The 144179-nt window shown below is 37.9% G+C and overlaps 2 protein-coding genes across 2 annotated transcripts; one reads left to right on the top strand and one right to left on the bottom strand.

The window, feature by feature from the left end:
• Positions 1-61799: 61799 nt before the first annotated feature.
• RPAP3 (RNA polymerase II associated protein 3) lies at positions 61800-80017 on the bottom strand. Its single transcript, XM_054631623.2, has 17 exons — positions 79832-80017; positions 77817-77975; positions 77096-77236; positions 76556-76678; positions 75916-76043; positions 75251-75372; positions 74848-74918; positions 73735-73866; positions 72322-72449; positions 70566-70687; positions 69066-69136; positions 68786-68902; positions 66888-67099; positions 65565-65760; positions 64865-64962; positions 63366-63466; positions 61800-62286 (listed from the first exon to the last, which is right to left on the bottom strand). The coding sequence occupies exons 1-17, from the start codon at positions 80015-80017 to the stop codon at positions 62195-62197; spliced, it is 2199 nt and encodes a 732-aa protein (XP_054487598.2). The 3' UTR covers positions 61800-62194.
• On the top strand, positions 80016-86042 carry ATP23 (ATP23 metallopeptidase and ATP synthase assembly factor homolog). The gene is made up of 6 exons (XM_054631624.2): positions 80016-80199; positions 81443-81488; positions 81596-81677; positions 81957-82094; positions 84492-84575; positions 85513-86042. Exons 1-6 carry the CDS (start codon positions 80016-80018, stop codon positions 85714-85716), a joined length of 738 nt encoding a protein of 245 aa, XP_054487599.2. The 3' UTR covers positions 85717-86042.
• The last annotated feature ends 58137 nt before the right edge of the window (positions 86043-144179 follow it).

Here is a 144179-nt window from a genome sequence, read left to right as displayed (position 1 = left end):
CTGCCTGCCTAACTGCAAGGAGAATAAATATTCCCTCATACTGAGCTTAATAGAAATTTAAACTACAGTTGCATGAAGTTACAGGAATTCAATTAAATAATTATTCCCAAATTCTACAGCCTTTCCAGAGTTTTTCATATCTTCTCTTGGAGTTCTTCCTTCCTTTAAAATGTAAAGCATTACAATCTAATCAATGCTGTCTCTGCTAGGGATGCGTAACAGGAATGAAAATTCATGTATTTCTAAAAGGCAGAATCTTTAAAATGAACTTTATCTTCTGTTTGGTTTGTTGAAATACTTTTTTGGTGTGTGCCAATGTGAGTTGAATCAGATTACCAAAGATTTTTGATTTCAGTGGGAAAAGTTTCAGTTTTGATCTTGAGTATTTAGGAAATAAATATATATATATAAATAAATAGCATTTATAGCAAGCAATAAATAAATTGCTTGCTATAAATCCTTAGGAATTCTGTTCCTGCTCCCTTCCTTTCTGTCTTTCTTCTTGAACTAGGCAGATTTCCAGTCCATATCTTAGCTTCAAACACCCAGTGCCTCATAACTAATGAGTGAAGAGAATATTTTTATGGAAATCTGTATTTGTAGGGTTCTAGTTATAAATTCTGTGGATTCCTTCTAAATTATAGAATTTAATCCTTTTTCTTATTAACTTTATAAACATTCTTTTAACTGCAACACACGTTACACTAACTGCAAGATGCCTGAAAAAGATTGTGACTTCTGAGAAGTGTTTAATGATAGCCAGACACAGAGAATAAGACAGCATGTAGCTATAGAAGGAATTTCTTAAATTAAAAAATAGCTTTTTCATTTTACAGCAGGTTTTACTTTTTTAGGAAAAATAGATTTTTCAGTTAGTCCTTGATAAGCAAATTCTTTTATGAGAACCTGAAAGAAAAAATACCTTCTACTGAAATTTGATCTGATTTTTAAAAGATTTTCCCAATTACAGAAATTATTTTCAGCTGGCTTTTATAATACACTCACTGCATATGACCTATAAAAACTTATTTTTACTGATAGCTTTTTTTTTAAATGACGTAAATATTTTCTAAATTATTTCCCTAAACAGCCATAGTTCTTTTTATGCAATTTCTTGTCATCCTAATTTAGGAAGATTTTCCTGTAATTGAACGTCCATGATATTTCTGGATCTAGATTTCTAATATCTTATTTCTTATTTTAAATCTTCTTTCCCCCTTTAGTCAGCTTGACCCTTTAAAGCCTTTGTATTGTCTCAGTCTTCAATACCATTTAGATTTTCTTTCTTTCCTCCTATGTATGTACTCATGTTTTTTGTTTTAAAAGCTCTCTCTTAGTCCAAAACACAGCTGCATGAATTTACCACTAGGTCAATCTCCGTATATAGGTTAAAATGACTCACAACAAATCTTGACCAGCAAAGAATGATACTGACTTCTTCCTTTGGACAAAATAATATTTATTATTCAGTCTGTTCTATTACTTCAGTGTTTAGTAAGCACACCCAAACTAGATGTAAATTGCCCAATCTGAGCATGAATAAGAGGTTATCAGTAGATCCCAACAGTTTCTGTATTTAGAATCTCTTCTGAGGTGCTGGCCCCTTTGTAGCTCATTTAGCCCACTGACAACAGGCTTCCTTTTTCAGATGCCTTTTACTGAACAGCTACTGCTTTTCCACTGTTCATGGGTTACAATTTGCATGTCACTGACTGTTACAGTACTTTTCACATATTTAAATAGTAAACTCTGCATGTATTCACAGTTTCATTTTTTCTACAAATACAACAGCACTGGTTTAGAGATAGATTTTGATGAGCTGCCATTGTTGTAGATCTCACACAGACTTCCATATTGCACAGATTTACAAAAACAACAGAACAGCATGATGAGTGACCTGAGGAACAATCCATGCAGAAATGGTTAGGGTATTGTTATTCTACCTTGCAATATTCTTTTAAGGAATTTTTGTTACATTCCTTTGTGCCAAACAAAAATAAATTGCAAAATTATTTACAAATTGTCTTAATTACTTAACAGAACGATGTTTTTTTCTGCTGGCCTGGAAAAAAAAAGTTAATGAAACTATTACCTATATGCATATACATATAAATTTAATGTGCTTACATATATCTACCTATATGCACATATATGTTCATGTGTATGGTCATGTGCATGTGCATGCACTTATATGCACATATATGTTATGTATATGGTCATATATACATGAACATCTGTGTGTATATGTGCATGGCTATTTTCGATATGGAAATTGTTTCACTTAGGGAAGGAGCATATGAAGTGTCATTGCCCAGAGGGCATACTGGTAATAGCAAAGATATGAGATTTCATGTCTTGGAGCAGATAAAACCATGGGCAAGTAAGACAAGTAATGCAGATCAGAAAGAATGTCCTTGAGCCACTCTTTATTCTTGATTCTGAGCTAAATGTAGCCAAACAGGTAAAAAAACCTTTAAATCATTCTGAAAATCTCTACTGACAAAAGCAAAATTCTTCAGTGTTCCCTTGTAGCAGATACAAATGACCTTTTTTTTTATTCTTCTTTTTGAGAAGTGCTAACATGTCCACTGTTTGAAGCAAAGCTTTGAAATTTTGCTGAAAGGAAAAAAAAAATCTTTCTTCCAGGAAATTCTCTTTCAGTTCCATGGAGCTCACACCTGTTAAACCAAATCACTGGCCCCTGCAGAACAGGCTGTACTAAGAACCTCTCAGCAGTGTGAGATCAGCAAAGGAAAAGAGTCGGCCCTCTTAGTGATGGTACATCTTTAGCCCATGCAATGAGCCACAGTTTTCCTCCTTATTCCTGCCCCCACTGTGCCTACATATTATGGTACAGACTTCAGAGGCAGTTTTGCCTTTTTTGTTGTTTTTTTTTTCCAAGTAACTTTCCATTCACAAAGCAAGATACACCCAAGCTGGAGTTAAATTAGTGTTGATCCTACATGTCACATAAAACTTTGGTTTACTGTAATTTTAAATGTCTGACTTTACAATATACATAACTTGTAATTGTTTCCTTGTGGACATAGGTAAACAGGAGGATGCAAGAAAATATGAAATAAAATCTGGTACCTTTATAGACTTTGCTGTGGTGATTGCATAAGGTACCAAGGATGTTCAATTCTCATTATTCTGTTTCAAAAACAACAAAAAGACTGCAGGAGCAGAAGTTCTAAAAGGCAGCTTGTTAAAGTCTGCTATTTTTCTTTCCGCTATCAAGTCTCTGGACTAGCAGCAGGTTATTTTATATTTATATGCCCTAGAAATTCTTTTGACTTTTTTCAAATTATGAGCAGTTGTCAAGGCTGGTCTCAGGACTGGAGGGACAATTGCATTTTGGAGGTTTAAGATGTCATTTATTATTCTACTGGATTTAAAACATGCTGACATGGCTGATTATAAAGATACAGTTTAATAGGATAATTTTCAGTAATATAGCTAAAACTTTTACGATAGTTAATCGCATAAATCTGATGTCAATTTTAATCAGTTTAGACTTCTGCTGTAAGCTGATTCAGAGGTCCTTGGCCATCTGCACAGTTCTCTGTGATACAGTAGGTTACACATTTGCATACACAGGCTGCACTATCAATGGATTTATGCTCATTACTTTTCCCCTAGATATTTGAGTACTTGGGTAATACTTCCCATGAAAAGGGGTTCAGAGGTTTTCTTTCAGAGGAGAGATGCAGAAACTTAGAGCTATAGGGAGCTCCAAAGAAGCAGGATGATACTCCAGAGGATGATAAAATCCTGCAAAGAAATCTCTACTAATTGTGGCAAAGGTGATGTTATCCAGGGTATGTGAAAACTGGTATGTCTCCTTCATTGCCTATGCATTCTATAGCCTAAAAGACTTGAGACAGGCATTTGAAGAACTTGTCCAGAATAATGATCCTTATAATCCATCCTCTTAATGATGACTTTTTAATGAGACAAATTGTTTCAGGATTTATGAGAGGACTTTGGTGTGTAAAGCAAGATGCAGGTAAACTATAGGCACGTGAATCCTAAACTGGCAGTCAGACACACTCCAGTGTTCCTTCCAATTGCACTCTTATGAGGGACACACCTGGCACTCTATGTGCTGAGCTTCCAACTTCTTACACGCTGTCCCAACCTGAATGCCCTGGGCATTCCTCTGAAGTGTCATTTGATATTCTCAAGGAGTAAAAAAGATTTCCCTACTGAGAGCTCAAATTCCCTAAGAATTAGATCCCACAGAAAGGAATTTATAACATCAGTTGGATGATGGGGGGGGGGACATCATGTGCCCATCACTAGAAAAAGCTTGTCTGTTTCCTAGGTTTAAACATTAATCCATGAATATATTCTATTCCAATAAAAGTAGAGCTGGTGCAGAAAACCTAAATTACCCATCCTTGGCTTTCATGCGTGAGCAAGTAGTCATGGCTGTACTGTTAAAGATTTTCAATTCCTCTTTCTCACTCAAATTCAGCTTGAGGAGACCCAGATCTGACAGATTATTTGCAAAAAATCAGGAACACATTTTGTGTTTGGCAGTGCTGGCTTTGAGGAAATAATGTCTAACAATGTCTCTAGGGCTTAGACCAGTCTACATCATAGCTCTCCATAGTTTCATAGCATAAACAAAAGGAAAACCTGAGGTTTAGGGGGCAGGATTTCCAATCTGACTTTAACATTCTCGGTGTTCTTTCTTATGAGTTTACGGTGAGTGTATGTAGGTTTCACCATATGCTTGATCTCACTGGTTTTGATAGGAATAAACAGTGGCAAATTTCATTTATCACCTTATAAAATTGGGGTTGCAGTCAGGAGCATTTCTATTGATTTCCACTCTCTTCCTTCTATCCAGTGTTAAAGAAGTACATAGGTTTTCTTCACAAAGTCTTGCACTGCCTTGCCTACCTTCTGCTGGAGCAAATGACCTCAATTCCTTTTTTGTCCTAATCCTAACATAAGGGAGGGGAGAAATGATCTTTGCAAGAGAGCTGAGATCAGTTGGCTTGCCAGCCTTCAGATCCCTGGGAAACAGATTGTTACTGCAGATTCCCTCCAAGAGGATTATTCTTTAGAAATGCTTTTCATCCAGCTGCGAAAGCATTCACTTTTGGTTTCCTTAGATAAGAAAGAGGTTGTCTGAGGTTAAAAATAAGAGTGTAATAAAATAAACCATATATGGCACGGAAATTCCTTTCCTGTTGGAGAAAGAGGGAGATTGCAGAATGTGTGCACCCAAATTTCAGCATTTATTAACTCTCTAGATCCAACTGGAACTTTCCACTTTGTTTGCAATAAGTTTACAAACCTTAGACAGTTATAATGGAAAGTTTTAAGACTGATTTTTTCAAAATTATGATCATTTGGAAGTACAGGCAATGTCAGTGGAAAGTGATTAGTTCACAATAAACTTGTTCAGTCCTGCAATGAACAAATTCTTTATTGCTATTTTTTTTCCTGTTAGCAATGTGTCCTTACGAGACTCTGTGAATGTGTATGGGATCCTGGGCCCACTTTCTCATTTATGTCACTGTCACTGTAGTGTAAATCTCTTGACTTTCACTGGGCTGCTCTTGACTTATATCAGTGCAATGGAACGTTAAATTTAACAATATGTCTGTTATGTCTGCACAAGGCCTTCAAAAGTGATGATTTTCTCTTCTGCAATCTTAGTTGATAAGCAGGAAGCAAAGAAAAAAAATATTTGTAATACCAATTATTATATGGTAATTGTCCTTGATCTCGATCAGAATTATATTCATGTTAAGTGGGGAAAACCAGCTTTGACAATATTCTGTAAAATTACATGTCTGTGTTAAATTGACAAAGAGCAAAGTCAATAGCAGTCATAAATGAATATAGGTCTGATTGTTTGGATGCTTTCTGCAATGATTCAAATTAAGTACAGAGTGCACAGAAGCATCTCCTCAATAGGCAAATAATACATACACTTTCCACCTAGCTACATTAATTATTGATATGACACTAACATGGAGTGTCATGCTTTATCTTTTCTTTCACTTGATAGTCAAAGTACACCTACACCATGCTCATTTTATTTATTTCCAAGAGGTTGACCAAAGTTAACACTGGCATTGTAATTTAAGTGCTTTTTACATTTAGGCATAATGTATACAGTACTGCAATCCCATGGAAGAAAAGTAACATATCCCAAAAGCTCTTGACCATGGAACTAATTGAAACTTAGACTCTTGCAGTGAGAAAGAATAAAAGAGGCAAAACTTGTGGAAATCAAAAGATCAGGCAGCCTTCTAGGAAAACTCCCAGTCATGTAAAGAAGAATATGCTTATTAACACTGAATGCTGAGGCAGGATAAACTCGCTCATAGTGCTCTCACTCAGCAGTGTACAAGCTCTTCCCCTGGTTGACCTTAAGAAAGTTCCTGGAACATAAAACATTTCATTATCTTTAAGCTCCAGTTATTTGCAATGAAACTCAGGGAAGGTTGATATCACAATCATCTGTCACAAAGATTTATATTCCAAATTAGAGTTAACTACAATATATGTATGATTTAACAGATTGTCTTTACTATATTATAATGTCAATGCTGGACATTCCCTGCTTCATTTGTCTCTAGCTGGCAGATTTAAGGAGTAGTAATGGCTGTAGAGGTCTATAAATCATGCACTTTTTTAATTGGCACTTTTTCCATCCTGAGGTAAAACAGAGCAGGAAAATGTACTGTGGCTCACCTGGCCTGACTTCATTCCCCTGTTAAAGGGCATATACTCCTCTTCCCTTATTCTGGTCTGTATCAAGTGAAAAATGTAGCTGTACAATATGAATCATATTTAAATATATTTAAATAATCATGAAACTGAAATCTTCCATTGGTGATTTCCCTCATTTTTAATGTTATTTTTAAGGAGAATACATCAATTACTGTTATTGATGGTTATTAAAAAATTCATCAATAACCCAAGTAATCATTCTTTTCTGGTAAATATGATTTTACTTGAAAGGTGTTCAGAAACTGTATAATGTCTGGCACAAAATAAGCTGTTCTACTAAGGAAGTTAAAACTATATCTCACTTCTGTGTGACACACCAATCCCATCAGTCTTGCTCTGTGCTCAGCTGGTTTTCATTGCTTCCATCTGAGCCACTCCATAAAAAAACCAGATATCCTAACTCAGCAGTTGTCTATCTAGAAAATAGACTAATTCTCCTGAGGCTGAGAGAGTAAGGGGTTACTGAATTTTTTTATCTGGCAAAGAAGTACATAGTGTCTATAAAGAATGCAAAATCTGTATGATGTCTGCAGAAGAAAAATCTTCACTGAAAAGTTAATTAGAACAGGTTTTGGCGGAAACATTGACTTCCAGCAGTCTTTCTCGGAATACAAGTGGCAGGTGAAGATCACCCCTTTCAGGTGTGGAAGGACATAAGAGATGGGGTTATGCCAGGATTCATTTAAATTTTTTAAAGTGAGATGGTAGACTCAATTAATTCAGTAATTGTATGAACATTACATGGACCCTCGTATCCATAAACTGTCTAAAGGTAAATGCACAAGTCACTGCTACAAGCCATTGGTGAATTTCCAAGTTTTCAGGAAGAATGGAGCCTGGGAAATGTCCAAAATTTTTGGGACACTGACCAGCTATTTTAGAAAGAACTTTTTCCAAGGGAAATTTTCTTTATTGTTCAGGATGTAATTTTTCATACTTATGCCAGAGGCTTTCATCACTGTGCTGGAGAGAGAAAAATATCCAAGACAAACCACCAGTCTTACATGTGCAAATTAATTTGGGCTATGGGCAGGAAATAAAAACCAAAATCTATTTTTCTTGGGGGAAAGTTTTCTCAAAGTATTTATTCTACAGCAGAAAATAATTTGGAAAGGCACTAGGGTAGGCATATTATAGTGGTCCAGAACCATTGTTTTCTACAATAAAGTCATGTCATCCAGAATAGACATACTGTATTGCAATGCCTTTCAGATATTCAAGTTCTTGATTATCCACTCCTTTTCAAGGTCCAGTGTGACATTTAGAAAGATAAGTTGTGCAGTTACTCCAAAACATTAACACTCAGAACAAATCAAAATTATTCAATACTCAGGGAGGTTTAATAGCACATATTTCACGGAAAATGAAGTGAAAACATTGAGTTTAGTCTAACCACAAAATGCTTAGTGAAATCCAGTTAGCCAGTGGAAATAAACAGCCTTCCTTAAAATTAAAATTTCCCATTTCTAATATAGAAAAATATGACTCACTGGATATTTCCTAAGCTTTCACAGTAAAGAACATGGTATTTAACCCCCCAGTAAATTCAAGTCAATAATCACAAGCCAATAGCATTTTTAAGTGTTATTTCACTCTTCAAATAACTCTTAAAATCTCTAACCTGCAGCACATAGATAAGGTGTAGAGTAGATTAATAAAAGCCTTCACATGGCAGTAATAGATGATAGCTATCTAGGTGTAAGTGCTCATAAATGAAAATTCACTCCAAATTAATTCCTGTACCTGTGACTAGGATAGGATAATGGCAGTCATGTTCGGCAAGCTGCTCCTTGGCTGAGGCTTGGCACTATTATCAGATCTTTGTATTATTTCCACTGGGGGAGGTTTCTAGTTATGATCTCTAATGATCAGAAAATTATCATTGACAGTGTCTCCAGTAAAGTGCTTTGATTTTATGGTCAAGGAGGTATAATGGCAGTCCCCATTTATAAAGAAATAAGACATACAGAAGTCTAAGAAAAGATGCTGTTTTCTCCAGCCTTGCCTGTATTGCTTCAGCAAACAGCATCTGCGACATTCAGATGGCAAATAAATCATCTTTTGGTCTAGTAGATGTGTGATAGATATATTCAAATTTGCAGCTTAATAGCTAGGAAGCAGAAAAATGTAATCAATTCTCAAAGTTCTCTAGAATGAAGGATTCCTTATTATTTTTTGTTTAGTTGAAGTATTGAGCTATGTTGTTTCCAATACTCACTGGCATGTCCATTTGTTTTTGTACATTTGAAGTCTGAACAGTAACAGCAACTCTGTTAACACTAAAGTCTCAAAATGGAGTGATTTACTCAAGTGAAACAAAACTCTACTGGTTTTGTTCCAAACTAAATGATGACTCTAGACAGATATCCTAAACCAGGTGAATTTTCTTTGTGTCTTTGTTTTTTCTCTCAAGATCTTGTTTTTCATTTTGAAGATACTTATGAAATAGAAATTGCACTAGAACATGCTAACAGCTGCTCCCACAAAATTGCAGCTGGGGCCTGGAGACAGGGAGAGCCTATGTGGTGATGAGGAGCAGGCACCTGTTTGCCTGAGATCTGATAGATGCATCCCTGTGGAATCTACTGTGGTTGAGTTTTTTTAAAAATCCCTCAACACACCTACTCCCCAAATGGATGCTTTCCTGAGCTCACAAGAGAATGTGCCTTTTCTCTGCAGTCCCCTGTCCATTCAGGATGTGCCAAAATAAATTCACTTCTCTCAAAAAGTCTAGGAGACTTTTCTGTGGTCAATGAGGGCTGGGTGGCAGCTGGAAAGTGATGCCACAGCCTGGGTTTTGGTGCTTAAAATAAGACTAGATGCATATCAGCACACGTAATTGAATCTGGGACATAAGTCTGATCTTATTAAAAGGATTCAGCCTGAACCTTATCAATGAGGTAGTAGTACCTATTTTCCAGACAGCCACTTCAGGGGTCCTTTCTCCATCAGTTCTAAGAGATTTCTCTGTGAGATCCAATTGCCCATGTTCCCTTGCTGGAAACTGGTGCAGTGCCCAAAGCACACAACTGCAGAAAGGAATGGCATTACAATAGAGTATCATCTGGAGGCCAAGTTTGCCTGAGTATTTGTAACAGGATGAGAAATTAACACAGTAGTTTTCACTTCTTCAGAACTCTCAATAAACACAATTCTGAGGGCAGGTACCATTAGTTTTAATAGTAAATAAGACAAGTAAACACTAAAAGTCTTCAGCATTATTGGTGTAGAACTCCTTGCAGCATCTAAAATCCTTATTTTTCTCTCCATAGAAAAATGCTGATATTTTATTTCTAAAATATGCAGTACTGACTTCAGCTCTTCAACAATTTGCCATGTAAGTTTTTATTTTGCATACCAGATGCTTAAGAAGGTCAGTGGAAGCATGCTGGTTGTGGTTTTGGTCCACAATGATTTCACTCAACTTTCTTTCAAATTAGGTTGTGTAATAAAGCAATGTTTTAACACATAGATCAGAATTCGAGTCTGGATAATTGGCTATTGCTGGTTAGTCAAGAATTAGTGGAGACAGAAGCAAAGAGTCACCAGTCTTTTTCACAAAATTATTTACTGGCTGCTCCCACACTGGTAGTGTCTTTTCTGCTGTTGGAGAATGTTTTGGATCTTTGGGCACCTTGGGCTGCTCAGACACCAAGTATGGCCTCAAATTCATCTTTAAATCTATACTGTGCAAACACTGTGAAAACATTTTTTATTTAAAGTAGTCAGAGACAGAAAGTCTCTCAAAAAATAATTCTATCTGCTGTGCCTGAAACTATATTTTAAGACCATACAGAATACTTAGCAATGGCATATTTAGTTTATTTCCAGAAACAATTCAACAATTCATGGTTTCAACCAATAAATTTTTAGAGCCAGCTGCTAACTTTTGAGATGTCACTGTTTGCTTTTGTTTCATGCCAAGTAAACTCAAGAGTGCCAGAACCTGAGTTGGTAGTCAGGTCTTTAACATGGGAAATATTTGCTCTAAATATTTCCCTCAGCTTTTTGTTCTACACTTTACTCTCACTTTGGTTACACACACATGTTCATTCATGTGAAAGTAAATCACAAGGCTTATTTTTTTCAAGGTGATATTTTTTCAGAGGAATATCAATATAGCAACATTTTGAAATGGACTGAGAGATATCTAGAAATTAAACGCCCATTGGCTTTTAAATGCACTCTTGAAAATAAGAGTGAAGATTCTAGTTAAATTTAGTGGTTTGGTAAATCTTACCATGGGTTCTGGGTTTATGCATATCTCTTATCACCTCTGACAGACCTAACAGACTGTTCACAGCACTGGCACTGGTTTGCATGAGGCAGTTTTCTGAGGCTCCTCTTCCCTACGAATAAAGAAGAAATACCTGCAGAGAGTGATTCAGAGCAGCAGCCTAACTGTACATGCTGTGATTCATCTGCTGGAAGAGTGCATCTCTCTTGGGTAACTCCAGATGGAATCCATGAACTTGCCTCCCTGGTCTAAAGTTAGCCTGCATGGATCTTACCTGCTTACTTTTCTTGTGAGTTCAGTTCTTCTGGGTTCATGAAGTATTTGAAACTTTTTTCTGAGTATTTCTGGTAAATTAACCAATGTGGTTCTCTCCTTTTATTGCAGAAAACACAGTAGTCACCTCCTAGACTTGACCATGCAAACGAAAAAATGAAGATTATTGTGTGAAGGCAATGAAACTGTCATATCCAGCTCTACAAGAAACTAAAAATATTATACAGACTTGACAAGAAAACATACCTTATTTTCAAATAAGTTAAAATTTTGAAGGAAGATGATAAAATAGTATTAGAGAAAGAAGGGGAAAACAACCTTGCAAATTACCAAAATAGGATCTAGCTCTTCAGCTTCCTTAATTAGCATGCCTTGCTGGTTTTGTTTCAAGTTTTCTTGTTTCTTGTTCTATGATATATCTTCACTACTGGTAGCAAGGAAATTAATTGCTCCTGAAGCTTATATGTAGAAGTTAGAGACAATTCATTAAAATTTAATGAATCTGTCACTCAGTTGCTTCCTGTTTTTCACTTATAGTTTTTAAGGAATATTTACTCTCCCCATGGTTTATCTGAGCTTTTTTGGTATGCAGTCTTCCTTGAAATAATGAACTTTTCAAAATAAAATTTTAGTCTAAAATATTCGTCTTCCTAATTGGTATATTTTACTGTGTTTTGTCTAAACAACTTTATTGTTCTCAGCAATGCACTCTTAACTGTTTTGAAGGCTGCACTGTGAAGAACAAGCTTCATTGAGGAAAAAAAAATCCAAACAGTATGTGAGAAATGATTGTGGCTTATCTAAAAGGATCTCTCTAAATGCATGTTCTCAAAATAAATGGAAGTTCTAGGAAATTATGGTACGAATTAAAATAAAGGTCAGAACAACAGGTGAAGCTGTCACATTCCATCTCCTGCAGTACTAATATATTAACTATGCCTGCCAGGGTACTTCTCGTGTGTTAATGAATCATTATGTTTGACTCTGGTAAAGTATTCCTGTATAACAAAACAGACCATGTCCTCAGAGGATGACATCATTCTCATTCAGATCAATGTATAGTCACAATTCCTTGGGTTGTCTTAAACATATTTCATACAGAACACTTTGTTATTGTCAGGTATTGGATGGAAATTAAGTACTCTGACAGTTCAGTGACAGAAGCCTCTGATAATGTTATACTGAATTCAATTGACTTTCCACAGGATAAGTTGTTTTCTGCATTGTTCTTCTTAGCACCACATGTCCCAAAGATCAAATTGCCATCTAAAATTGCCAGTTTACTAATTTGATTTCTTTTCCTTTTGTTGCAAGATAATTGATCTCTTCATTGTTAGATCATTTCCTTCCTGAGCTCAAATTGATGATAATTAGATGCAAGAACTATAGAGAAAAGACCGGCTTTAGGGGAAAATCAATTGCAAGTGTATGGGTGGATGATAATTTTAGTTACATTATCTCTATAATATGTATCTATTCAAAAGCTCTTACTAGATGCAGAAAAAAATTGAAAAAAGGACATTCTAGAGAAAACTGAGGTACTGGGGTTTTGTGGGGTATCTGCTGGAAGAAAACAATCCAAACACAGAGCAACATTTTTCAGAACTCCATTTCAAAGGAGGGTAGAAATGTTTTTGTTTAGCATCCATAAGACCATTTCCATATGGTCACTTCTATATGACCATTAAAATTTTGACATCTGCCCCTGATTCCTCAGAGTTGCTGGGGTTATGGCCCATTCTAGAAAGCACTTCTGTCAGCAGATTCCCAGATTCCATTGTCATGTCTTGCACACCTAATGTGAGACTCAATATGATTTACCCCTTTTCACACTCCTCAGTAGCAGTGCATAGATCAAGCATGTTTCCCATGCAGGTTCCTGGCCCCTGAGGCCCCTCCTCAGGACCTCACAGATCAGACAGGAATATTCAGCATGTCCCTGTCTGCCAGACCCTGATGCCCAAACGGGAGTGATTGAACAGGGCTGTGCTATAACCAGGACAAAGTACTGGTAGAAAACACCTACCCACAAGAAGTCAGGTGCTGCAAAACCACTCCCTGCCCTGTGCCTCAGGCCCTTCCCATGTTTAGCAGCCATGCAACAAGTGATGAGATATCCTTCCCATGGTCTTGTGGCAAGTGATTTTCCTGCTTCAGGATCTTTTTCAGCTGAGAAGTCTGAATTCACAGTGTTTGTCTGCTTGAAACCTCTTTTACTTGTATGAGCTGACTAGAAGGAGCCAGGTCTAAACTGAGTTTGAGAAGAAAATCAACATTTTGTCATATTTCATATTATGTAGCAGGTGAAATATCCTCTTCAGATCATCGTAATGTGATATTTTTGAGAGCAAGAAATAGTTTTAATCCTATTTCTGAAAGATAGAGCTATTTTAGGACATTTAAAAATAAGCCAAGTTAGCTTCAGATGAAGTGCCTATATCTAAGAACATTAAGGACAGACTGGGAAAAACCCTCTTTTCTTATTGCCTTTTCTGAACTATCTTTGCTAGCTAATCTCAGAAGGATGTGGGCCTGGGTGGTTCCTTTACAGTTCTGACACAGTGTGGCAGTTCTTGTGCACCTAAGATTGAATGGGATTCACTGTACTAAGTGAAAATTTTCTCTACTCCTTCTCACATTCCGGGTTAGACTTCTAGAAATGACATTGTGCCCCAAAACCTTGAACTAGATGAACACTAGCTGTAAGGAAGGTGCAACAGAGAACCAGCTACTTTCATACACACAATGAAACACTTCCTTTCTTCTAAGAACTTGGAATTGGAATGACTCAAGGAGTTACAGAAATGTCACATTCTGTCTTTCTGCAGGTAATGTTAAATTCAGACAATGGCCTTATTTATTTCACAGGCCTTTCCCATTAATTTTAATTATAAGTCTTCAAAGGAGGAACAGCTGCTTAATAATGTCCAGAGCTGCACCAGTTTAAATGATAACATTGAAAAATAGCAGCACAGTATATTTAGAAGGTGATTCCAAAATGTTGGATTTTGGTACCTCACATTGTTAGTGATAAGAAATTCAGAAGTCAAAGTTACCTCTTTGCTGCATGAATCCTTTCTCCCTCTGGTAAATGACAAAGTTTCTCCTCCTCTTTGGGAAGAAAAAATCTAATATGGATCTAATTTGGAGGCATCTCCTTTAGCTCAAATTATTACCAGTGTCCTCACTATTGTCAGCACAACACTGCACATCTGATAAAATACATTCCCTCTTCTGGCTGGCGTACTGCACCTGAAAATGGAGCCAAATAGATCACAAATAACTAGGGACTATCTTTTTACAATAAAATTTATTGTAATGCATATGTATACAACTAAGGATATGTGATTTAGGCTAGTTCTGAGTATTCTTCTTATGCTTTTTGCCTTTGAAAGATACCTGAATATGATATTTTGATATGAAGTACTTCTCCTTCTTTCAGGCAGGGAATATTGTATTAAATAGCTGACAGATCCTTGTCACAGCAGCACTACCATGATTCCCTGTAATTTCAGCTTTGATGTATTTTGTTAATTAAGAAAGCACCTTTGTTTTGAAGAAGATCCTAAAGTCTTCAAAAAACTGTTATATATTAAAACACAAATTATGTATAAAGATATCAATTCTCAGGTGGAAACATCTTTCTGTGGATGAGGAGATGGGGGGAATTAGAAACTACTTGTTTGGTTTTAAAAGAAGATTGCAAAAGGAAAAAAGGATAGGAAAGGATATGAGGATTTAAGGGAGCTTTAAGTAGCAAGCTGGAATCTCAACATAATTGTGTTTGGCACTTCACCAATGAGGATTGGGAGTTTAAATTTTAGGAAGAATCAGAGTGAACAGCTGCCAGCAGGTCCTAACATGAAAAGATAAGTCAAAGCTATACATCTTCTAGGTAGTTCTCAAATTCTCCCTTGAAATTACTTGTTCACCATAGTAATCTTATCGTGGCTAAATGGTGCCTAAGTGCTTCACATTATCACAGCATCTTCTTGATCCCAAAATCTTGGCTTTCTCAGTTATTGAATTTTCTGGCTTAAGGGGAATTTGATTATTCTCTGAAATGAACATGTATGAGGAAACATTAGAAAACAGAAAGAAACAATCAAGCTAAAGAAAAAGGTTGTACATAACTGATTAAAACAAACTGTCCAGAAAAGGTACGGATATGGAGAGGTCTATAAAATTCAGCCACAATTTCCCAGAATAATTTCTAGTAATTACTGTGAATCCAAAGAGTCTTATGGTGAAGTACATGATATGGTTAGCAGCCAAAATAGTTATTTCCCTCCTCCTTGTCCAAGGTAACCAAGCACAGTCTACATGCTGCAAACTGAAGGCTGCCAGAAGAAATATCAAATTAAATTAATTCTGCATGTTATTTCTCAGAAGCCCCTTAGGACATTCAGAGTACAAGCCCTATAAACCCAGCAGGCATATTTCTCCTGCCAATTTTTCCTATGGACTTCACAACTGCTGCTGCCTTGCTGGAAATGGCTGGACAGTGCTCCACCAAAATGCAAGCCCTGTGTAATGGGGTGCATGAGCCTGCTCTGGCACACACACACATGCACATGTGCCAGCACATGCACACAAGGGGGTCACACGAGGAGACATCACAGTCAAAGCCCCAGCACGTGCACTTGGAGGCAGCTTCAGGTGGGACTCCCAGCCTGACACACAGGCACAGCCCCCTGAGGCACTGGATGCATTTTTCTGGTCACGTGCCAGCATGTTGTCACTGTATTACAGGGGTTCCATACTGTTGACTCTGATCACAAAAGTTTCAAACCTTCTCAGTGTTTTCTCATGGGCTTCTCCTCTGGGCACTAATATGTTCTTCTTCACAAAGCAGCCAACTGACTCCAGTTCCCTTCTCAACCAGTCAACCCACTCTTTTATAGCACTCTTCTTCTCATTGGTTACAGCTGTGGCCTGTTAAAGTCAAGCCTGTTCCTAATCTTTGATAATTGGCCCAGCTGCAACTCCTTAGGGCTAAGATTGCTTTCTACACTATCTTTATTTTCTTATATTCTATCCCCGTACACCAGTGCTCATTTCATAATGCTCATGTAGCAGGTTCAAGTTCAGTGAAGGGACAAGGAGGTAGCTAAAACACTGAATGTCTCTTTCATATGCCATGTCTGCAACATACCTTGCTTTAGTATTTCTGTCTTACTGAACTTCAGCAAATAAACACTCAAAAGGAAAGTGAATCTTTCCTCCTTTCCCTTCAATCAGAATAGAGAAATATTTCACTATGGTTTTGAGAGTTTCATCAAGCCTTTGAACAAAATTGAGCCTAGACTTGATGATAATTCAAAATTTAAAATGCAGAAGAAGGCCCTTTGAAATTTTGCTGATCAAAAACATTTAAAGGCCACAAAACCTCTTAAAATTTTTATTTACAGTTCACATTTAATTCAGGTTGTTAGGGAAAGTTATAGATTAGTATACCCTGCTGTTATAAAATACATATTTATAAGGTTTAGATGAATAATTTACAGAACTAATGTACTGCTCTGCTCCTGAAAAAATATTTGCAATCGGATCATGTTTTGGAGGATTTCTTTGTTCCTTGAGGTTACTCAAACCATGCATTGGTGATTATAATTTTTATTCTGTGGCTTGACTGCGACTGGCTCTCAGAATATTTGATATTTTGGTTGTAGTGATAGGTAAAATAAGCCCTGTGCTGCTATTTCCTTGCTCTGATTGGACCAATAAAATAACTTTTCTGAAATAAATTGTCATGTAGGAGGACAGAATATTCAGTTTCTGTGAATGCTTGTGCATGTGATTTTGAAACATATTTCTACTGGTGTAATTTCATAGTATAAATATTTGAACAAAAGAAATATAAGCCAATACTAAACATGCCAAAGCAATATATGAACAAATCTTTTTTAAAAAGTTTTTTCCTCTGTATTGTCTCAACTTGAAACCATTAGGACGAAACAAGAGAATTTTTTGTACCTTTTGCCATGTAATGAGACTAGAAGCCAGCTTCTATTCTGCTGTGACAGATCTATCTGCTAGTCTTTATTTCTTTGGAAAACTAAATGAAGTGTTTGCATCTGTATGTACCTCACTTCAGAAAAATGAGCACATTTTTCTTTGCTGCACTTAGGATGGGTCCAAGAGTATGACTTACCCCAGTTATTTCACAAGGTGAAAAAGGGCCATTAATAGCATCTCTTCCAAATGAATAGTTAAGCTAGGACTGCAAGAAACTTTTTTACCTCTCATTGCTGAAACTTAGGGAACAAACTTCTGCCGATGATAATTGACAAGATTAACAATATTTCTTCAATTTTATTGCCCAAAGGATGATATAGCATGGCACAGCAAAAAGAAGAATTATTTTCTGAGTTTGAAGGTGTTGTTCTGCAGGTCCTGCTCTGTCTTTTTTGTTTGTGCCTTTTTTCCCCCCTGGTTGTGAGCTCTGACAATTGGTTACAGACCACTGGAAGATGGTATGTTCAGCTTTTCAGGGAGTGGAACATCATTCTAAGGTGGAGAATGGATGTCCAGCAGATGAGAGACTGAGCCAGGGTTCAGCTTCTCTGATTTCTGTCTGTAGCCCTACCTCAAATCTCTATGTTAATTTAGGAATATCACTTTCTCTACTTTTGTTTGTTTGTTTGTAAAGCAATTAAAATAATGCTTCCCTATTTTTTGCAAGAACAACATCATGTTAATGTCTTGGTTTTCTAAGTCATACAAAAGGGACTGTAGGATGGATCCAGATGATAAAGACAAATAAAACCTTCTGTGCAGATGTCATTGTCTGACTTGAAGAATCAGTCATACCATCAATCTCTAAATGTCAAACTGTCAGTATTGCATGAAAAAAGAATTTCAGAGTGTTGCAGAGTGCAATACATTTTTCTAACACATAAAAATATTTTTATGAAATCTTCCTTTATACTAGCTGACATTCTAATGAAAGCCACTTACACATGAGGGGTTGTGCTCTAGTCATTTAACTAAGGCAGGTGTACAAAGAGCCATTTCTCTCTTTTGTGACTCTTTACAAATTGTTCTTCTGTCTTTGAATGATAAACATCCATTGTGAACTTTCAGGAGGAAAATCAGCCTTCCTCAGATGACCTAGGCTTGGAGTACTGCAGAGAACTCTGCATATGGGAAGGCATTGAAAACATTTGCAAAGGGCAGCAGAGTGGCTGTCCTCCCCAAGACTCTGCAAATCACTGTGGGAAGGATGAGAAAGAGACTCTTTCTGACACCCCCTCTGTGCGATACCCTTCTCTGACAGTCACCTACCTAAGAAAATTAGATGAAACATGATGAGCTGGATCTGTCATGAAGTTGCATAAAGTACCAGGCTATTTTAATGAAAATTGGCTTCAGCTGCTTACCTGAAAGAAATTGACAGAATGAGAGCATTAAAAATGGGTATTTTTTAGAAAATATAATGATAGTAAGAGCCTTATATTTCATATTAGACTATGAAGGTGGCAATAGCATTAACTGATAGCAGGTATCATTTTCCATAACAGGAAGAGAGATAGTTTACTACTGGAAATCACCACTATATTCAAAATCAAGTGTGTGCATGTCTTTACCCTTATGACTTTGACACACACACATGCACACACAAACACACACATATATGTAATGCATGTACAAGTCCATATGTGTGAAGATGGCATGCATATTTGCTGAATAAAACAGAAATGTAGAAACCCTGTGTGCTGATTTTCATCCATTTCCTCCTTGGAAAAGAACCAGTATATACCAGGGAGATAAATAGAGTGTAGTGGTCTATTTTTGCATATGTGTGTGCACGTGTCTTTGGAATACATCAAAATAATCATCCTCAGACTCATTCCTATATATGTGTGGGAGCATACCCCAGATGTTCACCTCTTAAGCCTTTAGGCTGACTGTTCCCACTCCGTGGGAGAAAGGATGATGGAATATGTATGAGCTTTTTCCTCCATTATGTTTGTTACAATGTCAAAGTACTGGCAGCTGTCCTAGTGGAGATAGGAGTAAATCTGGCAGACCATAGTCTAAAATTAGTTCTCCCTACACATACTTGTCCTATTTTTAATTTTTTTTTTAAATATTTTTTTGCATTCATCCCAGCCACATCGAGCTTGTACATGAGTCATGTAACCACCACTGCTTTGAAGGCTGCTGAACTTATTTTCTTTGGTGAGGTGGACAATTAGAAGTTCACAGTTTGGGGTTTTTTAATTTCATAGATGCTCCGAGGCAAGTGCTTCTATTTTTGAATAAGTTTAGGGTTACTTATTATATTAGCCAAAAAATGTGTTGCCCTCAATGAACTCTGAAATTTTCCTTCTGTATTTAGTGACTTAGAATGAAGGCTGTGAGTCCATCAGTGGTACTGAAGTACTCTGTACTTCTTGGCTTCTTGTTATTCCTCTACTGAAAAAGATATCTTCAAATTGAAATTATTTGTTCTTCCAGTAAACTTTGCTGTTTTCAGACTGTTTGGAACCTAAAAAATGTCTGCTTCTTTTTCTGTATATTCTCTACTACTCTGCAGAGACTACCTGTTCAAAAATCATGGATCAGACTTAAAAATGATTGTATTTCATTTCAGAGGGGAAAAGGAAAGATCACATTGGTTTTCTTTTGCCATGACTTTATATGATTTCTCAGGATAAACTTCCTATTTGCAAGAACATCCAGCCCATCATTAGCTGCATGTGCATGCACTCACACCTACACATATCACAAGCCTACCTCTCTCGTAGCTGGTGGAGGTTCCAGCAGTAAGGCTGCCTACAGTCTTGCACATTTAAGACCTGAAACCACTGAATTAAATTTGGTCTGTAAGTGAATCTTACAGAAAAAGAAAAATAGGAGGAACTGAATAAGTAGCTTTCCTAGTGCCTAAAGTGAGAAATTAGTACCTCCCATCTAGTACCTATGCTTGCAGTCCCTAAAAGAGCACCTGAGATTCTCCATTTCTCTAGAATGCTGCTTGCCAGAGAAATGGCCATAGATTTTGGGCTTCTATGCACAATATTTAGGAAACCTCCAGACAGTCCACATATCTAGTGGATAGCTGTCTACTGAACTTCAAGGGAAGCTTGGTATGTCTTTGCTCATCTATTATAGTTTGTGTGGAACTTCAAGTGGTGTGTTTCACTTTCACAGCTTTCAGTCAATGAAGTATCCTGAAGTCCTGTAAAGTTGTTGGAATAATCAAAGGTAAAACAAGGCACATAATTCTCTTCCCCAGCCAGATTTGCAGGACAAAAAGCATTAAAACCTAGTAAATGTTGTTTAGATAGTATTAAAAGAATAATATAGGAACACAAACTATTTTCATTCATGATAAATTTTAGAGTTAATTAAAAATTCAGATCACCTCGATTTATAACCATCTGGTTTTAACAAGTAACATGAAACCAAATTAACAAGGAAGTGTGTAGATAAGAAAATGGGTGGGTCATATTTACACATGCATTTTTTCCATGTGTTTTCCAACTGAAGTTTATTTACAGAGAACCTGTGAACTCTATGCCATTTACTCATTTATCCTTTTGCTCAGTGTAAACTTAAGTATTATAAGTAGCTACACCAATACATGCTTATTCTCCAATCAGCTTAAGTGTGTGCTAGTTCAGTGAGGTTCAGAATGTACTTAATTTCTTTAGTTTATAGCAAGGGTCATACCTCATGCTAGTGTTTAAAACCATGCAAATTTTTCATTGCATTAAGGAATTGGGTACCAAAAAGCCATTTGTGATTGTGGTGCTTCCTTTCCTTAATACCAAATTTCTGTTGTTACTTAGTTGTTCACTGTGAAAAATAAGTCATGAATGTGAGAAAGTAAGCAGCTTCATTTTCCTACAATTAGAAAAGAGTAACTGTGTAGGCTGTCTTAATTTGCAGGCAGGTGAATTAATAAAAGCATGATACTCAGATTTTTGTCTTTATGCTTTCCATACTCAGAAACCGAATGTCTCCAGTCTGTTTATTTCTACTTCTGAGCAACTCTCACTCTAGTATTTCACACAAGATCTTCCCACACTCTAACACATTCTGTGTTAGGATTTAAGGTTCAAAATATTGCAGAATGGCAGAAAACAAGATCATTATCTGTCTGTTTGATATATATGCAACAAATTCCACAAGGAAGAGTGGCCACTGTCTAGCCAGGTAAAAGTTTTGAGCTCTGTTTCATTTTATCTGGATTCATTTTATCTGAACTTATTAATTCAGAAGATAAGCTTTGCACAAGAAGTTTTTATCTGTATGATAATGTAACAACACAGGCTGAGATTTCCTTATGTTTATGCAGAGATGCCTTAAGGTTCTGCCTCCCCTAAACCTAGGGGTACTAAAGGTTCACAAAATTATTTTAACTGTCAAACATTTGAAGGTGATCTTATTATTATTATCTCTGTCAGATCTTTGTCCAAGTTGCTTTTGAGTTCAAAAGGCACAAACAGCTGTATATTTTTTTTTTCCTCTCACAGGTGGTGACTATCCTGTTGTTTTTGACTCTTGTTTTTTTTCTTGTTTTGTTTTGGGTTTTTTCCTTTTCTTTTTCTCCTTTTTTTTTTCCTTTTAATTTATGCTGTGAACTATTAAATATATACTGCTCTGCACAGCCTGCTTGGCTCAGCACTCAGTCCAGTGGCTGATGGATGCTTGGGTGGTTTGCCTAAAGCAAAAACAGAAATAAGGATTTATTACTAACTAAACAAAACTAACCTGCCTGCCTCACACTGTGCAGCCCATTCCAGCCGCTCGCTGTGTGAATTGCTTCGCGCTGCAGAGGGGTGCGAGCGGGGACTGTGATTTTGGGGTGCTGTAGCCGGGGGTGGAGCGGCAGCCCCGGATGCCGCAGGGAGCTCCGAGGATGTTCAGCACCAGGGACAGCGCGTCGTGCCCGGCTCCGCCCGCCGGGCCGCAGCTGGCCAGCTGTGAAGGCGGATCTGAACCTGGAGAGGGGTCCTTTTCCCTCGCCACCAGCTCTGACCATCACTGCCCGCTCTGATTCATGGCTTCGACCAAGAAAACACATTTAGAGGGCCGAGAAAAAGAGACTCCCGTCTCTCTGAGTCTCTCTGATAAAGCCTTTATGTTTGTTTTCAAAATTAGAAGGTTAGAAATTTGAGGTTGAGGCACACTGGACTTCCTGACCATAAAGTTTCCCTGAAAATTCCATTTTTCAAATAAATATTAGGCTTTTATAAGTCTGGTGGCACTGTGAGCAAGGACTGTCCCTTCTTGTGATAGTAGTGTTAGAGTTCAGGAACACACAATCACAGAATGATTACAGGCAGGTGCTTTTATTGAGGAGCTCTGGGTGTCAGGGGTACAGACCCAAATCTGACTCTGACATGGGTTGGGGATGAACATGTTTTTATACCCTTATTGTTGTATAACTACATATTAATTATTAAATTTATATTGTTCTATCATATACATTGATTTCGTCCAAGCACAGATTTTTGTAATTTCCATCAAATCCCCCAACATTATTTCTCATGATTTTTGTTATGATTAAACAATAATTATATCCAATTACCAAACAATCATTGCGTTTAACAATCATATCATTTATCATAATCATTAAATGATTGTACATGTGCAGCCTAACATTTTCCCAGGGCTTGCCAGGCCTATCCTTCCTTTCTAACTCCCCTGAATATTACATGATTTTAGAAAAATTTTATCCCTATACTATCAATACGACAATAATTAGGCATTGCAATGGATTGTACACTTGCATCTCAAAATAACATGGAGAAATTTGGCCTTACAGTGTTTTTCCTGAAGTACTGCCAGTGTTGAGTGCATAGCTTAATGGAATTAGCCTATGGTCTCAGAGTGTTTTAGAAATGAGATCTGAGTGCATTTTATGTATAATGCAAACCTATAAGACTATACAGTACATACAGTACAGGCTATCTAACCTTTTTGTCTGTTGGGGGTTTGAGAGGGTTTGGGGTTTTGTTTTGGGGGTTTTTTTAGGTTTTTTTTTTTTTTTAGTCGTGGTTTATTTTGTGTTTGTTTTTATTCTTTTCTCTGTCCTTTTTTTTTAACCCCCCTGTTCCATTAAACCCATCTAGTAACTATAGATGTGCATCAAACTGGATGCAATACCATTTAAAGAGAATAAACATATTTCTTAAGTAAGAAAGCTCTCCTTTGATAGCTCTAGAATCCAAGTTTCACTTTTGCATCCTGTGCTTCCACCCCTTCAGGCTTTGATGCTGCCAACAGCAGACTCTCTTCCTGGCCACTTCTAACAGGAGAAGGTGGAGGAGAAGGAATGCTTCCAGCACACTCTTTCCCCTCATGGCAGCAGAAGCTTCTCATTGATTTAACTGTTAAATAATTCAGAGGCAACAACCATCTGTTTAAGTGAATGTCCTGTTTCATGTCTACCCAGGGAAAAGGCAGCAATCTGGAAAAAAACATCAAATGTGACTTGCTGACTTTCTTACATAAAGACTAACAATTAAGATATTTCACTCCAACATTTTCTTTCCCTTGAGCTGGAACTTGCTAAATCAGACTTTGGTACACCAGAGACTAATTATAATTGGGAGACAGTGGTCTTTCCAGGAACCATATTCTAGGAAAAACAACTGTAAAGATCAAAAAGATTCAGTTCCATAAACATTCTTGAGAATTTAAAGGAAAAAAGCAGATGTGGGAGATTTAGCTGCAGGGACTTTCATATGCACTTTGTATTTTCCACATCTACTGGTTTCGTGCTTCTGTATCTGTGTCAAATTTAAACCACTCAGACATTTGATTCACTCTCACCATTCGAAAGCAGCTTTTTAAAGCTAATTAATTATTAATGATCCAAAATTTCATAGAATAATAGCAATCTAAGTACACACTAAGGTTAATGACTCAGTTTAGTAATTCTGGATCCTTTAAAACAGAGGAGTGTGTGAAGGAATGACTTAGTGTGTTCTTTAGGGCTGATAATAGACATCTGTGTAATCTGATAAGCAAACCTGTAAAATGTGTCTTCACCTCTGATATTCAAATTGCTTTCTATTTGGTTTTGGTAGGACTGTTGCTTAATTAAGAGATGGATCCATGTCAGGGCTGTCCTCTCATTCTGCCAGTCCAAAATTGGAATAGATACTTCAGATAATTTTTTCCATGCTGGTGTAGGTAGTTTCTCTATGTCAAAACAATTTTGAAAGAGTGGGAGGCAGAAGAAATTTTGCCCGTGCTCAAATACATTTTTCAATAATGAGAAAAGAGAGACAAGGAAAAGCATATAATTGGAAGACAAATAAGAAAACATTACCACCATTATTGTAACATTTTATAGTTTATAGTGTATGTAATGTACTCTTTCCTCACTGGACTCTTAGTCAGAGGACTATGGGTCACACATGGGGAACTTCTATTTTTCAAGTTCTCCAAGTGTCAGCAATCCAAAAATACTGCATTTCAGTCTAAGATTCACCTCAGCTAAATAAATTTCTCTAATTGGAAGGTATTAAACCTTATCTAGTTGCTTTCCATCAGTAGTTAATGAGGAGAGACAGGCACTCTCAGTAGGCGACCCATCACATCCTATACCCAAGGGCCCAATGTAGAAGAGCGAAGTTTTATTCAAGAGTTGTCTGTTTCTCTAAACAGGACACTTTCCAGAACATGTGTGACTGTCTTAACCTAGACCACTCAATTTTAGAACTATGGCACTATACAGGGTCCATGTTTGGCATGCAAGTCAGCAGACTGAAAGGGTCGCACTGGAATTACTGAGGCATTAAACTTCAAATAGATTCCTTCAATTTTCTCATAGCTTAAACTCAGATTTTCTCAGAGCTTCAGTGTTATGGGTTATACATGGTTAAACAGACACAAGCAAATTCACATGTCAGCAGCTACTGCTTTTTTTCATAGAACTGCTCCTCTGTGCATGTGCTAGTCTCCATTCAGGTTTCTAAACCATTTATTTTGCGTTCTTCCCTCACGGCAGCTACTTTGAAAGCTGAACTGTTATCACCCTACCTTTCAACCAGCTTGTTTTAACTTTGTATCGTGATCCAACAGAAGATCTCTATTTTGAAAAGTTTTCAGATTTGTTTTCCACTTCTGTGTGGGGTTGTCTCCATGGGCTGCATTTTCCTTTAGGGTGTATGTGCCTGCTGCCGTGTAGGGTCCTCCACAGCCTGCAATGGGGATATCAGCTACACTGTTGCCTTCTATGGGCTGCAGGAAGACAGCCTGCATCATCCACAGTCTTCTCCATGGGCTGCAGGGGAATCTCTGCTCTGGAACCTGGAGCACCTCCTTCTTCACTGACCTTGGTGCCTGCAGGGTTGTTTCTCTTGCCTTTTCTCACTCCTCTCTCTCACAACTGCTGCATAGCAATTTAAGTCTTTCCTAAATATCCCAGAGGTGCCACCAACATTATTGATGGACAGCTTTGGCCAGCAGTGGGCCCATCTTGGAGATGCCTGGAATTGGCTCTGACATGAGGAAAGCCAGTAGTCTCCACCAAACCCACTTCTGCTGTTCTCCTCCAGCCTCCTCCCCTGCTAACACCAGGACAAGTAAACCAAATATAACTTCTAGCAGAAGTCTCTTGTTCTGAAAGATAACAGCAGCTGAGTATCTCTAAGATGTTAGATGGAAGTTCTTTTCTGTATTAGAATGATATAAAGGTTGATTGTACCAGTCCTCACACCGTATGCTGAAGACTATAGGTGAGCATTTGGTGTTTGCTTTGAGCAACTTCAATATTAACATTGCCCACTGATTACTTTGCATATAGAAAGTTGTTTTCAACAGGTCTGAATAAGTATTGCAAAATGATTTATTGCCTTCTCTCTGCACAAAAAAAAAAAAAAAAAAAAATTCTTTCTTCTTCATTGGCAGAAAGCTTCACAAATAAACTTTGAGAAGGTGATAAGCATTATCCCTTAGCAGGTAATGCTATGGACTGCCATACAGTGGTACTGGTAGATATGAGCTGATGCCCATGTCTAACCTTATATTTACCATCTCTCAATGATAAGAATTTTCAGTTCAGTTATAACAAATCTTAAAAGAGTTCAAAGCAGGTGTCATCAGCTTATTCTTGTAGTATATCTAAGCATGAGCTTGAACAAATGTATAATTTGGGTCAAAATTATATTAAGTTTTTTTATTTTAAAAAGCCTTTTTACAAAAGGCAAATTTGTCTTTTACATTTTTTAATTGATCTTCTAAAAAAATACGAATTTTAAATGCATGCTGGATTATAACATACATAATGAGCATCATAGCTAATGAGCATACAGGGCTCTGTAAACTCATTGAAAAGAAGTGCATTTGGGGTTAGCACAGAATTTTGTTTATCTTCTTTCTGCACATGTTGCATGATACTCATACTTGCAAGTAATTTCATTGGTAATAAAATCATCAGATTTTTTACACAATCCATTCATGTTAATTCCACTCTTTTTTTTCATCTCAAACTTTCATTACAATTTACAGCTAAATCTAAGTATATAAAATTATCTTTATTCCCTCTCTTCCCTGCTGTGTGAGTTTTGATGTATTACATACTACAATGTATTACATTGTAATATTAATACGATATTACATGTATTACAATTTCCTTCTGGATAGGTTTTGCTTACTGTGGGCATGTCAGAGGTAGAAAGATCCATGAGTCAATGCAAGACACCTCTATAGAGAGGAGTGTTCAGTATAAGAAAGGGTAGCAAACTTGATTTACTATTAGCAAAAGCTACGAAAAACCACAAATAACTTGAAGTTTCATTCTGCAAGAATAAATGAGGCTTCTCAGCTTTCATGCAATTGAAATAAGGCTCTATTAGAAATTACTCTAAAACAAAAGGATTCATGGAGAAAACATTTTCTTTGTGTGAGATTTATAAGCATTTCAGAGAATGTTGCAATGGGAACTTACTGGGATTTGTTATAGTTCACTAAGTCCAAACTAGATCTGGCATGAACATGATTTTAATAGAAAATGGATATAGTGGATGAATAGAAGTTTGCATTTTCTGGCCAGAATAATAAAATCAAAATACTGGGAGAAAGGAGATGCCAAACACCTCTTGTAGAGAATATGCACCTTACAGCTTAATGAGAATCAAGGTTAATCTGAAATTTATGTTTAGTTTAGTTTCTACTGCCTCTAGAGTTTGATGAATATTATTGGAAAATAGAGGCTAAGAGTTACATTTAAGGCTACTGTGTATGAAGACAAGAAAGAGGTTAACTAATTGAAAAGGTCTCTCAGAAGACTTTGCATGAGTACAAATGATGTATTGAAAGTCAAAAAGAGGACTCAAGAAGAGAAAAAAACTTTAGGAAGAAGGAAAGAGTTTGATAAAAGCTAAAGAAATGCACCATCAATTTAATTCTTTCTGTCTCTTAAATCTAAAATTGAAGGTAGTCTATTACCCTATGAATCCTGCAGAGCATCTGCCTTCATATGCTTCACAGAAATTTTTCTAATCAGAATTGAATTATTTCAGCTGCACCTGAATTTTCAGTTCCCAAGCAAATTTTTGTAGGGAGAGCTGAAGTTTCATTTCTAGATTTGTCCCTTTCCCACAAGATTTGTCAGTCTGTGTTAAAGAAACAGAGCCATTCCCCATGTACTGAAAGGTAATACACTTCTCTCTTTTTAATTAATATAGGAAGCTCTGAAATACCTTTCAGAAAATCTCCGATTGACCATGGCACAACATTTTCTGTGCCACAGCAACTTTCTCTGACTGAAAGCAACCAGTATTGGTGCTAGATAAGGCTGTGGAACTAGATGGACAAATTAATCTAGTTTAAACTAATGCAATTTGTAAAACTATATTTGATGCACATTAAAATTGTTTTAAAATGATGTGTTAATTACAAAGGTATGGAATATTTTACTTCTTTATGGAATTTCAAGAAAGACATGACTTTTAGTGAATTCAAAGGTATAGCTCAAAAATTATTTCCTAATGTAAAGCTGTATAGGATGTTTTCATAATCTTCTGTGACAAATATATCTTGACAAATGCATCTTCCAGGTCAATCAGACATAATACTGTATAAAAGCCAGAATATATTATCCTTTATTATTGCTTGTCTGGCTGAGTTGTGTATTTAAAGATGCTGAATATATACTTAGACTGAGCTCCTCTATCACTTAAATATGAGTGAAAGTCATGCATACAGTTTTGTTTTCTCATGTGCTGTCTTTGTAATTACTAACAAAGCATTGTTTATTTTTTTTATTTGAATGAATAAACACTTGTATTCAGGTTTCTGTATTTTGCTGATATGCCACTAAAATGCATAAAGCATATACAGCATGAATTATCATCTGTATTTGAGTGGGAGATGTTTTATGATACTAATCTACTTTCTTTGAGTAAGAAGCCTTGCAATGTATACTATGCATGATCAGGCAAGTGTTTATCCTGCTGTGCATATCATCAGCAGTTTTAGAAGTTGCCAATCAAGAGGGTTTTCATTTGCCTCAAATATTTAATCTGTCTATGTAGCCAGGAGACAAAAGGAAAGAAATATTATGAGCATCTCCCTGTGTTTCCCTGTTCTTCTCACTCCACTTTTCCACAGACAGATGGAACAGAAATATTCTTTGTCTAGTTATATTGTAGAAAAAGGCAGGACAGACTTGGGACTGGGCTGAGGGAGCTATGACCTTGCTACCATTGTGCTTGTGAACGGACTATGGTGGCAGGGAGTAGAAAAATGTTAGCATTCCCACAATTCACATTTTACTGACAGAGGAGTGGTTCACAGCTCTCACAAGTGTTCACAATGTGCTGAGGCTTGCAGCTCCAGATTGAAAGTATTAGGGGTTTTTATACATCTAGATGGTTCCATGAATCTTGTTGGGATTTCATTTGCATGAAAATTCTAAAGAATAATTGAAGGGATTTGTTATCAAATATTTGTTTCACTCTGCCAATGTGAATTTTGTGTTGTCACTCCAGGGTGAAGCCACCAGCCCCAGCATCCCTGCAGCCAAGCATTCCTGCAAAGATCATCAGCTACTGTTTCCTGCCAGGAGTCCCAGAGTGCACATGGACACAGCACACCCTGGGGCACTGTCTCCAGTGGTGAACCCTTCAGTAAGGGTTCCTGAGTCAGACTGTGACAGAGTAGCTGGACCAGAAGACAATAGCAGCTTGTGCTTAGAATTCAGAGGATCAGAATGGCTGGATGACATTTCTGTCCTGGATATCTGAATACTTATTTTGTACGAAAAAATTTTAGTATTTTTGTTTTGTTTCCACTTAGTGTTTCCACTTACTTATCTTCCTTAAAAATACTGTGAATAAGTGATTTGCCTTTAATAGAAATGAATGTTGTAGTTGAGGCATTTAGGAGTTCTGCCAGGAGTGTAGCTGCACAAATAACACAGTTCTAGCCTGTATATTTATGATAATTATGGTTATGCTCCTACAATCTTATATCATGTAATTCTCCGTGGAAAGTTCTTGATTAAATATTGTCCGTTTAAATTTTACTCATTTTTTTAAAAAGAAAAAAAATCTTTCCCATGAGAAAATTTTGAATTTCTACAGATGTGAAATAAATCCCAGACTCTTTGTAACAGTAAGCCTTTGTTTTATATTCCTCAAAAGTATCAGCACATTCTGGCACCTTTTAAAGTTAATGTTTAAAATGGTACTAAATTTTCTTTCCTTTGGATCTTTTTTTCAGCCTGGATGTAGACAAACAGGTTTTATATCTTCTTTATCAGTACCTACATATCCTGATAGATTTGACCCTTCTGCCAAGTGTATTCCCTGGTGTAGAAAATTCTGTTTATTTGTACCATTACAATAGCCAGGAAATTAATGGAATTCAGATCTCCTATGTTCATCTTCTAAGCCTATAATACTAACTGTACCATACTCAATACAAAAAAGACAACCTATTTATCATCCTCTGAGATTTCTTTGTAGCAACCAAGTTTCCTATATTAATAAATACAGCAAAATTCATTTGTTTCATGCCAGTGCTTCCATACTACAATTGTTTTTCTGAGCACATAGTGCAGCTTGCATGCTGACTGGGCCTTGTCTGTCTTCATTGTTATCCAGTGCTGAGCTCTATAGACAAACACGCTGTTTCCTCCAAAGGAAAAAGCTTTAAGGACTGAAAGGACTAAGGACTGCTCTTTGATGAGCCAAAGTTTGCTGTTGAGTTACTTCTTTATATTCCATCTCTATTGTAGATGTACATGGTGAAGATTCAGTCTTAGCTCTGATTGCCCCTGGAGTCCTAGTGTAGGTCCAAGGGCCTGTTCAGGGAGCAGGTCACACTCATCAGGTCACTTACCAGCGGAGAAAAGCATGCACAGATTTATCCTGGAGCACCTGTCCTGTCCTGGGGTTTTCCTAAGCCAAATATACTGAAAATCAATTCCAGCAAACAGGTAATAACAGAGATGGAAAATGACTGGGAGATAGTGTTACACTCTCGTGACTGTTTTTAATTTTGTGCAGAGAAGGCCAACTTGTGAGTGCAGTCAGTGCTTCAAAGTATGACTGAATATAAAGGTCTTGATATTCAACACTCCTCCCTCTATCATGATAAGACAAAACAAGGGAATTTTGCACATCAAGGTCTTAGATTCAGAGAATGATTTTCATTCTTTGTCAGGAACTCCAGGTTTGAATCATCTGCTTGGAAAGCTCTCATGATAATTTTAGTGATGCTACTGAAGGTAAATCATTCATGAGGACTGTTAAACTGACCTTTCTTATTAAGAAGAGATATGATGGGGAGTCCCCACTGATTGCTGAGTAGTGTTATTCTGCCTGAGAAAGTGAGTACATTTTGGACTGGCTAAAGTTTTTGGAAGGTTAGAATACCCACTCTCAAATTCAAAAAACTTCAGTAATTCAGGTGTCTATCATAGTATTCCAATTTGACAAAAATCATGCCTGGTCCATTATGGAAACAAAACCAATTTTTTTGAAAGGTGAAAAACTATTCATGATTAATATCCTACAAAATGAACACTTGAAAAGCTCTCATGACAAAAAGCAGCCTGCCCTTTTCTACCAGCTACTCCAGCAAGAGGTAAAGGCTATGTTTAATGATGTGGAAAGTAGTTCTTAGTATCTCAGCATCACTGCCTTGGCTGTCAAAATAACCATTCATTTCTGTGGCTTGAAATGGACTATATACAGCTTTTTATGAAAGTGCTCTGAAAGCCAAGAATTGTTGCCTTGTGAATTTATGGAATTCACGTGGTAGCTTCAAAGAATTATATGAATTTGAACTGCATGAAGCCCTAATGGGAATGAACATGATGATTCAGATAATTCCTGATGATGCTCTCCTATAGAAAATTGGCCATTGCATACATTCTTGTACAACAGTTACTTTATTCTTCGAGCATTAATCTGCAGCTGAGCAGTTCTTGCTTTAAGCACTGCTGTACTCTAGGGCTGACAATTTGGATGTGATTACAGTGTATGGGTCTTTAACACTATAATTGTCATATGGTACTTTATGCTCCTGCATGATATTGGCAGTGAATAGAGACAATGGATATCCCATGGAAACTGAGTAACCAACATGTGTTATGCTGCTCCCACCGAATTCAGTGGCAGTGTTTTCAATTATATCACTGTGAGCAGTATTGTGCCTGTCTGTGTGGGAATAAAAATGAGAGGCAAAGAATAAAAGATCTGCATGAATCACAGACAAATTAGCTTCTCAGTGTTTGATTTTAATAAAAGGTTGTTGGAAAAAGGGAAGAAAGGTAAGACTAGGGATGTAATTTAACTGTGGTTAAACTATTCTTATCAATATAACTTCATCACATGAACTTCCTTCTGTATAAAAACATTAAGGATTGTCCTGCCTGAGGTCTGCCTTCCTCTCCCTCTGGAGCATCTGGCTCATCAGCTGAGGGATTGTGGCCTTTAGTGTCTAGCTTCATGAAAAGCTACGTGGTGCTTCTACTCTTCAAACTTTCCCCTCCTCAGATTTACAAATCCATGTACTCTCTCACACCAACAATTTCTTTTATTTTTTCATATTTTGGTTCCTATTCTTTTACTGCAGTGATCTGCTGTCTGCTTTTGGCATCTGCCTCCCAGGTGGGTGAACTGCTATTTTTAGTGTAGTACCTCTCAGGAATACAGAAGAGCTTATCTGTAGGATAGAACCATTTGTAAACCTATAGATTTCCATACTTATCATAAGCTGCTCTATATAAAATGTGTCAAATTCTTATCTCATGCTAAATTAATGAAAACTGTAACCAAAAAGTTGATATCAAGTCAGTGTTAGCATTCAAGCCACACATATGTTTTTGCATCTTTACTTTCAGAATTCCTTAAAAGCAAAATGTCATGAAGGGAAGTTCAAAAGTCAGAGATGGCAGAAGTACAAGATGTGGGAACTCAGAACAGATGAGATTTTGAAGAAGAAAAGATGCAATTCAAATGTGATTCTAATTCATCAAAATGGAAATTGCAACTCAAAAAGAATAGGCCAAAAGATCAGAAATTAATGGAGTTTGCTTTCTTACATTCCTGACTGTTGAGGTCTAGAAATGAGAAATTTCTAGACCTTTTGGATATGAAGCAAAAAACAAGAATTTAATCTAATTTAATTAACTTTGAAGTGTTGATAAGGTACTGTAGACTCAAGAACTTCCTAAATATGAAATATGGGATAATATTTTAAAAGACAATGTAATATGTGTAATTATTTTCTTTTATTTCATAATAGATTCCTAAATTTTATTATAAGTTTTATATAGTCTACTTAATAATTCAAATATATTACCATTAAACTGGAAAAAGAGAGAAAAAAGAAGGGGAGAAAATGGAATGATTTATTTTATCTGAACTGTGTGAAACTTCCATTTTAAAATATTAATTATAATAAAAATGTGATGTTAGAGATTTCTTGTGCTTATTAAAAATACAGATTAAGTCAACTTTAGTAAATTCACTGTGTTTAACATCATTTATGCAACACTGTGTTATATTAAAATCAGTTATGTTTCTTTATGAAATTAAATTAAAAGAAACATTAATCAAAACCACAAAGGTGCATGCTCCTGTTGAAACCAGTCATGCACAGACAAAGAATTTTCCTGCAGACTTGTTTGTGGAGGATTTTGCCTTATTTTAGTAGTGTCTATTATTGCAGTTATGTAATTTAACTCTGGGATGAAATTATTTCTCATGTTTTTTTCTGAATTCTCTGGAATAGCCTTTTCTGTTGAAGAGAAGTAGAAATGCCATCAAAGGTGTGTTTGCAATAGTAGAAGTAAAATGGGAGTTTGGAGCTGGGTGAAAGCAGTGAACAAAGAGCTGTGTAAGTCCTGTAGGTGATGCTGTGAGGGAGAGAATAATGCAAAATGAAACACCAGAAGGGCAGACAGCTGCTAACAGGGACAATGGATGAAAAAACAGGAGTGTGAGGGCTGGGGCCTCAGCCATGGGTGTCAGAGGAGCTGGTGAGTGATTCTCAGCAAAACTCATCTGAAAACACTCACTTGTCCTGGAAGGCATCCATGGAGCTGGGGACATTGTACTGCTTGAAGGCGTGACTACCAAGGGAGAAGAATTTTTTTAGATAACTTCCTTCTGCATTGTGTTTCCTTCTCCAGGTGATAGGAATGGACAGCATGGACAGATCCAGGATGAGAAGATGGATTGTGTTTGTTGGGCTTCTGGCAGAGGAAGAAAGAGGTGAGAAGACACATGCAGCCAAAGTCTCAGCAAGAGGACAGCAAGAGGACCTGTAGCACTTGGAGTACAAGTCTGTCATGGTCTGCCTTCTGCCACAGAAGGCTCATGAGTCCATGGAGAGGGGGATGTGCCCATGGCCACCCACCTATGAAGGAAATCACTGTATGTGCCACCCATGGCCTGAGATGCAAGTAGAGGACAGCTCTGATGGGTTCATCACACCTGCCCCACAAGTCTCCTCTCCTCCTCAGATGACAAGATGTCCCATCTCTTGGTGACTGGAAAAAGGTAAGGGTGAGAAAATGGAGGGACTGAGGGCAGACATGAACAGATGATTATGGAGCTCAGTTTTGGGATGGTTGGGTTCTAAGTGAGACTGTCAAATTGAGGGATATGCAGGGACAGTGGACTGAGGAGAAGCTCTGGAGAACAGGGGCTGGATGGGCAGGGACTGCCCTAAGGCTGAGCACCCAGGACAGGAGGAAGCACAGGAGGCTCCTACAGCAGCAAACAAGGTGGCTGGGCTACTGTGTGCACCAGTGGGAGAGAGAAAGCAAATGCACTCTTTATCAAGATGAAAGAAGAGATGAGGTCATTAGGAAGACAAGGCTGCCAAAGCTATCAAAAAATGTAGGATAGAGAGAAACAGAAACTCAGGATGGGTCTAGTGGGGATCTTTCAAGTTTCACGACTTTCATCCTGACCAAGGGTTGTGACTGAGCAGGACTTGGCTGATCTTTGTTGTGAGGGAAAATCAAGTGAGCTCAGTGGTGTAACCCAAACAGTCAGATAAACCTTGAGCTCTTACAGACAGGTTGCCTTTGTTCCAATGTTTTGCCTGAACATGAAACACAATCAAAATTCAAATTAAGCAGAGTCTCAAAAGCCTGCAAGGCTAATCCCAGGCTTTCAAAATGTCCAGAGCAAATTCTCCCCAGACAATTCACAATACCTCTCTGATTTAGTGACAAGACATGTTCAGCAGGATTCCCTCTGCTCCAAAATTAAATCCAAACAGTGAAAAGATCATTCTTCCATCCCCTGCAAGGATCAGAGAATTGGCTGATGTCAAAATCCCTTTGAGGCAGGAGCTGGATGCAGCTAGACTGTGGACAGAGGAAGGGAAATTGCAGTGATACAGCATGTTCATTAGCTTGTGAAGGAAAATGTAAGCCATGTTCTGAAACACTGTGGTAAAGTCCCAGTATTCTCCATATCAGGGTTACAAATTTTCAGACCTCCTCATGATTCACTGTTGTAGCACTGCCAGATAGATGCTTCTAGAAAGAGGCTGCATCTGCATCTATTCTCTCTCCTATTCATACATCTAGAAGCCACCACATGCTTCCTGCATCAACTTTTCCTCTTTCTTTATTATACTGAGAACATAAAATAGTACAGAGCATACTCTGTCACTGACAAGTGCTTTTCAGCCTTTACTTGACAAAAGCTGACATTTATTTCCCACAAAAAACACTCCTGCATAATAACAAGCAGACCTGGAAACCGTGACATTTTGTTCTGATAATTAGTGGAACTGCAGTATTTTGGAAAGACAGACCTTGTAACATCATGTGCCTGGCACTTACTCCTTTGCCCTGAACTGGACCTTCCATGGGAATCAGTTTTAGGTGACACGTAAAGCTGGATGGAAACTGGGTGCCTCATTTTCTCTGTGGGAGCTGTCATACCCTCTAAAGGCCCAGTGAGCTTCTGGATGCAAGGAGAAGTTCCCAGTGCCTTTAGGCAGGACACTGAGGACTGTTGTTTTCAATTTAGTGTCTGACATAGGATTGTAATTTTGGAGTTGATATCCAAGTTGTGATAAATTCTACCTTAACTTTAGCCATCTAAAAGTTAACTGTCTAGTCTAATGTTTCTTAAGACTCACTTTTACTAGGTCCAGCTCTTCATGCATGACACACACTGTGTAATGCAGTTTAACTGCTTGACTACAGCTCTGCTACCTCTAGATCTAAATTATTCTATGTTTCTCTGGCTGTTATTCCTCTGTGGTCAAGTCCTGCACAATCTGGAATAAAAATGCTCTGCAGGGACAGATCAAGCTAACATCAAAAAATCAAATGAAAAGTCTCACATACAAACCAGCTAGGAGTCTTGCAATGCTTTGTAAGGAATATATTGGCAACCATTCTTGGCACCCTGATTTTATCTGTGTGATAGCTGAAGGAGTATAGAAGCCTCACTTCAGGCTCCAGATGATGAAAGATATTTCTGTTCATGTGGATTCATTTCATTGATTTAAAGCATTATTTTTTAATCTCTAAGTTAATGTTCAAACAATTCATCCTGCTCCCTTAATATCTAGAGTCTGAGAACAGCAATAATGAAAGTTTGATGGGGTCTTAATGAACCAAATTGACCAAGGTTGCTTCTTGATGAGACAGCTCTGCAATCCATTTTATCTTCAGTTTGTGGAAGCTTATTAACCTAACTCGAAGGCAGAGAAGATAGCTCCAAAATGCAAAGACAGACATGATTGTTCCCAGAGGGGAAGAAAGAAAATTCAAAATATCTTCAGCCAAAATTTGGTGATATTTACAGTTAGGCTTTGATTCAGACCCACCTAGTTATTCCAGAAAGTCTTTGCTGGAATACTGATGAAGGTATTCCTTTGTAAAAAGCACAGTATTTTTCACTTAGTTCCTTAGCAATTGATTAGCATTGTAGAAACTGTATACATAGTAACAATTGTTTCACAGAAGGGTAATTTCTTTTATTGTGTATTACTTCCTTGAATCAAATGTTCCAGTTGTGTGGGCCACATCAGGCTAACAATACCTCCATTTTCTGAATGCAGGATTTTTTATTTACCATAATTGCCTTACAAGTAATTGATTTCTGCCAAGAACAGACGTCAGCTTCAGAAATTCTCCAGTTGTCGTCGGTAGCCATTTCCTCAAAGTAGTCATTAGCTTAGCAATAATAATGCTTAGCTCTTGGAAGAAAATGGAAATCTTTCTATGCATGTCAGTAAATTCATCAGACCCTTTTGTGAGTGATGAATAGTGTGGCTATTAAATCAACATTTTTGCATAATATTGAAAATTTCACATGTCGACATAACAATTAGCACCTCCTCCTAAAAATTACTTTTGAGGAAATTACCTCAGCTCATTCAGTTGCATAAAAAGGAAAGAACATTTTGATGACTGGCAGAGTGTTTCTGTTTGGCACATAACGTGATGCCACATGCAAAGACAGTGATGGATTCCTTCGCCTTCTGTCTGTTAGAGATCCCAGAGTCATTAAAAAGCTAACCTAATACACGTTTATTCTCTACTCCTATGCACAGCACACAGTAAACTTAAATGCTGAGTAGGTGGGAAGGGAAGGTGTTATTTTGGATCCACCTCAAGCAGTCTTCCATGACTGACACAAAGCCCTGTGATTAACCTGAATAAGAAAAGGCACTAGCACTTTTGTCCTTATAAAACAAGTAAGCACAGCTTTCTCCAGTGAGAAAATGCACTCAATTTTTGAATTTGAATATTTGCACGTCTTGCTTGATGGGTGTCTTTGCATAGAACTCTTTAACTGGCATCCTCAGGATCTTGTGACCCTGAGCAAAGCTGCCCAAGAGAGAGTTGCAGAGGTGCAAAGTGAAGCCTTGAGCTAAGTCCATCAAATCTAGCTCTTCACTTGAAAGGATGTATACAAAGAGAAGACAAACATTTTTGGGATAATAGGTTGCATTAGGTTTCTGCCATTACTCCTTGCCTTTTCTTTATTATGACGGACTGCTGTGGTGTCGTGTGCTCAGATTGCTCCTCAATAATGTTTGGTTCAAACATTTTTCTCCCCCCAGATGTGCATAAGAAGGAATTAAGCTATGAGACCTGGTAATGGCCCAGTAATTTAGGTTGGAGAAGTAGGAACTCTTATGAATGTAGGTGTAAAAATGATGCAGGACAAAATGTCAAGTCAGTTTGCTACTGTTTTGACTGGGGTTTAGAGACTTCAGTCTCCTCCTGATCATCCATCTAGCTCTTACACAGGAGACACCTGCCAGTATGAGATTAACAGAGCACAAAAATCCTCATATACAAAGAGGTGACAAAATGGATTTCAGAAGCACAGAGGCAGTAAAGCAGCTATCTTCCCCTCTCTTTCTCTTCAGGAGTACTCCTAGGTATTTGCACAGCACCAACAAAGAAGACAAGGCAAAATCTGCAAGCAAAAGCATGCTGTTTTCCAATTATTGAAAATATTCATGGCTTTTCAATTTTTTTTAGTACCATTAAAAATATGACAGCTGCATCCAGAAAGTCTCTTGCTAATTATTCATATTTTTTGCTGTTCCAATTACATAAATTAAACGCATGACATAACAAAGTCACATATTTGGAAGGTCTTTCAAATTAAGTATTGTTAGCAATGGGATGTTGTTGATTATATTCCCACAGCTCAGCTAGGTCTAATTAGAGGGTTTTTCTATTATGAGTATTCAGTCATATGTCATTTGGTGAACCTCTGCTATATCTTGAATATTTCTCAACTTCCACTAGCTGAAGAGCTTCTGATTTTTCACTTATTATTTGTAAATTTCTATGAGATTGCAAATGACATTCAGTGGCAATTAGAAGAAGCTCATGGATCAAAAAATGATGACAAATGTAGACAAATTAGACATTATGTAGAGTTTTAAAAATAAAACCCACCAATATTAGTCTGGTCAATATTGTTTGTAGAAAAAATACCTGCATTCTACAAAAATCCCAATTTACAATAAGAGATGTTTTCCTGGGGAAAATGTGTTCTATATAAATAGACAAAATAATTACATATAAAATACCCCACCAAACAGCATTTTCTATATGTGAGAATAATTCAAGAGCAAACAATTCTCACAGAAATCTAACAGCAGTAGTTCATTGTAATCAGCAAGTCAATCACTCAATTAGCATCACTGAAGCTGACAATTAGTCTTTTGTCTTTTTTGCATCTGGTGCTTTTAGCAAGATTCATTTAATCAAGAAGTTTATCTAAATACTAATTTATTTACTCTCTTGCTTTATTTTGCAACTTGCATTTATGGTCAAAAGATCCTAATTCTTTCATTTTTAAGGACCTCTAATTAAGACTGTATGATTTAAATAAGTACATGGATATATTAAAATTATACATAAATAAAAATTTTATCTTTCTTTACACTTACTTTAAAGTAGGTGATATTACAAATATACCCCAGGATGTGATTTTTAATTTTTTTGACACAGAACTGAGTAAATGCAGATTTGCAGGAACAAAACAAGGTAGATCTTGGTTAAGTACCACGTGTTGCTCTCCTTCTTTATTCTGGGAAATAGCATGACTATGGGTGACAGACTTAGGCTCATCATCAATCCCAGTATTGTAAAATTTTATTTTCATTTTAATCAATGTCAAAAGAATAATCCTTTAACATAAAGGGGTTTCTTCTCTTTTGCTTATATACACATATATACATATATATGTATGTATATATATTAATATTTATCTTTCCTCCCTTCTCCTTGAAAAATGATGATCACTTTGAAAATTAGCTGTCCACATTAGATTAATCAAAATACCTTTGAATTTTTCATGGTTTTATCTAATTATATTCAATTAAACATGATTTTTAAATGCAGTATCAAAAGCATTGAACAAAATGCTTTGACTCTAATTTTTTGCTGTGGATTAAGAGAACTCAAATTTTGATGTTTGTTGTATTGTACCAAGCAAACAGTGTTTGTCCAGTGCATTTTGCCTGTTCATAATCTGCAACACTTTTAAAAACAGCTAATTCTCACATCTGTTATTCTTCTAGAAGGGCTCCCTCAGTGTCACATGGCAACACCTCTTCAGTAAGGCTATAAAAACATTTTCTGCACTTGGTCAAATTGCTTACAGCAGATGTCCAACAATGGCTGTAACCTGGGCCTCTCAAAATGTAACTTTTGTGTTTATATTGATCTTCACACAAATAACTACCTTTCATGATCAAAACTGTTTGTGGTTTCCTTTGTAAGAAAGCAGTTTATGCAATTCAAGAAGCTCAAGTAAAAATAAGCTTCTTTTAAAGGAAACATTTTTTTGTAGACCACAAAAGAAATAGAAATTGAAAGTCAATCTTCTTTTTTTCTGTGAAATATCCTTGATGACTCTTTTGCTAGCAACTGGAATTATGGACTGAGATAGGAAATTTAAAAAGTGGAAGGAAATAGTTTCTGAATAAGTCATGTGTCTCCAAATCCTACTGTTTCTCTGGCAGAAATAGCTTTTCCAGACACACCCCATCCTTCTTCTGTTGTGTGATTCTTACGCGTATTGGACAGGATAGGTGATATTTTGTCAGGAGATAAGACTCATTTGAAAAAAGAAATTAAAATAGAAAACAAAGAGGTCTGAAAACAAGTCTTGTTACTTGACATTTTCCCACCCTATCACCTAATAGAATTCCCAGTGAGATGCTGTGCTGGTTTCAGACAGTAGGGTTTCAATTACCACGGCAAGAGCTTGGGGCCAGTCCTGCAGCTGGGGTCTGTAGGACTGCACCTAAAAATCTGCTTTAGTAAAATACCAGCAAGGAGGAAGTGCTGTGGGCAGTGCTCCTGGCATGGTTTTGGTATAGACATGGGGACATATATTGTCCCAGGACAGCATCAGATGGAGGTGGCAATGGCAGCCTGCCAGTAGCCAGGCTGCTGGGGAGGAAGTGAATTGAGCAGTCACATTCCAGCATCATTTGGCTGCAGAGCAAACAACAGTTTGCTGCAGGCTATACTGTAGCAACATAACCATAACTTCCCCCCTGGTATACACCTGGAGTTTTAAAGTGATAGACTCTGCCCAGCTCCCATTCAAGCTTCTGAATCCTACTCAATATAAATGGACATTTCTTATCCTTCACCATCACTCAAACACAGCAAAGTGAATCTTGTTTTATTTTCACCTCAAGAGGTATACAGTTCTCAAAGGACAGAACAAAACCCATAAAGGGAAAAAACAGACAAACAAACAACAACAGCAAAAACAACAAAAATACCACCAGCACCACAAGAAAAGCCACCACACCCCCCCCTCAAAAAAACCCAACTCCCCCCCCAAAAAACCCAAACAAACAAATGAACAAGAACCCCAAACTAAAAAAAAAAAACAAAAACCAACCCCCTTTAGAAATGGTGTACTTGATTTCCCTCCCCAGCCATGAAGAAAAGTAGATGGAAAGTACATTTCCTTCCCTTTCAGTGCTAGAAGTCCCTGTTGGGAGTTATAACAACAGAAGTATTATTGTGAAACCAAATCATATAGCAACTGCTATTTTTAAGGGTCCAGAAGACAGAGCCTCCTTTCTTAAAAATATAAAAAAGGGAAAAGAATATTTGTTTTGTACTGACTAGCAGCTGTCAGCTTAAGGGTAACTTCTCATTACTAGCTAATGTGACTTACTCTTTCAAAAAAATAGTGTAGCCATCTAATTTTTGGGTCTGTGAAGTCTGCATTTGGTATTTCATGCCAGTAATTTCTCAGACATAATTTTTTATGGCAAAGAGGAAATACCTTATGTATCTTGTGGCTATGGAAATATGTGCTACTTCTTAGTCATGTTTAGACTAGACACATATCCCACGTTAAAAATTTGATTCTGACAACATTGGCATAAACAAATGTGAGAAATGAATTCTGGGTGATTTAAGGAGATTTTTTCAGGATTATTCCCTTAAGAAGCTAATATGTCTTGCATGAGACAGAAGAGGGTGTATGAAATGACTCATTTTCAGAGTTTGAAGGTTTAAAAATAAAATTACCTGGGTATTCACAGGCTTCATGAATAAAGACAAATACCTTGTAAAGTAGGAAAGTTTCAGAAGAGTGACTCCATTGCTTTAAAGAGTTCAGCGAACTGCACTGAACTGACTTCACAATAAATAGAGTTTGTAAATTGCAAATTGCAACCTGACAAATGCACTTACAGATGGTAGAGGAAGATTTAAATACTACCTAATGAAATAATGTCTATGTTACAGTGTCTTATATTGTATGAAAGCAATAGCCCAACATTTATAATTTTTTAGGTAATGACAGCTTATTAGGGGAAAAGCTGGCATTCTCTTTATCTTCACTTGCTCCAACAGTTTTAAACAAGAAGCATGTTTAATACTGAGACAAAGCAGCTAAAATAAATCACAGGAGATGAGCATATCTTTGGCTGCATAGGACCGGGATTTTGAATGAGCCTATCTTGCATATCTGAAACACATTGTGGGAGTACAAGAATTAATAACCACAATTTTAGACAAAGAATATTCCATTAGATCAATCCCTCTATTATGTAATGGCTCTTGATTGCTTTTTTCAGTAGTTTAAGTCATGATACACCAGAGTAAATTCAGTCCAACCTGTGTGCTGATTTAACTTGTTATAAGAGCTAACAGCAAGTTGCACTGGAGTGTGATGGAGGGTTTCCTCCCCCTCTGCTGCCACCAGGTCTACCATGGTGCCAGGCATTTCCTACCAGATGGGAAAAAACTCAGGCTCTCACTGCTATTTTTCTTCTTTTTCCCTTCACTTGCTGTGTGGGTGGTGATTTGCATGTACTCAAGCAGGTTAAAATGATGTGGCTGTGCACTGTGCCTGGCCCCTCTGGTGGCCATGCCACCTCTATGGCAGCAAGTGAGCCACGTGTGTCAGCCCACACAGCCAAAGCAGAGCTTCTCATGGGCTGTGTGAACATGCCATTCCATAGGCTGAGGAGCTTCAGGACCTGCTCTGCATATGATGAGATGCTTCTGATAAAAGATAACTTCCTCTAATAGCTCCTGGACAGCTTGAAGCCGCCCAGCATTATCTGAAGTTCTTTAGAAATAAGCTCTCCATCTTATTGATACAGGGATATCACAAATGTTGGTGATATTTGTTTAACAGTTTGTCAGGTCTGGTGATCTGACTGGAAGAAGTTTGGTAGCACATATAAGTTTTCTGGCTTCATTTCTCACATTTTACAAGACTGACATCCAAATATATTTTGTGTTGGCACAGCAATACATTACTTGAGAGCAAACCTGCTCCCACTGAGACCATTAAAAATTGTGAGTTGTGGGGAATAACTCAGGAATGACATTTACTCCTTCAATAGTATGCTAAAGAAGTTGCAATATGAGGACTGAAAATAAGTTTCAAAAAGTCAAAGAAATGGCTATGGAGTTGCTTAGGGTTTTTTGGTCAATGTGGTAGATTCTCCATCTAGAAAAAATACTGATCTCACAGACAGTTTAAGGAAATAAGATTTCAGTTTTAATATTTCAGAATATTTCAGCATACTATTTCAGAATCATTTCTGTAAGGCTCCCTTCACAATTTATTTTTGCAAGAATTTTGACATTAAAATAATATACAGAGAAGGTGTCTCTGATATGTTTTGTGAGCTGTTTATTTTACTCTGTTATGTGAAAATTGCTCATGAAGTGATCTGATAGCATCACATATAACAGAAATGCAAAAACACTTCAAATGGGTAAATTATGTGTTGATGAAGGGTAAGAGGTAAAATCAGATCTGGTGATAAATATGAGCCTACTCTCTTGTTTTGTGCTCTGGTTTATTTTTATATCATTTTATCTGTGTCTGTGCTTCCAAATTATGTTACTTTAATTAAGCAGAACTGTTCTGTCAGAAAGCAGAGGGTTCTTAGCCTGTCTCAAAGTCCTCAGACCCAAAATAATTGAGGATATAATGAGGATAGCAGAATGCTCTTCTAAAAATACTCTTATGAATGACTTTTCTTTAGCAAGATTTTTCAATAATTACTGTATTACAGCACTAAGCATATGGAGATTTCTTAGTGAGAAATTTGCTCTTGTGAAGAAGAGTTGAACAAATATACTCAGTTTAAGGTCTGGTCAGGGGGTAATGAATCATCTGACTGGAGAAAAGCTCCAGCCAGGGTGGGAAGTATGCAAAGATGACCTTATCTTTTTTTTTTTTTTTTTTTTTTTAAACTCAGTTTTTCTGAAGTGAGAGGAGTCCCACATCATATGAAATCTCTAGACTATTCCCTGCTTCCTCTGAGGAAATTCAGTTTCCATACCTCATCTGATCACTGAACTATGAGCCACCCTGACAAACAGGGCAGAGAAGGAGGTTCCTCATCTCTTAACTGCATCTCATTTCAGAGTAATTGAAGTTTATTAAATGGAAGGAGATAAAAGTTAGACAACAAGTAGGATATTGACCTGGAAATTATGAGAAATTATTTTCAATCCCTACCTACCAGGCCAGAGGAAAGATTCTAGCTTCTTCTCTACACTCTACCCACAGAAGGTGTGCTTGTCTTTGTCTTTGACATGCCAGTGGAAAAACTTCTGTAGGCATCCAAGTCTGAATGAGGCTCATGGTGAGGAAACTAAACCTTCATATGGGAGGAGGAGTGAGGACAGAAAAGTTTTTTGGTCTTTTCTGTGGTTCCTGAGGGTCCCTACCAACCCTTTGCAAGGCACTGAACAACAAACCCCAACTGGAAAAAAATAGTTTTTCTGATGCTATAGCAGAGAAACCCAGTAAAGTACTGCTTTTTTCTGGGTTGACTCATGACATGTTGTTTAATTGAAACAAAATGTGTGCATCTTTCCAGTACTATTTTTCAAAAAGAGAGACTGAAAACAAAACTTTTTGTTATACTACTCTGCTTTTTCTTTATGGATAGGCAGAGTTAGGGTTACTAGACCCGTGCCTGCAGTGTGTCATTTTTGTGCCCCACTTAGTTTCCAAAAGATTAAGGAGACTGCCAAGGAGGAACACAGCTATGTAAACACAACTTTGCCTTTTGCAATGCCCCCAAGAAAGATACAGAAAGGAGCCAAACAAGCTTAGGGTGATAATGGACTGCTTGTAACAGCTTACACTTCCCCTTGCCAAGAGCACTCCAAACTGAGCTCTTGCCTGAGCATAGCTGCTGCTATGGACCATCTCCTGAACCCCAGAGCAGCTATTCAGAAACACCCCAGCCAGCCCCAGCCCAGCTCAACACATCCTCATCCTCATCCACATCCACATCCACATCCACATCCTCATCCACATCCACATCCTCATCCACATCCACATCCCCACCCACACCCACACCAGTGTGGCACTGTGGAGTCAGATAGATTTGAGTCAGAAGACTGTGCCCATGCCAGCTGGCTGTTCTTGCCAGTGAGGATGGTGGTCTGGGATGCAGAGCCAGTGCTACACATTTTTGGGGTTTCCCTGGTCTCTGCTAACGCCCGGTCTGCTGTCCTGCCCTACAGCTTGGTGTGGGCAAGGTCACCAAGAGGGGGTGCTGGGAGCTAACCCCCCCTGAAGAGACACAGTGATGGCTCTTAGTGTGGAGACAAGCTCAACACAATTTAGATTAAAGGCATACTGTCCCATGATATATGTCAGCTGTGCATGTTGTGAACCAAGAGAGGTGTTTAAAAGATAGGTCTCACACTTGTCCTGAGGCTTTTAAGATTGAATGCAATCAAATATGCTTTAAACTTTATACCTTACTTAATTTCTCATCTTATATTCTCATACAATAAACTCAATTATCTCAATGGTCTTTTTCAACCTAAATAATTCTGCGATTCTATGCTCCCTGACAAGTAAATCCATATGTTCAATATAAAAATATCGTAATGAAAAAAACATTGTTTGGAAACACTGTAGAATGCTGTGAAGTCCTCCAAACTTGCCACGATAGTTTAAAAATCTCCAATAAACACTTTGGGGAGATGAAAATAACAGGCACTTATGAGTTCATGAACCTACCCATAATAAAAACCATTATCTGGAAGTTAAGCTATACTCCAGCAGGAGCTTAAGTACTGCTAGAACTTAGGAAGTCATTTTAGTAATGAACTGGAATTTAGAAATCCCAACCAAAGAGTAGGCAGTTCTCCCTCTCCTGCCATCTCCAGATCACAGCCGGATGCTCTCATCTGCTCTGTCTGAATGCAATTATTGGTCTTGACACAGAGACAGATAAATCAAGTTTCCTGTATATGGGATGTCTCACGAGGTGATAGGAAAAATAAGAGCCGTTCTGAGGCACACAGCTGCAGCCTCAGTGGCTGAGATTTACTGGAATGAGGTGCAACAGTGGGAGGAAACTGAGAAGCAACTCCAGCCAGGTGTGATGATGGGCATGGTTATGCAATGGTGCACAACACAGAGATAGACACTCAAGCCTACAGTCAGACTTGCTGAGAGAAATTTGGCAGCTACCTCCAACTCCCTGGGTCAGATGGCTGTACTTACACAGCTTCAGGAGTCAAGGTAGCACTTTTGGAAAGTACTTATGGTGCTGGTGACTGGCTTCTTTAAAAAGCTCTTAAAATTCCCCTTACAGTGAAAAAAAAACATAGATTAATCTTGAATTTATATCGTTTATCACATGTAAACAGAGATTAGAAAAACAATTTATGTAGCAGTAAGTGAAAGTCCTCTGCTTCTTTTTCATACTCAGTTGAAGACTAAATTTCACCCACCATCCTATATACATTTTTAGATGTGTGACAAGTAATGGTGGGCAAGGGGAGAAAGAGGCTGGGTGTTTTTGCTACCAGTGCTGTTTAGAACCATTCTCCCCTCTTCACAATGGATAAACATGGAGCAGAGCATATATTTTAACCAGGAGGGATGTATTCTTGCCTCAATACATTTGTGTGTGATTTTTTTGTTTTCAACATGAACTGCAGTGTATGCCTAAGAGATTAATCAAAAAGATGAAGCAATTTTAGCATCCATTCAGGAAATTCTATATTGATTACATATTTTTATTTAGATTACAAAAATAATTGTCTGAGACCTGACTTCAGGCAGTCAGAATTTCATATATTTGTTGGCAACAGTCTAATAAAAAGATCAAGATTGGTTCTTTTTTTTGCTGTTGCTCCACAACAGATTATTTCCTCAAGGCAGCACCTGGTTCATATACTTAATACTTTGTATTTTAATCAATATTTTTGTTTCACTTACATATGAAATCAAATATTTGAAGATTTGACTTATTCTTCTGTAAAATGACTGCTTCAGATGTCTCTATTAAAATATTAATGAAAATATAACATTTTCTTATAACTATGGCTTTTGTCTGCACTTTTGATTCTAATTAAAAACAATAAATCTGCCAGAAAAATCTTATTATATAAGTCTAGAATTGTCATAAATGGGAACATTTCATACCTCAATATTGTTTTCCAGAAATTCAGCTTTAAAATAGGAAATAAAATAGTTTTAAAAGACATCATCATAAATAATTCATGTTAGTCCTGTTCTTAAGAGTTCATTGATAGTAGTTTTGTATACTAAATCACCCATGGGTTTTATTTGAAACTTTTTCCATTAAGTTTGTCTGTCCAAGGGTCCAATGAATCGAGGCAAAGTGAAAAAGCCCAATACTCTCTCCACCATAGCCATACTCAGTGAGATTTTAGATAATATTTTCAACAAAACTTGAAGTAAACCATTCACTCTAAACAACTTCTCCGACAATATTTGAGAGGAAAGTTGCTCGGAGGGATGGTTGCTTCTCTTGCCACCTTGTTTTGTTGCTGCTATGTATTTATCAATCATCTCTGACTTTGGAGAGCTTTTCAAAGCCAGAGGGGTTGATGTGAAGCAATACTTTCCAGAAATTTGACGTAGAATCATGCAATCATAGAATTATTATGGCTGGAAAAGAACCCCAAGACAAGTCCAGCCTTAGACAGAACACCACCACATAAGCTAAACCGTAGCACTAAGTGCCACATCCAGTCATTTCTTGAATACCTCCAGGATGGTCACTTCACCACTTCTTTTCCAATGGGTGTCCTTTTCCAATGCTTAATCACCCTTTCAGTGAAAAAAAAAAAATGTTCTGATGAGTTCAAGTGAGTTATGTCTACTTTTGAGGCACATCCCACTTTTGAGGCACATCCACTTATTGTAGCCTTACCATTCAGACTAAACCTCCTGAGTCTGGCTACAAGGAATTTTGCTTTCTCCAGATAAGGAAGTCTGACTTCACGAGGAGAAATGGAAATTTCATCTTCCCTCCATTAATTTCCCCTCTTTCTTTTTGCCTTCAGTGCAGATCTCTTAGTGCAGTGTAGTAGTCTGATATAAAAGGTGATTGGCAACATAGATTTTTGCTATAATTTTTGAATGAAAGAGACTGTGATTCTCTGCTGTTGCTGTAAATGCAGGGAGGTCTAAGTACACTCGTGGTAGTAAAGACATCTGCTCACTGTGCTATATTTGAGCTATATTGAGGCTCTCCCACGCATTGAACATGGCTTTGATGATGAGGTGTTTTCTCTCTCTGATAGTTTATGTCTATGCATGGATTCCTACTGTGCCTATAAACACATTGGACAACCCATACTCTTTCTCTCCAGCATCTTTCAGTTTTTCATCAATCCTCTTTCTTCACTTTTTTCAGAGATAGATGGGAGAATCTACCCTGAGAATGTGGACTTCATGCTACAATGCAAATGGAGACCTCAGTGATTTCTGTAAGAAAATTATTTAAGAGGTTTTCCAGCAGAGGACCACCACACTTAGTAATTTTGGATTTGACCATCCAGATTGGAGGTCTGCCTGGAACCTATTGCATGTTCCTTTTCCCCTGAATCTGGGTTTTATTTTCACATTAGGAAGGAGTGAGATGAGAGGGAAAGGTTGTGATGGACACATAAGTCAAAAGGCCAATATGCACATCAAGACTGACTGCTACAAGTACAACTAATATTAAGGCAAGGGAATGTTCTGTGAATAACACCATGTTTTGTTTTCCTCAGTTTTAGCATGGGACTTTACACAAGATATGTGGCCCACCTGCTGGATATTGCTCCTGTAGCAATCAATGCAGTATTTATGCAGTTATAAACTAGTTATAAACTTCTTCCCAGTAACTGAAGAGAGGCCAAGTTTTTTATGTTTGTATTCCACCATATTGTTCCATATTTTTTTCAAAGCAGACATTTATCCAGGTCATTCAAAGCTGAATTTTCAAAATATCCTGCCCAGGATATTCTAGGGCACTGGCTTGTGCTGTAAGGATGAGAAAGGTGTTTGAAGCAGAATTTTTCCCTCTGATGTTCATCCACTGTGATCTTAGGGAGTGTGTAGGGACACCAAGTTTTCTCTTGAGGTATGGTTAAACTAAAGGCTTAAGCCCTGTTGGTAGAGAAGATATACCCCAAACTGGTTTCAGGGTCTGCTAGGGGCTGTGCAGCTCTATCCTCTCTGGGTTTTGGTGGTCAGCATGTACCCGCTGTGAGGAACTTCAGCTGACTGTGAAGATTCAGCAGTGAAATTGATGTGCTAAAGACATTTTACCTGATAGGTTAGAAGAGATCTACTACAGTAATCTGGGTGCCAAATCCTCTCGTTGTTGTTTGAACCTCCAGAAAGCCTCTCTTCCCATCATTATTTTATGTGGAAAACCCATCAAGACTGAAAACTGTTTGTATTTCTTCTACTGCTGGGAATATACATATATTGTACCCTTCAAATCTCTAACATGCTGCTGGACTTGCTGGATGTAAATTGCAATCATTTCAATTATTAAACCACAGAATTATTAAATAACTTGAGATACTCCAGCAGGAATTTTAAGGCCTCAGGATAAAAAGCCCTCTTAAATAAGAATGTGAAATAGCAAGAGTCGTACTCATGAATGCAAGTTGTACAAGTCAAGAGTGTAGAACAGTTTGAAAAGGAAAATGCCAGACTTTATTTTTACCTTAATTTGCATTCAAAGTCTGGGCTTTTGGACAGCCTGTACTGTGCTCAGCCTGATTTATTGGTTTTATTGCTATTTTCATTATGCCAGTTTTTCTGCTCATGCTTTTTTCTTTTTTCTTTTTTCTTTTTTTTTAAGAGCATTTTTTATTTGAAATTTTAATTTATTCTATTTATATTTTTATCTATTTCTTGAAGAAGATTTAGAAAAAACTTATAAGCTACAAATGTAATTAGGAGGCTGGCAGTCAGGTTGCTCTGACTGGGCATTCCCCTCTGTATGTTTATTTTCTGCATCAGGTTTAATGTTGGCTTTTCCAGCACAGCATAACAACCAAATAGAAAGTCACAGTGCACTTGGTGTGATTACACACACTTAATCTCATCTTCCTCTTTTAATTTCCCTTTGGTGGAAGCTTTTCTATAAAGCTATTCATTGCTTTGCTTTTCTTCCATTAATGTTCACACATAAAAGAGCATTATAAGAAAAAAAATCAGTGTTGCTCTAACCTTGTTTTCCTTTGTGTCATGAATAAGACTGTAGTGTGAAGTCCAAAGAAGCACCAAAGAATCATGAAATATTCATATTTGTCGTGTTTTCACATGGTGTCTTTAACTGAGGAAAAGTGATGTTACAGCCAGAAGGAAAATATGTGTGCTGCATATGCTATTGGAAACTCTCAGCTGGTGAGGGGAATGGGTGACACAGCTCTGTGCCTGAAAGCAGGGTTTTCATTCAATGTTTCACAAACTCATCTTTGCACAGGAAGAATTGCTACAATTTCAACAAGTTGTGGGGTGTAGAAAAGGTTGGACACTGGTCTGACTGCCAAAGAGAGGGTCCTGATCCTTTCTGTATCCCCCACCATCCCTTGCCTTCTGTTCTCACTGCTGCATGAGATGCTCTCCATACAGAAGAGCAAGCACAGCCTGAGAAATGCTGTTTATGGCTTCCTTCCAGGCTCTGTTCCATGGACAATGTGCAAGAAGTGCAGAAATTTAGGGAAGACATTTTTCAGCCCCATGCAGCTTCATTCTTGCAACTTTCTATCAGGCTTTGCCTATTTTACATAACATTCATTCTTGTGGCATGTCTGGTCTAAATGAAGTGCATAATAGCTGAAGCCACTTGAAGAAAACTCCTTCGTGCAATAGAACTGCATTTGCTTCATTTGCCTTGAATGAGAAGCAGGAACTTCTGCAAATCAAGTAGGGACTTCTGCAAATCAAATATCCATTTTTTTTGTCTCTGCTACACAATGACTCACAACAACAATTGGTACTATAATGAAAGATTTTAATTTTTCCAAATGGAAGTCCATTTCTATTCTTTCTTTCCCATTCCTTTCATGTTAACACTGTAAGGAGTTCAGCGTGGGATCTTTCACTGAAAATGCATAAAACATAAGGAAATAGTGTGAATTTGATTATTTTTTCACAATGCTCTGTTTTGCACATTACATTGCAGAACATAAAAGCACTGAAGAGCTATTTTGTTTTTGTATCTGGCTACAAAAGAAGGGATGGAGATACAGATGCATCTAATTTTCTGTTATTGTAGAGGCATCAAATCAACCCATTTCTCCCATTTTGCCTTTTTCCAGAAAGGACTGATCCTTCCTCTCCATTTACAGTGATTTTCCTGTGAAGCTGCATGAACCTCCCATGCACCTCCAATTACACTATCTCCACATCTTCCTGCTGAGCTCGCTCTTCCCTGAAACATTTTCCCTTTACTCTGACCTCAGACATTTTTCTTTTTTCTTAAATGTGGTGAGTTTTTCGGGGAGTTTGGAGGGCCATGTCACAAGTCAGAGTAGGCACAGCCTCAGGAGGCCCCCAGGAAGGAAGCCCCTCTCCTCCTGGCACAGTCTCCCCTGTGTTTCTCCTAGCATGGTACTCACCCGTGGCTGCAATGTCTGAGCATCACTGCCCTGGCTGCTTCCAGGCTTGATTTTAATTGCACAGCTCCAGAAACTCTCCAAAGGGCTACTCAGTGGAGCTGCTCTCAACCTGACTGACACAAGGAGATGTGCTGCATTTGGCCCAGCTGGAAGTGGGTTTTTTTCCATGTCTTTTAAGGTGCTTTCACAAAGCTCATGGCTTGTTCATTAGAAAAGCATCATAGGCACAGTTAATTAGTACTTATGAATAAAAGAAAAGTAGGAAGGAAAATCAGACCAGTAAGAACAACAAAAAACAAAAAAACCAAAACAATGAAGGTCTATTGGAGCAAGGCACTCAAAAATTAATAAAAAAATATATTGATGTTGTAGATTTTACAGTGATTTTTCATTTCCAGTGGAACATAAAGCAAATACACATTGGCATGTGGTTCAGCTGAACTAGCACACACATATAACTGTGTGCATGTCTGTCTGTCTGTCAGACAGGTGCTTCTCTGGTGTCAAACAGCCAGGAAAGAAAGGAGTACTTAAATAAGGAGAACAGGGCAACTGTGCAGGGCTGTCACAGATGCTATCAAGAAACTTATAAAACCCAGCTGAGGAAGGACCACTAGATTAATTTCACTTTGCTCCCTGTGGCTGCAACTCAGCTTGATGTTTTTGAACAACTGTATTATGAAACACTTAAAAGCATGAACTGTGCTGCAGAGAGACTGACCTCTTGATGGTTAAATTCAGGCACCAAAAAAATCTCCCTGGAAAAAAACTAGTGTTTCACACAAACCATCCATGTTTGTGAGATAAATACATTCTAAACATAGCTGCTAGAAAGTAAGAAATTTGGTGAAGCATGTAGTTAAAGATTATACCATCATATGAAAAATACACAAGTGTGTAGGGGGATAGAATATAAGTAAATAGAGATAGTATAGAAAGTAATCTAATCCTCTAAAGAGTTGCAGCTGGGTTAATTATTAAAGATTAGGAGCAGCCCTGACTTTAACAGGCCACAGCTGTAGCCAATAAGAAGAGTGTTATAAAGGAGTGGATTGGTTGGTTGAGGGGAAATTGCAGTCTGGTGGCTGCTGTGAGGACAAGGAAGAGGCGGTGCCCAGAGGAGATGCCTACAAGAAGCATCAAGGAGGTATGAAACTCTGGCAATATGGAACCTTTGCAATATAATGGCACTATAAATGGGCTGTATAAAGCTAAATATCACTTTGGGCATTACTGGCAATTTGAGCCTTTTGAGTGCTTGACTTTGCCATTCTACTTTTATTCTTTTAAGAAGAAGCATTGTTTCCGTGACTGTGCTCAAATATGAGCAGTAGGCTCAGTATAGCTAATGCATTCTATTTATCCCTAAATCAACACACTTTACATTGAGAGAACAAATCAGTGACCAGAAGAAATCTCTATCAGCCAGTGTGGCATCTTAAGGATTCTGGGATAAATCAGGGCAGAAAGAACAAGGAGCTGTGGCAAACTTTGCTCTTTCTGTCAGAGCAGAAAGCTGTGGCTCTCTTCTCTCTGACTTTTTTATTGCCTTTGAATAGCACCACTGAGTCATTTCAGGGAAGAAAATCTTCCCTTGAGCCAACAGCTGGACACTCCTATCCTGTCTTTCTATCTGTTTATCCTGCATTCACACCCTCCCTACATGCCTAACCCTCTTGTACTGCTCTTTAATACCAACAGCCATGTCCCAAGACATGTTATCCCTGGGAAAAATAATTTCCAGTTTGTAACCTAGCTGTCTGGTATCAGTTTCCCTGATACTGGATTTTATGCAATTCTGTGGAGTTTCAAAATTTACTGTGACAATATGTCTTGCTGGTAGGCTGTTAAGTAAGAAGGGGACTCAAGATTCTCATTTTAAGCATTAGATAGAAGAGGCAAAAGGAGCTATGATCCTATATGACAAGTCAGATGATCCAGGACTGGGTGATAGGAAACAAACTCCAGGATGGGACTGAAATAATTGAAGAACCAAAGGTTTTCTTTGCTGCCAGAAATAATTCAGTGAAGATAAAGGCCTTGTGCTCCCTTTCCCTCATAGGGTTTCCTTTCTCCCAAGCTGTGTCAGATTCAGAGCTTGTCAAATAAATTAAACTAATCAAATGTAGTTCATAGCTTTCCCTTCACAAAATTCACTTCATAAATAGTCCACGGATTTTCTTGAGTCATTATGGTGTATAATTAGGAAGGAAAAAGGGTATTTAATATAAATTTCATCAAATACAATCTTCAATGAGTAGCCCTCTTAGCTGTAACGTGGGCCCAAAGTTGCTCTGTTTTCCCTTCTAATTCTCAGAGGCCAGAACCCTCCCCCACTGAGAAGTTCAGTGTGTCTGCCTTTGCCCTGAGTCTCCTGCAGACCCAGAACTGCCTTCCCCATCAGAAGAAAACATTTTTACCTTCTCCTGCCAGAGAGGAGAATTTCATCTCTACACTTGGGCAACAGTCACCTAATTATCTCTGAAAGCTTCAGATGTTCCACCTGAGCTGGTCAGAGCATGATGCTGATAACACCACGGTCTTGGGCTCAATCCCTATATTGGCCATTTGCTTAAGAGCTGACTTCATGATCCTTCTGGGTCCCTTCCAACTCAGACTGTGATTCTATGATAAATTTCACAGGTGACAATCTGCTTCTAGTGCAGCAGTGATAGCACACAAATACAGCTATAGTAACAAAAAAAAAAAAATAAAAATCCAGGTCTTGAACTTATAGGACAAATGATTTCCAGGGAGGAACTTGCCTGAGACATGAGGGTGTGCACAAAAATGGGACAATTCTCAAAATGAGTCAATTCCCTAAAATCACTGAATATATTGATGGGTAGTTTGGCCTCATCACTCATTTCTTTGCTCCATTTCCTTTCTTTTTCCAAGGACTGATTAGTCTAAGTGTGCCTATGGCCTGTAATAAAACTGTAAAACTGGACACAGCATTGCTCTCATAGGCTTCATAATGCAGCTGTTTTTTCCTGAGTTTTAGAGGCACATGGACATTTAATTGTCACATGTCTTTGGCAATGTCCCAACAGATGCTCATCAGTTTGGAAATATCTATCTTGTTAAGTTTTGAAATTTGTCAGTGTGCGTTACTGTTTGTGGGGGAATCTTGTACACAAGGATATTGAATACATTGAGGTGCCTGAAAATACTCTTTGGACTATTATTCTGATTTAATTCCACCCATTTAAAACATCCTCCTTGCTCTGACAAACACATAGTGTATTCAGTCAGTAGCTGGCAGTGACAAGAGAGCACAGGCAGGCTGAAGGATGGCAAATTATCAGCACAGGGAATTAGCAGGGGAAAGTAATGAAGACCAGAATAAACTCTGTTTTATGCATTAGGCAACTGGGAATGATAAACATCCTTTATCATCCTTTTTAAGCCTGAGGTCTGAAGATGAAGAGCCATATATTGTAACCCCAGGTAGCTGAACAGGAACAAACAATCCCCATCATCAGCCTCTGAGCACAGCAGCTGATCCCCGTGATATTTTGCATTGGCATTATTGCAGTTGGAGGAAGGAGCCTTATGAAAAGAGCTCTGGCTGTGTGGTACTGTGGTTTCCTGTCTCTACCAGCACAAACCAGGTAGGAGTACAATCAAAGCCTGGCTGTGTTATATGCAGCATGAGGGCATTCTTATTGAGCCAAGTTTCTTTGCATCTGAAGCAGCAGAGCTGTCCTGATAAAGTCCAGTAATGGGAGCACTGACTGTAGGAATCTGTCCTCAGTACAGCTGGCTTCACATAAACCCAGTATGTGGAAGGCACAAGCACAAAAGGACAAAGACCAGGACAAAATGTAATTCTGAGAGCAAAGCTAGTGGAAGTTACTAAAAAAAGGGTTAGTGGAGTTTGTTCTCCTGTTCATAGCTTCTGCAAATCCTATGTTAAAAACATTCATCGATTTTTGGATTTTACTGAAGTAGAGAGAAATGTTGAGACTGAAATTCTAAAAGCTTGAAAAAATATGCTGATCTTGAGTCTTGTGAAAGGGAAGTTCACTTCTCCTTCAGCTGCCAGTCACTGAGTTCTTGGATTACATGTGGGACTCTGCATCTGTGTCCCAGATGATGTGATGTGTCAGATGATGGACCTGTCTCCATGAGAGCTCAGAGAGATACCCATCATCTTGCCCCTCTCAGCTCAGGGGGTGTCCTGTATAATGTTTTGACCCATCTTTTGAAAAAAACCACACACACTTTCACTTATATATTGCATTTGGTATGATGTAACCTGTAATAGCCTGGCTAATTTTCACAGCCACTAGAATCCAATCACAAAAAGCAAAGAAATCTCAACATTAGGGACAGAATTGGACTTCTTAAGCCTCACGTGCTACATGTGTTACACACAGCCTCCAGTGTACAGCAGTAGCTCATTACTTTTTATTTTAAACATCTGAACTTTGGGCTATTTTAGAAAGAGTTAGCAGCTTTTTCACTTCCTAGTGAAGGCTCTGGAGTACATTTTTCTCAAGTCAGCAAGGTGTTTACTGATTCTTCCAAAAGTGATAGCAATTCATTATAAACCACTCTCTGTTTCAACACTGTAGATCATTCTCTGGTAGCCCAGATATGTGTCTGGGGACACTTCAAGAGTCTTTGATGGTGTTATGACACTTTATAAGACATGACAGCTGCCTCTCACATCAGTTTCTCATCAGTCTTTTCCTTTATCTGGCTCAAAATCCAGCTTGTTGCTGAACAGAAGTTGATTTGTCCTGGTCACCATTCTCACCCTCTCAGTCTGTTGTAGGTCAGAGGTTTCTCCACCCCACACAAAACCCCCTCCTCCTACCCTTCAGTTGGGGGATGCAAAACTGGCCTCAGCTAAGCACCTTTGCAGCTGGCCAATTGTTTGAACCGTTAACATTTCAGTCTCTCACAGGGGTTTCTGTGGATCTCCTCACTTAGACTGATCTGATGCTCAGCTCATTGTGGAAGACCTGTCTAAATAAGGGGCCACAAAACAGGACTTAAATAGTTTATACAGAGCATTAATCTATCTTATCAGGCATCAGGACAAGGAAGACTTTTGTATATTCCATTATTAGTTAATGTAACATTATTCATGTTTCATGGTACATTTCTTGCTTTAAATATGAGGTAGACTTACTTGGGACAAGGAACCAAGTCTATCTTTTATGCTGTCATCTCAAACTTCATTAATGCAACAACTGCCAGAAGAGAGACTGGAAGGTCTGAAGTTTGAAGAAAGCACTACTTTCTGCTATTATTAAGAAAGCAAGAGACTTTGAAGTATTCAACCACAAGTGAACTGAGCAATCACTTGAACAGAAAGCAAATGAAAAAAGAATAAAAAGGGTTTTATGCTGTATTTGCTTCAGTTCATAAAGTGAGACTTTAGAGTGGAATATTTCTACAAAATGGAGCCTGAAGAAGTAAGGTTACTAGAAGGAGCCTTCAGAAACAAAGAGCTTTGAGCAGAAATATTTAAAAACTAGAAGGGGCCTTCTAGTGACACTTGCAGAAGCTGAGTTGCTTGTAATTAATGACAGGAAAGGGAAGGCAGTGACAAATACAATGTTTTGAACAGAAAGGGCACAGTGAAAATGAAGACATTCAAGAGAGGGAATCAGCACATAGAGACAGATATAACAAGAAAGATCTGATACAAATGGTTTATGTGAAATGGTACAAAGAAAAAGTGACAGATGCACGAAACCCATAAACCTTTACTATTTCAATCAGTCTGAACTGCATGCTTAAGAGAAGACACAACAGTGAAAAATACACTTCCACCTTTTATCATAAAAGCTGTACCTTCCCTAAGCCTAAACAGCAAAGAAAATAAAGTCAGATCAATCACTAATGTAATTCCAGGTCATTTGACAGACTTGCATGAAGACTAGATTCCAGATTAGAATGCATTCCTTAGAGGTCAGGCTAGTTTCCTGGTCTCTCAAGGATAATCACTAATTGTGACCGTGTTTCACAGGGGTTCTTGGATGAGGGAAGAGACAAGAATGTTGACTCCATGATCAGAAGGCTTGATTTATTATTTTATGATATATATGTATTACATTATAACTATACTAAAAAGAAAAAGGACAGGTTTTCTCAGATGCTAAGAATAGAAAAGAATGATAACAAAGGCTCAGACTCTGTCCGAGATAGCTCAGTCCTTGATTGGCCATTAATTATAAACATCCAAGATGGGCCAGTCACAGGTGGACCTGTTGCATTCCACAGCAGCAGATAACCATTGTTTACATTCTGTCTCTGAGGCCTCTCAGCTTCTCAGAAGGAAAAATCCTAAAGAAAGGATTTTTAGTGAAAAGATGTCTGCAACAACTAACAAAGGATTTTGCAGGGCAACAATGTCCTCTGAGTAGCATAACCCTTAGAAATACACCTTAAGGAAGTCAAAAAAGCATCATGAAAAAATAACAAAGATAGAATGCAATTCAAAACACTAACTGCTCTCTAAGATGTGAGAAAGAGTGGCTTGACAGCTGCTCCAAAATAAAAGTTACAGGGTGAATCTTACCTGGGGAGAAGTAAGAGACAATAAATGTGCAGCCCTATGCTATTATTAAGGTCCTTTTGCTATTCCTAGAAAAGTATGGATTTACTGAAAACAAACAAACAAAACCTAGTGGCAAAAGAGACTGGCACAGACTCCTTGCCTCACAGTTGTCCCTACATGGGACACAGGTGAGGGAGAGAAAAGAGGATGTATATTTAACACTCCACACTCTTGGATTCTAACACTGACCATAGAGCAATCCCAAGCTGCCTAGACACCATGGCACCTAAACACAACTTAAAAAACTTCATTTCCTTCATCTTCTCTCTACTCACTCTGCTGTAACATTGCTTATTAAGGTTTAATGGGAGAAAAATAAAAGGGCTGAAAAGGGTACACCAGAGTTGGCAGCTACAAAATAACATCAAGCTAACAAGCTCAAATTATGGCAATGAAAGAAAGGATAGCAAATGTGAAAAGGGATCATCCTGAACAATAAAGGGCTCTTCAATGATCTCAAAAGTAATAGAAATGAGGACAGATTGTTTAATAACTATTAAGTAGCAGTAACAAGAAAACATAGATCTAGAAGAGTAAAACAAAATAAGCAGTAGTTGAGAGGAGTAAGAAGAGACTGCACTGTCAAGTGCATCAGCCCTAAAACAAAAAACCCCCCTAGAACAATGGAAATGTTAGTCATGGAAGATGGAAGAAAACAAGTGACAGCTGATGGCACTGGTAATGAGCTGTTCAGTATCTGTTTCCATTTCAGGATTCCCTAGTGATGGCACCTACAAGCAATTGCATTCACTTCACTGACAAAGATCTCTGCCTAGTACAGGAGAAGAATGAGCTAGAACCAAAGTTTCCTGAAACTGATGTTCACAGGTTCTCTGGACCCTGAAGAGTATTTATACTCTAAATATCAAAAACTGGTATGTTAATCTTATATTAAAGTTATTAAAATGACATATAAATTTATATAAATAAAATTATTTTAAAAGTAGCTTCAAAAGCAGCAGTAATTGTTGATGTGAGAATTGGCAAACTGAAATGACTATTTTTAAATAAAATGAAAAGGAAGAAGAAAAGCAGCAAGAACTTCTTGAGCAGTGTCACAATCATTACTTTTCAATCCTAGAAAAAAACTCCTAAAAAATCTTTGGGAACAAGTACTCAAACTATATTAATTTATGCTCTCCACAGTAACTGACACAAGTATTGCCAAGTACAAGTTATATTAAAACCTTTTTTTTGAGAGCAGTGTAATGAAAAAGCAGTAAGTGTCTTTATCTTGATGTGTGATTGTCACCAGACATCCTTATAAGTAAGAAAAACACGGCTCAGATTAAACAATTACTCTATGAATGCAGAGCTACTCAGAGTTGCTAGAAAGCAAAAAAAGAAAATAAAGTCACAGTCTACTGTCAAAAGGGAAAGGTGTAAGGATGTTCTACAGAAGTAAGTCCTAGGAAAAGTTCCCTCAATATTCTAACAACTTGGGTTATAGAATTGAAAGACAATAGTTTGACTGTCTTGGAGATCTACTGGAGGACAATATCCACATTTAAAACTTATCTTGGTGAACTAAAAAGTTACCTAGAAAAACATAATTTAATACTGGTAAGTAAAAGAATCATTCAAAACTCAAGTCTGAATCCATGACTGCAGCAAACAGGATCTCATATTTTTGACATGTTGAATGCTGTAACACAGCAAAGGGCTAGGAAGTAATTCACAGTTTAACTGCTTCACACTATTTATGTAACCTTTTTTTTCTCCAACACAACAGGGCTATAACCACTGCAGAGTGTGCTGGATTAAAAAAATAAAGAAAAAATCCACTTCTCTCCCCAGAAAGGATTTTTTACTTGCTTCAGATCTGTGAATCCTCTCCACGTTTTACCAAATCCTACCATTCAGAAACTTGTCAGTCTTTACCAATTTAAAAGGGAAAAACAGTGCCATCTCCTGGAGCAGGTGGAGCTGACAGTTCCCTGCATACCTGCATTCTACTCTCCATCTTGCACTGTTTTCTATGCCCTGAAAAGTAACTTCAGGCATTGCATTTAAAAATGAAAGCAAAAGTCTACAGTAGCATATCATCTGCAAGATTAATCTTGGCGGTCTAAGTTCAATAGCAACATATAATGAGGTCTACTCATCCATCTCACTAAGTTCTACATGACTGGAAAGCTTCATCAGCCCTCCTCAACATGCACAAATCCTGAACAGAAATCTGTAAAAGTAGCAGTTTGGACAAGACCCAACAACGATAGCTTATTTTTATTAAGAGCACAGCACAGTGGGGAAATAGGTGACTCTCGGCTTACAGTTTCAAATCCTTCTGCCATTATCTTGCTTTTACTTTTCAAGGTCCCTATTCTAATCAGCTGCTTTCAAAAACCAGCCTTTGAGAATGTACCAAATGATTTATTACTATAACATAGTCAAGCAAACACCTCTGCTCTACACTGAACAACTTGCAACAGTGCATAGGAAGGTACACTGTATCTACAAAATCTGTATCTACAATATCAGGTAAGTACTCCATCCCCTACCATTTACTAGTTACAGCAGTATCACCAATACCTTATCCAAAATGCTTTACAATCAGGGGAATAAATAGCCCGTTATCAGTAACTTGGGACACAGCCAGCAGTAACAATTCTTACTGTAGGGAGCCTGTAAGCAGTGCTATAAAGGCTCTTCCATTGCCCCAGTAGCACTGCCTGCTCTACTGCTCAGGTCCACAGCTAATCTGAAGCTACCTTAGGGGTCCAGCACTAATGTCATTCCTGTCAAATGCTACCAGGCCTGAGCATGCAGCTCAGTTTGTTTGGTTTTTTTTAAACTGGATTATATCTGAACTAGGACATAACATAGCTGCAATGTTTTAAAATTGTTTTTTTTAATACTGACTGCATAGAAGACGACATTTACACCTTTTCCTACTAATGCATGTTGGGAGTTTGAAGTCTTTTTGAATGCTATAGCTATTTAATAATTTCTCTGAAAAATGCACAACTACCAAACCAAAACTTTCAGAAAAGCATCAGCACAGCACAAGGGCTGAATCAGGATGAAAGCAAATTGGCAGGATGGAAGAGGCAGCAGGTAAGCTTACACCACCACTTGGATACTACAATTAGAGTATACTTGACAAGTGCTGTTATTTGCTCCTGGTCATGTGAGCAGTACAAGTAATTTATCATGCCTCATGCTCAATCTTATCTAAGAATTTCAGTTAATTTCATGCTTTTGCCTTCTTCTACTGTTGAGGTATTTTGCTTAGCCTCCTGAATCACCTTAACGGGTTTACCCACTCAAGAACAAGTGATCCACAAGGATTAAGTTTCACCAGATTGTTTTAGAAGTACTTTTGAAAGAAGACAGAAAGTGTTTTTCTTTAAACTTTTTGTTTAATTCTACAGTATTTGTCTTCCCTCTATTCTGCAATTAAAATTGTCCAAACAGTTGAGATTCACAGGAATAGCTTCAGAGGTTCTTAGCTACCAATGCTAAAACTTCACTTTTAGATAAACACAAGCAAAAAATCTGGAATTTTCTTGCCATCATACTTCAGATTCACTTTGCACAGTAGAAATTCTGATGTGATGGATCTTTACAGAAGAGTGATTTAGGCATCTTAATAAAAAAATCCTTAAAAATATATCTTCAATTCAACATTCAGTTTATTTTCTAAAATAAAAACCTCATGCATAATTCTAATATACAGCATTTGATAAACAAAGATATGTATATAAATATTTTTTTCCTTTTAATAAAGATCCCTATCTACAGTCCAGATCCTGAATGGCAATCTGCCAAACCGTTTTTTAGGAAAACAGATTCCACTGAAGAAAATGTAGATCCATATTGTTTCAGGTACTGGAAAACAAGTGTACTTCAGAACTAAATAATGATCTCTTCAGGCACTTGCCATTTGGCTAACCCAAGCTTAAGAGTTTCATTATTTATAAAAAGCAACAAAATTGCAGTCTTTACAGCCTTCTTAGCTAATTTCCACATGAAAAAGGTGCAAATCTAGACATTTACATCAGCCATCTTGCTAAGAGAAAATGCCGTATTTCTTCTCCAATTCTTCAACAGAAGCATCTTTTAATCCCATGTGGTTCAAATGATTGAATAATACCTGTGTAACTGAAAAAGAAAATTCCAACATGAATTCTTATTTTTGTAATTCACATTCTTAAAGTAAGTTAGTCCAATTCTTTCCTTGGTGAGAGTAAGGGGCATATAGATTTTAGAGGTGAAATACCAATACGTTTTTGAACTACTGGGAGGATGAACACAAGTTCAGAAAGCAGAACTCTCACTTTGTTTCAATGCCGAGGAGCTGCCTAGCAACACTTCCTTAAACAAGTGTATAATCCAGGCAACAGAGAGCTTTTAGTTTCTTTACCAACTCGACACTATTCCACTACATGCAGAAGACAAACGTTAATGCCAATAGCAGATAAAGCTCAAGTCAGGAAAAGGCATGAATGCCATTCATAGAAAGCATTGCACTTCAGTTAAGTCAAGTTATTTTATTTTAAGGAGATTCACATTTCAGAATTTTTTAAGTATATGGTAATTAGTGAAACTCAGCTGTAGATAGTGAATTTAAATTTACATGGACCCAGAGAAATGTTTTTTTAAGTTTCACTATTACATAGTCTGGTGCACTAAATAAAGAAAAAGTTTGAGACAAAACCCACTTTTAGAAACCATGAATTCAAGCCCATGTCAACACAAATTGCAAACTAACATGACTGATGCCTCCAGAACAGGACAGACAACTAGGGTAAGTGCTTTAGAGATTCTGTTCTCATTCTTTTGCCAACAGAAAAGTCAGGATTGGCCAAGAAATAGTTGTAAATTGTGGAAACTGTATAATCTGGATACCTTGGATCTCAGATGTAGGATTTCATACAAATTCATAAATTTGTAGTATTACCAGCTACAAACTGACAAGATGGCAAAGCTTATTTTATCAGAATAAAATGCAGTGGTATTACTGATTAAAATAAGAAGATTTAGCTGTAGTTTTCCAGTCTAAACAATAAATAAAGAGTCAAAGGATTAAGAAAAATTACATGACATTCTTATTAACTTCTAAAACAATAAAAAGCTAGACAACTAAAATGATTATTACATAGAATAAAAAAGAGTAACGCTAAGTTTTACATATTTTGCCAGATTCTACAGTATCACAAAGACACTACCAGATTACTTACTTTTTTTTTCTGAACCTGACATGAACATTACTGCCATATCAAATCTTTTTAATTCAGAGAGCCTCTGGAGGATTTCAAGGATGAGTGATGGCTCCTCTTTCCTGAAGAAGATTATTAAAAATATAAAAATAACCACTGTTGATTAGAAATATTCAGTAGCTGCAAGCAATATTGAAGAATTCAGGAACAAGAAATTAAAGGACAAATAAAATTCCCCTTTCATATTCGCTATCTTTGTCTTTCATCTGTCCATTCACATGGCAGAAAGTCAATATCCAGAAACCTTTATGTAGGTATTATTGTTCTACTGAGCAAGAGTGAAGAAATACAAAAACCTAGACTGATGCAAACTGGCTGCTGGTCATGTACAGAATACCTACTACATGGTTTAAAGCTTACACCTGGCTATAACATCATGATTTTTATAAGTATCACATAGTGTGAAAGGAAGCAGCACCTGTGGCCTTAGGAAGTTCATTGAAAAATGTGAGCAAATTACAGCTGCCTTAATTTTCATCCATACAGAAAATTCCTAGATTGTGTTCATTTTACATTTTTTTGGTCAACAGTAAAAAGGCACTGCCTTTGTTACAAATACTAACAAATAGTATTTTTCTTTCATTATTTCACTTTTTTTTGGAGGGAGACAGGACTCTTACCTTACAGCAAACAATTTCAGCTTCCTAGCCCTTTTATGTTGTATCACCAAACACAGGACTGTACCTCTAAGACAGTATTTTTCACCCATTTGATGGATATTTTACTTTTTAAGGAAACCAAGGGAAAGGCAAACATTGATTTATGCTTGCTTATCTCCCTAAGACAACACCGAAAAACATCAAGTGTGTGCTTCTCAGACAGTGTAATTCAGAAAAGCAGTACAGTGCCTCTGACAGACAAAATGAACTTTAGGACTCAAATGGTAGCATGGATAGAAATTTCAAAAATAACTTGTCAGGTCCTGTCTTATCAGAACCTCAGTCTCCAATACACATTTGCTACAGGCAACTGGAAAATGCTAGCAGATAATTAAGTCTGAATGCATCATAGTAAGCGTGGCATAAAACCAAAACCCTCTGAATTTCTCAGCTTTAGAAAGTTAAAATAGAGGACAATGGGCAATTCTATGTGCTCTCAGAATACACACGCAATAATATGAACAAAAGTTATTTCATACAAATTAATGCAAGTTTCTGGTGCTCTTTAGCAAAGCACAATTCAACAACACTCAGTAAAAGTATTTTTTTCACTTCTTTTTTACCTGGTTTCTCATTATGAGTTTTCACTTCTTAAGAAGCAACTACAAAGTAATTCCAATTATTTCATTATGTTCGTGTAATGCTGTGTGCTGGAAACAATTTTGTAAGCCCAAGGCTGGGCCTAGAGAGAAAATAAACTCCCAAACACAAAACAAGAAAACAACCTCTCTCCACTACAAAACCACCAAACATTTAAAAACAGCAATAAGCAATGTAAAACAAAGGAGGAGTTAAACTTACTCAATATAGAAGTCATGTAGAATTTTCAGGATCTGGTAAAACAAGTCTGGATCTAAGGACTTCTGAAACAGCTTTGCATAAAGCGAGGGCTCTATTTGCTATAGAAAAGTTTTAAAAGTTAATTTTAGACAAAAAAATACAACTTTTCATGAGAATTACATGTGCATTTTTAGAAGGTCATGGACAATGCTGAAGTGCATGAAAGCAAAAAAATCAAATCACAGAATTTAATATGAAACAACTATTTTTGCTTGTTTGCTTGGGTTTTTTTACTAATGGTAATTTCTAACTTAAAAAAATGTTAAGTGATTTTTTTTTTCAAAATATATGTGAGTAAAAGTACACATTAAGCAGATTGTTGTTTCAATCATTTGCTCATTTGAAATATGTTGCTATGTCTAATTACCCTAGAAGCACTCATTAGAAAATTATAATTTAATAGTTACTAATGTAAAGTCTTTAAAAAAGGGCCTATATTTGAAAAAAATGCAGAGACTGTAAAGCAAATAAAAAGGCACAAAAGAAGAAAAACTCAAAAGTGCATCAGATTGCTTATTGCTATGTGAACACAATTAAGTAAAGGGATTATTGTATACTTGAGGCACTCTAAACATATCTATCCCTTCCACCTAAGGGTACTGTTTCTTCAACTGATGTTGAAGAAATTGTCCAAACACTGTTGATACTCTATGTTTCATACCTTCAGGTAAAAGTACATGTTTTCAGGGCAGTCTTTCAACTTTCTGAAGTCAGATTCAAGCTGGAAAGAATTTGCAGGAATGGGAGGAACTGGAGAAGCAGACATAAATGACCTTCTGATTTCTTTTTCTCTCTGTTGGCTTGCATGAGAAGATGGATGCAATGTTGATGAAATTCTTTTCACATTTACAGGCAGCCTGCAAAGGTATTTTGAAACATATAATCAAATCAACTTTTGAGGAAATTCTACAGTGAGACATAATTGGAGATCCTTCTATTCAATAAAAGCTAAAATACTGAAAACTTTTTAGAAAAGATTGTGTTTTAGTTTAAGCAGATATTTTAAAATTCCTTTTCTTCACCTTTTCTAAAAAAAAGAACCACATCTGCAAATACTTAAGTTTACTCAGCCTCTACCTTTTTTCTGGAAATAATTGCATTTTATAGAAGTTTCTCCCATATATACCTGCCAAAACCAAGAAAATCATATTTTCTGTAATTTCATAATGCAAAGCAGTAACAATGTCAAATGGATAAACTAGTTTCAACACTGATTTCAGCAGAACTATTTTTTGTCCTATAATTTCTCATTTGAGTCCATTGATTTTTTAGAAATTAAGAAATGGCTAAGAATATACTTTTTTCTTCAACTCTTCACAATAAATCCATCTAACTGAGCTAGAAAGGTGTGTGGGGCCAGTGCTTCTCACAGAAGTTCCTTGATAAGGATTCTTTGTATCAACAGAATGAGGCAGTGCTGATGCAGTGGACAATGAATTCTAAGACTGAGCAAGGATAAAGCTTCTGTACTTCAGCCCAGTTTCAGCAAGACAGACTTCAGTTTGCCTAACTAACAGCATGACTTAGAAACTGAGCATATCTGAAGCTACCACCTGCCTCAGCAGAGGAAAGGGTGGTGACACTCATCTGCTCCCCTTCTCTCACATAACTGGGGTATAAAGAATGCTTGAACTCTGTTCAAAATATCTTCTAGAAACAGCAGATAAAAGTTGTAAAAACAGCTAGGGAAGATGGAGTACCCAAGCGAGAAAGAGTACAGCATGCAGAAAAATATGAATGCCTTTATATTTGCAATGTAATTCTGAGTTTTCCATCTGACACTAAATGGACCATATTTGTCTGAACCACTGAGTGGTCAAAAAGGTAAATGTGCAAGAACTGCATATTTACTTCAACACTGCTTTTTCAATTCAGATTCTCCAAAATGCCTTCAATACCTCACCACATGTAGACATCTGGAAAGTAAGATTATATTTCAACTACATTTACCTTTCCAAAAGAGGATGAGAATTATTATACTTACTGTGATAGTGATGTATCACTGATTTCTTCTATTTTCAAGTGCTTTGCTTTTGGAATATCAACTGTAGTCAACAGATCATCCTGATCTAGAGCTTCTGTTGCTTCAACACTCACTGAATTCCTCCAGTTATTGACTAAAGTAGTGCTGGGCAAGTCACCATCTGATGTATCATCATCATCAACTTCCTCAATCTCTATTCTTCGCAGTGGCTTCTAAACAGAGCACAGAGCTCATGTCACATGTGGACTCAATACAAGTGTTTAAACAGACTCCATACACAGCTGTGTGTAACTTAAAATAATTGTGTGACAACCAGTTACCTCTGCAGTGGTGCACAGAGAAGACACTTTGCATAAAGGTAAATGGCAAAACCAGGAAACCATAAAAATCTACATGAAGCCTGATATGATAATTTTATTGCTTTACCCTCATAAACCAGTATATCCTTATGGATCTCCATATGCAGTCTGTTTTCCCAGTAATAATTAAAAATGTATATTGTTTCACACTAAGGTTGAATAGGCAAGATCTATCATATACTTTGTCCCAGTACGTGGTACAGCTTTGTGACTTAGCAAAACAAAAAAAATCCAACAACACAGGCCCACAACTTAAAAATTTTCATCTAATAAATATCTGTAACTCAACCCTGCTGACTGACCAAATTACATACATCCCATGGTAATTAATTCCACCATGTGCTAAAATGCTTCATGAACCCCATTATTTTTGACCATCACCTAGTACCACCATCACAAGTCTTAGAAAAAGAGCTCTCATCACTTCTTACTTTAGAACTACATTCCTGAACATGAACATAGTATGTATTGCTCTAGAAATACTGATGCAAATGCACATGCTTAAACACACTCAACAACTTAGACTTCTAGGAAATGGCAGTACTAAAAGCAGAGATGTTTCAGCTATACTTTTTCTACCTTAACAAAATAACAAGAGGAATACAACCAATCTACCATCTTCATTTAATTTAGCAGCTGAAATGAACACTTAATAAATATAACTGCCTATAGCATTTCAGCTACTTCATTTAGGTTTAAAGAAATAATTTTTCTAGTTGTAGAGAGGACATAGTACTCCTCTCTCCCAAAGGATCAAAATAATCACACACTTTCTATTAAAACTATCCATCTGAATTACATTACTTATGAGGGTAAACAAAGGTTTTCAAATAGAATGTGTGCATACATGTACAAAGTACAAGCACTCTTTGTATTTACACAACTCATTGCTGAATGTATAAAGATTAAATGTACTAAAAGAGGAAGCCTAATACATAAAGAAACCTGGTATTACATTTTTTCATCTATAACTCATTCATCTGACTATAACCACTGATAAATCATAGTCTAAATACATTGCTTATTGAAAACCAATATCCAGCTGTCCTGCAGTTTACATGGATGAAAATGCACACTCAAAGCTCCTTGGAAAGCAGCCCTAGGTGACAGCAGCATATGGCACAAGGAGGCAACTTCTCTTAAAACCACTATGGCTGCTGTAAAAACTGTAAACAGCAGTAGAAATGAAGGACAGTTTACCCAGAGGTTCTCATCTTTCTCTCATTTACTCTCAACTGCAATGTCACCTATGGGCACAAGCCAGGGGTTTGGGGCTGCCTGCCTACTCCACATTATAAATGTATGCATACACCATGTTTGCTGAGGGTGGTACTGCAGGCTGAATGCTTACCTCACCACTGCTGTGAACATCAGCATTTCCATGCTGATGAAAAATATCAAAAGAGCAAATTTATGTATTTTTGGCTTTCCACAAGCAAGGCTATCTATCAAGGGTTAGTCTACAATATAGAAAGCAGATTTTAACTCCAAACTCTACTTTTCCCACCATTATAGAAAGCAATAAATACAACAACTTACTGTTGATTTAATCTGTAATGGATTATCAATCATTTTCACTATATTTTTGATTTCTGTTTCTTTTATCAATACTGCAGGATATTCTTGGTGAGTCTGCTGCTCTTTCTCAGCTAATTCCTGAAAAAAATGCCAAGTTGTCCAAAAGATCAGGTGTTTCATGAGTAAATACAAGATATGTTGAAAAATAATGTAATAAAGAATAAAAATCTTATAGTACTATAGCCTTACAAAAAACTCCTTAACAAACAAAACCCCACTATACTGAAATAAGCATACATACATTTCTTATTTTCGTGAGTTCGTTTATTGCTTGTTTATTTCCAGGTTCCAGCTTCAGAACAGCTTCAAAATCTGAGTGAAAAACAACATAGAAACTGTAGATATTTCAAGTTACAATGTACACCTGGTAGATTTTTAACCTTCTATTTTCCTTTCATAGCTCCAAAAATAATTAAAGGCAGGTAAGTGACAGAACGGCCAGGGTTGGAAGGGACCAGCCACCAGTGGGTCAGAGGGTCCAACCTCCCTGCTCAAGCAGGGCCATCCTGGAGTGCAATGCACAGGATGGCATTCAGACAGTTCTTGAGTATCTCCACTGAGGGAGACTCCATAACCTCTCTGGGCAATCTGCTCCAGTGCTTGATCATCTGCACAGTAAGAATTTTTTTCTCATATTCGAGTACAACTCCCCATGCATCAGTTTCTGCCTGTTGCCTCTTGTCCTATTGCTTGGAACCACTGAGCAGAGCCTGGCTCCATCCTTTTGACACCTTCCCTTCAGATAGACATTGGTGAGGTCATCCCTCAGTCATCTCTTCTCCAGACTGAACAGGCACAGCTCCCTCAGCCTTTCCTCATAAGAGAGATGCTCCCTTCCCCTGATCATCTTTGTCACCCTCTGTGGGACCCACTCCAGGAGCTCCATGTCTCTCTTGCACTGAGGAGCCCAGAACTGGGCACAGCACTCCAGATGTGCCTCAGCAGGGCTGAGTGGAGGGACAGGATCACCTCCCTGGACCTGCTGGCAATGCTCTTCCTAATGCAGCCCAGGATTCCATTGGCCTTCTGGCCACAAGGGCACTGCTGGCTCATGGACAGCTTGGTGTCCACCAGGTCCTTCTCCCAGCAGGTCAGCCTCAGTCTGTGCTGGTGCAGGGGTTGTCCTTCCCCAGGTGCAGGACCCTACATTTGCCTTTTGGATTTCTGAAGGTACCTCTCTGCCCATCCCTCCAATCTCTCAAGGTCCTTCTGGAAGCCTCACAGCACCCTGGGGTATCAGATGCTCTTCCAAGCTTTGTATCATCACTTAACTTGCTGAGGAGGCATCTGCCCCTTCATCAAGTCACTGATGAACAAGTTAAACCACAATGGGCTCAGTACTGATCCCTGACAGACACCACTAGTGACAGGCCTCCAACTAGACCCTGTGTCACTGATTAAGACCCTCCAGGATCTGCTGTTCAGTCAGTTCTCAATATACTTCACTGTCCCCTTATAAGTCATCCTAATGCCTACATAATTTCCTACTTTTAAATCAACTTTCCAAACTATTTCTTACCACTTATCATAAACAGCAACAACTGTAATTTCACACAAAACTGTCTTCCCATTATGTGGGCACCAATACAAGAGTTTTTACACATATTCAGTGAAATTCAAGAGAAACCACTTCATTCTTAACTTCTGCAATGACAATCTCAGTAAGTTAGAACAAAAAAAGAGCAGGATGTCCTTATACTGATCTCTTACCTACCACATTTAGGCTAGCTCAAAATCATACCTTGAATAGCTTCCTTTAGCTTCCCAAGAGCAACTCTGGCAGCTCCTCTTCTGGCAAAAGCTTTAGAATAGGAAGCATCTAAGTGCAGAGCTTGTGTGCAGTCATCTTCTGCCTCTTTGTACCTCAGCAAAAGAGTAGCACAAAATTAACAATCAGTTTCAAGAGGCAGTTTCAATTGAGATGATGATAGAACAGCCCAAACCAATTAAAATATAAAGGTAGATCTTCATTACCTCCATACATAAACATATCACTGAGCAAAAATGTGAATTAAAAAAAACTTGCATAAAATATGGTTTCTTAGGACCTTGAAATTTAAGCTGTATCTTTTGGTATCTCAAAACAGAGTGCTGACTCTTTTTAGCATTACAAAAATTCACATCCTCTGTAAAGATAAAAAACCACATTAAAGCTTATCAGAGCAGAGTCCACTTTAAAAATTCAACAACAGCCTTAAAATCCAAGTTAGAACCATGGCTTTGTACTTCTGAAAACCAGAAATACCATTACAAACAAAGAAAACATACCAGAGAGGAGAAGCAAGTATGCATGAGAATAAATTTCTCTACATTTGGAATTCTGTGACTTGTCCTTAACTATTTCAGAGTGAGAACTCAGAATATCCTTGCATTAATGTCATTTGCTTCATTTTAAGATTAAATTTCCTCATCCCCTTTATATTGTTACATTAGATCACGATTCCACTATGTGCTTAATAAAATACTTTCATTCATCCCTCTTCTCCATGTTCAAACTATCATTAAATTTATGCAAATTAATTTTTATTTGCTGTTCTCGTCAGCACTAGCAGTTTGTAAGAATACCAATGGGCTTTTGTTGCATTTTATGTTTGGTCCTCTTTGAAATGTAAAGACTCGTGATACGGGATTCATCACAGGGAAACCATTTTCTTGCTTGGTCATTCAATTAAAGTATTGCTTCCTCTGAATCTCACAGAAGATTATTTGCATTCTGATGTCCTTTAAATTACAAGTGTTGTGTCAGAAATACTATCTATGCAACTCATCCTGATTTGAGATTAATCTACTGTCTCTAAACATTCTCAGTCATGTCACGTTAAAACAGATGACCAACATAGCCCTCTGCTCTTCATGCTACCAGCTTACATGTTTTAAATTACCACACCATCACAGAGTCAAACAAAGTTCACACCTAAAAATTGGCCATATGGAACTTACCTAATTTGCTGGAAAGCATGAATTTCCATAGTTTCTGGGTTATTTGGATAAAACTTAATTTAAAATAAACAAGCAACACATACATGCCTCTATCAGTGAAGTTAAAAAAAAACATTTTTACATTTTAAAATGCAAAAATTTCCAGAAAAAGCTCTTATTCATTCCCTCCAAAGTCAGAAGTTATAATTCACTTATTTTTACAGAGCAATGTTTAGTAGTGGACTGGGTTTCATAGTCAAACACAAAGCTTTGGACAGTTCCTTCCAGAAAGGTGAATATCTGGATTTTGCACACATAAAAGAATGAAAATTGAACTTCAGAAACCATTATTTCACACTGGTGCTATTTTATTCTCTCAGAACTTGCTTCCTACAAATTGCATTGAGATCACACATACAGATTTGTTCCCTCTCCTTTATGCTTTAAATTTGATTTATTCTATACTGAATCCTAAAAAAAAAAATGAGGAGGAGTGACAATAACTCGAGTGAAAATCTGCTGGATCATTATTCCTCCTGATTTACAACAAACAATACAGCATGTGCAATTCCACTTACTTCTCAATCTTTAGGTAGGCCATGGCTCTGTTAGCTGGCAGTAGTGCATTGGTGCCATCTGCTGCGATACCGCGGGTGTAACATTCTATTGCAGCCTCATACTTTCCCTCTTTGAAATAACCGTTACCCTGGAATATTTAGGTCCGAACAAAAAAAAAAAAAAAAACAGCATTGTAAAAATTCAGTGCAATTAACTTTTTGTTATCCTTTTTTTGCAGAGTGACAACATTATGAAGATGAATTGCAAAGAACACCCACATCAGGGCAGACAGTTACAGCGTATTACTTGTAAGTCTACGACTTATTTAGCTTTATGCTTGATGTGCAGGATAACCTACCCTGTACCTCATGAATTTAAACACAAACTGAACATTTACAATTCCCCTTTCAATATGATTTTATGACTTCACAAATTCATATTTATCCTGCTCCATAAAACTTATCCTTAAATATTACTTGGGTCCAAATGTTGTTGTTGTTTTCTAATCAATGCTCCATACAAGAAAATTACATTCCTTTTTTGTTTGTTTCTGGGGAACTAACATTACCTTTTGCTTCTCAATACTGATTTGAAGCTGCACATCTCTGCTACTACTCTACTGACAAAAAACCAGAAAGGCCACAGTTCAGACTTGATCCATGTCACCAGGAACAAGCCCGCAGTGAGTCAGCTCTGCTGCCAATGAACTATTGCATTGGACTGAAATTTCTCTTCTGAGATCTAGTCAGACTCTTGCTCCTTAATGCATACCTTCATTCTTATCTGACTAATTACTTATCACCACCAGTATAGCAAACCTGAATAATGATAACAAGTTAGGAGTTACATAGCTAGGTAAGTGAGCAGAATTATGGTTTAGTTGGTAATGCTATTTATTTATTGAAAGAGTGGTGAGAGGGAGAAATCAATAAACCAACTGTGAGTCAAGACTATGCATCCAGAGATACATTTTTATTGTCATTGTTGCCTGCACCCCCAAAGTCCTTTTTATAACTACTATTCATCATGTAATCAGAGGTTTGAAAACAAGAAATAGTCCACAACTCCCCTTGGACAAGCAAGCATCAAGAAACTTATAATAATGGAGAAATGGAATCTTTGTAAAGTGCAGTTTAAGTTCTACTTGTCTTACTGTGTATTTGAAATTTTGCATATACAATCTGGGTTGTAAAAGCTACCTTTTATAAGTACTCCTCTAGACAAATCCAAACAGAGCTCACTGTCCCACTCACCTTCCTAGAGGGAAAATGGGAAACACTTGAAGCAACATCAAGGGCATTCCATATATGAAGTTCAAGGTGGTGCCAAGTTTAATTTATACCTTTGCATAACTAAAAGCAGCATAACTAACAGTAAAACAGCACCCTTTTCTTTGCTAGGTTTCTCCTGTTCCACCAGAACCTGTGACCTACCAGATCTTTTTCTGCAATTGCCTTCTGCTTGAGCTGCTGGTCTTCAATGCGCTGCTTCTCTTCATCTGTTAATCCTGTTCTGACTGCATCTTCAAACTCTTTCTGTTCTGATTTTTCTTTCAATGACAGAGCCTGTAAAAACATAATTTTTCCCTTCAGTAAGTATTTTCCCACATAAACATTTTCAGAACATAAATTACAATAATTTCTAAACTTTTAGGATAAGAAAATCAGCAAAGCTTTTTAACAGAAGTGCCTGTGTTGTAAATTAAATACAAATTGAAGAGACAATTTAAAAACAATTTGTTTCTTGAAAATGTATTTCTTTGAGGGACTGCAAGTCAGAATAATGTTTTGTAAATTAGAAGTATGTAACTTATGAAGCACAGCGTGAAATGACTCATGGAACCTTTCTATACAGTCCAATTCACATATCATTTATTTCTTCAATTACTGGAGGCTTTGCACCTTCATTCTGAAAATAAATTTTTCAAGCACCGTCAAAAACACAGTTGAAGAGGTCTATGTAAATTCATACAGAAGTGACAGGTGAGCTAATAGTTCCAAAGGTCATAATAATTAACATTCTCCCTATCATGAAAAGAATCTAACTTGCACTACAAGTATTTTGTTCTGTTCTTAGAACAACTTTCTGGTTTGGGTGACCACAGCAATCAGTGGACTACAAGCAGGCTAGCAATGCAGTTTTATGGCCAAGAGAACACAGAAGTTCTCTCATGTGCTGTGCTTCCTTATACCAAAATACTAGGCATGACTGAAAAAAGCATTAACATAGGAATGTAGAAAATTGGGAGAAAAATAAAAAATAAACCAACCAACCCACCAAAACCCAACCAACAACAAAAAGTCCAAAAAGACACCAGATGGTGCACACATGCAGTCTTAGTCTGGGATCCAATAGTACACTGATATTTGCATATGTGTGAGTTTCTCCAAAAGAAACACCATTAAGATTTTGACCTCAGTGAACTTCAGGTGCCAGAAAATGCATCTTTATTGAGAATTTATTGAATCAGTTCTTGTTACAAAAATTGACACATATAATATGAACAGGGTGTATTAATTTATGTTAGTATCTATTAATCTTTTTACCTGATCAATTTTCTTCAGTTCATTTTTTGCTTCAAAATTGTTTGCATCCAGCTCCAAAACTTTTTCATAATCTATCAGAAGACCAGAAAAATATGTTTCAGGTAGGAAGCACAGACCAGTAAGCAGAGCATTCTTTTGAGATAAACCTGTTTTGTAATTACCCAAGAAGTCTGAGATATTTCAAGTAATACATCATTCTAGAACAGTTAAAGCTGAATTATTCAAGAACTACTAACATCTACTGCTATAATTTGGACTTGCTACTTGAATTTTACGTTGCCAGAAGAATATGCAACATGATATTTCTTTGTTTCTAGGAAATGAAAATTAAATTCCTACACTAAAGAAACAGATCACACAAGTTGGTACGTATTTTAAGAAAAGAATTTTAAAAAAGACCCACCTTCTTTAGCACCTTGAAGATTTTTCAAAGCAAAGCGAGCCGCCCCTCTTCTCGCATAAGCCTTTACGTAATTTTTATCTAAAGCAAGTGCTAAATTGCAGTCAGATTCCGCAACAGAAAACCTATCAAAAAAATGAATGAGTAGTTTGGACACATCTAGGTTATAAACCCCAAAATTTCAGCAGTTCATCTTACTCTGAGCCTCACCAGGTTCTTGATAAGATGGGAATCTTACATGCTTCAGAAGGGGCACAAACCAAGTACTCACACGTTTCTTGATTCTGAATACATTAACAGCAGTAAAGAATCTCTACTGCCACAGGAAGAATAACCAACTCCTCTTTCTTCACCCAAAACAAATCAAAGCCTTAGAAACAGAGCTCACTGGATGTGAAAGGCAATTTAACTTTCTCTTCCTCTTTTTTCTTGAAGTCTTACACTGTTAACACAGAAGATGGTGAACTGCTAGTGTGCAAGCCAAGGAAAAATTGATGAGGGAGACTACCAGACTGCTTCTCCTGGTGATTCCTATTTTACTTTGAAACTGGAAGGCAGGTTGCAACAACACAGCATGATGCATAAATCAAGAATTAAAACTAGACCAAAAATCTGAATGTAGTGTTTCAAGTACAAAAATAGCACAGATTTAACAATGCAAGTCTTACTTTTTCATTCTATAAAAAGCTGATGCTCTGTTTGTGGGCAATACTGGATTGTACGGATCAGAATGCATCCCTCTAGTATAGCATTTTATAGCTTCATCAAAGTTTCCTTGTTTAAAGTATTTATTACCCTGTGAATAGAAAAGAACAAGTTTTTCAGCATTTTTCAGAATTTTCAGCAAGTTACGGTATATTGGCAGCTACAATGCTAATTAAAAACCCTAAAAATACAAAGTATTCTAGAAATGCTTAAATATTTTTGTTCAACATTCCTCACAAAATACTGCTTTACTATGAAATATGCTAATATATTCTAAGTGCACCATATTAAATGATTTTCAAGATATATTCTCTAACAGAGGTCTATAAAATATTCATTTTCAGTATCTCTAGGTCATTTCCAGAAACGTGCAACAAACATATACATAGCTACTTAAATTACCGAAAAAGGTTTTTTTAAGTTTTCAGTAACTAGGTTTGGCATCTTTGCTTTCCAAGTCAACATTTTCATTTCTGCCTCCTCTGGGACACAACTTTTACCTCACACGCACCTTCAAGGACCTCACTGCAGCCAAGACAATAATGGCCAAAGATACTAGATTTCTATAGTTTATAGATTACTATATATCTATAATTCTATAACCTTTTCCTTCTCTGCAAGAGCCTTTTCAGCATCTACATGAATTCCATCTTCTTCAGAGTCTGATTCTGGAGATACAGAATCATGAGTACTATCTTCTTTATCAAGTTCTTCAAGTATTTTATCCTGGAATCAGAAACAAAAAACCAAAATGTTGTCTTCATTATAATTTAACAGTGCAAAATAATACAAGTAAGATTTTATTAATGCGTCCTCCAATACTGACAGTTGTGCTTAGTCTTCCATTCTACTATAATTATGACCTTTTAATAGGCTTATTGTTAAAACAGGTTTTTTTTCCCCTTAAACTAAAATTCAATCTGCTAGATGAAAGCACAGTCAATAAAAAAACCAAATATTTATGAATATTCCAAATATTAAATTTGTAATCTTTTTGGGAGAAAGCTACCCTATGTTCATACAGTACCCAGCACACTAAGATACTGACTAGTGGACTGATTCTCAGCACTGGAACAAAATCTTATTTAACACAGAATCAACTGGGGACAAGACTCTTGCAACAAAGCAAATCTTAAGACTTACCACATCAAGTTTTCCCCATGCTTCATAATCATACGACTTGATCTTGTTTTTCTTGTTTTCCTCAGAGGTTATCTTTGAAGGGACTTTATTTTTGCTTTTCTTCTTTTTCTTAAAAGCCTTGTTTCGAATTGGTGGCAAATTCTAAATAGAATTAAGTAATTTATTATAAAACAGATGCGTGGAAATCACTTGCACTGAAGAATCTACAACACCTGTACCTAGACAGAATATCTATCTAGTGGCTAGTTTTATTTTAGAAATCCATCTAGCAAGCTGTTCTCATGAGCTCTACAAAACCACTAAGAATTACAAGCATAAATCTTTAAACACTTAATAGTAAATATTACATGTATGATATAAAACCGAGTTTTAGAAGACAACTGTCTTCAGAGTATCACTAAAGAATCACTTCAATACACTAAATGTCAGCAGTAAATTACCAATACTGATGCTGCAAACAGAAATATTCTCATAGATCTACCCAGAACTGATAAAAAATTTACTGGCCTTATCACCTTCAGGTGCTACTGGCCCACAGCTCTGGTGGTGGTGCAGTTTACAGAGGAATCTGTAGTTTACTTCAGGTGAAGAACACATGGATTAGTTTATGCCTTCTATTCAGATATTTTAAGTAAAAAAATGTAATTTTGCTAATGCAAAACATTATTATTATAAACACAGTATGAATAGCCGAGTTGACACTGGTCTTGTGTTTTCTTACCTCTTCTGGGACCCCACTCTGTTTCCTGAGTTCAGAATCCACTTCTTTAATATCTTTTTCCCAGCTCTCCAATTCTCTCATAAAATCCTGCAGCTCTTCAGCATTTTGCTTCACTTGCATCTGCAGCTCTATCGCTTTACTTGGTGCACTCATCATAACCTGCCAAAATTCAAGGAAAAAAGCCTTCTAAAAAGAAGTTGGAAGTATGTAGTGAAGGAAACTAGCTACTTCAAAATTAACAAGTCTGACTTACATGCCAGTCAGACTTTCCAACAGCATAGTAGGAACATTAAACATTAAGAGACTAATGAGAAAACACAGTTGAAATGTCTTTGAAAAAATGAAGGGAAGCCATATTATTCAGATAAAACAAACAGCAATTCACGTTTTCCTAACTAAATATAAGGTAAAGCACCCAACAAGTCAATGGTAATCCTGAAACTGCAAGCAAGTCCCTACAACACTGTTTAATAATTATTAACACTTGATTGTCTTCAGAGATTTTATTGTCTCAATTTTGTTGTCTTAAGTGAAAGAAGTTTTATTATCACAAAAATATCAAGTCACAATTAACAAGTAACCTTAAAAATTTTGGTTACAATTCAGAAAAAAAAAGAAACCCCACACGTGTACAGTTTGTAGCACAAAAATCAGAAAGGATGAGGCAAGCATGCTTTGAAAACAGTCATGATTAAGTAACTCATAATAAGCTAAATACAAAATTAGACAAAGAGTTATGAATGGTTGCTAACTATAACCTCTTGATGGCAAGCTTCAGGATCTGTTAAAGCCTCATGGAAATATAAATAAGCTATTTGTAGAGATACTACACAGAAAACTTTTAAGGAAGAAAAAGATCAACGCTATTTAACATGCTTTATTTAACGTTATTTTTCACACCTGTGCAATAACCTAATAGCACAACAATATAAAAATTTATGAGCCAAAAAAAGCTAACAATTTCTGTGGTACAACGTGCCATCCATAATTACAGACAAGGGTCTCAAAGAGATGGAAAAACCCACTACATGATTACTAGTGAACTAATGCTACCAAAGCAGCAATGTTTTCACATGCTTAGGAATAAACAGCTGAGTAGATGCCCTGCTGCAGCAGTTTCTCCCTAGCTCAGGCACAGGTGGTGACATAATTATCCTGAACAATGTATTAGGTCTATTTGAAACATAACAGAAATAAACTTTCATTGAAGCCAATAGCTTTCATCACGTTTCCAGTCAATCAGCTTACTATATTTTTATCCACCTTCAACTGTTGTCCCATGCCGAATTACCACTGTAATACTCAATCTGTTAATTTCGTGCAACTTGGGCAGGGACACATCAAATATTCCATACAGCTTAGCATTTCCAGGCAGGCAGAACAAGATACTTAAAAATATGCAAAAAATACCTTGTAATCTATTGACCTTTTCTTTTTCCTATGTCTGACTAAAACAATATTCTCACGCAGGCGAAAACCTAACATGAAGTCTGGCTGTTTATTCCCTGCCACTCTAAAGCATCCGGCTAAAGTGTACGAAGTCAAATTGCTCCGTTACCAACTAGCCGCACACAACTTAGCGACGACTTTAACGCACGCACTGACAGCAGCCTCTGCGGCGCAGCCCTTAAACCTTCAGGGCACTTTTATTCGACTCTCAACTGAGAGCTGAGCACTCCCAACACCCGAAGGCTGCTGCTCCCAGCGTCTCCCCTGGAGCGGCCGCACCACGCCGGCGGCCCGGCCGGCAGCACGGGCCGGCCCTAGAGCGGGTCCCGAGGCCGCGCCGCAGGAGGCCCCGAGGCAGAGCAGCCCCTGCAAGCCCCAGCACCGCCTCTGCACCACCCGCAAGCTACAAGCCAGGCCTTGACTCCATCAGGGTGTGCTCCCCACGCCTCGCCTCGCCACCCCGCGCGGCCAAGCCGCCCGTGGACCACAGGGGTGGGGATGCGGCTGCGGGACGGCTCCGCCCGATCACCGCAAGCCGCGCTCGCCCCTTCCCGCCCTGGCCTCACCTGCGCCGCGCCGCGGCTCCTCCCGCGCTGCCCAGCCCGCTCCCAGGCTGCCGCGCGGCCCCCGCGCCAGGAGCCAACTGCGCCTGCGTGCGCGGCCCCCCACCCACGTGCCGGGAGCACGGCCGGCGATTGGCGCGGCTCCGGGCCCCGCGGCCCCGGTAGGCGCGGACCCGCGCGGCCGGACATGGGGCACGGGGAGGCGGATTCGCCGCCGGCGGCAGAGAAGAAAGGGGCGGAGGAGGAGGAGGATGATTTCGGCTACCGGCTCTTCCCGGACCGGAATAAGAAGCCGCAGAGCTTCCTGGTCCGCAGCCTCTTCACCTTCCACAACAAGTGCCAGCTGATGCTGAGGCTCACCCTGGAAACGAGTAAGCGCTCCCCGTCCTCCCGCGGGCCCGGCCGCGGCGCAGGAGAGGTGCCAGGCGGAGGCCGGGGCGCCCGCGGCCGCCAGCGGCGGTGACCTTGTGCCGCGGGTCCCGCGGAGGGCCGTGCCCTCCTGCCGCAGCACCCCCGCGGCCGCCGGACTGGGCCCGAGCCGGTGGCGGGGTGCGGCTGCTGATTTAGGAGCACGCTGATTTCGGTTAAGATAAAATACAATTTCGAAAGTGGCAGAGAGAGGCTTTTTTTCTTATAAGAAGGTTCTCCTGTACTTCTTTTTTTTTTCCTGAGAAATTGAGATGATTTGTCAATATCTGTGCCCCTTGCACTGTTTGATGTGGACTGTGCGTGTTGACAGCAAACAACGATGGTCACTATAGGCCGCTCTGTTTATGTTTATTAGTAATAAAATATTGTCAGGAGCGACTTGATTCCTGAACAGCTTTTACTCTGTATTCTGGGCTACATCAAAAGCACCATGGCCATACATCAAGGGAGGTCATTCTCCCCCTCTGGTCTGCTCTCCTGTAGTACTCCACCTGTAGTACTGCAGCCAGGTCTGGTGCCCTCGGCATAAGAAGAAGATGGAACTGTTGGAGTGAGTCTAGAAAGGGCTGGCAAGTTGGTAAAGGGGCTGGAGCACCTCCCCTACAAAGACAGGCTGAGAAAGTTGGGGTTGTTCAGCCTGCAGAAGAGAAGGCTGCATGGAAACCTCAGAGCAACCTTCCAGTGTCTGAAGGGGCTTATGTGGAAGCCAGACAGAGACTCCTCATCAGGAATTGCAGTGATAGGATAAGGAATAACGAGTTCAAACTGTAACAGGGCAAATTTAGGCTAGATACACAGAAGAAATTTTTTACTGTGAGGGTGGTGAGGCACTGGGACAGTTGCCCAGAGCAGCTGTGGTTGCACCATCTGGGCGTGTTCCAAGGCCCAGTTAGATGGGGCTCTGAGGAGCCTGGTCGAGTGGAACGTGTCCTTGCCCAAGGCAGGGGGATTGGAGCTTTTTTATCTCTAAGTTCCCTTCCAACTCAAACTGTTCTATGATTCTATATCACATAGTCTGATCTGTAACAGATGCCAGTTGCATTGCAAGAGGATTAAATATTGCAAAGTATAAATTTGCGTGTATAGAGCTTTTCTTGATTTTTTTCCTTGACTGTCTATATTTTGTTTATAGATGATTTTCAAAACTTTTATCTAGAGAAATTGATTGCAGCAATGTTTTTCTAGATCCATATGCTCGACTTCTTCTTGAGGCTCTGAAGCAATCTGGTTGGTATGTAAACTAATTTGTCTTGTTCTATGTAGTAATGTCACTGTGATAAGTAGTGAGTGAAGTTTTTTAAGTTCTTTTCTGTGACTTTGTTTGTTTGGGCCTTTCAGCACTGTCTTCCATGACCGTCACTTTTCTTGTGAAAACTGTGATGGCTGTGTCGGTGGAGGTTTTGATGCTGCCACATCTCAGGTAGGTGCTGGACATAGTACTCTTTCAAAGGACTGCAATTTTTTAGTGTTTTGTGGCTAGGATTAAATCTACCCATACTGATACATGAGTTAATCGTGAAAACAAGAGAAATGGAAGATGTTCCATGGCATTGGAACTAGTACACTTCAGCATGATAAGGCTGTTAATGTTGAAAAACATCAATCCAAGGACCCTAAATGCTGCTTGTGGTGTGTCTCTTAGAAGTAAGGGAGGTGTTGAAACTTAGTGAAAAGACTACCTATATCTCTTGTTCTGCAGATTGTTCTGTGTCAGAACAACATTCGCCGACAGTCCCATATGAACCGGGTGGTCACACATGAATTGATTCATGCATTTGATCACTGCCGTGCACATGTTGACTGGTTTAAAAATGTCAAACACTTAGCTTGTTCAGAGGTAAGTTAAAGTGCTTCTAATTTTATCATTTTATTAATAATTGCTGGTTATTAGGGCTGCTTTGTGTTACATGGTCTGTTTCACACAATTAATTTGTTTTAATCCTGTTAATACATTTTGTCCTTTCTGTCAGGTCAACCTAAATAGTTTTGTTCAGAAAACAAATACTTAGTTTTCACAAATATTAGTAAGTTAATGTCATACAAAGTAGAATGTGATCACTGTGAGTGTAAGAAGTGGTTATTGACAAATAAGAGAGTTGTTAGAAGTGAAAACATATTCACATGGTAATCAAATGCTTATAGAATTCTTTTTATCCCATGCAAGTCATGATATGTTAGGTGATTATCACAGTAACCTTGGTTTTGTTTAGGTTTTTTTGATTAACAACAAACTTGTCTTTTCCTGTAACATTCATTTTTTGAGTAATTGTGGTCTTGCTGCTAGTACACTGTAGTTATGAATCCATCACCTTTGGATGAGGTTCTGAGTAAGCTGGTCTAGTGGAAGGTGTCCCTGCTCATGGCAGGGAGAAAAGAACTTGATGATCTTTAAGTCCCCTTACAACCCAAACCATTCTATGATTCTGTGGTTTCAGAGGACATTTGAGTATTAAGGGCCTTAACACTTGACACTTCAGGAGGTGAAATTAAATGGAGCACAGGCTGGGAGGGATTCCTCTTGTGTATGTGACACAGGTGTTGTGTTTATGAATCTGCATGCTTTTATTTGATTTCGGGTGTAACCCGTATCATTTTGTCACAGAAAAGTTTGTCACACGCTCAGCTTCACTCTTTCATTTCTGATTCTTCTATCTCCTTCCTGCCAAGTGCCACAGGGAGCCAGGGAATGTGAGCTGTGGTCAGTTTATAGCCCTTTGTCTCTGCTGCTCCTTCGTCCTTGCACTCTTTCCCTAGTCCAGCTTGAGGCCCTTCCCACGAAATACAGCCCTTCATGAGCTGCTTCAACATTAGTCTTTCCCTTGGGCTGCTGTTCTTCAAGACCTGCTCCACCCCGAGTTCTTTCCACAGCTTACAGTCTTCCAAGAATGGACTGCTCCATCATTGGTCCCCCAAGGCCCACAGTTCCTGACAGGAAATGTACTCCTGCATGGGCTCTCTGTGGGCTGCTGCTTTTTTCAGGGCATGTTTGTCTCTCGTGTCATGATGTCTTCCTTGGACTGCAGTGTGGATATCTGCTCTACTGTGTTCCTTCATGGACTGAAGGGAGACAACCTCTGTCTCCATGGTCCTCTCTGATGCCTGCAGCACCTCCTCCCCATCCCTCCTCAGTGTCTGTGTGGCTGTTTCCCTCACATTTTCATCACTCCTCTGTGTCATGGCTGACCTGCAGGTTTTTTAATCCTTTCTTGAATGCGTTGTCACAGAGATACAACCAGCACCAGTAATGGTGGGTCTGTTTTAAAATCAGTTAAAACAGTCTCTGACATAGGTTCAGCCACTTACACAGTCTCACAGAAGCCACCCTGGGAGGCCCCTCACTGCCAACATTTTGCCCTGTAAACTCAATACAATAATTTTTAATCATTAACGTCATATACCTTATTTTGTCATAAATATTTGATATACATATATATATGTATATCAAATATATATCATATATATATATGTATATAAAATATATACTTTATTAACTGTCACATACTAATTATTCAAGATTGTGCCTGTTCTTGCTCTTGTCAGGATTATTTGTTCATTTCAGGTCTTTTGATTACTTAATTTTATGGTATTTACTTTTTTTGTTGACAGCTTTTTTAATTCTTACTTTTTCATATTTTCCATGCATTTATTTTCACTCTGGTACTTAATTATAGGAAATCAGGATTTATTTACATTTCCTAACAGACTGTGTAGGGTATAAAATATTTAGCAGACAAAAGAAATTCTAGTGTAGAGGACAAGACAGTTAAGCTAAAGCATACATGCTCATTTAAGTGTAGGTTTTTGCAAAACAGATGAGTTACAGCTCTTCTGGTATTGCAGTCTTTGGAAGGTATCTGCCTTTCTTCCTGACTGCTGTAACAGATTCTGATATAGATTGAGGAGAATAATATTACTTCCCATGTTCTTCTAGCAGTTCATCTATATACATACATACATATAATCTCTACTGCTCATTTATTTATATTTTAGGGATGTGTGAGAGGTAGTTCCTGGAGAAACCTGAAGGTTGTTGTAGTTCACTGAGGCTGAGATGGATGTAAAGGGTATGGTAGTAACAGGTGCTTAAGAAGTTAAAGTGGCCTCGGGAATATCCCGAGTCTTCTGATAACCAACAGTCATCAGAAGTGTAGAAGAAAAATGTTTGTTACAATTTCTTGGACTTTGTATTTTCATGTGTTTCTCTGATCTTGTGATTTTTTATTTTTCTCAATAGATTCGAGCTGCTAATCTCAGTGGAGACTGTACTTTGATGAATGAAATAGCCAGGTTTAAATTTGGATTGAAAGGGCACCATCAGGTAAAAACTGCGGCTATTAAAATCTAATAATTTGTTATGTTACCTATTTGGTTTTAGACTTCTGAGCTTTCATAGCTAAAAACTTTAGAAAGAGAAATAGATGCCATAGAGTTGCTGTTTCCTCCTAACTAACACTTAATGGTCGATGTTAGGTTTTTTTCCCCACCTTGTTATTTTTATTGGAGTGAAATCCCTGAACATTTAGTCAGGTTTTAAAGCATTACCACTGACAATGGATGGCTAATAAAACCAAACAAAAAGCAGGGCTTGCAGGAAATGCAGTGGAAATACTTTATCCACTTTAAGTGGTTGACACTCTTAAAAAGTTATTGAAAACTGAAGGAAGCAAAATGAGAAGATTTCTAAATAATCATGTGCATTAAGTCTTGTGGGAATTATTTTTGTGAATAGTAATGAAGTCTACAGGTAGAGACCCAAGTAGTTGCTCATTTTAGAGTGGCAGTTAGGTTGTAGATGATGTTTGCATATTTTTTGGTCTTTTGGCAAACAAACTGTAAGAAAAAGTTACCATGAAGAGAAGAGAATCAAAATGAAGGCCAGTAGAGAAGTCATTCCATTGTTATACAGCATTTCAGTTTGTAAAGAACCTAACTGGTATTTGTGTCTGTTTCTTTCTGACTTTTTTTTGTGTCCAGGTCAAGCTTTAAAACACTTAATACCTACAAAAAATGCCAAATTGTATTTTAATTCCCATTCTAAAGAATGTCTTTTAATTATTTCACGGTTTATGTGTACATGGCAAACTAAAGCACATAGTTTACACAGGATGGAACTAAAATGTACTTTAGTGCTTACTACAGGCACCGTTTGGCTCTTCTTTCATACAAAATTGTTGCCTATATAATAGGAGTTAATACTTGACAAAATGTGGAAAAAGGTTACACTAATAATGACAGATTTTTTGTTTTCACTTTAGACTTGTGTACGAGACAGAGCAATTCGTTCCATTCTGGCTGTTAGAAAAGTTAGCAAAGAAACAGCAGAAAAAGCTGTGGATGAAGTTTTTGATGCCTGCTTCAATGATCTGGAACCTTTTGGAAGAATCCCACATAGCAAGGCAGATGCAAAACGTGCTTACAGAGACTTTCAGAACAGAGATCGCTATACTGCTAATTTGTAAGGGTGGGTGAGAAATTACATTAATGCCTGATTGTTCAATAACATCTGGAGTTACAGTCTATGCCCACAGTGCACGTGGAAAGGGCAAATCTATCAAGCGTATTAATTAATTTTTTAGACATTTTTTGTGAGCCATCTTCCATGGAAGTAAATGGGGTAAATGAACAAGACTAAAAATGGTGCTTGCTCACCTGTTATTCCAGAAAGATAATTTAGTATGCCAAATGACTCGTCAAATACAATGCAATGTGCTTTTTTCACTCTGACTGACTGGGACTTGGTTTCTGAAATTTTGTTGCCATTGAATAAATCTTTCCATTAAATCTTCATGTTTTCCCTGTCTTCGATACACAGTAATGAACTTGATAATCTTCATCACTTTATTTTAAAAGATGGGCACCTGAACTACAGCTCTGTGCTCTAGATTAATAACTATGGGTAAACCCAAAATTTAGTAACTGCCACATTTGCTTTTGAGCACCTCCTGAAATTCTTGGGTGGTTATCATTTCCAGTGGTGGGAAAGCTTTTGTGACTTGAGTCCTTTATGCCCTGAACATGCTGCTCATGTCCTCATTGTCTTTGATATTGGAGGACCAGGTATGATGATCAGAGTTGCCTTCTCCTGGTCTGTGTTCCAAAATGTTTTGTGACAAGAGGACTGTCAATATATGAAGCTTTTTCGGGAAATACATAATTTGACTGTAGTGGGGCAGCAGACTCTGGTGAGACTTGAGCTGCAATGAGGCACTGAACTGCTCAGGAGGGGAAATGTCAGCACAAGCACCAATTTCAAGAGCCTGACATGCTGCAGCTGAAAGGAGGAGGTAATCCCAAGTACCTCCAGAATTTGGCAGCCTTTGACAGGGCCCTTATTTGACTGTAGACTTGGGCTCCTGCAATCCACCTATTTATTTCACATGCCTACAATGTTTTGGATCTAACCATCATTCTGTAGTTTCCTCCTGGGAAGTATTCAGTCATGTGATAAATCTCCAGCCCACTGGTCCTGCTTCTAAGGTGTCACTGAGGAACAAGGTGCCTGAAGATGATAACAGTGTGTTGCCTTTTCCTGATCAGTGTCATCACTTTGAGAAGATTAAAACCTAAGCACAGTCCTCACAAAGGACAAAGCAGAGCATACACAAAGTGCCTGAGAGAGCTGATCAAGCCTGAATTGCCTGAGTTCTGTTTGTGTTGGACTATGTATGGTTTGCATTTATTTCCAGGTGTAGCATAATTCATACCTACAGGAACCATTACTTCTGGGGCTAAGCATTGATGTGGATCCCTCAGAAAGTCATCCCCATTGTATTGGAGGAAGTTAGGTCTTGACTAAGATTCTCCAAACCTGTGCTTTCAGTAGTTTTACAGAATTTCAAATGGAGATGTCATAATCTTATTTTTCTGGGGTAATTATTCAGTGACTGACATAATCTCATGGCTGAATATCTGAACAGAAAAAAATGGGTATAATAACCTAGATACCTATGGAGAAAATTACACATTGAATTCTAGGCTTCCCGTTATCCATGCAGTCTCTATAGACCTGGAGTTTCCAAAATCCTCTGAGGATCAGAGATGCTTTGAAATCAGCATAATAGTATGTGTTAATATTCCCTTAACCTTTACTGTTTTTCAAGTCACTGTTTTAGTCAGTCTGATGTATGATGCTGGGTTTTTTATACCAAAGTTCTGCTTTAATTATTGTGTGTGTGTTTGCATTTATATTGTATTTTGACCAATACATAGTTTGATTATATATATTTGTCTTCTGTCTGGGATAAGCTTTATGAAGTCTACTTAAAATTAAAAATATCGCAATAAAAACTAGAGAATGCAAGTATACAAGCTGCTTTTTTTTTTCTTCAACATTTTTGGTAGGTGAACATCAAACATTTAATTATGAAAATCTTGGAAAGAGTATTCAAACATATCTACAGGAAATATTGCTAGTAAAGAGGACATTGACCTGTAGAAAGACACAATTCTTAACATATAGTATGTTTCATAGTATATCACTGTGAAACAGTTGGAGACCATGTTGGGCACTGTAATCACAAAATGTTTGATTTTGTGCAATTCTTGGAGAAGTAAAGAGGGGACTCAACAGAACAGCTACCTTGGACTTCCAGAGGGCAGCCTTCATCCTGTGTAGGAGGTTGGTTGGCAGGGTACCTTGGGAGGCAGTCCTGAAGGGCAAAGGAGTCCAAGAAGGCTGGACAATCTTCAAGAAGGAAATTGTCAAGGGGCTGGAGCAGGCCAGACTGACTGAACAGAGAGCTTTGGCTGGAAGTCAGGGAAAACAGGAGAGTTAGAAGAAAGGCCAGGCCTCTCAGGAGGACTGCAAGGATGTCATGAGGTTTTGCAGTGAGCAAATTAGAAGGGCCAAAGCCCAGCTAGAACTTAATCTGGCTGTTGTGTAAAATAAAAGTGTTTCAATCAGTACCTTTGTGACAAAGGGAGGGCTAAGGAGACTCTTGATGATTTATTGGATGGGAGGGGAAACACAGTAACAATGAGGAAAAGGTTGAGGAACTCAATGCCTTTTTGCCTCACTCTTTAGTAGTAAGACCAGTTGCTCTCTGAGAGCCCAGCCCCCTGACGTGGGGGACAGGGGCAGGGACCAGAATGAATCCAAGGGGAAACATTCAGTGACCTGCTACACCACTTAGACAGACACAAGTCCCTGAGACTGCATGGAATCCAACCATGGGTACTGAGGGAGCAGGCAGAAGTGCTCACTGAACTATCTTCCATCATTTATCAGCAGTCATGGCCTAATGGGAAGGCCACAGTTGACTGGAGGTTAGCAAATGTGATGCCCAGTTACAAGAAGGGTCAAAAGGATCCAGGGAGCTGGAGGCCTGTAGGACTTGCCTTTGAGGTGGGGAAGGTCATGGAGCAGATCATCTTGAGTGCCATGATGTGGCACATACAGGACAACCAGGGGTCAGGCCCTGGTTTATGAAAGGCAGGTCCCTCTTAACCAACCTGATCTCCTTCTGTGACAAGGTGACCTAGTGGATGCAGTCTACCTGGTCTTTGGTAAAGCCTTTGACACTGTCTCACAACATTCTCCTGGAGAAACTGGCTGCCCTTGCCTTGGATAGGTGCACTGTTCACCTGTGTGGCTGGACCCAGAGAGTTGTGTGAATGGTGCTACACCCAGTTGGCTGTGGATCATTTGTGATGTTCCCCAAGGTTCAGTATTGGAGCCAGTCCTGTGTAATATCTTTTTTGATGATCTGGATGAGGGGATCAAGTGCACCCTCAGCAAGTTTGCACATGACACCAAGCTGGGTGAAAGTGTTGATTTACTGGAGGGTAGAAAGGCTCTGCAGAGGGATCTGGTCAGGCTGGATTGATGGGTCAAGGTCAATGGTATAAGGTTCATCAAGGCGAAGACCCAGGTCCTGCTGGTGGGTCACAACAACCCTGTGCAGCACTACAGGCTGGGGGGAGAGTGTCTGGAAAGGTGCACCTGGGGGTGTTGGTTGATAGTTGTCTGAACATGAGCCAGTGTGTGCCCAGGTGGCCAAGAAGGTCAATGGCATCCTGGTGTGGATCAGAAATAGTGAGGCCAGCAGGACCAGGGCAATGATCATCCCCTTATACTCAGCACTGGTGAGGCCACACCTTGAATCCTGTGCTCAGTTTCAAGCCCCTCACTTAAAGTGCTGGAGCATGATCAGAAAAGGGAAATAGGGCTGATGAAACATCTAGAGCACAAGTAATATAAAACGCAGTTGAAGAAATTTGGCTTCTTTATAATGAAGAAAAGGGGGTCTGGGGGAAACTTTTTCTCTCTGTATGACTACTGCAGATTGTAGCCAGGTGGGGCTTGGTCTCTTTTCCCAAACAAGTGACAGAACAAAAGGAAACAACCTCAAGGTGTACCCGAAGAGGTTTGGATTGGATATTAGGAGATACTTCTTCATGGAAATGGTTGTCAAGCATTGGAACAGGCTCTCCAGGGCAATGGTTGAGTCACCATCCCTGAAAGTATTTAGACAACACGTTTAGTGTTGCACAATGTGGCATTGTGACTTTAACAGTCAGACTCAATGATCTTTCCAAGCCAAATGATTCTTTGATTCTCTGTAATAATTTCTATGAAATAAAATTGCATATCCAGAAAAAAGTCAGTTTAAGCAACGGATACTTTTCAGTTATACTAAGTCAAATTATAATGGCAGAATATATGCACAGCAAGTCACCAGAAAGCAGTCAGGACAGTCTAATGGGCTTCTTCTCATTCCCTGAGAAAAGGAGGGACAATAATTACATGGAACTTTGCACACACTGTTTATCAATTTGAGCAATTATTTCATTACTTCAGGTGCAATTTTAACCTGCATCCTTTTTTCTCATCGAAACAGAGGTTAAAAAAACCAAGTAAAAACTCTGTGCAAATATGAAAAATTTGTGAATTGAATAAGCAGCAGAGGGAGCTGAAGGACTGTGGAACACCATGCTGCTGTGGAAAATCAGCTGCAGACTATACACAGCTGTTCTTCAATGAGCAATTCGCTCTTGGTTAAAATTTCTGTTTTAATCAAACTTGCATAACTTTAATATTAAAAGAGGTTCAAAATTAAACCATATTTCATTTCTTTTTTTTTTTTTTTCTGTTTCTGAAGAATATTTGCTTCCATTAGAAGAAAACTTCAAAACATGTATGGAAATACTTTTGCCATCTGTGCTGTTTTGGAGTGCGATTTTGTTCACAGGAACACTTAGATAAATGCTGGGATGCGTGTGGCAGACCAAAATGTTAAAGCTGTAAAGACCCATCATTGGTAATCACAATTATGAAATTACATTAGCTTAATCTCTCATTCCTCATGCCTGAATTTTCAGAATATTATAATTTTTTTCTCTTAAATCTGAAAGATTTTCAAGTTTTGACCAAAAGAAAAGGACATCATTGTCCAGATAGTAAAGATACATAATTTTACACAGAAGAGCAGTTTAATAAAGAGCCTTCAGTTATTTTATTTATGCTGGAGACAAAGTGCTAGCTGTGACATACATTGCTCAATAGCTGCTTGGCAGAATTCTTTTAAAGTTTGTAGCACCTAGCTCTCAGTTGCATGGATGTATGTCAGTTACCCCAGGAGCCTTCAGATATTGATTGTAGTTTTTTAAAACTGTTGTAGAGACTGTAGCAATTATAAGTGAAAACAACAAAAATCATCAGTAAACAAAAAAATCCAACTCTGAAATACAAGAAAAGTTCAGAAATTCTCAGGGCCTGGTCAGGGAGTCTTGCTGCTTGCTAGATTCGAAGAATTCAGCACCAAGAGGTTATTGTCCTATGGAAATCCACTCAAACTAACTAATAAATTTCATCCTTTAGCTTGCCTGTATGCCTGATTAAAAAGAAAACTAGAAAACAAAGATTTACTTGGTTTTTCTTGGTTGGTTGGTTGGTTAGTTTGGGTGGGGTTTTTTGTTTGTTTGATTTTGGTTTTTTGTGAGTTTTTTTGGTTTATTTTTTTGAGGGGTTTTGGATATTGTTGTTATAATTGTAGCTCTTTAATGGGTCATGAGGAAATAATTCAGAACTTAGGGGACAAACCATTACTTTCACTTTTCTCAAGAAAAAGATGAGAGGAAAAAGGAGAAGAAGATGAAAGTAGGGAAAAGGAGAAGAAGGGCACACACACAAAGCACTCTGTGCTGCTGAGTAAGGAACCAATAATGAAGAGACACCTTGGTTTGAGCCTCCATTCTCAGCAAAAAGTTCTAAAGTGCTTGCTGGTTCTACACCCATGCTCTCCACTGACGGAGGTCTGCTGGGGAAAGGGCTGGGAGCGAGGCAGGCTGTGTAGCAGCTGGGCAGCATGCTGGCTGCAGGGCCAACAGGAAGCCTCCAGTATCCAGGCACTCTGCTCAATCCCCCTCACTCCTTCCAAGTGCAAAGTGGAGCCCTTAGGGGCACCTTTCCCATTCCCAGAATGTTTCATGGTTGAATGATTTTCTTTCATCTCCATTTTTTGTCCTGCTGTTTTCTCCTTGTTTGATGGAATTATTTCTCCATGAACACATTACACCTGTTCCTCTTTCCTACTCAAATTCTTCCTATGCATCGGTATCATGAAAGAGTGTTTAAAGATTGATTAAAGAATTGCCAGCAAAGGCATCAGTAAGAACAGGTTTAATATAAAAGTGGCAGCATGACAAAATTTGTTGGCAAGGTTTAATCTACTACTTACTAGATGGTTAAGGCACACTGAGGAAAAGCAACAAAAAAAATCCAGAGCCAATCAATCCAAACCCTAAGGGCCCAATAGCACTTAACAGCATTTAAATTTGATAGTACTTAAACTTAACAACATTTCACCTAATTTACTTCATAATTTAAACAATTTGGCAAAGAATTCATATAGCATTTACTATATCACAACAGTAATTTACTTACAGGCCTAACTTCCTTGCAAATCTAAAGTACTTAAGAATCAAGGAGAGCAGCATTTCTCCCACATTTGATATGCATGCTTGCATGCACACAGACATAAAGAGTACACAAAGTAACTATGAAAAATTACCCTTGAAGGTAGTGCAATACCCCCTTCAGATGCCTTTTTGTCCTGTCAATGGGTGAAGGGTTGAGCCTCGGGGAGTGGCGGTGTCACATCTATTGTCATTTGGCAGTCCTTTGAGTACAGCAAACCTGAGCTTTGCTGGCTCCGAGAGGTGCTCTGCTCAGAGAGAGATGCTGGTCAACCTCAGAGGGAGGTTGCCTGCTGTGACAGGACAGCTCAAAGGGGCTCATTTTAAACCACTGTTTATAGGGCCACAAGACAGTCAGCTTTAGTCATAGCAATGTTTCATCTTGGCCGCACTTCAGATCAGAAACTTTCTTTGAAAGAATGAGAACAAAAATATTGTTCCACTTGAGTTGTTATTCAGGCAAAAAAAGCTTCCAGTGTTGTTCAAAAATGAGGGGAGGAGGTCATTAGGCAGCAGAGGTTCCTGGGAACAGATGGTATTTCTGATAAACTCAACAGTTGCCCAGCCCAGGTGCTGTTGGTCAGGGCCGAGGCTTGGCAAGCATTTTTCAGAATATATTGAGGCCTGGAGATGGGGGGGTGCACTGCCACACTTTGCATGTGCAAGTAAAGGATGGCCTTACTTCTTTTCCTTTCATTACTAGTTACCTCTTCCTTCCCCCACTGTGCATCTCCAATGTACACAAGTGAGAGGATAAATGAAATTTTATTTAGGGAATGAATCTGCTGTTACATGTGTGAGAACAAGGGGTATTTCTTCCAAGTGTCCTCTTTTAATTTCTACCTCCTAATGCCACAGCGCTGGATTTTACTCTGATAGCTTTAATCTGGTCTGGTGGGAGCCAGCTGGGAGTTCCCAGGGAGTCTCCAGGATCAGACTGTGAGTGAGTAGTTGCATCCCCTTTCCCAGGTCCTGTTTTACAGAGCTTCCTTCTCACCTCCGGTCCTATGCTCATGAATAAACCTGGATACTTGTAGGTATCTTGACTGTGTCTCTCCCACTCCTCCTGTGCCCCAGCTCCTCCCACTGTCCTTCTCTGCTCCTCAGCTGCCCTCACACTTCCTGCATCCATGCCAAACTGTTGTTGGTGCCAGCTGGTGTCTCACCACATTTTATTCTCTTGATTTGACACTTTACTGGAATGCACTTGGGAGACCATTGGGGAATATGTTTCTTTACCATAGGAACCATGGCAGGGGATAGGGATTACCTGTCAGACCTCATGCTGATACTGAATTGAATTTCTGTCAGGGCTGAATATTCATTCATGGGAACTGGAGCATTCCTTGGTATCACAGAATATATATTACCCTCAGGTTTCACGCCTTCTGCCTTAGACCTTCTGGTACGAGGAGTAGGAGACTAATTACCTATAGGACTGGGAATACAAGAAAAGAAGGTCACAGGTACATATTTCCATCTTGATGCATTTTCTGACTGCTGAGTAAAAGCAGACTTAAAAGGACAACTTTAATATCCTTTCCTGCTCTTTGGATTCCTCCAGTGTTGGAACTGAGGACATTTCTCTGACTGCCCTGGAGGACTCGAGACCCTGGCAGGGGCCTCAGAGACCTTGGCATGGGGTCAAAGACACCTGTGCCTTCGATTTTAACCCATGGAAACAATTACCAACTTTGTGCAAGGAGTTACAAGCCATAAGGGTTTGAATAGAATGATAGTGAATTTATCACAGGGTGAAAAAGTAGGATTTTGGGGTTTTTAGAGTGGGGATTCAAGAGGCAAGATGGAGGAATCTGGGTATATCCTGTCTTTCTTCTTCTTCTTCTTCTTCTTCTTCTTCTTGTCCTCCATCTTCTGCTGTGGTGGTGGCACTTCTGGATTGGTTTAGGGTAGAGACAGACTGTCTATCATAGGTGATAGGTATTGGAAAATTATTGTAAATAAAGTACATGTACTTTTTGTATAAAAATATAACACCGCCCCAAGGGCGGTCAGTGTACCTCAACTTGACCTCTGCAGGTCTGAAAAAGAATGTATTAGATATGAGAAAATAAATAACCTTGAAAACCAGAACTGAGGAATCTCGACTTCTTCTTTGGTTGTGGGGCTGGGAAAAAAGACTTTAATACCTCAGGAGCCATTTCAGCAACAACAAACCCGAGTCTCCAGTGGGGTGAATTTTTCTCCAGCCACTAACTGAAGTGGACTGGATATATGCCAACTTTTTCTGGTTCCTACATACTTACTCCATGAAAACAAAAGATACCAAGGGTGTCCCCTTCCTTCTCTTTACAATACCCATACTCTGATATAATATTCCCCGAGAGGTGGCAAATCTAGGTTCAAAACTTTAAGACTTCTGCTCAGAAATAAAGAGATGCTCTGTGTTTCACACATGGGCTCAGGAAGCCTTCCTGATTTCAGTCAATGAACCTAAGTCTTTGATGCAGTTGGGCTTTTAGAAATCTTACTGTTCACAGGCCTTTTCAAATGCCTATCTCATAGAAAATGCAGTTTTCTGAAGATATTTTCTAGAAATCTGCTAACCCCATTCAGTGAAGGCTGAGCATGTAGCTTCTACACTGCATATACCACCACGAAGTAAAGCATCTACTGTATGTGCAGTGCTACAGTCTTAACATGGAGGAAAAAAAGTAAATTTTAGCACTTTCTTTAACATTTCTTTTAGATTTCATCTTAGAAAGTATTATGTTTAGGAAGTATTAGTATTAGTTTAGTTACTTTTTGTCTTGGCACATTGGCCTTTGTAGACCTTTTTTGAGACACATAACTGTCACCATTCATGACGTGGTTAATGTAAGCAATCTAACTCTAATCCAAATGCTGAGATAAAAGGCAACAGATCTGGTCCCAGAGGTTGGGTGTCTGAGAGTAGATGATCCCATGTTGTCTCAGGGTGACTGAAGAACCATGGATGAACTTTAGGAAAACACTAGGGTAATAGATTTTCCTATTCAAAATCACCCTTCTCTGTGATGACCCTCTTTCTTGCTTCTTCAAGACTCTTGGACATAGTCCTTATCTCCTGAGAGTCTCATCAAACTGCTTTCCACTCTCTCCATTCCCTTCTGCAGCAGTGGCTGTGGCAGCTATCCATCTTCAGGTATATTTGCTTCTGCCTGAGAAATTCTTAAAGTAGTGCTTAGAATAAACCTCCCTCTTGTGCAATCTTTGTTGCATCACTGGAGATGTCTGTGGAAACCAGCATTTCTATAGATATGTTAACAGCTGTTTAGAAGTCTTTTAGAGCTCTAGGTTTTGTCTAAATTTCTTCTGATATGTTTTAAGTGGGGGTTTTGGTGCTATTTTCCTCTGTTTGTTTGTTCTGGTTTTGGTTTTGTAGGGTTTTGTTTGTTTGTTTTCATTTGGTTTGATTTTTTTTTTAAACAGAACCCTTGTCCTCTTCAGCTGTAACCTTATAAAGAAAACTGTAAAGGAATGGGTTACAGAAGGGATTAAATTACTTATTTCTGGCTTTGTAAACTGTGCCAGTGAAAAAAACCAAACCTTTTCACTGCCTCTATTTCTCTTCTTCAGGAATCCTATTTTCAAGATGTGCATGTCAGACTCTCAGGGACACAGATTCTTTTATGCAGCTCTGGAAGTTCTAATCAGTAAAGCACTTAAGAACTTACTTACATTTAATCCTGTCATTTTTACAGACTTACTATTTGTTGCCTTGTGAACTGCAGTACTCAGCACCTTGGAGAACAGTACTCTGAGTGCATCAAGTGCACTTGAACTTGCTCAGTGAGCTATTGCATGTATGGTCCTCTCAAAACACAAAAGGAAGGTCATTAAATCGATGTGACACACTTCCTAAGTAGTATGTTAACTTCAGTGGTGTCTTTGCATTTCCATTTAAAGTGTTATTGTTGGCCTGCTGAGACTCTTCCTGCTTTATAGCAGCCATATCTTGTACTAAAGTGAACTTTACAGTGTACTGTTAAAAACCTTTCACAACAGAGGCTTCTGGTATTTAATGGTGAATGGCAAGATTCATGTTTGTAGTTAGTCAAGTTTTGAAGCATTTGTGCATTCTTTGGCACGAAAACTCCTCTACAAATGTAAGATGATTATGACTGTGAATTGTCTCCTTGGAGAGCAAAAAACACAGCTAGTCTAAAAAATTCTAGCCACATCCTATTAAGGCCCTAGGTTTTTTTCATTCAAGTCACAAATTTCTCAACAGAAGTGGAAATAATAGGATACTGATGGCAAATTGGTTTTTTCCACATCATGACTATAAATAAGTTACCTAAGCCAACTTTTCTAATCCAAATTCTGTATAAAAGTTTGCACCTAAGCTCAATATAAGAATGATGCAGAGTGACTATTGTTCCTTATAACTGTTCTTTGATTAATACTTAAATCCCATAATTTATAATGACAAATATTTCACACAGATTCAGAGCTACAAAGAAGGCAGATATGTAACTTTAAATTGTAAAACCTACATCAAGGGCAGAAGGGAGATCACTGGTAAGGCAAGAGCCATGCTTATAGTAAGGCAATGTATTTACAGAAATGCTTTTGTCTTCTAACCAAAGTTTTGCTTCTGGTATATTCATACTCCTCATTGTATCCTCCTTTCTTGTTTTCTTTCTCCCCATAAATTTAATATTTACAATGCTGTATTTGGGAAGGTAGAATTTTATGAAGCAAGAGAGATCTTAGATGAGGCAGTTAGGTGAGCTACTTAGAGAACTGAAGCAATGAAAGGTGCTTTAGGTGACTAGACACATTGCATCCCAGAAGCCAAACTTCATTTGCACAAACCATTTATTGAAGAATTTCAAACAGAAAACTCTGCTTCCCAAAGTATATATTTTATCACTTGTGACTATAGAACACTTAGGTGCAAGTATTTGTGGTGTGCTGTAATCTCTGGTCTTGCAAGGAAATACTCAGAATGACACCCTGCTTATTGCCATAGACCAAGGACAGGGTGGGACTTCAAGAGGTACTCACCAATTTGTTGTCAATGTTGTCCTTTCCCTGTAATTTCACATTCCTTCCATAAAGGGAAGAATGGGCCACGGAGATTTGATTCTTCACCTGAATATTTTCCTATTTTTAACTGTTTTTTGAGATTGAGGTAAATAGGTTAGCCGGGGATTTGGCCTACAATATGATAAAGTATGTGTAGCTACTGCTACACAGAATTCCCTCCTGAAAAGCACATTACAGATTTGTTGTCATGTAGTAGAGTTTATAACAAACACATAAACATTGCCTGGAAATCTGTTTTCCTTCTTGTTAAGACAATGGCATGCTTGAATAATTTTTCCTTTTACTTTACTGATCCTGCATCTGAATGGTTAAAAACTCACAGCTTTTAAATTTCTCCCAACATCTACACATTAGTAAGATCAAAGCAATAGCATGATAAAAAACAAATTGAGAACCAAAAGAACTTCATGTACTAATGAAAAATATACCTTATGTTTGTCTATTTTCTAAAATTAAAATTATACATCAGTGATATGTCTAATTGAATGTCACAATATTAGTAATTGTGCTGTCTATGAAAGAAATTTGTTCCAAAGTCAAAGTGTCACCTTGCTGTCAAATAATCCCATAGATTACCATAAACAGAGCGAGCAAAATTGTCTTGTGACTGAAAAGATATGTGATGTGAATCCCAGTCATTACCAAAGACATGACTTCCATTGTAATTATCTGCCTACCACAACAGCTTCCTTCTGCCAGCTCCTGCTTACCTGCTGCCACACAAACTCATTAACATTTCCGTTGATGCAATACCATTTGTACAGTTAACCTTTGTGCAAAGTGGGGGCATTTCTTCATTATGATGGATTCTGTAATACCACAACAACTTGCATTGAGGATTATATTTTTCTTTTCTTCATTTATGGTTAAATTAGAAATTAGTCTAACACCTGGGTTCCATTACACTGAGCTGCCTTGTCATCTGTGGAAAATGCAATTTGGTTTACAGGTAGCTTCAGTGTTCTCCATCTAAGAAGGGATTACTGCTGTTGCTCAAAGTGACTTTTGAAGGCAGATAAATTCTTGCATGTTTCAACTGGTTTTTGATGGAAAATAAAAAAGTCTTTTTCAAAGTAAATTAAATAGTTGTTGTTTCATTTTTAGATATCAAACTTCAGAAACTTGTAACCTTTTCCTATATCTAGACTTTTAACAAAAATGTTACAGTCACTTTTCTAGATGATTTTAGATTAAAGATTGGCTTTATTTCAAGATTTCAAATTCATAGTAACAATCTTAAGTTTTGGGCTTTTTTTGTGTGGTCTTGCAAGCATAGCCTCTTTTTTTGCATTTTTTGGACCATTGCAAGCCATAAATGTTTTTTGCAACAACTATAGAACACTTTCCATAAGTAATTACTTGATCTGTGTAAATTTAGATTAGAATTTTAATTGCCCAACTGTTTTAAGATTGAAAGTAAATATATTTTTACAATTAACCAGTGCTGAGAAATATAGAGAGTGGTTTAGTGCTAGACAGAAGAAATTTATCATATTTCAGGTGTTGGCTGGATCTGTAGAACTTTTTGCATTTAGTTTAGGTGACATATCTTAAATTCCATCTAGCAATTTAATAAAGATTATTACTCATCTGGTATTTGAATTGTCTCTATACTTCTCACAGTGATGCAGTTTGTGAAGCTGAAGGTGAACATGCTGCAACTTTTACATTTGTGAGTTCTCTGCCTCACATGGAATAGACACTGAGCTTTCTTGCTGATCATGTCTCTTTCTCTCCTGAGAGCTTAGACTCTTTGACACCTCGTGTTCTTCCCACTATCCCATTCCTAAAACCTGCTTAATTCCATTTTCTGTCCCATTTCTGCCTCACATCAGTTTCTTTTTAAATTCTCTCCCAAGGTTGCCTGGATTACGTGTCTTCCCTTTACTGTGCAAATTTCCAGTCCCAGCTGATGCAGCGGCAGGGAGGCAGGTCTCTCACAGGCCCATACCAGAGACAGGAGAGGACTCCAGGCAGCAGCTGGGTGTGTTAGGTCAGGATGTGTTCTGCACACTGATCAGAGGAGCTCTGTAAAAATCCAGACTGTCAAAATTTGCCAGACAAAAATTCAGTAGGGGAATTTGATACAATGCAGAGTGCTCAGAAGGAGCCACCACCTCACAAAATGAAAATAAGTTCTGGGGGGTTCTCATGAGATATGGTGTAGTTACAAAACATACTCTTTGTGACTTTGTAAACCTGCAATACAATATTGGCATTGTTTGTATCTGGCTACAGACTTTGAAATGAGTTTGCAAGGCCCAGAACAGAGGTGCATCAGGCTTGCCCTCTCTGAACTTTGTCGTTTTACTTGGGTTGGCTTTAACACTTTTGAATTTTCTATTGACTAGATGGTTGCCACTAATTCATTCTACTTTCCTTTAACCTTGTAAAGCATTAAATCATAGATTTATTAAGATAGCAATAAGAAGCAGTTGTTCCACGTAGAATGATACATTTATGTCTACCATGAATATGTAGTACACAGAAATACCAGCCGGGTAAAATAGAAAAGACATCAAGAATTGGAAACGCAGAATGCAGAGCAGAGGAGGGCAGATGTGATTATAAATGGGCACAGGCTGACACTGGGGCTGCTTATGACACAGGGCTGTAAACACCTTACCAGTGGTCAAGTAAAGGAAGCTAAACTTGGAACTGCTTTTAAGTATATCACCATTTTTAGGGATTACGAAGAGAACAGATAAAACAGTACATTATACAAGTAAAAGGCGCTGTATATAGTTAATTTGGTTGTAATGTGGAGCTTCAGATCATTGGAGAAAAAAGAAAGGGTAAAAGCATGTTAGCAAACATATAAAAATGTTCTCAATGATGTACATCACTTATTGAGAAAGAAGGTACCACCAATATGAACATCATATTCCTACTGGTGAAATACTCCAGATACTGACACTAATCATATAACCTATCACTGCTGCCAGGCCAAAGCCACCGACCGCAGGATCTGCACAAGTGAGGAGAGGGCATGTGTAACACTAGGAAAAGGGGTAGAAACCAAGCATCTGACAAGATTACTATTCTTTATTTTCCTTGTTATTATTATTAGAACAGAGACTTTTCCCCATATTGAAAAAAAAAAAAATAATTAGATCTAAACTGGAAAATTTTTCTTGGATTACACTGTAGCAGTTTTGAGCAAATTCATGACTTTCATACAAGATGTATTTTCCCTTTGCTTGGTGACAAAATCTGGAACATAGCAAGAGTAATCACTGGAAATGGAAAAAGACCACAGGCAGAATCCAAGGTTACTACAAGAGGTTTTGTCTCCTTATTTGTTTAGCCTGCTACACTGTCAGAAGCCAGCCCACAGACCAGCTTCAAGTGGAAGGACTGGGTTTTTTTCTGTGGGCTGGTCCCTGGAACAGATTGCCTGAAGATGTCATGTCCCATCCCTGGAAGTGCTGAATGACAGGTTGGATAGGACTTTGAGCAACCTGGTCTAATGCAAGGTGTCCTTGCTTATGCCATAGGGCTGGAACTAGGTGTTCTCTAAGGTCTCTTCCAACCCAAACCATTCCATGATCCTATGATTGTTTGCCGTGGAACACTACATTGTCATTAACCTATTCTCTATCAATCAACCCTAACTTCACTGGGGCCATAAATCTTCCTTCAAAACCATACTCATGTCCACACTTGAAATCAAAGGAAATTGCCTGACTTGAGGTTTCTTAAAATCAGGCCTATTATATGATCTCAGGTTATTCATACTCCTAGGAAAGAAGCATTTTGTCTATTGTGTAACAGAGTAAATATCTCAAAAGTGTGGTTGCTCTCAGCTAGAAAATGACTACAGACTAATACAACTGCAGGAAATTCTTCAATTAGAGCCTTCGGATATCTTTGAAACACTGTAAAGGGGACACATTCACTTTAGCATCTCCAAATAAATGAGACAGAAACAGAAGAAGGAATGTTTTGTGTGCTATACTTATATGAAAGCAAGAAATGTATCTTATTTCTTGTGTAATAAGATTCCTAATGTGGAAGGCTTTCAAGATCTTCCTGAACTTTTGCAACTAGAGAGGAAATTAGATATTCAGTGCCTGAAAAATTCACCTTTAGGAGTACAGTAATATCATTCCCCAGTGAAAAGAAACAAAAAAGACTCGTAGGTGAAAAGGAATCTTAATTGATTCTGATTATGCAAAAAAGTAAAGTAGATTAATCAAGAGAAAGACATAGAAACATTTTATTGCACAAAGAGTTTGAAACATTTTATGATTATGGGTGCAAGGGTTAAACCATATGGCATACATTTTAAGTAGGCACTACAGCAACATGTCAAATATGTCCATATTTGCATATACTTTATGTTAAAAACATGCCAGCACTGTCTTATATATTCAGAGCCTGGCAAGTGGAAGTCAAAGAGGTCACCTGTGCAGCTGGTGCAGGTAATGGAATTCCCATCAGGCAGATTTAGAAACTCTAAAGAAATGTGCTAAACACAACGCTCCATCTGTTTCTAAACTATTGAGACAAGCATGCAATTTGCATGCTTTAAAAAATAGATATTATAATTTTAGTATGCTATTTTATGTGTGCTCTAACACATTTCAATATGTGTCACTTGTTTGGAGAACATACAAACATGCACATAAATACCTATGCCATGTATACCATTGTTTTGGAGTTTGCCATACAGGTTTTGCTCCTGATAAAAAAATAATCATAATCATCTTAATTCTTAACTTAACAAAGTAAATGCTGAGAAATATTTTATGGCCATGCTGTGCCAGGTGGTTGCTACTAAGACCTGTCTAAGAGTGAACACTACATAAAATGATAAAATCAATCTGAGAAGGAGGGATAATAAGGATGAAGATTGTAAGACAAATACTTGTGAAAAACATAATAGGTCAGATTCCTCTCTTAGACCGGCATGAAGATCTTTAGCTGGATGCTATGCAGTAATTTTTCCATAGAACAGAATTGATAGTATCAATGATTCTAGTATCTACTTTTTATCTAAAGCAGAACCCTTGGTAGCTTGAGACAATGACTGGACACGTGACTTTGTACTGTACAATAATTACTGCAATGCAATTTCATAGTGTCCTGCCTGTAACTTTACAATGATCCTACCCAGGTTGCCTCAGAAGCAGATGAGGGAATACACACCTGCTAATGTTGCTGATTTTGGCAGTAGCTGACTGCTTTTATGTCCCACCTCCTAGTCTCGTATCAGCATTAGCCCTTTTCTTGGGGAATTCTGAGTGCCCTCAAACAGAGACAGGACAAATGACAGCTGTCTGTGTCCAGGTCATCTATATTTTGCATGCTTGATTAGCCCAATCGACTGCCCTTGGGTAGGCATTTGCTTTCTGAACATGTTGACCACTGTGTAGGTGTTGCAGAGACCGTCTGCTCACACATTGTGGATCTGCTAAAACTGTCCTTAACTCGATTTTTTAGACATACCCTGAATAGCTGCACAGAGCACCCACACAGCTCTCAGGATGTCCCTGCTTATTCAAGCTTTAAGTTGTATAACAAATTAGAGAGGAAGTGGAAAAATTCATGCCATAATGATATGATGCAATTTCATCCCTTTTTCTACTCCAGTTGTTTCCCTCTTTAATATGTTGAATAACAGAATATTGCAGTTAACACCAGATTTTATTGTGACATGCTTATTTGAAAGACATTGTGGGTCTACATAGACAAGAAAAGTGTTGCACCATCAGGCCTGCAAGATGCACACACCAAACTTTGAACTCTGAGTTTTCAGGAGTGGCTCAACTGGGAGCCTGGGGATGTTAAGGATGCTGGTGGAGGAACAGGATCTGAGAGAACTCTGAAGCACAGCTGTTAACATCTGTTCTGTGTTAGGGAATACCTGTAAAAGATTGAATAGGAAGCACCATCCAAGCTGGTTCACTCAGGAAATATGGCTTACGGGTCCGTGCTGCCAATGTGATTGTCCATGGATCCATCCTATCCATTTTCCATTCTCCCCAAATGAGCAGGGGGAGAGAACTGAGAATACCAGAAGTGGCTAAGTTTGGGTGAGTGACAGGTATTGCACTGAAGGTCTGAGGGGCTGTAGTGGTGCTGATGGAAGATGAAGAAGCTGAGCATTGTGATGAAGGGAGAGGAGAGGTTCACAGAAAATGTGGAGAGATATGTTTTTGTATATTCTAAATGACATGACAAAATCTTAGGAATCAAGTCTTCATCCACAGCCTGCTTCACATTAATTAGCTTCTTTACAGACCCTTAAGCTTCATTGTTTATGCATTCAGTGTTTTAATTAAATAAAAGCTTAATAAACTGGCAAGGACTTAGTCCCTGCCAATGGTATCTTCTGATCATATTTTGTTGATTTAGTAACTGGATCAGTAAATTTCCTGTCCCCAAAGGTTATATACTCACACCAATTTTTATTCCTTCAAGGCATCAAGAAAGTTATAAATAAAAAAATACTCTTAGGGCCAAATGTGTATTTGTTCAGACATATCAAAATCTCTTCTTTCAAGAATATCTTTTAAAGATTATCTGAAAGATTTGCCAGTAATTTACTATTGAGATAACTAGCATAAATGATGAATAATTTTAATAATTATCTGCCTTGTACAGGGGTTTAGACACATTAAGGTGGAGTATGAATACTTTCGTTTGAGCTATGTTACTTGATCCCAAACCCCGTAGCTCAACACACATAAAATCACAGTTTCTATTGTTTCTAGTCTGTGCTTAGCCTGTTTCTGACACAATATTTACATCCATTTTTATACTCTTAATAAAAGTGCATTATAAGTGTTACTTCATTGAGTTTACTGGATAAATTCAGAACTGTTTCTGAGATCTTCCTTACCTTAGGGTTCCTGGCCATTCCCTCATAATAATTGTTTCTTCTTTTTTTTTTTTTTTTTTAAAGCAAAATTATGTAGAAAAAAATCAATAAAAGCTATCTTCTTATATACCAGTATACATTTCATCTTCTAAAAGTTGGCTCTTGGGAGGCATGATGCTTTAGTGGTGAAGGGGTAAGGCTGTGAGCTCAGGCTGTACAGCTTGCACAGCCCTGCCTTGTGGATGGGTTGTAGATGAAACTGTAGATGAAAAAGGCTGTGGAAGTGTTCATTGTTAGTAAAAGAAATTCATACCTCTAAAAGTGGGTCTTCTTTCCCAAACCTGAAGTTTAATTAATGAAATTAGTAAATATGATTTTTTAACTTTGTCAATGATTTTTTGGAGAGTGACTTTGGCAATGTTACTTTATTTGGAAAAAAATTTAATGAACTAAGGCTTTATATAATTGGTGTAATATGGCAAAATATTCCTAATATTCAGGTAAAGAACCCGTAGATTCCAGTTTATATAAACAGAATATGAAGAAAGGGTACTACGCATAATAGCTCTGTAGATCAGATGTATCTTAGATAGAAAAGTAAAAGATGAAGAGATGACCTTAGTCAAGTTAGAAATAAAAATTCTCAAGGACTTTAGCAAAATACAATTATTAAATTTAAATAATAATAACAGTAATAACAGTATACCAATTTCACATCAGAAAATAATCTCAGCTCTCATATATTAGAGTAATACATAAGAGAGCAAAAAAAAAGAAGTAATTTAAGACACATATCCAACAGCCACACTTACTGATTTTTATATCCTCTATAAATCCATATCTTATTCTGAGGATAATAAATGCCTTTAATGTCTTTCACCCTCACTGTGCAAAACTCTTCCAAAACAGCATTTGCAAATTGTGTTTCTACTATTACTACTTTCAAAAAAACCCCAAAAAAACAAACAACAACAACAACAACAACAAACCAACAAAACCCAAACTTCCTTGGGGGAGAGAGGGAATATATTGAAATTAAACATCTTGCTACTGGTATTATCCTGTGTGTATTTTTGGTCCAGAATAAACTATTGGCACTCTTCTGATATCAAACAGATATTTATACACCAGACTTTATTTCAGGCTGTCAAATAAGTAGCAAAATGTCACCAGTTTTTAAACTGTCATGTACTATACCATATGCACCTGTTATTTTATATGCAGGCATATGGGCATGCACATTCTATCATCCACAGATAGATAAATATACATGTCCACATAAGATCTTTAAAACATTGAACTGGGAGTTGCGTTGAAATTATAACTTGTAATACTAATGATGCAAAATTTTGAGCAAGCGCTTTTGAATTTTCAAATTTTGTGTCGAAACAGAAGCTTTTGATGATACTTTTAATAGCATGGAAAAAAGGATACTATTTCTGTGTCTGCTACATAGGACTCTGGGCTGAGTAAATTGGTAATATAAGAATCTGACTAAGTACTCAGTGAAACTGACACCACTTCCTTGAAACCTGAATGTATGCAGGCAATATGCCTAGAGCATGTTCCTTGGCTCCATTCCAGTTGTTGTCATATACTATATCTAAATTCTTAATTTTAATTTTGCTTTTAGAGGGGAGTAATACAGGGAAATCAGCCAAATGCTCCTCAAAACTCTGCTACTCCTCTTGGGTTTGACCTGCTTCTTCATGGAGAGAAAAAGAAATCATCAACCACCAACACCTATCATCCATGATAGTAAAATGAATTGTTGCTTGCAAAATAATTTGCATATTTTGATTCCATTTATTCCTTTATTATGAGAGTTGTTAACATTGTTGACTTAATTCTTAGTCACCTGATTTATTTACACTGGAATAGATAGCTGAATAGTTGTGCCAGTGGGTTTTTGGGGCTTTCCTTTTTGCTTTTTTTGTTTTGTTTGTTGGATTTTGGCTTTGTGTGTGTGTGTGTGTGTGTGTCTGTGTGTGTGTTTTGAGGTTTTTTTGGAAGAAAAGAGGCCTTATGCTACATAATAGTCTGATATGCCACTGACACAAGAAAACAAAGTTTGCATTCCAGGTAGTGGTGACTTTTCTTTTGCCTTTTGATCTTAAAACCTCTATTATATGCAGAGGTGACACATAACTTGCACACCTAATTTATAATCCTTTAATCCTCAAATATTTTTCTCATTCTAGGAAATTGAATGTAAGACCAATGTCTAGTCTATATTTGCTCAAATATTGTTTAGTTGACCTTTATTTCACACTTTACTTATCTGAATATTATGCTTGATGTATGTTCTTGACAAGGAGTAGCAACAGATACGCTTATAATGGCCAGATATCCCAGACGTCTTGTCATTTTCTACACAAAATGCAAGAAAAAAAAAATAAAGAGTTAAGAGCATTGAGGCAGAACTACATTTTTGTCTTCAGTGTGATATTTCAAGGTCAAAAAAGATGTGTTAATGGGGCAATTTAGCATGTAATAAATAATGCATTTGCCATTGCATGGGTTATATTTCTACTACTATCTAGGTTTCTGTTTGCTGCATTTTCAATCCCACCTTTCTATGAATAGCAATGTTCAAGTCTTTAAAGTAAAGATGAGTGTATAACTATATTTTCATTTCAAAACTACCAATCATGTAAAATATAACATTATACTTCTCATACTGTTTTTCCATTTTTTGCTACAACATCTGAAAACAGAATACATCAAGGCAGCTTTTCACACATTGAAAAAACCCATATCTATTGACAATATTTGTAGATGTACAAATTTTGTGAGGCAGCTTTCCAGCTGGGTGGCCCACAGCATATATTAGTGCCCGGTGTAGTTCTTTCCCAGGTGAAGGACTTTGCACTTCTCTGTGTTGAACTTCAGGAGGTTCCTGTCAGCACACTTCTCCAGCCTGCTGAGGTCCCTCTGGATGTCAGGATGATCTGGCATATCATCTTCTCCTCCTCGTTTGATGGTGTCTTCAAATTTGCTGAGGGTACACTCTGCCCCACCATGTCCAATAGAGTGGACCCAGTATAGATCACTGGAGTATGACTACTGACTGCCCTCCAACTAGATTTTGTTCTACTGATCACCACCCTCTGGACCAGGCCATTCAGCCAGTTCTCAGTCCATCTCACTATCTGTTCATGCAGAATGTACATCCATAGTTTCCCTGAGGACCATAAAGTATCTGGAAATGGTTTCCAGGACTAGATGCTTCATCAAGCCCTAGAATTGTGTCCTAATAACAAAACATACTGGATCCAAACCAAAAAAAACATTCATTCTGCCTCTTGAAACGAAATTTCTTTAGTTTAGAATAGACACAAGTGAAAAAAAATCACAGGCCTTGAAATATGTGAAAGAGGGCATATTTCTATGTAAATTATCTACAAATTCAGTACAGGTGGAACAGAACTGCAGTTCTGTTCCCTCTGTCTGGAACTGGGTTTAATTTTTTTCTATTGTAAAAATCCCTTATTTTAGGTGCTGAATTGCTCCATAGAGTTGATTAGCTCTAGATATTAATCATAAGAAACAATTGGGACGCTCATTTCCTGAGCTGGTTCCTATAAGTTATACACCTGAGATAAGTGGGATGACTCTGAGTACAGGGATTTTGTTTGCAGTTTTGAAGCTTCAGCCAACTGCTTCTGATGTGACAACTTTCCCTGTTTTGAGCAAGTAATTATCAACAACATATTTAAAATCCTTTTTGGTATATCACATCAGCTATTTGTTGTTCTTTGTTCAGTTTTAGGAACCTAGCCTGTTCCCACTGACTTGAGAAAACATGGGAGCATGCCTTCCAGACCCCAGCACTGCTGGCCTGAGCTGAGGTAACACCAGTGGAAGGGTGGGACAGCAGTGGAAGGGTGTGACACACCTTCCATAGCAGATGAATGGGAGATGGGCAGAGTGCAGTGTGCTCTTGCAAGCCCAAATGTCTTGGGAATTTGGAGACTTTAACAGATCTTAGACCACACTGACCAGCACTGGGCAGGACCAAATAATCCCCACTTCCTCTCAGTTGCCTTTCACTCTGTGTTCAGTAGCTCTTGTCTCAGGACAAGATTGTCTTTTCTATCAATCTGTGGAGTACCTAATACCTACATAATTCCCAGAGGGTCTCCCAGTCAATCCAAGGACGCACAACCTTATTTTTCCTTTAACAAATACAGTGTGAGTGGTTTATAATGTTTGGGCATTTTTGTCTCCTGACACAGCTTGCAATCTTATACCTGGTTGTCACTCTGTCATGTTCCAGAATAATACTGAAACTTATCTATGTAAGGAAATATCTGGTCCAAAATTGGAACTGCAAAATGAAAAGTTACTCTTAACCATCCTTAAACATTACTGCTTGTCTTGCCTGAGATTTGCTGCATTTACTGTTGCAAAGACTTTTCAAAACACATTAGTTAAATGGAGCTGAAAATCATTCATGCATATTTTATGGACTAAATTACAGATATATCTCCAGTTGTAAGTTATAAAACATGTCTTTGCTTAGGCTATTAAAATATTCTGCCCCATTTAAAATAAGCTACATAATGAAACTGATGTGCAGTAATAATTTTACAATTTTTATTAGCATATTTTAGCACAAAATGCATTTTGAAAATTTTTATGCATAAATTCTAGCACAAAAATTTTTATGCATAAATGCTTCTCTTCAATTCTTCTCAGCAAATACTGAAATAAAGTTATATACAGTTATCTAAAACTGTGAAAAAAATGAGAGAATTTTAATTGTTTTTAACAATCATGGAGACTTTTTCCATATTTGTAAAAACTAAAGAAGATAGGATAAGCTAAACACAGAAGGGCTGCCTGGAGCAGAAAGAAGCAAGAAAAAGTCATACAATGAAAAATGCTATGTTCAAAGTCTATGTAACAGATTGTTCCAATTTATGTTACAGAGAGAAGGAAGATTTTGGAGTGCTTAATGTATTAAACTGCCAGCTGATGGGATGCAGCAAACAGGTTGCTGACACTGAAGAGGAGCTTTTGATCATCAGGAAGAACTTGTATCAGTTCTGTTCTTTAACTTGCAAAATCTCAAGGAGATTTGTGTGCTTTATCATCATCTTTTGTAAGGCTCCAAAAAACTTCCTTAACAAGACTTTTAAAAGGGTTTACGGTTGCTCTTATACTCTGAATCAGATGTACAGGAGAAACACTAACATGATGCACTCAAGAGGTCAAAACAACAAAAAAGCTTTACTAGCAACTTTAGAAAATCAAAGTACTTTGGCAAAAGGTTTTGAACAGCGTTCACTCAACAATAAAACCCTTCCCAAAGCATTAGCTTAGTCCATTCAACTCAGCAAACTCTAAGCCTGGTCGATTTTAAGTTACTCTAAAATTCCAAGGGAATTAAAAGAAGAGAAACAGAAAAGGCATACAAAACAACACACATAACCACCATTCCTGGTTCCAGCAGCAACCAGCTGAAAGAACTTCCAAGAGGATGATCAAGTCATGCTCTTGCTTTGGGTCTTGCATTAAATACTCCTTGTCCTTCCTGGGCCCTTCCCCAGGTGTGGCTGTGGTCATTTGGCCCCTCAGGAGCTGGGCTGGGGCTCCAGAGGAGGGTGTGGAGCATCGCCTCCAGTGTGCCAGGGGCTGGTGGCCACTGCAGGGCTGGGACAGAGGATCAGGGGTGGGGTGTGCAGGGCAGGGCATCGCCTCACCACGGCAAACCTGACCTGCTCCTTACCCCACACACGCATCCAAAATGTTTCAAGCCAGCAATCTTGTTATTAAATATGTTTATGTTATTAAATATGTTATTAAATGTGCTTTTTCCGTACACAAAGAATTTAAATTCTTTGAGTACTGAAACCATCACAGAGTAACTTGACTTGTTCTGCTCCAGATCTACAATAGTTGGTTCCTTTGAGTTATTTAAAATGAATACTATTGGCTGATATAAAATTCCTCCTCTCAATACAACAGGCTTCTCTTATACAGGAGAAATAGCCTCTCTGAATGTTGTCTTTGAATGGATTGAGGAAAAAAATTGTTATCTCTACATTGTGAAGGAACACTTGAGGGGCTACCAACTATAAACAGAAGTTCAGTCCTTGATTTTTAAGATTTCCCTAAAAACAAGTGTTCTTCATCTAAGGAATAATATTTTAAAAATTTGGGGTTTTGGATTTTGGTTTTTTTTAAATTTAATTAGGGAAATCAAAGCTGGGGTGCAATAAGAAGACTAAAAGCAATAAGCATTGATAAAATAGGTGTGAGCAATAAATCTAATGGAGCTCTAGCTGAGAAAGGTTCTCTGACACACCCTTCAAGGTCTGAATGAAATGCAACAAATCTTGAGTTTGTTGATATCTGCTGAATCCTGCCAACTCAAATTTGTCTTCCCTAAACCACTGGTTAGGGTGCCTTGCTCTGCTGAATCCCTTGTGTTGCTGCATTGAAGATGGAGCCTTTTACACCACTCATACTGTGTCCATAGAGCATCTGGTCTTTGAATGAACTGGTCTAGACACTAATTTCCATTTCACTTTAATCTTGTGCTGACTAGACTTCACAGTTTTAATACCGAAATATCTGCAGAGCAAATTGTTCTACTAAAACAGGAGCTGAGCACAGTTTGGAAAATAAGATTTTTTTTAAATCGTAAGAAGTTAAACCGTGTCTTTGGATTCTTTCCCAGCCCTGCTGGTTAATATAGCATGGAATTTTATAGCCTGAATTAAAAATAATTACTGGAATCCTGGAAATCATATGACTTCAAGTCATATGTCTTACAAATCAAAGCCTAATTAATTATGCCATTAAACAGTTGTTATTGTCTAGTGACCAGCAAATGTATATTTTGAAAACCAAAACAAAATGTGCTGTAAAATGAGCTAAAATTTGATTAGTTGCATTAAAAAATGACTTATAAACTGAAAACTGATGTTTTGGCTGGTTGCTGTGCAAAGAACTCCAAAACTAGATTTATAAGCCAGCAAGCTTGCTGGCTGGGGATGGTTGCCAGCAATAATTTTGAAACAAGAATTTGAAATAGATGTAAATAAGGTCCAAATACTTCAGACTACCTATTAAGGTGTGACAGAAAAAGCTACAACTTGAAGCATAAAGTCCTTATCTACTGGTTTAATATTTATTTTGTATAAACACACAAATCGTGCACACACTTTGGAAGATTTTTGTCAACATTACATGTTTCTCAGCACTCACTCTCCTAAAAACAGACTATAGCAGTCCATCCTGACATGTAAAGAGACCATTATGAAACCTTACCTAAACCTGCATGTCTTTCAGCAGGCAGGAGTTTATATGACTAGTTTTCTACAAATGATAGAAGACCTGTGATTTGTGAACCTGAACCTCCCTTTCCAAAGGACTCGGCTACACATATACATGTAGACAAAGGTAGCGTGGCATATTATGACTAAATGCTTCTGTACAAGAATACAACATTTGGAAAATCCCTGGCTCAGACTTACCAGTCTGAAGAAACTATTGAGAAAGACAGATCATTAATATGACAATTTAACACAATTTTTTTTTTAATAAGATTTTGTCTGACCTTCTATGTGACTTTTTTCCTCTGCCCAGTTGTCTGGGCAGTAAAGATAACTCTGTGATAATTGGATAAGAAGCCCCTTTAATTTAACCCCTTAAAATTAACCCCTTTCAACACCGTCTTCAGAAATCCCATCTTCTATTCTTCTGTATTTTTCCTTATTATTAATTATAGTAGTTGGTAAAAAGGCCAGGTCTGTAACTTAAGTTCTGATTGGAAATTCCCTTCCTTCTGCTCCAGGTATTATTAAGACATTTTTAAATGTTTGCTTTGGATAGAGAAAATGAGTGTAGAGGAGCTCTGATGTAGCCTGGAAATGAAACAGTTTGGTGAGCAGTGTCCTGTGTTGCTCTGTAACTAGATGGCAGGAAATTAGTAAGGAGAATGGCCTTTAGGAACAGGAATACTACACAAATGTTGTGGTACCCTGTAGAAAAAAGACATGTTTTCTGTGGGAAGGTATATTGTACCTGTGGATAAGCTGCACTTTACTGATATCACCTTAAGTTTCTCCTGCCAATATAAATTTTTGTGTTTTCCAGAATTCCTTTTGAAACAGAGCAGCACAGCATCATTCTTGGTTCTGGCCCCTGCTGTAAAAACACAGTCCCTGAATATTTAACAATATACATCTGCTGTGTGATGTTGAAGCTTGACAAGGAGAAAGACCAAAATGTGTTAGTTTCTTGATTGAAATTCCATTGGTATTATCCATGTCCTCAGGAAGTAACCTATGAGTCTGCAGAAGAATGCCCTTGTCACATATCAACCAGAAGTGCAGAAATTTAGTGGAATGGGACATAGAAGTAGTTTTGAGGCTGTGGCCCTCATGTGGGACAGTTTAGCATTTCAGAGGAAATTTGATTTCTATGTGTGTCCTCAACGTGACTTGTCAGGTCACAGTCCTTCCCATTTTTGTATATAATTTACTCATTAGGCCAAAACTTGTTCTTTCAATGCAGAGTTGCCTCTTGCTCGAAAGGTGCTGTGCTGGTGGGAAGAGGAAGGTATCTCACTTTCTGCCCTAGTTGCTGCAGGAGCCTTTGTCCTAGAATCATTCCCTTCTGTTAACCCAATAGGTGCCAGATTAACTGGAATGAGGAATTAAAAATATCCCAAACTGCTGGTCTTAGCCAGGTGGAACATGGCATCTAGGTAATTAATGCAGTAAAATGTTTCCTTCTCAATGTCTGTCTGCAGCCCCAGTAGGTCCAGTTCCTACTGCATGGACCAAGAAAGGAAATATAACAGGAGCAGCTGCAGCCTCTCCTTCTCTGTCTGCCAGAGGTTTATCTTGAACAGTTAAGCTGAGGTTTCATGCTCCTTTTTCACATTTTCCAAACCAACATGTTAAAGAACCTCTCTACAGCTGCGTGCTAAGCCAGTAACAACTTCTAACCTGGTTGCTGAGTTGAATCATTTACTGGGAGACTCCACAGAGAGGTCACTGTTCAGCTGTTCCTCTAGCAGTGTCCTCTGATTTCCTTCTTTGCCTCTGGCAAGATAACATCTCAGAGGCAGAAAATATTTTATTCTTCACGTCAGGATAATGTGCACATAAATATGTATAAATATGCCATCCTCAGTGCTCAAACCATCTGTACAAGTGTCACCACAAGAGCTACTGGTAGCTTTTTTGCATGTCTCTATTTATTTACAGTCTGAATAAAGCATTAAATTCCAGCTTCTAATTAGCAGAGCAGTGGTTACTCACTATTGCTTTGCTCTGGCCTGTTATCAGCTTAGTCCTGAGACAGCAAAGCCATCTGTGGGTGCACCAGCTTAGCAGCCATTGCAGCTTGCCAAGGTGCTGCAAGGCACTGAAACTCATCTTGAGGAGTCTGCTCAGACTTAGCCCATCTTTGCTGGTTGTCAGTTTACAAGTGATATTGATAGTGGGCAGTTTATAAAGGGGTGCCTTAATGAGAAGCAGAAGGATATCACACATAGTTCCCAGAGGCATTTATAAGCCTTGATCTGGAATGATTTATGTTAAGTGTTCATTGTATTAAGTCTGTTGCATTTGGTTTTAGGTCATCTACTGAAACTATCCTTCACGTAGAAAATATATTTCTGTCACAGACTGGGCTTTTCTTAATCACATTTTAAAATTTGCCCATTTACTGTCTCCTTTTTGTCATCTGATGTATTTACAGATTTTTTTTTTTTCAATTTCTTTTTTCCCCCGAAAATGCTTATTTGAAGAGCAGAACACCAGCAATGATGGAATAACAGGCTGATTGACAAAGATCTCCAGACTGACTCATCAGTAAGTGTGTGGCTAAATAAAATCAAGAATTGCAAAAGAAATAGGGAATATATAGCAGTTTAATTGACAGGAGAAAGACCACATCTATTTGAAGTTCTACGATGTGGGATGTCTGTAGGCTTCCAAATGACTTTTGCAATTTGTTATCTTTACAAATTACTTGAATGGACTACAAATAAGCCAGATTGACTAGGAAGGCAAGAATGGGAAGAGGAGTGACTGCACTTCAAGTGTCAAGAAAGTTTCAGTGTCGTCTTTGTATTATGGCTGATACCTAGGAAATATAAATTATTCTACATAAACATTCAGCTCTAATAAAAAGAAAAAATAAAAAGAAGGAGGAAAAAATAACAGAATAAAACTGACTAGGGAAATAAGCCATTTGAAAGAGGATCTGGGAGAAAGAAATGGTGATTTTCTTTTAAGTACCACTTTGATCATCTGGAAAGATAATTCCTTGATATGTTAACATATGTATCTTCCATTAGATAAACATCATGCTTTCACATCAGTCCTATTTCACTTAAAATACACATGTAAGCTTTCTTTCCCCACAGCTGCATATTTTAATACATCTGATAATTAAAATAATGAAAGACATGCATTACACCTCTGTCCTGTTTTGAAGCCAGTGCCTCTTGTTATTCAGCAGAACCATTGCCCAGAATTTCTGCTGGTAAAACCAATGTTTGGACATCAGCCTTTGCAGCTATTTCCAACATACAAAACTTAATTCCTGGTAGCTCCCCATCTGGGAAAAAAAAAAAAAGGGCAGCTCAAGCACATGATTAAAAGTTACCTGGCCAAATATACAATACCTATAAACTAATCTTTATTTATGCAGTGTGTTTTTAAAATTAAAAATGTTTTAAACTGTAGACTTTTCAGCAGAAATTTCATATAAGATAGAAAAAAAAAATCACTTTGATGCATAAAAGGAGACAAGAGCAAAAAAAAATTTGTGGAGTCAATTGTGTTATTTCCCTTTGTCAAAATAGATAAACTTTCCTCTGTTCCTCTTTGTCAACAGCAGAACTCCAACTAGCATATAAAGGACCAGGATTTCATCCCTAGCCTCTCTTCTTATGGAAGGAAGAAGTAGAAGTGAAAAATAAACAAATATATTTTCATGCTAAACTTGATCTAGCTTTCTACTAAGAAAAAGCAATGATTATGTCAATGAACACACAGATATTACTTCATCTTTCTTTTGCATATCATATATTACAAGTTCAGGAATGAAAACTAGCTTAGAGATATACTTGTTTGATTTCCTTTATCTCTGATATTTTACAGGAAAAAATATAATAGCTTTAAGATTTAAGAAAAGCAGATATTTCAATTTCATGCTGATGGAGTTAAAAAAAGTCATCTTTTCTATTGGTAGGTTGATGTCAAACATCTCATAGGAGAGTTACTAATCATGAGGACACATGAAAACTTGAGAAGAGAAATCTGGGAGCAATGTAAAGAGTTTTCCAAAAAACTAAGAGTTCTTTTTGGGAAAACACAAGCAATGTCTTCACCTGGAAGAGGGATGAGAAACAGGGATCATAAACTGAAATGGGACATTCTGGCTTGACATAGTGGGGCAGGGGGCAGAGAGAGTCACCATAAGGGGACAGCCAGGGGCGGGACAGGCTGCCCAGAGCACAGGCTGGGCAACCTCTTTCCCTGTAAGTCTTCAACACCCAGCTGGAAAAGCCCAGAGCAACTTGGTCAGAGGTGAAATGTGACTCTGAGCAGGAGTTTCACTAGAGATCAGCCGAGGTAATGTTAATTTTAGGAGGTGGACAGTTTAGGGTTTACAAGGAAAAAAAGAAATATTGGAAGATACAGGGATTCAACGTAACTGCTGAATATCAAGGTGATTGAAGGAATATAAAATTTCCTTAATCTCTTGGTAATTGAAAGCACAATGTAATGCTGAAATCCTCTGACTGCTGTTCCAATGCACTCAGCAACTAGAACTTATATTCACATTTATTTCTGAAGCTGTGTTAGATCTCAGCAAAGATTCTGGTGGCTATGTATTTTAAATTTGGATTGGAAATTATAAGATATATATTTTTCATAGCAGGGCCTATCTACCTCGACTGCAGTGAGAAAAATATTTTTAAACTTTCACAGACTGTATAAAAGACAGAATAAGGGTTAGTTTATCCAATGAGAAATGTTTCTTGTTAGGAAAAGAACACTGTCATCATCCTAAATCCTCAAAGAAGGAGCTGAAACCAAGCTTTTGAAATAAATCATGAACAGAGATCATGATCAAAACTGACTTGTTATTGAAAATTTCATTTTCTGTCCATTGCAATAAATAAATCAAATTTTTTTTTCACCCCAGAAGGCACTATTCAGTCAGATTGCTGTTCTCAAATCCCTAACTGCTATGTTCCCTGAAGAAGGACTTCTGGGCTTAACCAATTTCAGAATGCTCAGCAGTAAAGTGCACAGATCCATAGTCCACAAAACCTCCTTTTCCTTCTAATTTTAGAAAAAATCCAGACTCCTACACTCCTATTTTTTTCAGTCCACTATGGTTTTAACGTAACTAAAAAAGAAAATTTGAATAAAGGTGTTTTTTTTTTTTTCTAAAGAAAAATGAAAATACTCCTACCATAGAGGAAAGGGACAGAAAATATTTTTGTTTACATTTCAGGAAAAAATTTAAAAGAAAAGTAATCAGAAATTCCGGTCAAGCAGAATTTCTAGTTTCCAGTTAGTTCACAGTAGGAGTGGGATATTAAATTCCATTAGGCAAGTGTGCCTTCACATCCTTGAAAGGACTTCTTCCTCTGGAACATCCAGCTGTCAGAAAAGTTGTCATTTAGCCCTGGGCCATGATATGTTTTGCTCCACTGTGATAATCTGCTTTGCTTTTGTGAACTTTAAAGAGTTCTGGTACCATTTTGACAAGGATTTGTCACATTGATAATGCTTCTATGTAACTTCTATGGAATTTTCTGTGTGTTTTCGTGCAAAATGTAATATGCTGTTATGGCTATTCCGTCCAGACTTTACCTTTTGGCATAGCTGGTGTTTGCTTGGATTTTGTGTCTCCACTTCATCAATTCTGTGTTGTTTGTCATGTTAGATAGATCTTACAAGTTAAACAATTAATGGCTTGTGGATCTTTTTGCATTTACTCATCTACAATTTACTGAAGAAATTAAGTTAAAGTCTTGGATTGTGTCATTTGGATGCATCACAGGAAGTGTAAAATGTACATAAATTGCTGCAGCATAAATGCTCAGATGTTGATTTCATTTTCCTTGTTAAGTGCTTTGTTGATTAAAAATAGGATTCTCCATCTGCTGAAATTTGTTATGGCTATGGCTCTAATATAAAATCTGTCCAATATTTTAAGGATATATTTGGCTGTGTAACCACAGGACATTATTGTTAGTAGCATATAAACTATTCGATTAATTTGAAGCTAATTCGCTGAATGAGATTTTGCAAATTGGAAAATAAAAATCACAGTTAGGTTTTTATTCTAGTCTCCATTTAGCCAGATTAAAAAAAAAAAGTTCATTTTCCCTTCTTATTACAACTTCTACAAAAGTTTTGTTTCTTTTTTCTTTGTTTTAAACTTGTTTAAACTAAAGTTTCCTTTTCATAAAATGTATAAGATAAAAGATTTCCTGTTTTCACTTTCTGTTTTTCAGTCCCACACAGATACTTACTATCATGCTTTTATATCTATTCCTTTATTTTATTGCAATCACTTTTTCTTTTTCCTTCCATGAAGCAAATATCATATCTTAGGAAAATCTGAACCTTTCCGCTAGAGTGGAAATAATGTGGTCTTTGTTGAACAGCAGTTAGTTCATATAGGTCACAAAGAAATGACAGAATTATTTTTTAAAGTAATTAAAATCCCAGCCCAAATATTAGGATACTAAATTAGTATCCTAATTAGGATACGGTATACAAGAGTTATTATCATATTATCACACTAACTTTGCCTGGATGCCGTGAGGCTTTCTGAAACCTTTATGTCTGTTTTTGGGGGCTTTAGATAATGGAAGTTTTTTACTACAGTCATGCATTGCAGTTTTGTGGATGTTTCTTCAGAGTCTGACCCACTGGAGACAAATCACAATTTCAGTCTCAGACTTGTATTAAAATAAACATATGTGATAAAACAAGTGCTGGGGAGATTAGAGTGCTTCTGACTCTCAGTAGGAGCTGCTAACACTATTCAGTGACACAACTCTTTTTAAAAGCTTTGTGTGGCACATTTTAATTTACCAAAAAACTAGCTCTTCAGCCTGATTTCCCCATGAATCTTGAATACCAGATGGAACTGAAAGCTATATTTATTATTTCTAAAGGCATCTGTGCTGGAGTGTGAATGGTTTGTGGGTTGGTAAGTTTACAAAGGTAAATTTTTATATTTTATTTTCTTCAATATGAGCCCACTAAAGATTCAGGTATTGTAAATCAGAGATGTAATGGAAAAGTTCAGCATCAAGGATGTGATAAGATGATAGGGAAATGAAATCCTTTTATAAACAAAGCCGTATACATTCAGTTTCAGTTTTTTCTTCATTGTGTGTTACCAGCTTAACATCACTGGAAAGATACACTCTGTCAAAGCAGCCATAAAGGTCACCTGGTTATTATGGGGAATATTACTGACAGAAGACATCTACTAAAATACTGACAGACCAAATCTCTGCCAGTGTAGGAACTGGTAGCCTGAGAATCTGGAGCATCCTTGACAAGCACAAGCGGGAGCTTGGGTTGGCCTCGATAGGTACAGCCGGGGCTCTGCAGCATGCTTGATAAGCACAAAAAAAGAACCTGCCATAACCTGCAGAACAAAGAAACTGCTATAACCTAAAAACTGACCTCCTAAAAAAAGCAGAACTCAGCAACCAGGACTGTTGTCCTACTCCCACTTATGTATTCATATTAAGGATATAAAAGTAAGTCATTGTCTTCCCAAAATGAGCTTTTCTAGAAGAAGAAGTACCCCTGTATGAACTTAACTACATGCTTGTTTTGTCCCCATTCCTGGGGGAAGCCAGATGGACTGTATGGGTAATAATTTGAAGGAAAAATATTTATATAGGCATGCATATAAATAATTAAACAACTTGTTCTTGACTAGTAGCAATTAAAAGTAGCTTGCAAATATATATATATATGTACACAATTGTGTATGTGTTTATATGCAGATATATGCTTGCTTTAATACTCACAAGTGTATACCTTAAAAGTAGTTTTTAATAAAAGCTCTGTGGGCTTGGTATTACTGAATCCTATTGTGACATTTTTATGACCAGCTTGTGGGATGGGAAACCCCTGCAGATCAAGGCTCTCACAGTTCCATACTCACAAAGGAAACAGCCTTAGTGGTTAACTTTTATGTTAAGAAATAGCAAATTATCTCTTGAAATTTCTAATCTTCTTGGTTTCTAATGTTATTCTCTGCCTTTTTAAAATAATTAACATAACAACAGCATCTTGCCAAACACTTTAAGAGGAATAGAGGTATCTTTTGCTTTATTAAAACATCTCAGTCGTAATTTGTCATAAATTTGCTTTGCCATGAGTTTGGACAAAATTTATACCCAAATTGAAGTAAATTAATTTACTTTGAGATATCACTACAGAGTGGAATTTAATGCTCTGGCAAAAACAAGCAATATTTGCATATCTCTACTGTCATCTATGTACATAAACCTGCCCGTAAAGAATATTTTGCTATCATATATTTGCATTGCTTTTCTTACAGGGACAAGTGTATAGATGTTATAGAATCATAGAATCATTTAGAATGAAAAAGACTTGTAAGATCGTGGAGTATCACCTGTAAAATCATGGAGATCAGCTGCACTATTGCTGATACAGGCCAGGATGACAAAACAAGATTTATTAAAAAAAATTCAAGCCCCCAAAATAATGTCATGAACAATCTTGTTTATCTATGCGATTTTGAAACACCCTACATAAATTTGTTTTATTGAAAATTTAAATAGAAAAAAGAAAACCAGCAAAACCCGCCTGAAACATACAGAAGGTGTGTAATTTTTTTTTTAAATTCTGTGTCCTGTCCTTGTTTTGATGAATATATGTAATTTTTTTTTTTTTTGCTGTCACACTCACAAATGACATCCAGGAGACTTGACATGAAAAGGAATTTTGCACATTGTCCCAGTACACTTCCATCAGCACATGGGCCACCTTGCACCCATCAACTTCCTCACTTTCACCATTACCTGCCTTCATCCCTAGCATCATTCACTATTTCTGTCTCACATCTACCACAGTATGTCTCAATCCCAGCTCAGAAATTATTCACATTTTCTATTTGAAACTATGGGTCCTGAGTCCCTTGTAGTAGTCTGTTTTGACCTCATTCATCCTGGTGTGAGTTGCTCCAAACTGAATCATCCCTTAGGATCCAGAAGAAATGAGAAATATGGTGGCAATAGCAGTGGTCTGGAGTGATGGGCACAAGGAGGCTGGAGTTTGTGGGAGACAGATTGAAAAAGAGAAGAGGAAGTTAAAAGCATTTTTAGACAAAAAGGTCTGAAACACAGACATTAAAAATATAGGATCTATAAAGACTAAAATAGAACAGAACAAACCGGAACAGTTCCAGCTGGAAGAGACCTACAGTGATCATCTTAGTTCAATTTCCTGCCCACTCCAGAGCTGATCAAAAGTTAAAGTATATTATTAAGGGAATTATCAAAATGCATCTTGAGCACTCACAGCTGGGGATATTGAGCACCACTCTAGTAAGGCTGTTCTGTGTGTCTGACCATCTTAGTAAAGAAAAGTTTCCCAATATGTAGCCTGTAACTCCTGTGGTGAAGCTTTGAATAATTTCTGTACTTATTGTCAGACTATAATGTGCAGGACCAGTTTGTAAACCTTGCTCCAAAAGGAAGACCCTCATTTGTGGATTGGTGGGTTTTTATGTGCTCTTAGACTTGCCTTAAATGTTCTGATACATCTCTTTGTGGTAAATCAGCTCTATCACATAAGAACTGCTGTCACTGAAGGTGCTCAAATGTACAGGCCCATCTTAAAGTAGATTAAGGAGAGAGTCTAATCTAATCTATTGCTCCTCACTCTGAGTACAGAACAGAACACGTTCACAACCTTCACAACATTCTACACGCATTGTCCTTCAGTCAGGAGCCACTGTCATGCCTGCTTGCCTTGTTCTGCAGCCAAAGAAAAGATCTGAGTTTCCAATCCTTCCTGTAGCCTTCCAGGGATATCAGAGAGGAATAGATCACCTGTAACTGCTCTGTAACAGTGCTTTATTAGTCACATATTCAATTGACTTCTACTTTAGTGAGATTTCTTTATTAATTTGGGAGCAAGATTTGACTTCTGATGTGATTTATATAAGTTATAGATCATTAATTTTTTGTCTGACAGAGAGCTAAATATGTTTAGGTAACAATAAAAGGCAAGAGTATTAACAGGTTCTCCTGCACCTACCACAGTCACAGCTCCTTAGAAGATAGCACAGGTATGCTAAGGTTGAATGGAAAAATCTGAGCCATGTTGATAAAGTTATAATAAATCATATTTGTTGGGACTATTTCTCAAGTAGGAAGAGTCTTTGTCATGGTGATCCATGATTTGAACAAGAATTCTGCACAATTGATCCGACACAGGTGACATTAAAATGTGTCAAAAGGATGGTGAGGAACATCAGGGAGAAACGGGTTTTTTCCCACACGAATCAGGGAAGGTAAATCCAGGTGACATGTTAAGTGAACTTTGTGGAATCTTTTCCCCTTTCAGCTGGAATTATGAAAGTCAAATTTTATTGCTGTAGTTCCAATGATTTATGGACAAATTGAGTAAGAGAAGCAGACCAGAGCAGAAAGGAAGTTCACCACAGAACTGGCACAAGTAAGCAAATTATAATGTAAAATACCACAGATAACAATGCAGGTGGCAATTCAGAGCATCTGGCTCCATCTGCTTTGATTTTATATTTTTAATTGTTTTTAGGTGAATCAAGCTTATTTCAACTGAACTAAGTGATTTAATGACTGAGCTCAGCTAGGGCTCTATCAAGTCTTATCACAAAGGAAGTGTGTGTTTCATACAGAGAAAATAATCTGGAGGGGAACCCAACAGGAGGGAATTTAGCTACTTATATCCTAGTTATTTTGTCTACTCTTGGTCTGAGCCTTGTGCCAGCACCAGGAGCAGTAGAGAAACTCCCTTCTGAAAGCCCGTAAGTGCTTGTTAACTCTTCTCTGTCTTACTGCTCCCAGCCCCTTACTACTGCTCCTTAAAACTCTGTTGATTCCTCACAGCTCCCCTAAGCTTCCTGATGTCTCTTCCTCTTGAATGGGATTTTCATTGTCATAAAAGTGAAAGTCATTGACACTAGTGTTAAAGAAAAATAAAATTTTTGTGTATTTCCTACTAGCTGCAGGAAAATACTGTTCTGCCTACATAGCTGGTGTTGAATGACCTCTGATATTCACACACTCTATGCTAAAGTGTTGTCAAGGCACTGGCCAGTGTCCATACAAAGTGAGAGTTTCAAGACATTTTCTATTTTGACACCTAGATATGAAATTATGAGGAATTTTGTTCGGTGTGATCCAGGATAACCAAGAGTCCTTTATCCTTGCTGATAATCCTTTGAATCATCTGATCCTTCAAGAATTTATTTCCTATTACAAGGGCTCAAAATGTCATTTCTGCTTTAAACTGAAATGTAATCTCATAGTCCATTGGTACATTTGACTGTAAATCATGGTCTGAATTATACTGTTCATATAAATTTTTCAGAGCACAGGTTTGAATTTAAACCCCTGAGATGTATCTTATGACAGATAATCAGATGCAGTGTTTTTTTAATTCTGTGTTGAACTAGTAACTTCTTTGGGGAATTGCAGTATTGCAACCTTAATCTTTCAAAACAACACTTGCTTCTAATAAAAAAGACACCATCATTTGGATTTTCAATTGAGCTGTCTTTTAAGCATGGCAGAATTGCTGAGGATGGAAGAGACATCTGGACATCCCTAGTCCAACCCTGTGCTCAGAGCTGGGGCAGATAGAACAGGTTGCTGAGGGACGTGTCAAATGAGGTTTTGTGTATGGAATATATGAGGACTTCATGGCCTCTCTGGACAAACTGTTCCAATATTTGACTTATCTCACAGTTTCTTATGTTCAGATAAAATTTCATGGCTTTTAATTTGCGTCCATTGTCTCGTGTCCTTTCAGTGGTCACTACAGAGAGGGCTGGACTTCATCTTCTTTAATCCATTCCACTATATATTGATATGCATTGATAAGATCCCTCTGGAGCCTACTTCTCCAAACTGAACTGTCCCAGCTCTCTCAGCCTTTTTTCATGTGACAGATACTCCAATCCTGTTGTCAATCTTTGTGACTCTTCACTGGAGCACAGCACATTGCTCCAGTATGCCTCTGCCTTTCTTGTACTGGGAGCCCAGAACTGGACCCCTCACTCCAAGGGTTTCTTACCAGTGCTGAGCAGAGGTGGAGGATCATCTCTCTAGCTACTGGCAAGGCTCTTGCTCCAAGGCTCCAAGGCTCTTGGAGCTGAGGTGGCTGTCTGCCTTGATTGCTGAAAGGGTCCAATGCTGGCTCATGTACAGCCTGGTGCCTACTAGGATCAGCAGGGATTTTTCTGTCAAGCAGTTTTCCAGCCAGCTGGAGCTAGCCAGTGCTGGTATCTGAGGCTGGTCTTCCCCAGGTGCAGGAGTCAGCGTTTCCCTTTGCTCAGCCTGATGGGGTTTCTCTGCCCATTTCTCCAGCCTCTGAGTATGTCAAGATACCTCTGAGTAGCAGCATGACCCTTGGGTACATCATCACCTTCTCCCTGTCTGGCATCATTTGAAAAACCAATGAGGACTTTCTTGGTTCCATTGTACAGATTGTTAATGAATAAATTTATAAATATTTTTCCTACTATTGAGATCACACCATTAATGTTTGGCTTCCAGCTCAAAAGTGTGCCTCTATTTCCAAACCTCTGAGCCTGCCAAGTCAAAAGATTTCTTTTTAATTTTCTCCCCGGACATTTTAGAACAGTGAGGACTGCATGTTTCCTCTTGCTTCTTCCTTTCTTTCAATTATACTATAAACTTGTGAAATATCAAAACTAAAAAATTGCCTCATACATCTTTTTAATGTTGAGTTACAATCCTTTGTGAGAAAAACATTTTTTTTCCATCCAGAGAATCAAAGAAAAAGAAGTCAAATCATTTATTGGTCCTAGTAGTCAAAATACAGCTCCAGCATTGAAATGGAATGATTATTAAATCCATGAGGAAAAGTCTTCCTTTCTACTCCTCCAGGAAGGGTCTGATTAGAGGACAGTATGCATCAACTGCCTGAAGGGAGGTTGTAGGAGGTCAGTATCAGTCTCTTTTCCCAGGTAGCAAGTGGCTCGACCAGAGGAAATGGCCTCAAGTTATTTAAGAGGAGGTTTAGGTTGGGTATTAAGAAAAGGTTTTTCACTAGGAGAAGGGCCAGATGTTGAGGTTCAAGCTGCCCAGGGAAGTGTAGATGTGGCTCTTGGGTATATGGTTTAGTGGTGAACATGGCAGTGTGGGATTAATGTTTGCATTCTATGGTCTTGGAGGTCTTTGTGCCAGCCTAAACAATTCTGTAACTCTGTTTAAACCCTTTCCAACAGGTGGCAGTCTACAGCTATACTTTGGGGTTCCGTTTGTCTTTTCTATTCATGAGCAAAACAAGATGATGCTTTGTGAATAAAGCAGTGTATAAGTAAGTAGGGTCACTGCTGTGCCCATCAATGTAACTCTTATGATACATGGAGGTAACACAATGGAAACCACAGTTTAGAAATCCCATTTATCTTGCTGTGAATGGAATTGCATCCACTACAGGCAGCAATTAGTTCTGTTCTATAATACTCTTACAGAAATGTGACATTGAAAAACTGTTTGCAATCTACTAAGCTTGAGATCAGGGAGTTTAGAAAAATGTTAATTCCTGGTATGCAAGGAAGAACAAAGAATTTTTTGCCAACTGCAGCCAAAAGGTCAGATCATAACTGCTGAGGTAATGAAGCAAAAGTTTCCTTCATCTCCAGTTGCTTACACAGTTTATAAAAGCATATTATTCTGTGGTTACCTATTTCCCTTAGCACCGAGTTTCTGTCACAACTGCATTATGAATAGATGTGTTTTAGTCTATACCTTCATACCAGTGTCTATAGCCCCAAAACTGATAAATGAATGATAAACGAATCTGATGTTGAAGTACTTGAACACTGATTATTTTTTCCTGTGCTTTTGCAAGTGTCAAATAGACAGTTCCCTCATAAGGTAAATATATATCACCAGTCCTGTTCAAACTTTAGCATGTTAATGTTCAGGTAAGTATTTCCTGCCTACATTTAAGACAGTAATTGATGGGATTATGTATCAAGTCTTATAAACTGAATACCTGCGATAAAATGAGATGGGGCTTAACAGCGTAAGAAGTTCCTTGTATTCTCATATTTTTGTCTGCATATGAACCAGTCTTCTAGCAGAGATTAACTGCTTTTTTAAAGAATGTGTTTATACATTTTTCATGGCTTTCCCTCTGACTGAATTCATGCTCAGTATTATTCCTGAATAATACTGATCATGAATTTAGGAAGAGGAAAAGCCGGAAACATGCCATAACAGCCATTGTGCTCAGCAGACCTGGATGCTGTGGACTGCAGGAGCTTATGTCTTTCACTCATAATACTTAGAAATTGTGCCAGTTGTTTTCCCTGGAAAAGTTAAATACCAGAACATGGTGTTAGTCAGGACTCCTATACACTTTTACCTTAGAATTACTTGCAAATTGAGATTTTTTTTTTTTAATTGGAAAGTATTAGATTCAGAACGTATTTGTTTCTCCATGAGAATGTTACACAGAGAAATGTTCAGAACCAATATTTAGAGGATTGTGTATTGTTATCTTCTACCCCTGAATGAAAAAGCAGCTTCATATGAATGACTGAAGGAAGGAATTATATAGAAATGGACTGTATCCGTGTCACATGACTCAGAAATATGCCCTTATCCATCTAATGCTGATGCAGGAGTACCTCTGCTCCTCATTTCCCTTCAGTTTGGACCTGCCAAGAATCCCTGTTGCAGTCACCCTATTTGAGACAAAAAGGCATTGCAGCATGGAGTGCAGTGTTTGCCCAAGAAACTGTGCCAAAATATTTATACCAGGTCAATTTCTTTGCACAAAGATGATTGCATCCTGTTTTAGTGTGGTTTAATGAATTACTGCTTGTAATAAGTAAATACTATGAGTCTAGAGAAAGTCTGTATGGATACTAACTCTTACCTCCTACATATATTTTTTATTTATAAGTCCTAAAGGGGGCGTTGTTGGTTCCTCATTTTGCAAGTAGAGGAGCAGTTACTAGGGAAACTGAGAAAGGGTGAGGAAGATGGATTGCATCATGGACATCATAGTTTATGAACTCTCCTCTAAGTTCCAAGAGCATAATTTAAATATTTAGAAAAAAATCAGGTTTTCACAAACCTCATCCTGGAAACATTGAGACGAATCACATTCTCTTTCTTTGCTGTCTAAATGTCACCTAGAAAAAGTGAAGCACATGCAGAAAATAACAAGTAGCCACTGTCCTGTTATGGATAGACAAAGACATGGCATGAATTCCATACTGGAAAGGTCTGATCTATTAATTTAAAAATAAGCATTAATACCTTTTGAGGTTAGTACCTTGTTGTATCTGAGAGACATCCACATAAGGCTGATGTGGATGTCTCTCAGACAACCCCAAACCTAAAAGTTTTTCATACTTCTGGCTTTCCAGTTAAGACAGCCTGAGACATCTAGAGCAGTATTAAAGACCTGTGAGTGGGCAACCAACAAAAACTGGAAATGTTTACTATTCTTCCTAACAAGTAAAGCCTTGTAGATGCCTTAAAATTTCTATGTGATTAAATATAGATTCAACCCACTCAGAGCTCTCTCACATCACACAGGTTTGTAATGCCTCGAGCCTCTTCTACAGTTTATATCATGGAGAAGGCAGTTGCAGGTCCAGCTTAACCACTTTGATAGGGTGGTGCCTGTCTTGCATGCACAGTCCCACAAAGTAGGATGAGCCCATTGAAAAGTCTAATCCTATACCTTTCCTAAATGAGCCAAGAGTGTGCCCATAATTCAGCACCTAACAGCTGCAATGGCTGAGGTACTGCAGGGAGCTTCAAAACAGGTGTGGTACAGGAGTTGAGTGATATCGTTTTACACCAGTTGGCTCCTTCGCCTGGCAAGCAGGTGAGAAATCTGAGAGTGCTGAGCCTCTCTCAGGACTAAAACTTTAATTGAGTAATAAGATGAGTTAATGTTCTGGTATGTGGTAGTTTGGCCTTAGTTCATGATGAGCTCAATATTAACCATTTTTCACTGGCTGCCAAAGTAAAAAAAAACCCAGAAAGCCAAGACCAGCAGGCAGCATTTCAAGAAAATGTTGAAAGAAACTGTTCTTCCCATTCACACCTCAGAGATTGTCTTCCAAGAAATCGATGGAGTTAAATAACTCGTGTCAATTTTAGACAGGGTTTACATTTTATAGGCTTGGATTTTGATTCTTATACTGATTTTATGTCAATATAAATCCTTCACTTCAAAGGAACTACTTGATTTAAATCTGTAACAGAACATAACAGGACCTATTTTCTTTTATCAAAGATCTTTTGACTTCACTGTTACCAGCCTTACACAGGAATGGTCAAAGGACTCAACAATAAATTGTAGGAGTACTTAATTTCATTTTAAGTACACGCCACATAATTGCATTTCTAAGACAAATTCATCCTGCAGGCTATGTTGGTGCTAATTGCAAATAAAAAGAAGGCAAAAGAAGAAAGCTTGGAAAATATGTGTATCTTGAAAGTATGTAAAATCTAATTTGGGGACCTCAGTACATATATGGAAGAGAAAAAAAGGTAAATTGTATCAGATATTTAAACCATTCCTTTTATCTCCCTTAGCATAATGGCTGTGCATATGTGCATGTCTGTGTGCAGATAGAAATAGGCATACATGTGCTTGTGTATGTTTATAGCCACCTCATATATTTATGTATTGAAGTTAAGAAAGAACATTAGTGAATCTAAATAGGAAAAAAAAGTCTTTCAGATCTCAATTCCTTATGGTTTTGCTACATCTGAACACAAAGGTACAAATGAAGTTCAGTCAGTTTACCTTTTGATAATGAGACTTGTGTTCCTCTTGTGGGAAAGGCCATTTTTCCTTGGGGGATTGAGAATGAAAAACAGCAGCTCAAATTATTGAAAAGTGATAATGAAGAATTTTTCAGTCTAAGTCTTTTGAAAGTCAATTCCAGTTTTGTGACCTCGGAAGTACTTGAGAACCTCTTCTTTAATTTTTTTTTAGAGGTCACAGACCATTGCTCATGCCATAATCAGGTTTTGCACAGGAGCCTGCTGGCCATCATGGATGTGCAGCTGTTTGAGAGCTTTGCCATGCACACTTGGCAGGAGCTGTTCTTTTCTTGCTGCCTTCTCCCTCTGCACAGCTCTGGAGAGAGGAGGGGAGTCTCTTGTCATTAGCAGATACCTGTTCTTCAAGGGTTTCACAATTTATTCCCTTACTCCATTCTTCCATAATCCCAGTGCTTGGGAAATTTTGGACAATGTCCTGTCCTTTCTATATAATTGGAATTAATCAACTTGTAAAATTGTAAAAGACAGCAAAGTAGTATATTCAATTTTTTTTCTGTCAACTCTTATGGTTCAAATATTGCCTCTCCTGTTCTCTCTTTTCATGAATCCTGGTGAATGGTGAAAATGTTTTTTGGTTTTTCCAGTCCTGCTCTTTAAAAAGCTAGTTTTCTTTGTGGGTGTTTTTTTTTTTTGGTCTGTCACACAACACATGTTTATACATACTACTTTCTCTGAAAGATAGGACTTGGGTAAAGACATAAATTCCTCATGAGTGCAATTAGTAATAGTCTGTATACCTCACCTTCAAAATTTGTTTTCACAGGTCACCTGATTCTGGCTGTGTCTGCTTTTGATTAGGTGGCTTGTGGAAAACCCCTCAATAAGTTTTTCTGGTAGAAAAAAGTCATGATTTATAGCTTTGTCCCTAAGGAGAAAACAGAGAGAAAAAGGGGAAAGTATAAGAGACATCAAAGATTATTTTAGACTTGTTATGTGCTGCCAATATCATTCTGTTTAATTCTAATTACAATTCATTTCCATGAATTCAGGAATTCACAGGGGTTTACAATAGAAAAAGTGAGCTAGCACCATCTTTGGGGTGCACTGACAGAGCTTTAGAACTGTGGAGAGGGAATATCTTTTCATTCCATAGATTTGTTTCAGTAGGAACTTGGTAAATGCTGGAAGAAGGACTGATGGCCCCATGTTAACAACTTGTAAACACTGCTCCTCTGATGTGTTACACTGTTGACTTACATTTATTTTTCAGGCTATTTGTTGTTCCGCGGATGAAGAAACTACTTGAATAATTAACAAACTGTATATCCTGCTATTGTGCTCTCACTGTGGAAATAACGACTATTGCTTGTTGTAAGGAAGCTTAGAAATTAAAAAAAGTTTCAGACCCATCTGTAATCATAGGAATGACACAGCTGAAGCCTTGTCACACAGGACCTCCTACTTTTCACAGTTTGCAAGTTTGCTGGAGGGCATAATGTCATTGTTGATGGCACTGCTCTCAGTTACTGGCACACAAAAACTAATGTAGCTTTCTAATACCAATAAACATTCATTAGGGCCTTGAAAGATAAAGATGATCAGAACCTTGAAACTGCAGCTCAAATGGGAGATAATAACAAAATGAGACTTTGGGTGTGAAATGTGGTCAGTTTTTCTAGAAGGCAAGATATTGTATGAAGACAGATGAAAGCTTTTGCCAGTGCAAAATAAATGGCACACAACTGGCACGATAATGACTCAGGTCAATTAGCACTTTTTGAGAGATGACTGGGCAAGAGTTGGGAGATTTTATGCAACAGGGACCATTTCCAAAACCAATATGCGTGAGGCTGAATGAAGTTTTGCTTCTCTTCTCTCAGGACAGGCCTCCAAAACTGTTCCAGGAGTTTCTCAAACAATAATCTCTTAATCACTAGTTTAGTGGAATAAAACACAACACACCTCAAAAACAAGGACTATCGGTTTCGCACTGCTAACATGCCACTATGAAGGCTGTAAATTAACCATTAAAATATTTCAGAACTTTAAGCTGAAGAAAACAGCAGGAATGAGAACCAGGTTTCTGAAGTGCAAGGCTCCATTTGCATGGACTTGGAGGACACCTAGGAGTCAGCACTGTGCAAAACGACTGTAGCTTTTTTTGAGCTCTTTTATTTAGCTGTGGGTGAGTGGTCTGGGAGACTTTCTCTATATCTATGGCAAAATGTTTATTGAAATGCCCAACTCTTTGACAGATTTCTTTCTTATCTTCTCTTGCTCTCTGGCACCTTGGTAATTACACTACTGTATTACTTCACTTGTTAGATACTTATTTATGCAGCCCTAGGTAATCTTTAGGAGCAAGCATCCTTGAAAATTTCATTTCTCTGGCAATATATATAAGAACAGATTTTTAAATTCCTCCTTTTCCCACCTACATATTCCTTACTCTATTCCCAGTGAACATAATGCTGACATTTTAAATATAGTATCCTCTTTATCACTTTCCTCTTTGTATGTTGGCGGTACTTTGCATACCAGCATCACATATTCTAAAAGTTCCTTCTCTGTTTCTGGAGGAAAGACATTATCATACCTCAAAAATTCTCACTGTACACCCTTAATTATCTTTAGCCTTTTGCTAAACAACATTAAACATTTCTCCTCAACAGCATTTTTCTTCCTAGAATGAGAGATACAGCTAACACTGATTGGACTGGTAGCTTATCCTAGACTTGGCCTTGCAGCTCAGAAAATGTCATCACCAGTGCTTTAAGACACAAATAAAAAAAGTCTTTTCATGTGGAAGAATATTTCCTGACTACTATAACCTCATTTGCCAACATGTGATACTTGAGAACTGAGCTGCATTACCATACCTATAAAAAGAGCAATCATAGCAGTGCAAGCAGCCTTGACTGCCAATATGTCTTAGTAACCTTTTATATTATAGCAATGTTGTTGCTGCCACAATAGGTTAGGGTATGTCACCATTTCTATTATGTTTGAAACCACATTTTTCAGAGCTTTATAACTTTCATACTGTGATAAACACTGAACTGAATCTTTATATGTGGCTTGTCAGATTAAAAAGATGAAGACATACTGGCTGGATCTTGAGTGGTATATTACAACAAAATGGTAAATAAAAGACAAGAGCAAGTAGATTTCTCTGATTTTTGATAGGACGAAATTTAGACAGTGAAAGAGAACATAAAATTTACTTTGAAATCAGGCTCTGCATTTTTGATCTTGAAAACAAGATTGCTCTGTTATCTGAGCAGAGTAGAACTAAAATCCAAGAGCTCCTAAAACCTAGGATTGTATAACATTTTTACCTCTTGTCTAGATTAAACAAGGAAGTTATTTTCTACTGGGGAATACTCCTTGCTAGAGCTGGCAGAACAACAGGTTCAGAGTGTGGGCTGGCAGTTCTGAGGGGTGTCTGGCAATACCAACTGGAATGCAAACAGGCAGACTGTCAAAGAAATGGAAAAACTGCATAACCAATGAAATCACATTAATAAGTTCTTTTAAGAGGGTCATGGCATTCCTCTGTCTCATGGGTACCTCTCTGCAGTTTTCTGTGCAGTGCATGAACTGATACAATAAGCCAAGCTTACAAATATGTAGCCTTCCTCATCAAAGATGACAAAGCAAGTCCTTCCAGCTGAAATATTAATTGTGATTCACAAATCCAGGCAATATTTGGAGAGGTGAAAAAAAAGACAGTGCTATCAGTTTGTAGCAGTATACTTGGATAGCATGTCACCAGGGTAGTTATCCATATCCAGTCATTAAGAAGGCAAATCCTGTAATCAACAGACTGATAAACAGGAGATTTTTAACTGCCAGAAACTCCTGCCACCCTTCCATCATGTCTCAGTGTATCCATTGGTCCCCATGCCAATTCCCAGCTGAGAAGCAGCGCTCAGCTTGGCCTCTCTGTGTTTGGATGTGCTCATACCCACATCCTGAAGATCTGTCAGTATCTCTGAGTACGTTCAGGGCAGCAAACAAATTCCAGCATAAAATCAAAGTAAAAAAAGTCTGTCTGCTCACAACACCTGCATGATGCAAATCTTAAAATGATACTTCCTTATTTTTCCAAGATTTGGTTTATTCTTTTAAGACAGACAACAACAAGACACAGTTGTGACTTTGAGGACCATTCTTAAAACTTCAACAGTGTCCCAAACACATTAACAATATTATAAGGGTACAAACTTTGCAAGGATCTGTGGGGAGATGCCCTTCCCTGTAGATATAAAAATGCTTATGTGATATTAGAGGATTTCCTAAGATTCACAGGCACTAATATGCAACAATAAACAGCAAACATTAGCAATAAACTTAAAAAAAATATTTGGCTTATCTATACTCATATTTCACCTTATTTGATTGCCTTGAACATTTTATTATTTGACTATTTGATAATACAACGTTGAACTTTCCTGCAAGTACTTGGGTAAATTTAACTTTACATTTATGAATTGCACAGTGTTTTTAAGAGATGAGTATTTACACCCAGAAATATTGCATGCTAAGGCAAGAAAAGAAAAAACCACAGTGTTACCTTGAGCCATGGCAGCTAAACAGGAGAGGTCACATCTAGCCCAGCAGTGTCTTCTGACTCTTGAGTTCTCAGCCCTGCCCTGAGCCCACGCTGGGGCACACACTGTGCCTTCTCTTCTGTACCTTGGCTTCAGCATGAAAGGTACTTGTGAGGATAAAGCAGGGAAAATTAAAATAGGACTACATGGTGTGCTGGAAAGCATATCCACTTTGTTGGTCAGTAGGCACACATTTTTCTACTTACTGTTTATATAATCACAGAGAAACCTTTGCAAGAAACCTGTAGATTTAAAAGTTGTCAAAAGTAATTTTTTTTTAATAACTAATGAGATTTAGAAAATATAGCCTGCTCATAGATATTCCATGGCAAAATAATGCTAAACACAACCTTATGTGTTTATATAGACACTGTTTGACTAAACTTGATTTTTATTTTAGTAAAAATTATTTATAGAAAATATTTTTTTTACTGGAAAATGTGCATTTGTATTGGAAAACCAAATGCAGAAGTGAAATTAATCAAATAGAAATTTACCCTGTGGATGTAACAAAAACATATTTCCTATTTTATATTTTTAATAAGCTGTTTATGAATGAATCAGAAGCAAAAATCATTTGGAGATACTGGTTATAGAGCTAAAAATAAATATATGTTTTACATACATTTGCATATGTTTTGCAGCCTGCTACAGGCAATGTATAAACTAAGACATGAACTTTAATTAATATAGATATTGAACATTATTCACCCATTCTAGCATTCATCTGAATCTTCAGCTGTCTTTGCATAAAAAAATTAATCTATTTTTTCAGGAATTAAATAGTGTGAAAAAAACACTGATATACTCATAATATAATTTTGCATAACTTATTAATGAGAAATGATCATCAATACAAATCTAATCATTAAGGAAACAACTCAACAGGGAAATAAACAGAAAAATAGAGCAGCTGAGAAAACCAGTAATGTGGGTTTATAAGATTGATACAATTATGTTTGTCTCTTTGGCTTAATTACAAGGTAAGATATTTGTAGACTTCATTTTTATTGAGCTGGAAGGAAAGCTTTGCTCAATATATTGTACAAAATAATAAGCTGTCCCTGAATTTCTATGTGTTTGTCATTAAGAAAATGTACTCCTGAGGTTATGGCTGTGATTTACAGCAAGCAAATCTAATCAGATTATTTCTTAAAAAGTTATATTGTGTCTGTTAATATTTATGAAACAAATAAATCATGCTCTGGAAGTTTGCAGTGGATGATTGCTGTGGTGCAGAGTCACTGTGAAAACTGGATTGATCACAATAAAGCAGGTACAAAATGCTTATCTATACTTACTAAATGAGATAACAGCATACAAAAATATTAAAGCTGCATTACTATTCCTCATTTCCCCAACCCTTTGCAGTATTAGTTTAGCATCACAGGTGGTCTTTTTCTGTACTCTTAGTGATTAATTTTACATTTCCAGACCAATGGTGTATTTGTTTTCAGCCTATTAAAATGTCTTTAATTCCAACCTCACATATTTTACTGCAATACTATTGATAAACATTATCTGAATAGCACAGCCCTGAATTCTTGGAATTCTTTTTCTTGAACAACAAGCACTAGAAAAATTAGGCTATCAATATTTTTCCAGAGAAAGATTTATCAAAGATATATCAAATATATTCTCTTTGATTATAGCAGTGTTTCTTGATGAAACACTGAATCCAAAATAAAAAGATGTAAAAATGACATTTTATCATGCTTCTATTCAGCATCAGCTATAGTTCATTTACATATTCTAGGCACAAAAGTAACATGAGAATTAAAATGCTAGACAAAATGTATGAACATATTTCATTAAATATTGGCCTCAATTTCATGTGATGTTTTCCCTACACTTTTATTTATCAAAATAATTGGAGACCCAGTGTTTCTTTTGCATTGAATTTTCTAAACACCACTTTTGCCTCGAAGTTTCATGAATGCCTAAACATTTAAAATTAATTTCTAATAAACTTTTGGGTTTGTTTTTGTGTGACATATTCCTGGGATCAAAGGGTGATTTGGCATACCAAGGGACAGGAGGTGGGTAATGTTGTGTTTGGAACCTCTGTGACCACGCATTTTGGCTGATTTCAAGCATTCATTTTTTGTGCAGCTGTTGGTGTGAGTAGAGTCTTGGTGGAGGATTCTTGGAGATTAGTGGGAGTACCATGCCAATCCCCTTATCTGAGAGCTGAGAGAGACTTGTCACTGCTTAACTTCTGCACAACAAACAGAACAGCACCATCAGTGAATAAGGAACTCTCCCTAATTCTAGGAAATACTGTGGTTGGATAATTCTTGAAGAAAATTTTCTTCTTTTATGTCACAAGCAATTTTGAAGGAAAGTTTAAGGAAAGGTATCTTGGGAAAACTAGAAACCTTTGGAAAATAAAAATTTACCCTACCCTAGCATATTAACACTTCATTGAGGCAGGGGCTGTTCCTGTGCTTCTATCTGATGGGAAATTCTGTGCAAATTATTTTTGCTTATTCATTTCAGAAGGGCCATATTATTTTTCAGCATGTATAGTTCAAGTAGGACTGCAACTCTTTAATAATTAATTAAAACCAACATAAAAGGTGAGATCTTGGAGATACAACTGATTCCTCATAAAATGTTTTATTAATTGAAAGGCTAACCAAATTTTCAGACTGCATGAATATCTATGTGAAGACCAGAACACCTGTTGAAGATACTGCATGGGTGATTAGGCACTTGCTTTTTCTGTTCCACCATGTCAAGGTTAAAGCCCTTGTCCTCACCCTCAAGTCCTGTTGCAAATGCTTTAAGATTTAGTTCCTTTTACTTTTTGCCTGCCTTATGCCTTTCCATTTAGTTATTTGTCTCTCTGAGGTATCATCTGCTGCCTCCTTTTTCCATGGTCAGCAGTAACCCTGGTAAAACATCCATTGCCCTCTCGGGCTGCCCTGACAGCTGCCAGCTGGCCAATCCTCCAAAGTGGTGACGAAAGCATATCAGCATATGCTTGGCTTCTAGTTTTTTGATACAGTGCATGACTTCGTCCTTGTACCAGCAGTTGTCTTTTTATGTCGTAAACACTCTGGGGCTTCTGGGGTAACACATACATCTAACTTCAGACAAGAAACTTCCTAGTAGGAAAACAAATTATTGAGGTTGCAAAGTGAAGGATTCAAAAGATACAAAACTCCTCATTCAGATTCATTTTCTCACCAGATTATATACTTCATGATGTAGAGTTTTGTTACATAATCCCTTTTTTTTTTTCCTTTAGCTAGTGCACGGGATGGCTAGAGCTCTGAGGATTATACAGAAATTCTCGGAAACATTCTTGTTTCCTCTTTAGCAATAACTTAAAGGCAAGTATAAATAATAAAGCGAGAGTTTTGAAAAGAGTAGCCAGAGGAGGGAAGATGTATACTACCTTGAAGACCTGGGTGTTTTAACTGGCTCCTACAGGGCTCTTATATGACATACAGAAAATGATTTGACAAGCAGATTAAACACTCTTATTTTTCTTTATTTTCTGGTTTGCTGTCTTGAGATCTTCACTTGCATGCAGTTAATGCTCATAGCCTTCTGCCAAGTCAGAGCTTTAGTCACACAGTGACTGTCATCCCCCATTTCCTCTGTGCTTCTTGCTCCATTTTTGTCCCACTTTTTGTTCCCAGTTCCTGTCTTAAAAAAATCCCCATTTCAGACTCCTATTCTTCCAGCCTGATCATTTGCCTGTCAATGGCCAGGCTCCATTTCCTTCCCTCTTCTAATTCTCTCTCCAGTCCCTCCAGTCTCTCTACTTCTTTGACTTCTCTTGTTTTCCCTCTCTGCTGCCAGACCAGCAGTTTCCTTGGCCAGAATGCCTGGATACCCAGCAGGGACTTGCAATTACATCAGCAGGGCTTCAGGCTTGGGACCTTGTCCAGACCTGGCCTTCCTCAGCAAGCAGTCTTCTAAAAACTATGAACAATGGAATGATTTCATGATGAATGGGAATACTGAAAATGACAGGTAAAATTGATTAATATGTTAATTGGATTAAATCTGTCATTCAGGACAGATGCTGCCCAAAAGAATGAAAAATGGTCCTCCTGGCTAGGGCCTCATTTGATTTTGTTAAGGTCAGGATGGTCCAAATAGAGGATCAGGGAGGAAAAAGTTCCTGCCTACCTGAGGAATCACTCTATTGGAAAAATCATATCAAAGGCCTGTTCTATTAAGTACTTAATAAGTACTTTTAATCTGACAGTAAGCACTATTACTCATGACATTCAGCAGACTATAACATAGCCCAGAAGTATATGTATATGAATTATACTAATGAAAACACTTATTCATTGAACAATAACCAACTACACTGTAAAGGGAAGAAAACTTTGTCTGAATTAACATAGAAATGTTATCTTGAGTTAAATACACATATATGTTTCACACAATATATCAGAATATGACTTGATCTGAGCTCATTACTTTCCGGTAAGTGTAGCCCTCCATTTTAAAGCATGTAATGACTCAAAAAATTAAGTTTATCAGCTTCTTAGGCTGTTCTTGGGCTTAACTCATTTCTCCTCAGCATATAGAAGGGCAAAAATGAATTCACATTGATTACATTAGTAACTGAGTTAGCAGTATTGAAAACTCTTGCTGTTACACAGAGTTAAAGTAAGAACTGAGCAGAAAGCTGTATTGGGGCTAGGAGCCTAACTCCTGCCCTAGTTAGGAACCCTTTGTTTCTTTAAAATAAGGAGCAGAATACAGTTGACTGTGACAGTGTTCACAGGGGTTTTCAGGTGAGGGAAGAGATGAGAATGTTGACTCCATGTTCAGAAGGCTTGATTTATTATTTTATTATATATATATTACATTATAACTATACTAAAAAGAAGGAAAAGTTTCATGTCAGAAGGCTAGCTAAGCTACGAATAGAATGGAATGAAAACAAAGGTCTGTGGCTCGGACAGAGAGAGAGAGACCCAGCTCTGCCGTGACTGGTCACTAATTCCAAACATCCACACAAGACCAGTCATGGATGCACCTGTTGCATTCCACAGCAGCAGATAACCATTGTTTACATTTTGTTTCTGAGGCCTCTTAGCTTCTCAGAAGGGAAAAAATCCTAAGAAAGGGTTTTCATACAAAGATGTCTACGACAGTTGACCTCCTACGTCATATGGAAAAAGACAAAAACTTCTCAGTCCACATAGTTTAACCACATCAGAATCGAAGTGGTTTATTGATTTATTAACAACATGTAATTAACCAGCAGAGAACAATAAGAGCAAGATCAATATTTGCAGTGCAACAGATAAAGATCCATACAAGAGGTAAAACACAGTACTAAATACTAAAGGTTTAACATAGGTTAATATGGACCTATGTATTTCTATCCAAATGTAATTCTTCCTAAAATGTTCTGTTTGCTCTGTGGAGAAGGACCTGTGGATCCTGGTGGATACCAAGCTGCCCATGAGCTAGCAGTGCCCTTGTGGCCAGAGGGCCAATGGAATCCTGGGCTGCATTAGGAAGAGCACTGCCAGCAGGTCCAGGGAGGTGATCCTGCCCCTCCACTCAGCCCTGCTGAGGCACATCTGGAGTGCTGTGCCCAGTTCTGGGCTCCTCAGTGCAAGAGAGACATGGAGCTCCTGGAGTGGGTCCCACGGAGGGTGACAAAGATGATCAGGGGAAGGGAGCATCTCTCTTACGAGGAAAGGCTGAGGGAGCTGTGCCTGTTCAGTCTGGAGAAGAGATGACTGAGAGGGGACCTCACCAGTGTCTATCAGTATCTGAAGGGAAGGTGTCAAAAGGATGGAGCCAGGCTCTGCTTGGTGGTTTGCAGGAAAAAGACAAGAGGCAACAGGCAGAAATTGATGCATAGGGAGTTCTACCTAACTATGAGGAAGAACCTCTTTACTGTTCAGGTGATCAAGCACTGGAGCAGATTGCCCAGAGAGGTTGTGGAGTCTCCCTCAGTGGAGATATTCAAGACCTGACAGGACACAAACCTGTGCCGTATGCTCTGGGATGACCCTGCCTGAGCAGGGAGGTTGGACCAGATGGTCCCCTGTGCTCCCTTTCAACCTTGCCCATCCTGTGATTCTGTGACTGATTCTGTGATTCTGTTCTAATACCAATAGTCACATTTGTCCTCCCAGCAATGAGGGTTGCATGCACATCCCATCCCAGGAGTGTGGGTTCCACCCTTGTACACTCCCCTTCTGGGGGAGACCTGGATGTTCTGGGGCTGATTGTGCCCCAGTGCTCTCAGCAATCTGTAAGTAGTGCAAATGCTCCTGCCAAGTCACCCGCACATCCCTGAGGTGTAAGTCCCACGTCCTGTTCCCTGTCCTGTCACCGCTAGGTGGATGCAAGCTCCTCACAGTGTCTGTATAGCCTGAGTAGAAATTGTGATGCTGGCAAGTCACCTTCTGACAGGTTCAGACCAGGGAATTGAATCCTTCACACTAATGGGAAGAAAGGAACACTGCAGGCCAAAAACCCCAAAATAATATAAACAGAAAAACTCCAGTTTGCTTGCTGTGAGATGAAATGATGAAAATGTGCACTGACATTTTTCATGTCCTGAATTCAAATGATTTTGCCTTCCATGCATATTTTAACATTTGTCATTTAACAAAAGCATTCACTTTTCAGTCACAGTCTCAAATATGTAGCTAGGGATGCCGTAAAGTAGCAGTAAATGTGTCTGCTTAGAGACCATCTAGATAGGGAAGTTAGGATGCAGTGAGTTTGAGATTGAATTTACAATGCAATAATGACTTTCATTAGCAGGTGCAAGGAAAGGTGCTGTGTGCCTCCATAAAGTACAACAGCAAGCACACTTCATATCTCAGCTTAGCACCATAAAGGATTCTTAAATCCCACTGACAACATGTAATTCTCTCATATCTTATTTACTGTGAAAGGGAAGAAAGCAACAACTGTGATGAGATTTTAATTTAGAAGTGTTGAGGAAAATGTATGGCTGCAAAAGCTCCAGTCTGACCATTACAAGCAAAAATAAATCTTTGATAGCTCAGAAAAGGACAGAATTTTCCATGACTGAAGTCTATCACACCATGTAACTTATTATTGAGCAAAAAGATGAAATTTTATGACATCCAGTAGGAGATAAAACTCACACTCAGTTTGATGGTTTCATAGTTCTTATTAGCTACCTAGAAAAAGGAATAACTGATGTGGAGGCATCCTGCAGAATAACTTTCTCCCAAAGCAGTTGGTGATTACAAATTTTTAAATGAAAGCACAAAAGTTTCTGAGGATGTATCTGAAGCACTTAAAGCACTATCAGTTTACAGAACACTCAAACAATGTATTAAGAGTCTGAGTGTACTTTATTTACAAAACAAAGTCACGTACAGACTGCTGCTGACAGACTGACTAGACTCTTAATGATGATGACTGCTGTTGCTAATAGCAAGTGGAACCTTCATCACCACAAACTACATATATAAACTGTGTACAGATGAAATATGTCAGAACCCAGACAACAGATTAGCTTCAATCTGGCACAGCAGTCAACAATGCCCACGTGCTTTCATCATGAGAAACAATCCTTCATGCATGGTTGCAAGATCAATCTATTAAGAAGATGTAGGAAACTGGAGGAAAAAAAGAAGTGAAAATCCCTGCAGAAACCACAGACAAAAAATGATGCTCTTGGTTCAATCTGTGGATTACATCATGGAGTTTGCAAAGAATCTATGAATGTTTAATTTATCAGGCAACAAATTGAGAGGTAAAACTGAATTTTCTAGTAAGTGTGGGGAAAAAAGCTTTAAACAACCACATGATATGGTTTTTGCTGTTCCTGACACAGCTACTAGAAATGAAGAGGAAGATTTCAGAAAGCTTCACTGATACAAGAAATGCAATTCACAACTTTAAGATTTAATGGGAAGCTATACAAGTACAAATGGCTTCTACTAAAACTGCATGACAAAAAAATGATCCTGCATTATATGAGAAAAAGAGTGATTCAGAAAAAATAACAGAGTAGAAAGTGCCTACTGGTTAAAATGATAAGATTAATATTATTTAAAATACAATTATGGTGAATATAAACTTGAAGGTACCCAAAACTGCACAGAGCACTCCCAACACCATCTCTCAAGTAACAAAAAGACTCACATTCCTTATCCTGACCATTACACTCTAGAGAATTCAAGGGTATTAGGGAATTTAGGTATCCTTTAAGGTCAAAGAAGATACAGGAATGGCAGCAGTGAAGAAATCATCTTATACAATTAATCAGAATGACAGGCCTATATATCCCCTTTGCTGAGGAGAGAATCTATATTTGCTTTATGATTGTGAGTGAAAAGGATTCTGGAATATCAACTTGACCCACTTTTGAGGCTGTACCATGACTTATACTCACTCATAGGAGAAGTCCATCACTGATTGAAGCCTTGGATTACAGACCTTGAGTTCTCTGGGAGTATTTGACATCCAGCACTAGGTGTGTGAAGAGGAAAGAAAGGAGCCAGAACCCAAATCCTGAGTAAGTTTCCTCAAGTCATCTATAATAGCATAATAGTAAGGCACAGAAGACAAATTTGTGTGCATAATCTATTTTATAATTTTTGCTCCTTGCTGATCATACCCAGTAAAACATAAAATCAGCTCCTAATTTTACTCCATTTTCAAGAGATCTGTTGATTTCTTTTCCTCAAGTCATCCTTAGCTTTACATCTGTAGGTAGCTATTTTCATTTCATTCCCCTGTAGAAGGTAGAAACTGAGTTTATTGATATTCAGAATGTCTCTTCATGCTTGTATCTGGCAAGCATCTTTCTTTGCCTTGACATATGAAAAGCACAAAGGAAATGGAAGTTTTATACCTCATGAACTGTAAAAAAATACATGGTGGAGACACAGCATGTTCTCTGATGTCTTGCCAGCTGCCTTCAAGAATGCAATAAAGTGAGTTAGCAGGTAACTGTGGTATGCCCACCACGTTGCTCTATCACTCACCCTTCCTCAGCAAGACAGGGGAAGAATAAAAAGAAGAACACCTCATGGATCAAAAAAAGTAGTTTAGTAAAGAAAAGCAAAGGGCCACTCACAGAAGCAAAGGAAAACAAAATTATGCATTCTCTACTTCCCATTAGCGCGTGATGTCCAGAGACTCCCTGGGAAGGAAGGCCTCACTATGTGTAGTGGTTGCATTGCAAGACAAAAGTTGGCCTCCTCTCTTCCTCTCCCTCTCTTGGCTTTTGTTGCTAAGCATGGCATCACATGGCATGGATGATCCCTTCAGTCATTTTGGGTCAACTGTCTTGCATCCCCTCCCAGCACCTTGCCCATCCCCAGCCTGTTGACCTCTGGGGACCAGGGTGGGAGGAGACAGCCTTGATGATTTGTAGCCAAGACATCCATGTGTCACCAACTCTGTCCTAGCCACACATACAGAGCACAACACCCTAAGGATGGATGAGCATGCAGACAGTACATGGCTGAAAGTCAAACCCAAGCTGGAGACTGATGTGGCACATTTGTGTAGAAATCATGTCATACAGAGTGACCTCAGAGTGAAGTGGGTTAATGGTCCTGTTCTTTGGTATAGAGCTCTAGGTGAGACATTACTGTAAGTCATTCCTGTTTCTTGGATGAAACACTGCCCACAGGAGACAATGACAGGAGCATTTGAAGGTTTCCTGAAAGATGTTTGTGGAAGTGGTCTTAGAATATCACTTCCACAAAGCATCTGCTGACAACTGCAAGGCTGGTTTATCTGGGGGGATGGATTTAGTTTTGGGCTAAACTAAATCCCAAGGGATCCTGCAAATTCTCCCAACAACCTATCTGTGTAAACTTTAAAGAAATCCTAGACAGTCACATCATATCCGCTCTTGGGTTGTGGTTAAGCTTGCATAACAAATTTTGTTTGGAGGAAAACATTTCAGAAAGCCTGGATAACTAACATTTTTCAGTGAAGTTTTGTCTTGCTGAAGATATTTTGTCATCCAAAAAAGACAAGACCTGCAGTTGCTTACTTAAAACTTCTTAATATAAGAGTTTTGTGCAGACTTTCAGCTAGCATTTCAGATAACAGGGCATATAGGGCACAATGGATATTGCTCTTTTGAGACCAGCTATCCAGCTGTGTGTTACATCTCATCCATCTTGAAGCTGCAGATGCTCAGACAGATGAAACACCACCAATCATTCCAGTAAATTGGAAAAAAACCCAGCAGTTTTTCCATTTTCATGCCCATCTGAAATTCATATATCTGCCGAGTTTTCAAACACTACCTGGAAATCAAGCCAAAGGCTTCCCACCAAGAAAAAAATCCATTATCAATTAAAATCTTTTAGTCTACTGGGATGGTTGATCTTTCAAACTACTATAAAGACACTAAAAATAAGTCTTGAGGGAATTAGGTAGTTTTAGAGTGTCTGCAAATTCATCTAATTTAAAGGTATGTAAGACATTTAACAATCACCACATGAGAAAGGAAGTTGGAATAGTGTATAGTAATCTGATATGCAAAAAAGAAATTAATTTTGCTTTCACACCTCTTCTTTAGCTCAGAAATTATGATCTGTGCCCTAGGCTATCAGACATCAATGCACAAAATTATTCTCAAGGGTTTATGGTTCAAGTGGAAAATCCAGTCATTTGCAAAATGTTGACCCAAGTGAGTCAGCACAGAAAGCTTGATCTTTCACTGTGATGAAAATGTAATTTTATGGATGTCAAGTCGAAGTTCAAAAGTGACATACAGTGTCATACAGATAAATAGTTTTGCTGACAGCAATGACATACTTCATAAGTACTTGTCTGGCCAATAGTAACTACTATGATGATTAAGAAGGCTGATAGAAAATGCACATTTTATCTTGTTTTATGTATAATGTCTCTAGAATTAAAAATCAAGACAGGACTTTTTAAGAATTGCATTTAGCTCTCCAACTCTGTATTTCATTTATATGTAATGAAGATCTATGTAGATTTTTTTTTAACTTAAAGTTATTATTTTCATTATTATTATTATTTTTAGGTACCACTTTCATGAGATTAAAGATAATTTACAGTCACTTGAATTTTTAACCAATGACAAATTTAAATTAAAATGCAGCACAGAATTATGGCATTAGTTAGATTGTAGTTGCTAACAAAAGTTAAATGAGGGATCATTAAAAAAAATTAATTTCTTGTGATAGCATCATTACTTCCAAAAATTTGGTTTTTTGTTCCTCAAATTATTTCATATATAATGAAAAATAATATGAAAAGTAGTATGTAGAACTTTTTGTATAGTGCAGAAGAATGTAACTGCCCAAACATTTAATTTATGACAAAGTAATATGTAGAAATTACTTTCTTTAATTCTCTGTTTCCATTTCAAGCAATCAGGTAAAGCCAGTTGTCCAGTTAAAATGTGAGTTCTCTTGGCCATGTCTGATGCTTCTTGAATCCACACAGAGAAAACGATGAATGCAGGGGTCCAACTAATATATAGAACTG

The sequence above is a fragment of the Agelaius phoeniceus genome, chromosome 5 (assembly GCF_051311805.1).
Source record: "Agelaius phoeniceus isolate bAgePho1 chromosome 5, bAgePho1.hap1, whole genome shotgun sequence".
Classification (NCBI taxonomy): domain Eukaryota; kingdom Metazoa; phylum Chordata; class Aves; order Passeriformes; family Icteridae; genus Agelaius; species Agelaius phoeniceus.
This window is presented reverse-complemented; position numbering and strand designations above follow the sequence as displayed.

Excerpts from the sequence above, each read along its gene's own strand:
- ATP23 (XM_054631624.2), top strand. The coding sequence starts at position 80,016 with ATGGGGCACGGGGAGGCGGATTCGCCGCCGGCGGCAGAGAAGAAAGGG. Across the intron at positions 80,200-81,442 it reads GAGGCTCACCCTGGAAACGA|ATCCATATGCTCGACTTCTT; the intron begins GTAAGCGCTCCC and ends ATGTTTTTCTAG. Across the intron at positions 81,489-81,595 it reads GCTCTGAAGCAATCTGGTTG|CACTGTCTTCCATGACCGTC; the intron begins GTATGTAAACTA and ends TGGGCCTTTCAG.
- RPAP3 (XM_054631623.2), bottom strand. The coding sequence starts at position 80,017 with ATGTCCGGCCGCGCGGGTCCGCGCCTACCGGGGCCGCGGGGCCCGGAG. Across the intron at positions 77,976-79,831 it reads GGAGCCGCGGCGCGGCGCAG|GTTATGATGAGTGCACCAAG; the intron begins GTGAGGCCAGGG and ends GAATTTTGGCAG. Across the intron at positions 68,903-69,065 it reads AACTCACGAAAATAAGAAAT|GAATTAGCTGAGAAAGAGCA; the intron begins GTATGTATGCTT and ends CATTTTTTTCAG.